At 27.3% G+C, this 144,179-nt stretch overlaps 4 protein-coding genes, 1 non-coding gene and 1 pseudogene across 6 annotated transcripts; 2 read left to right on the forward strand and 4 right to left on the reverse strand.

Annotated features, from left to right (window-relative positions):
* The first annotated feature begins 23,386 nt into the window (after nt 1-23,386).
* On the forward strand, nt 23,387-29,623 carry LOC132939808 (trehalase-like). Its single transcript, XM_061007193.1, has 3 exons — nt 23,387-24,140; nt 24,421-24,554; nt 29,055-29,623. The coding sequence occupies exons 1-3, from the start codon at nt 23,404-23,406 to the stop codon at nt 29,621-29,623; spliced, it is 1,440 nt and encodes a 479-aa protein (XP_060863176.1). The 5' UTR covers nt 23,387-23,403.
* Nucleotides 29,624-36,872: 7,249 nt separating this feature from the next.
* LOC132942998 (trehalase-like) lies at nt 36,873-43,092 on the reverse strand. Its single transcript, XM_061011747.1, has 3 exons — nt 42,356-43,092; nt 41,942-42,075; nt 36,873-37,441 (listed from the first exon to the last, which is right to left on the reverse strand). The coding sequence occupies exons 1-3, from the start codon at nt 43,090-43,092 to the stop codon at nt 36,873-36,875; spliced, it is 1,440 nt and encodes a 479-aa protein (XP_060867730.1).
* Nucleotides 43,093-60,357: 17,265 nt separating this feature from the next.
* Nucleotides 60,358-76,355, reverse strand: LOC132934867 (peroxidase-like). Of its 2 annotated transcripts, none has more exons than XM_061001255.1 (11): nt 76,140-76,355; nt 67,827-67,934; nt 67,489-67,750; nt 67,178-67,404; nt 66,942-67,106; nt 66,670-66,866; nt 65,806-66,383; nt 61,421-61,574; nt 61,126-61,302; nt 60,862-61,051; nt 60,358-60,795 (listed from the first exon to the last, which is right to left on the reverse strand). In XM_061001255.1, exons 2-11 carry the CDS (start codon nt 67,915-67,917, stop codon nt 60,599-60,601), a joined length of 2,238 nt encoding a protein of 745 aa, XP_060857238.1. In that variant the 5' UTR covers nt 67,918-67,934; nt 76,140-76,355; the 3' UTR covers nt 60,358-60,598. The 2 variants fall into 2 exon arrangements, with proteins under 2 accessions (XP_060857238.1, XP_060857239.1); XM_061001256.1 differs by having other exon boundaries at nt 60,360-60,795; nt 65,821-66,383.
* Nucleotides 76,356-87,956: 11,601 nt separating this feature from the next.
* On the reverse strand, nt 87,957-110,081 carry LOC132949225 (uncharacterized; annotated as a pseudogene).
* On the reverse strand, nt 89,431-90,016 carry LOC132937344 (uncharacterized). The gene is made up of 2 exons (XM_061004167.1): nt 89,623-90,016; nt 89,431-89,549 (listed from the first exon to the last, which is right to left on the reverse strand). The coding sequence occupies exons 1-2, from the start codon at nt 90,008-90,010 to the stop codon at nt 89,431-89,433; spliced, it is 507 nt and encodes a 168-aa protein (XP_060860150.1). The 5' UTR covers nt 90,011-90,016.
* A 15,451-nt stretch (nt 110,082-125,532) lies between the features above and the next one.
* Nucleotides 125,533-125,651, forward strand: LOC132937680 (5S ribosomal RNA). Its single transcript, XR_009663780.1, has one exon. It is a non-coding gene; the product is annotated as a 5S ribosomal RNA (ribosomal RNA).
* The last annotated feature ends 18,528 nt before the right edge of the window (nt 125,652-144,179 follow it).

Raw genomic sequence — 144,179 nt, forward strand, 5'->3', positions numbered from 1 at the left:
GAAAGTGAAAAGTGTAAGTGTAATTAATAAGTATAAAATAGTAAATTTTTGTTGCACGAAATCTCGATGGTAAAAATACATTAATAATTCAAATAATAATAAAACAATAAACCGGTGCTTGTTATAATAATATTAAGTTTGGTGGTGATAATATAATAATATTATTATATATATTATTGCTAATCAACATACGGCAATGACCGGTGGATCAGGAAAGGCGCGCGGGACATCGATGGTCGTGAAACGCGACCTTGGCGAAATTAGCTTACTTGGCATATTATTATACATATTATTAATTGTGTTCAGCCGCGACAGCTATCAACCACCAACACTAATAATAAAATAAATTATTTTAATGTCAATGTAAATAATATATCATGAAATAATTTAGTAGTTAATAAAATATAGCATCTTTGCTCAAAATTGTTGCTCGTTAGTAATGATTGATTATTGAATTTATAATTTATACATACATTATAGTGACTTATTCAATTACGAGATACACTCCACACCTACTGTAGTACCTTCTTAGTTCAGCAGAGCGGTTACCTATAATATTATAACTATATACATTTAGTAGGTATTAGAGGTGGGTCATGGGTCGAACTCAAAAATATGGTCTCGAACCGAACTTTTTAGTGTGATGTCGAACTCGAACCGATAGTTTTATTCAACATCGGACCACACCGGTACTATTATATTTCATTACCAAACTGATCCCATAATAAACTTTTGAATTAAATGGCATTATGAAAGCTTTATACTTTATAGTCGTAGGTATGAGTAGGTTTAAGTATACCATATAATATATATATATATTATGTTATATTATGTTATATTATGTTATATTTACATATAAGTTATACGTATATTATAGTTATCTTTCTTTTTATAGTTTATATAGATAAATTAATAAGATTACCTATTCTGAACACTGGTGTGTTATTATGTATTTATGTCAAACTAAAATAAGTAATAACCAATTTAATACTATTCAAATTTTAATTTAATTGAAGTCTTATCGGTTCTAACACTTAAGTTTAGATTTTAGAATTATAGTATATTATAGTATTATACATATTTTATACCCATCTCTTTTGTGTAGAGTAAAAACTGTTAGGTTTTACAAAATGTTTTAAAAATTAAAAAATGTAATAAAATGATTTCAGTCATATGAATGATAATAAATACTAATGATAAACATATTTTAATTTTATGAATAACTATAATCAATAAACATCAATCAATATTAATACTAGCTTTTAATATTGTTCAGCGTGTTACGAATTTCGATTATAAAAATTATGAATTATAAATAGTACAAAACCAAAATAATTATCCAAGTCTATAAATAATTCAATTGCGGGGGACGGAGTGGCCAACCTGAGTTGGATACCTCGGTCGCGGGCGGCATTTTTCTTCGGGCAAGTCACGGTGTCCGGAGAATAAGTGCCGCCATCCCCCACCCGGGCATGGCAGATACCAACGGAGGCCCAAATTAAAAATTCTGCCAAAACAAACACACACGTGTAAACTAATCTACAGTACCATCCCCTATAGTACCACAGGCTAATGACCTAGTAGTTGAAGCCTTAACCGTGATAAAAAAAAAAAAAATTCAATGGAACAAGAAATAATCAATACCCGGACGATATCGTGGTTTTAATTTTACTTTTATAATATTTAAAATTTAAGCACATAGTATATAACTAAATAGAAAATAGACAAAATAAAAATAAAATAAACGCAACAATAAACACTAGGAACAATTTTAGTTCAAAACATTCGACATGTTAGAATTTTTTGCTGTTCGTACATTTTTTGAGTTCAAACTATTTTAATTTTCGAATTATTTTGATTTTCAAACTTTTTTGTTCGAGTTCGGTTCGGTTTGGTTTTTTTAAAACGTGGTTTGACTTTCAAACTCCAACCGAACACCTAAAGTTCGGTTTGATTTTTTGAACTTCAAACAGCTCGACCCACCTCTAGTAGGTATTTATAAAAGCAGCATGTAGATAAATAATTTAATATTTTAAAAACAATTAAAAATATAACAAATTAATTGGTAATAATATAGTACACATTTTCAAGTGCAATTTTTGGATTTTTTCAATTTTATTACAATTTTGTTGATTTTACCCATTTATAAAACAATTTATACAATTTTTCAATTTCATTCATTCAATTTTACTTTTGTTTTTGTACTTATTGGATCCAAATCGTTTATTAATTCATCCTCAACCAATATTAAGCATTGTAAATCTAAAAATAAAAAAATTAAACAATGGATTACTAAAGAATTAATTACGTCAATAAGAAATCGAGAAAAATTATATAAGAAATTACTCAAACAACCATTCAATACGTTACTTAAATGTAAATACGTTAAATATAGGAACATATTAAATAATACAATTAAGCTAGCCAGAAACCTTTACTATCAAAATCTTATAAATCTTGCGGGCTCAGATTCTAAAAAAATATGGAATTTAATTAAAGATGTATCATACACTAGTAAATCAAAAAAATCGAATGTTAGCAATCTAAGAAATAATGATGGTGAAAAAATAACTGGAAAGCTGCAAAACATAGCACACGAGTTTAATAGTTTCTTCTCTAAAGTCGGCAGCGTAATTTCTAATAATATTAAGATTAGCAATTTCCAACCTATAAGTTTTGATACACTAAACAAAAACTGTTATATTTCTGAAACTATATTTTTAAAACCAATTGAAACACTTGAAGTCCTTAACCTATTAAATAGTATTAAAAGTTTCAATTCCTTTTCTGAAAACTCGATATCTAATTATATTCTTAAAAAAACGTAAAATGCTTTAGCTGTACCCTTATCTATAATATTTAATAGCTTTATTTCTAATGAGAAATTCCCTAAATCATTTAAAGAATCTATAGTTATACCTATTTACAAAAATGGCGATAAAAGTAAATGTTCGAATTACAGGCCTATATCGCTCACTTTAACTCTGTCTAAATTATTTGAAAAGTGCCTTAAAAGTAGGTTATTAGACTTTTTAAACAAACATAATTTTTTTCACAATAATCAATTTGGTTTCCGAAGTAATATTTCGATTAATAATGCGCTATACAAAACCACTCAATATATATTATATGAAAATCTAGATAACAAGCAACATGTTCTTGGAATTTTTTTAGATATTAAGAAAGCTTTTGATTCAGTTGATCATACAATTCTTCTCGAAAAACTGTATTACTGTGGAATAAGAGGTGCTGCTTATAATTTATATAAGTCATACCTAAATGGTCGAGTACAAAGAGTTAAAATAGATGATTATTATAGTAATGTACAAGAAATTGATTACTCAGTGCCACAAGGTATACCGTATTAGGACCGATATTATTCATAATATACATTTATGGACTTCTTAATCAAGATTCTCCTGGAAACATAATTTGTTTTGCTGATGATACCGTCATCTTATTAAAGAGTCCGTGTATAAATAATTTATATAAAATGGCTGAGAAAAGTTTTCGTATTGTTAAAAGCTGGCTAGATAATAATTCACTAGAGATTAATAGTGAAAAAACTAATTACATTCACTTTGGTATACAAAAATCTATACATTTAAATAATTATAAAATCATTGCTCATACTAATAGTTGTATCAACAATAATACTAAAAATAATGTATGCAAATGTAGTGAATTAAAAAGAGTAAACTATGTTAAATATCTTGGAATATTTATTGATGATAAGTTAAAATGGGATATTCATATAAACTATTTAAATAATTCACTTAGAAAATTTTTCTATGTATATAAATCTCTTAAATCTGTTTTAAACTTCAAATTAAAAAAATTTACTTACTATGCATTAATACAATCAATTCTTTCTTATGGTATTTCTTTTTGGGGAGGGACATATCACACTCACTTTACGAATCTTGAAGTCACTTTGAACTCACTTCTTAAATTTATTTTTAATAAACCTACGTTATTTCCTACAGTTAACAAAGAGCTAAAGATATTAAATTTAAAATCACTGTATACAAAAAACATTTGCTTACTATTTTATAATATGATAAAATGTATTGATATTCCATGTCATAATTACAATACTCGCTTTAAGGTTAATACTAATGTCGTCGTCCCTAAAATGAACACAGTATTTGGGCAACAAAGCCCTAGATATAAATTCATTCAATACTGTACTATTTATAATTTTAATATTCATAACTTTAAGAATTTCAAGATGTATAAAAAATATATAAATAATGCTCTGTTTCAATAATCTATACTTTAATTTAGAAATTATTTAATATATTTTTCACTGTTAATAGTTAAATTCGTGTTAAAATTAATTACTATTATCAAATAATTCTATTAAACTTCTAATTAGGTATACCAGTATATTATAATCCACAGAATATGCTATATTAACATTTTATTTACTTACGATTATATATATATATTATATAGGCTATAGTCTTTATAATGCAACTACTAATTGTTCTTTATCCTTTCTTTTATTGTCTTTCTTGTGCATACTCTACCTATATATTTTGTTCTATTTTTTGCTTTATTAATTGTCAATAACGATCATAATCAATAATATCTAAATCTGTATCACAACTTCCTCTTTTCAGCACAAGCTCAGCTTTTGAAAAGAGAACCAATATATTTTAATGTAATTTTTTTTGTTTTGTTTTGTTACTCATAAATTGTTTGTAATTGTTATAATTTGGTGACAATAAATATTATTATTATTTAAATCGAAGAAACGTTGAATACGACCATTTAAAACAAATACCTACTTTTAGTCCAATTCAATTACGTTTGAGGTATCGGTAGTACTCATATAGTAATTACTATAGTAATTTAGATTGTTATATAACATGTAAAATATTTATTTATTTTCTATTTCTAATTAGGTAAACTAATTATTAGTAACTATTTAATATATTGGGTATGCAGGTTATTTATTTATTTACGATATGTCGTATTATTTAGGTTTTTTCTTAACTTTAAATACTTAAAGTTATAACTAAATATTAATGAACCAATCGTTAGAAATTCAACTTATGTAACTAATAAGTAATATTTATCATTGTAAGTTTTAAGTTTCTACAAATACAACTTAGTAGTGTTATTATTATTATCTTTATTGACGGAAAAAACTCCATTTACAAAATAATATAATATATAAAATTGTGTAGTGACACAGATACAATAGAATTAGGTACGAATAATATAAAATTTACATTCAATTGTATCTATAAAAAAGAACATATTATGAGGTATATAATTGTACAACCATAATTAATTATTAACTAAAATTAATATCCATAGTGTTTCCTATAGACATCAGTATATTTGTAGGTGATAATTTTGAGTACGTTTTAGAAATATTATTGATTAAAAAACGTTCTTGATTTCTGGTTGATTTGGTATTAATTAGAAAATGTAATCGTTCCAGTAAATAAGAGCCAACTATTGAATTATTTAATAGTTATAATAAAAATGAATAATGAAGGATACTCCTTTTTGTGCTATTATAAACTATAATACTATATAAATCTTATATTATTTAGGTACTATACACAATGACATTTTAAAAACATTTACGTTGAATCAATATTATATTCTGAAAATATTGCATTTATAATATTATATTATATCTAAAGTTATTATAATAGTATATTTTTATATCATGTACCTACTTACCTAATTACTGTAGTAATTTACGGAGTGCATACATTTGTGATTTAAATAGGTAATATCTTAAAATGTATTAATCTAAACATCTTGTGGTATTTATTAAGTTTATTTCATGAAGATATGTTTTTTGATATTGTTATTTGTTATTTAAGTAATTTATATATTTTTAGTTGTTTGGAAAATTTTTACTAGCGGCGGTTAGGTATACATTGTCGACCTTTGGCAGCGCTATATAAAATGTTTATACAAAGTGTGCTGCAAATAGGTACGTACTACACCTAATAACAATATATCATAAATTCATAATATTTTAAATATAATATTATTTACTATATTAAACAATACAATTTTAAATATATTTAACATGGTGCATAGCCGCATAGATATTAACTTATAACTTATAAGTTGATAACAGCTAAATGTCTAGGTAGTAAATATAGTAATACTATTTATAATGGATTTTTTTTATTTGTTTTGTTGATATAATTAAACGTTCTTATAATGTGTATGCTTATATTGATTAGGTACAAGGTTTTACACTCGAATGCCGAAATATTTTTTCACGTTTTTATATAAATTGATAACAGGCTACGTGCGATTATTAAAAAAATTAGTAAAATAATATTAAAATTTAAAATATATATTATAGTCATGTTAAAATACGTAATAACTTAACAGCATTGCCAGTTTTAGCGTTGAGCTACTGAGATTATTAATGTTACCATATTATTATGTTCTTTTCATGTCTGATAAATTAATAGAAGTACTTTAGAATATCGCCAATCATACGATTTCACACGAAATGGGTTTACAGGTATCAGATGGCGAAAATGTCACAAACGCCTTTCAGGCAAGCGATACTTAATACCAGTGGTGTGTATCATAAAAAAAATTGGTGCTGCTCAAATAATTTTAGGAGACCTATCCCTCATAATACTGTCATACCGACCTATAAAATGATCTATTTTTTCATGTATCAATACCCACTCCCCCATATTTAAGGTGTTGCCCGAGCAATACTTGGACCCTATATGTTACACGACACTGCTTAATACATCGTAAATAATAATTATTGTACCATCAGCCAATAAATATTGTATACTTCATCAGTAGACTTCACTAACACTCACGAACGTCCACCATTACCTATAGGCATGTCGAAATACGTCTGCCAGTTTCTATGTGACTTTCTGAGCTATAGACCTGCAGGTGTCAACAATATATAGTCAGTGACTATTAGTCACGCTATAGTTATGTTGGTGAACCAAGTACAACAGTAATCTCTGTTGGTCAAAAGAAACACGTATGCACCAATTTCTCGGATTCTGGCGTAAATTATAGGCAGCCACGAGTCTTTTTGACGTAATCGGACAAATTTTTGATAGTTTTCCCTATCAAAACACACTGTAAAAACTATATACGATGAATTAATAATTGAACAACACATTTGAATCTAATTTGGTGGCCGGTGGGTACCTCATAGGTATTAGTGTATTACTATCTTGAAGTGATATATTATAATTTATTATTATACCGGGATTCATTGGATAGGTACCTAAATACGTTAAATATTATATGCGAAAATATAAACTACGACAAATTGTGCTGAAGAACGCTGGCAACTCATTTAATACAAAAAACCATTGGTATCTGTTTAAATATAATTGACAATTTATTGTGTCCATATTTTAAATTAAAATTACTAAATAAAAAAAATTATACGTCTCTATATAATCTAGATCAATTGTTTACTACGATATTTCATATTAATGGAATTTGTACATTATAATTTATTGTTTTCGTAATTTGAACGTTTTGGTCATACGCATTACTTCACCCTATTTTCTATATATATACCCTCTAAGGAAGTAGGTAAGGCTAAACTAAAATCATTCGATAACGCATTTTGTTGATAAGCCCGTATTTTGAGCAAAACAAATAATCACCTAAATAACTTATTACTTGAAGGTATTACAAACTGACTCGTTGGAAAAACACATTATTGTTTTTCGTACCCACGTTCGTTATGTTACGAGTGCAGAATTACAACCCGTGATATTTTTATAGATAAAAATAATTGTTGTCGGTAGTATAACGTGATTATTTGGAGCTAAAAAAGTAAAAACTATAGTTATCAAAACAAAAAAATATGTAGGTATGATAAATGCACACCTGTTAAAATAAAACTAAATTTAAAGAAAATTTTCATTTATTTTTTAAAACCAATAAAATTATTGTTTATGTAAACGGATTCCGATTATGAAAAATATAATGGTTCCACTAAAAAAGATTTCGGTTCTTAGATATTCTCTAGGAACTGGTAAGTTCTTATTTCGTGTGGTTAGCTTTTATATTGCTCTTATATTAAAGTAAATTGATTAGTTATTAAACGCAAAAGGGTGTAAATTATCTGTGTTTTCTAAAGGATTTTTTTTTTTAAATAATTAATGAAGCAAGTTATAAGCATGCAAAATATAAATATTTAAAAAATATCATAACTCACATAAAAATTAAAATATCACTGTGTATTATAATAATTACAATTATAATTTATATATATATATATCTATTAAAAGTTACTACTACTTACTAAGTAGGTACATTAAGTATTCATCTTTAAGCGTATGTAAAAATCATTACCATAATTAATTATAAAATGGTACTCAATTTCGATAGGTATATGACTCGTCTATAATATTACTATAATATTATAAGTATTATTCATCTGAACTATACTAAATATACTAACGTATTTTCAAAAATATTATTGATTTTGATAACACAATCGAAGAACATACCTTTAATATTATACACGTTTTATCGGAAATCACTAAATAATTTACAAACGATTAATCTAAAATATAATCATCTATACTACCTACGCATTTCTTATTTAAGAATTTTTATTTGTAATTTCTTCCCTAGTTAGGTTGAATATAGGTACCTACATAAGATATACATTTATAACTATCTTTAGGTACTAAATACTAAATAGTAAACCATATAATAGTGTACAGACTCCGTATGAATCATGTGCCTATTTAGGTATATTTCTATAATGACTTAAATTTCAAGAGTCAAATTATAATATAATATAAAATCTTCAAGTAAATGTTTGTCTTTATTACAATTTCATAGTATGTTGTTAGCTATGAGATATATCACATAATATGCACAACCCTACAATACTCTTAATATTATTGGTGGTGGGGGGACACTTGACCATTCTTACTTGAATATGAATTCACAGCTTATTGGCTTTGTGTTGTAATATAACCATGTAGGGCACGGTCCAAAAGTCCAGTACTTACGTGGTTCGGTTAATTAAGCAATTTGTACGAAAAAAAACCAGCGACGTCATAACGCGCTTGTCTGATTCCTCGTCACGTGGTATTTCAATTATATATAGTAGAAGCGCTCTGCGCTGGTTTGCCTGCAGTTCCTACCGTATAATATGATATTACAGGTATAGATATAGTATATTACGGTGGTGTTAAATACGTTGAAGTTCAGTGTTGTACAAATAAAATAAATATTATAAGTACACGCACGCATATAAATAAAAAACAATATTATAAGCAATCACTATCGGATAATATTTCCGAAATTGTAAGTGGGGGTGAAATAGCTGACAATGTTTTTTCAACAAATAATAATGCCAGTTATAATAAGAGAGATATAACATTCATTTATTACTTAAAGAGGCATAATTTATTTGATATAAATGGTACCTATGTAAGAAATTATCTGAACTCAAAGTTATTATTTATTACAGATACCTACATTTAACACTAAAGAATCATCATTATGTGATCGGCAAAAAGAGAAAATTATTAAAATAGAAAGAGGGGAGGTGTACCTACCTGATGTGAATACCACAAAAATAGTACATTTCATTAGTAAATTCAGCTGTTCTTACAAAATTGTCCTTAATCGAAACAAATAGATAATACTGATAAATCTCTAACTATAAAGCAGAGACCCGTGTGGCGCTCCTTAGGCGATTTTTGAGACCAATGAAAAAATTTGATGGGTGGTCTCCCAGGCCTCTGCTTTGTAATATTATATATCAGAAAAAAAAGATATATTTACGAAGAACTTAGAGATTATAAGTTTGAAGATGTATAGAAAATATTATCATAAAAAAAATGTATATTTTACGAAGAACTTTGTATTTATATTTAAAGATAAAAACTTATATATTTTATTGATTAGTTTATTTATTAATCTATTAATATAAATAATTTAGTTTATGTATGAAGATATCAATCTTTACCCACTTTGAGGACTTCCTGCGTCCTCGCTCGGACCTTATTCGCGCTCCCCGCTAAATTTACAAGCCGCGCGCGGTCGTACTTTGTTCCCGGCGGAGATAACGTGCAAACCGAGTGCCGCCGTCGCGCGTGTTCATCGATAATTTTTTAGAAAAGTCGAGTTTTACTATATACAGGCATAAATACATGCGTCGAAAAGTTCGATTTTTTTTATTGATATATTTACATGTTTTTTTTGATTCAATAAACTGCGTTATTATTATATTATATTTGACTGCCTTTTGTCCTTTTGCCTACTCGGTCACGCCGTGGCTTCCTTATATTGGTATTTATATATTTGATTTGGCATAAATATACACGATATAGCCACTGTATCGGTCTGTAGGTAGGTACATGTATATATTATAATAAATAAATTTATAAATATTAATTATATATAATACAATATCCTAGCTCGAGTCGAGTCGACTATACTATAGGTATGTTTAATCATGAGCATAAAATCAAATTAATAACTAACCTATACATGTATACTGTATGACTTAATGAGGATCTATTTATTTATTAATATATATTATATAGTAACTGTAGCAGTATTTGTATGTCACATTAAATTATTAATTACCAAAATAAGAAAGTGGCTATTTGATTACCACAACCAGTTAACTCACCTGACAACTGTAATATTATATTGATATGTACGTATTGATTAGTTCATATATCATAGATAGGTATATACAATATGTTTTTTTTGGTTTGTGTAGTATATCGTTTGCATTGTGTGTAGTTATATACTACGGCGAACGTCATTCGAGGTGACTGACCTGCTAGATACCCGAAAAAATTCGTTGGCTATATGCTTTGCATGGATGCCCGAAATTTTTGAAATTTTTTTTACTTAATTTATTACTTATTTTTGTTTGTTTGGTAACAGTAATGAAAGCTGTCCGCGATCCGATGCAGTCGGATTGCATACCATATGACGTGACCCGGCCGTCGCACATTGTCCGCTATCCGACGAAGTCGGATTGCCTACCGAGATAACTGAGGTGACTGCCCTGCTATACACCCAAAAAACACGGCGGCGATATGATTTGCATGGACGCCCCAATTTTAAAATTTTTTTTCACCTAATGTTGCGTTTTCTGCGGCAGTAAAGAACGTTTTCAGCGATCCGACGCAGTTGGATTACATACCTGATGCCGTGACCCGGCCGTCCCACATTGTCCGACGAAGTCGGATTGCCTACCCGGATAACTGAGGTGACTGACCTGCTAGACACCAAAAAAATCGCGGCGGCTATATGATTTTTTTACGGAATTTCAAATTTCCGACGGCATTACCCGGGCTACCACGTCGAACCACGGGGGTTCTAACCTTATCACAGTTCCTTATCACCAGACCTCCTTATCACACACCAACCGGCTCGAGACCGACGACCAGACCTAAAGACCACTGCAGCTTCCGACATCGGTTAAAACTTTTCGCTAACTCGGGGGGTTTGGGGGTCTCCCCCAGCGACGCTCGGAGAGCTAGTTAATATATAAATTAGAAAATAAAAGAGACTAAAATAGTTAGCTCACCAAAATACGCGTTGATATTATTTTAGTTGTGATTATATAGGTATACCGTAATTTATATATACCTAGCCATGATGGTACGTATATTATGTAGAGTGTGCTTATTGTATATAGTATATACCTTAGGACCTCTCGTCGTTATTGCAAATAATACATTTTGCGCCTAATTTAAAAATGAAGACGCAAGTGATGGAAATTAGTAGCCAAATATTTTAAGGTTTTTTACCGAAATAGAATTGGTATATTATATTCATTACATTTTATAATTTTGTTCAAAATATTATAACAATATTTTAAAGGTATCTACAATATTCATAATAAACAAACATATAAACAAATATATGTATATAAGTAAATGTATGCCGGTATATTTTTTTTACAAGGCTATAATATATAGGAACACATTAAAATGCGGGACAATATAATTGTATTTTCATTTTAAATATAGTAGGTACATTAATAATATATTATCACCAAAATTATGATTAGGTATATAGTATAATATACTACAGACTATAGGTACCTACCTACCTAAGATTTTTATTATGTTTTATGACTTATGTCGTAGCTTGTATTTATATAATATGAGCGATACCTATAATCGGTACAATACTCTACAATGATAGTATATGAATCGGAATGTTCTTTGAAAATTGTACAGCTGTACAATTATACACCTATACAATTATACACCTATATACTGCTCTCCAAAAGAAATAAATTAGTTTTTTGATTTCTTAATTTTTGACTTTCAAGTTTCATATTGTATAAAAATTTTTTCAATTTTATGAAAAATTGGCAGAAAATAATACATAATTATTGATTTTTCAGTAGATGGTACTTACTGAATTTTAAATTAATGTAGCAATATAGTTTAATTTTACAAATAAAGTATTCCCATTTAATTTAATTTTGGTGCTTTTTGTATAATTGTTGTCAAAAATCTTAGATGGTATAACGTATTATAGTTGTACATTTGAACTATCATATTCGATCGTTGGACCGGTGTTTTAAAAGTTTTTAGTCGATTACTTTATCTAAAATAGGTACTTATAATAGCTGTGGACCGAGGACGCACTCGGGCTATTCAATTTATTCTGTCGATAAGACAACGGACACACTCGGGCACTGCCTCATAATTTGTCGATTAGACCACGTGTGTACTCGGGATGCCCACACCTATATACTACATGAATTCTCATAAGTATAAATTACCATACAAATTTGAGTACATTAATTGTAAATGTATTAATGATATTAATAGTATGTATGGTTTTCTTATACGATTTATCATATTGATATCAGTAATCGGTAATACACAATTCAATTATGTTATGTAGATAATATAAGCTGTTAAATATTGTCCTTTTTTATACCATATAACCTAAATAAGATATTATATCCAAGAATACGAAACTTTTGAATAATTGTATACGATTATAGGTACCTACCTGATTTGAAATTCAAAGTTAGGCAAATATCCAAGTTAAGTCATTGTTTTGTCAATAGATAAAAGTGCTGGATCCACAGTCAAATATGTGCAGATTCAGGTTGAAGTTTTTCATATCATTCACATGCATTTGAAGGTACGACCAACGATGCAGGCAAAAACTAAAATAACTCCATCTCCAATTATGATGACAATAAGACGAAACTTACCAACTGGAACTGAATTATAATATCTGACCTATAATTATTGAACTTAATTTTAATTTTATAAACATAGGTTTTTTCTATATTTAGCATACATATTAGGTTTTATAAAATTGTGTTTGTTGCGAAACCATATGAATATATTATATGTTAAACATGATATTCTTATGATATACAAAAGTTAATGTATATATACATAGTTCATAACCATTAACATAGTAATTCGTAAACCTTGGGGTAAGCATTCACTATCGATATTTTTTGTGTGTAGTCAAAAATCATTGCTAATCATATATTTATAACCGAGTATGGGTTTAAACAAGCCCGGATTAAGGATCAATTTAACATTATATAGCTTAACTATTGTAATACGTCGTATAGTTTCACACGGTTAAGATATCAGATGTCGTTGTAGTAGTTGTCTATTCATAATTGGGCGGCCAATGGATCGACTTGGTGATCTAGCGTGCTCTGCTGTACAGTAGGTTACAAGTGGGTCACTGTAATGGATGGTGTTAAATTTGAATTCAATGATATAATATCATTGTATAAGAAAAACGATTCTGAGCGAAAACGGCCAGTCAGCCTATGATATTACCAAGTATATTTGATGAAATTATACTGTGTATTAAGAAATGTATATATTGACCTATTTACGTGGAGCCTTGTTTTAAATTTTCTATCCTTAGCTATAAAAGTTGAACATTTTATAAATGTTTAACTACAAAATAATTATTAAACTTTAAATTTGATAAATTTTGTCAAAGTTTGAACTTTAAATGCTTATAAAAAAAATTGTGCCTTTATATATTTAATATTTTTCGACTGCTATTGTAACAATATATCAGAAGCCTTGCATTACATTTTCACGTTTTTATACACAACAAATAAAATTTTATTTTTAGAAAAAAAAACTAAAAAAATTGAAAACTTACAATGTCCGTAAACAGCTCAAAAAGAGTCAAATTATTTTCAAAATTTAATCGTGCATAGAAAATACTAATATAAACATTCAGTTAAATTTTCAAGTATCTATAGTCATACGTTTTTTAATTACAAAAAAATAAGAAAATCGTTACATGACAAATCAAGTAAATATTAAATGTCATAAAAATATGAATTTCAAACGCTCATAAAAATTTAATTTGACTTTCTTGTAGACATTTTTTTTTTTGATAAAGGTAGACAAACTTATAGATAATCTTGTATTACATTTTCAAAACTTAGATTTAAAAAGGAAAATTTTTATGAATTCTCAACTCAAAATAATTTGCTAATTTTCGTGATTTTTTCGTATTTTGTCAATATTTGAACTTTAAATGCTTATAAATAAAAACTGTGACTAAGGATTTTTAATATTATTCAAATGTCATTGTAACAATTTAGTTGGAGCCTTGGATTACATTTTCAAGCTTTTTTACACAACAAATAAAGTTTATAGAAATAGAGACTAACAAAAACCAGAAAATGTTTCTAAACAGTTTAAAACAAATAAAAATATTTTGAAAATTGTATCGTGTATAGAAAATGCAAATATAATCAATCAGTGAAAAATTCATGTATATACGTTCATTTGTTTTAAAGTTACACCAAAAACTAAAATTCGATTTTGTCAAAAACCGATATTGCCTAAAAATTCCCGTTTTTCCTTAATTTTTATTTTGTTTTTCGGGCGTCTTTGAAAAATATTGGGAATTTTAAATTTTGACCTCCGAAAACTACCAACTAGATTCACTTTCTCATATAACAAGATACTGGAGTTGAAAATCGAAGCATTATTTTGACTACTAATCGTGTACACAGACACAAAAATAAAAAAACACACATCATTGTAAAATCAATACATTCATCGCTCCGCTCAGAATCTAAAATACATAGGTTATAATGCTGTCATTAATTATTTAATCGATGGTCATCGAGTCTGATTGCGGCGGGAACTACCGTTAGGTACCATGATAAAAATAAAAAAATCGTATAAGTACGACTTATTTTTTTAATAATTTCTATATATTATAATGTAATATCACATAAAGTAAATATTAAACTTTTTATATTGCCCGAAAAGGGAATAGTATGATTTTGGTAATGGGATGTGCCCAATGAATTATGATCATTGTGAATAAATTTAATATTTATAATTTCCTATAGATATATTCTAAAATATAGATCACTGACTGGTGGACCACGGTCCGCATCCGGACCTCAGACACATTTTTTACGGACCCTAATGGCTGCGTAATTATAAAATATATAATATAGTTTTTACATTACGTTTTTATAACAAAATTACGAATGAAAATATTTTCCGATATTGTGAGTATGATATGCATATATAATATTATATACGTGTCTCCTTCACCGAGCGTTACGTTGAAAGCCTATAGGTGCAAAAAATAATTCCGAGAAGTGGACTGATATGTACGTTTTAACGTTAGACGCCCGTGCCGCTGCATTATCGTATATGTAAAAAATAAACGAAATCTAAGAATGTCCAAACTACGTTATGTTACAACTCGGTAGGAATGTTAATTAATTGTTAATGTGTGAAAAAAGTCATTGGGTATTTAAATATGTTTTGGACCGTGGGAAGTTTGGTAAATTTCTAAACGAACCCCCGTAAAAAATTAGTTAGTGACCCCTGATATTGACTATGGACTTATTTACTTATTTACTTACGTAACACTGAACCGTCGCGTTATTTTTTTCCCCAGGTACCTACGAAAAGAAGTTCAACTTTAAAAATACTTATAGCAATATAATATGGCATGCCATAGGTACAATAATATAATAATAACTGAAATTATTTTTCTAGATATATTTCAAAAGGTTTTTTTTAAATATTAGATCTATGATATAAGTGCATGGAAAATCAGAACTATTCAAAATATTAATTTATCTTACAAACAAAAGAGGAGTATATTAATATAAAACTAAGGGTCAATGGATAAAATTATGTAAAAACGTATTTTAGTGTATATTGTTTACTTTTTAATGGTAAAATAAATTTTTATTATAATTTAATAACATTAATTTCACAAAATATGCATCACTCATATAATACAACCAAGGTACTTTGTGAATATTCGGCTTTTAACATTAAAAACTTTCTATGGATATACTACATGGAAGGGAAGTGTTATATTTTATGAGTATGTTTTTAATTATAGAATATATTTAATTTAATGACAGAATACATATTCATAGGCGCTATTAGGTGGAGGCTAGGGGGGGCTTAGCCCCCCAAATATTTATCCAGCTTCCACGTAATAGGTACAAATATAAATTAAAAAGTAAGCTATGACTTACAAATTTTTTATTCATTATATAAATTAATACATTTTTTTCCAAATAAAAAAAATCTCCAATTCGTCTATAATCTCAAATTCAAATATTATTATTATTTCAGTTATTATCAATGTTGCACATTCCATAAACAAAATATACATGAGTTAAACGCAATGTGTTTATTACATTAGAAATCAGAGATGCTTGTTACCAAGAATTGTCTGATTAAAGTTAAAGAGAATTTTGATATCGATTATATTAAACAAGTAGTCACTGAAGATGTGTACGCAAATCTATACATAAAATTGCTACAGGCAGCGTTCACAATACTTGTTAGTTCGGAAACCTGCAAACGTTCGTTTTCATCAATGCGGAGATTAAAAACTTGGCAGAGAACCACGATGAAATAAGATCGATTTTTAAATTTATCAATAATCAATATTGAAAGAGGTGTAACGAATAGCTTGGGGACAAAAACAATTATTGACAAATTTGCTGTAGCTAATAGAAAATTAGTATTGATTCAATATTGAATATTAAATTAAATTACATATAAAAATATTTTAATATCATATGAATTTATTTGTGTATTGTCAGTAGCCATCCGGTTTATCACTTATGAGGGTGTGGGAGCGAAGCTTATTTGTTGTCCTGATTTCGCTAGGCATGATATTTCGAACGCTAGATTAAGTTGATTAAGAATTTTAATAGAACAATTTGTATGTCAAAAATTAAAAACTATTTGTCAATGAATATATTACGATTGAGACAACACCAGATTAAGTAAAAATATGGTTGTAAAAATTTTAAATTATTAATTTTATTGTTATGAAGGTCCATAGATATGAAACCAGTGCAATGTAGCATCCAAGAGAAGCTGACAAGCATATTTAAACATCTAAACAAATATCTCAGTTATGATTCAAAAATTATATTAGGTACATTTGCTGTATTGTTAAAAAAAACACATTTAAAGTACATTATATTTATTTAAAATATTTTATATATATATTTATTGTAAAAATTAAAACCACGAACTAAAATATCACGTTTCTTAATAATATTTGTACGATAATGTAAATTGTCTAGTATGAATCTACATATTATATTAAATACTTATACAATAAATTAATATCTTAATATCAACAATTGTAACTGTAGTTACTGTCAATAACGGACGGACGGGGTCACGGGGATATATGTTGTTCTAAACTTAAGTTTAGAAACCTAAATAGTTTTTTTATAATTTGTCATCCACATATTTTGTATTAAATATTTTAAGTAATACAGATATTACATTTCAAGATGGAAAGATGGTGTTTGAGTAATTTTGGAAAGAGGGGGGTTTGAGTGGGCTAACTTACGATTTTGACTCCCCAGGAGGACAGTGATCGAAATAAAGGGGCTGCAGATTAGTTAACTACGTTAAAGTCTGTCGTATTTTATGTATACTAATAGTTATTACGTATGTACCAATGATTATTATATATATTATATTGTTACCTACATATAAATTATAATAGGTATTACTGTCCATCTAGTGTTTACTTATATATTTTAAATTATATTCATATGTATTTTTTTTTAATTATCTGCTTCACAACCATTTAGTGTAAAATTTTGGCTTTCATTTGTAAAAATAAAGCTTTTACCGCCATAAGAAACTTTTATAAATGGTATAAAATTCGTAAGTATTTAAAAAAAAAATTCCCGAAATAAGAATTTGAATAAATTTACAATCATACGAAAAATGTGAATAAGCACGTTCGGTCAACAACTCTATATGTAAATACTTAAAGTCATAGGTAAAAATATGTTTTTAACGGAGATACCACATAAAATTACAGCATTGTTTTTTTCTACAGGCACCTCTGGTACCTACCTATTATCAAATATGTAGGTATAATATAATATTAAAAATTTAGCTCAGATATGACGTTAAACTACAGATACCTATAGTAAATCTAATCTTTGGTTAGAATGACAAAAAATAAAATTGTCCCACCGAATTCCTCAAGTTACGACAATATAGTGGGGTACCTATCACTGTATCATATTATATAAAGCGTCGCACGACGTTGTGGATAGCTGTCAGTTTCACGGTTTTCAACATAGTAAGCCAACAGAAATAGGTACACACTGCTGCAAAATGATGGACGTCAAATATTTTATAATATTCCAAGTCCTCTTCACTTTTGGAACTTGGAGTTCTTCGGCAAATGTTTCAACTACTGCTGCTTGTGACAGGTAAAATAGGTCTTAAATTATATTTTTGTTATATTTTAATTAATTTGGTACAAATAGCAATTTACATATCGATGGTAAGACGTAACAGTTGTAATTCACAAACGTAAAAATTTTACAGGAGAGCAATTTTAAGATTTTTTAAACCTAATAATTTTGTGTTAATAATTTTTTATTTTGTGAGTTTTTATCCTTTTTGTTTTTGGTGGTATAAGTACGTATAATTTAATATTCTATTTTTTTAACGTAATTATATTGTTTTTTACAATTGAAATGTCACATGTTATAAATGGAAATTATAATTTTTTCGCCATGGACATGGTACTTACCGGGTTTGTTCATCGGGACTTATTAATAATATTGTTAATTTAAATAATCCTTGAATAAGTTAATGATATAAATAATTACAGTTTACTTAAGACAAATTAATTTGATATGTAAAATAAAATAAATGTATTGTTGTTAAATCGTCATAAAACAAAAAAAAAATTAGAATTTTTTATAAAATACATTTTTAAATTTTTTTTTTTGTGAAAAAATCCCGTCTTAAATAATATTCTATAATTATAAAATTTATCACATGTTCAAATGTAAAAAATATTTATCATTTATAAGCTATGAGTAATAAACTTATAATAGCTTATAATATATAATTTGTATTCAAAAATAATTTATTGCCAAGTTCTGAAGAAAAAAAAATTATTTTATTTTATTTTATCAACACCTGAATAAGTGTAATAATAACAAATAAAAATAAAAATCATATTTTACTCTTAAGACTGTCGGAGCAGACAATTTGGAATATTTGCATTCTATAAACAATTGGACGTTATGTGATAGAGCTAGGTTACCTATGGTTAAAACTTAATAAAATATATTATATAATTGAAAAATTATATTTGTTTTTTGAATACTTACATTTATTAAGAACAATTTTGATTTTAAGGCTTGTGAGATTAACAAAAAATTTTTCAACATAGGTAATCTAGATAAAAACTAATAATAATCATAGGTATTTAAATGTAGAATAGTAATAATTGGACATCCCGGAAGTACAAAAACATAAAATAATATATCAACTTTGACAAGTGTTTGATATGTTTCAAAAGTTTCAGAATACAATTAGGTAAGGTTATTAATACAATATATTTTAAAAAATTTTCACTACTTTCTTATGTTTTAATATAGGTAGGTGCATTTTATATTACACTTTAAAAACTCTTATGCTGGGTTGCATGAAATATTGATTAATTTAATCGTTCAATAAAATTTAACCAATTAACCTGCACGGGACACTAAATCATGTTTAAATAACAAATATCCCAATTTTAATTCAATAATAGTTTAGTCATTGTTCATGCAATCCGGCATTAATCTTTACAAAAAAAATTAAACATAAATATCTAATTGTTATTCATATGAATATATTTATATTGTATACTCTATAGCAGCGTTTCTCAAACTATAGGTCTTCAGTCAATTTTTGGTGGGTCGTGAAAATTTTTAGAATTATATGTACAGATTCCAAGAAATTTATGTTAAATTAATATTAAATATATTATTATGTTATTAAATAAACTTATATTATTATAGTAATATAGTACCAAAAATTACGTGGGTAATAAATAATAATTCATCGTATATTTATTTATTACGACAGGTATTAATACGCCTCATTATTAAAAGTACATTATTTTATAAAAATATATTGATTATAAACCTATAAAATAATAAATACCTAATAAAAGTTATAAACAAATTTTGTTTTATATAACTACTTTTTGAAAAGTAAAACCAACGTGGTCGTGAAAAATTTTTCGGGGAAAATTTGGGTCGCGGTAAAAAAAAATTGAGAACCACTGCTCTATAGTATAACAATTAAAATTTTATTACAGCAATATATCGTTATATGTTTTCAATTATTTATTTAAGGTGTTCCTATAAAGTCGGTCAAAAAAATATCGTAATAAACAATATGTGCAAATTGTACACAATGTTACTTAACTATATTATCTAAGTGAGAAACTTACATTTAAAAACACGCCTCGATTAAGTTCTAGAAGTTAATGTCAGTCAACCTTAAGATTTTTACAGAATTAAAATTTTCCAGGTCAAAGACTCAATTTTTTTTCACAGTGGACGCAAATTTTTTTTATTAAACGTTATTTGGTATACGGACATATTTTTATTTTTAATGGGTTCGCAAGAACTGATACTGGTCGCGTATGTGAACTGCAGCGCACATCAGTCTTATAAAAAACACTTTAATAATAATTGTATTAAATTAGTATAGTAATAAATAAATAAGTAACAGTTAGCTTAAAATTAATCTAATGATTTTTTAAATTCCATTGTGTACCTTAAGTCAAATGATATACCTACGTAAAAGTTTCAAGTCCTCGAAAGAACTATCTATGAGGAAATCCGTATTCAATTTTAATGTCTTACCTACACAAATTAAGTTTGTATACATTAATTTTAACAACAAAATAATTAAATTTTTTTGTAATATTGACGAATTTCTTTATAATTTAATCTTTAGACGCTCATATAACAAAATATGGGTACAAACGAATAAATTCTACTCGTACCTAGCCATCTAGGTATATAACTTGTTTAATATTAAAAACAAAATTTAAAATCTAATAGGTGTATTATCATTCTGCATATAAACTCAATGATATAAATTTATTAATAATGAGTAATTTTATAAATTACGTTCAATGTTATATATAGCCATTCCTCGGAGTCACGGAGTGTGTTGTAGAATATCCCGTGTGCACATTATAGAATAATAATAAGCTTGTAGAACATTGGATACTTGTAAGTATTTTATGACCTGTTATTATCATTATTGTGGTGAATGGTGATAGCATAAATTAAGATTTTACATCTTATTTTTTCCGTTATAAATCATGCGTGATTATACATAATAGGTACCTACTTATTTATAGCTATTTATCTATAATATAAATATATCATATTATTTCATATACTATTGCAGTGATCCATAATATTAGATACACTCCTATACTCTATATTATATGTGATTATATCATATTATTATCTTTAGCGCATTTAGTTGTCACTTGTCATTGATTTTTTGAATGATAATGCACCCAAACAAAAAAACACAGAGTAACTTGAATGTTTAAGATAAATAAAACATGTTTTAGACGGTGATATATTGGGTATATTATGGTATATTTTAATTATTTATTAGGCATGCTTTTGGGGAATTTTTTTCAGATAAATATAGTTAAGTACGAGTAATAATAAAAAAATTAATTGAAATAAATAACGTAATGGTATGCATAAATAAAACACATTTTAAACATGTTCTATTAAATTCAGGCGGTCTACAGCCTTCACAGCTACACCCATAAATTCATAAATGCTATATTGAGTTAGATTTTCCAGATATTTTTTTAAACAAAATACACTTTGTTTTTGAAAGTTTTTGTACTACATGTATAATTATATACCTCTTTATATTATTATTTGAGGTAATTACCAACACGAAAAAAAATAAAATGTAAAATTGAACAGATTTATTAGTTTTATTTTTAAGCTTAATGATTTATGATAAGAATTTTGAAATTCGGCAATAAATGGGTTATGGAAAATACGACATTGTCAACAAATCTAAACCGTATATAACCGGTATATGACCGTACTAATATTTTTTTTAAATATAATACATACAAATATATTTATTTAAATTAATATATCATTTTATAAGTTAAGAACATTTATTTTATAATCTCAGAACTACAGTAAGCATTGATTTTTATCCTCATAATCTATTTTCTCTTTATTAATTAAAAATTTTTTTTTTTTTTTATTTGGGTTAACGCTTCGACTACTCAGGTCATTAGCCTGTGGTACTGTAGGGAAGGGGGGGGGGGGGGGTACTGTAGATTTGTTTACTCGTGATTTGTTTTGGCAGAATTTTTAATTTGGGCACCCGTAGGTATCTGTCATGCCCGGGTGGGGGATGGCGGCACTTGTTCTCCGGACACCGTGACTTGCACGGAGAAAAATTCCGCCCGGTGGTCGAGCATCGAACTCGGACCGGCTGTGCCGAATCCGTCGCGTTAGACCGCTCGCCACCTCGTCCCCCATTAGATAATTTACATAATGCTATATCGATGTTTATTAAAATCATAGCTATCACATAATTGAAATAAAAAAAATTGATTGTATTTACTATGTTTATGTCAAACATCAAATAGATAAGCTTTAATCTGACCAAAATGTATCGAGAAAAAAATCGTTGTTTCAATTAATTAGTTATCTTAATAATTTACCTTACTTTTATGCAAGGATGTTTATATTTAAATTGCGAAATTAAATATCTGATAAAACCTTTAACGAAATGTGTACTTGTAATTTGTATTTATAGTTTATGTTTGATACCTTAAAACTTAAACTTTAAGAATACGGATTATCTTCAAAAATGACACAATATTATATCTTATATAAAAAAAAGTAGTTAATAGTTTGAAAAAAGGACATTTAAATTTAGTTACAGTGAATATTATTAAGATAAAATTAATAGTACCTATTAGATTAATTAAAAACATTCTAATTTAATTTAATGATTTATATTAATATATTTTTGTTTCAGTAAAATTTTCTGTCAAGGATCTATTCTGCATACCGTACAGATGTCTGAATTATTTCATGATTCTAAGACTTTTGTGGACATGAAAACTAAATGCAACTTTGATGTTATTGAAAAACTCTTCAATTCAACAGAGTGGAGCAAAGAGCCAAACATTAACAAACTGAATGAAACCATCAACACATGTTTCGAGAAAGAAGATTCTGAATTAAAAAAATGGATTCCTACTGATTGGGTCCAACATCCAAAATTTCTTGAAAGCATTAAGGATAACGATTTAAAAGACTGGGCACGTAAAATAAATGTAATATGGACAGAACTCGGTAGAACGATCATAGATGACGTCCGCTTAAAACCCACGAACTATTCATTAATCTACGTTCCAAATCCCTTTATAATACCAGGTGGTAGATTCCGTGAAATTTATTATTGGGATTCGTTCTGGATAATTAGAGGCTTATTAATATGCGAAATGCATATTACTGCAAAAGGTATGATAAGTAATTATATCTCAATGATTAAAACGTTTGGACATGTACCAAACGGAGGTAGAATTTACTATGCTAAGCGATCTCAGCCCCCTATGATTACACCCATGATCAAAAGTTATGTCGATGCAACAAATGACATGACATTTGTGATAGAAAATATTCATGCATTAGAAATTGAATTCCAGTACTGGATGACACAGCACAACGTAACAATTAGCAAAAACGGAAAAAATTACACGCTTGCAGTATACAGGGATTATTCAACAGGACCACGGCCCGAATCATACAGGTAAATACAGTTTTGTATTTCATAGAAGTTATCTCAAGTTTAATTTATGGGCTTATAAATATTAATTGATGTTAATGATTATTTCTGATTGAACACTAGCATGGGGGGAATTAATAATTCACGTTTTGTTATGATTTCAAAATTATTTAATTTTTCTGTGGCACAGTGTATATTAGGTACTACCTATTTGCCTACGAATCATACATATGTAATTTGGGTTATTAGTAAATATCTATAAATTTCAAATTTTTATAATTTCAAAATATGTATTGTATAACAGGGAAGACATCACGAAGGCACAATTCTTTAAAACTGAAAGTGAAAAAGAAAATTTTTACTCTGAGCTCAAGGCTGCAGCGGAATCGGGTTGGGACTTTTCGAGCCGTTGGTTCATCCTAAATGGAACAAATAAAGGTAAATAACTTACTAGTTTTTGTATTTATTATAAATATTTCCAACGACGCTTAAAATCGTTCAAAATGAATTGTGCTTTTTGCGTTTGCTTAATTATCGGTAAAAAAAGTTTCCTCTGTTAGATACTGTAAAAGTAACAACAAAACAAAATAAAAACGCCATTTATTTTAAAACAATAGATTTGGGCTCAGCGTACTTACTTCTATGTACTTATAACTCTACCGGACATTTTTCCTTGTATCTATAGCCCAAGCGAATATTATGTATATATGGTTTTTATTTCTTACTATCATTAATATTATTTTACAAAATACACTTTATTTTACCACGCGTGTGCGGAAAATGTGTAGGTAGTGTATAACAATACATTAATATTATAGTTAGGTACCTGTAGAATAAAATCTATAGTTTGAAAAATTATTCGCAAAACCTACCTACTATTAAATAGTGATTTAAGTTCGAAAAAATTTCAGTTTTGTTATTTTCTTAAAAAATACTTACCTGGTATGTTCATTTGACACAAACAAATTAACTTCCGAACATTTCTCAAATCACCTTTAATGTATAGCTCTGAACAAATATGTTAAATAACATTATATCGTATTATTTCTTTCATATAATTACAAATTTTATTTGAGCATTTGTGGCCTTCCTATTACACATATTATTACTTAATTATAACTATTTAATAAATTTGATCCAAACTAGTTTACATAAAAAATCTTGCATGTAGTGTTAAATTCATTAATTCATTCGGAATACTTAAAAACTACCTAAATATAATAAATTAAAAATGCATGTTGGATTTAAAATTGTTAATTTTGTATTTACATTTCTTTTATAGAAATATACGTATTTGAAATTGTTGAGTAGGTGGGTTTTAATGTTTTATAAATAGAAATCTAAATCCATTTGAATAAAATAGTGATATTTTTAGTATATCAACTATAGTTTAAAAATCGTACCAAGCATCATATTACATATTATAGCCTATAGGCAAGACTTTAACGAGTTAAAAATTAAAATTAAGTTAAAATTTTAAGTTAATAGTAACGAAGTTAAATAATTCGTTAATTTTTGTTGTAACTAATTTTTAACTTAACTGTTGTATTCTTAACAAATTTGACGTGTTACCTTCGAGCTTATTTTATTAATTAATTGTTTTAAATTATTAATTGTATACTAACCATTTATTTATAATTTTGTTGCGTTATGAAATATTATAATTCATAAAAATGTCCAAGAATATTAATGATTTGTGCAGATTTATAATTATTTTCTATTGATATATAATAGATATTACTATATATTAGGTATGTATAGTATAATATAGTCGTATAGGTAAGTTAATTTACAATAGTACGAATTGCAGGGTAGTGACTGTCTTATGTCCTATAGCTGGTTCATGAGACAAACAAAATAGGTAGCTTATAACTTTGGCCGCCTATTATATTTATTATTTAAATAATAGTTGTAAAATTATGAACATAGGTCTAACACAGATTATTCAATACAACATTGGACATATACTTATATATTATTATTATTTATTGATATAAAAATGTAATATAATAATAATTAAAATGAATAGTCATATAATACAATTTCCGATTTCGTATATTATAATATGGATCTAATATGTACCTACTGCGTATTCGTGTACCTATAAATATTATTAGGTAGTGTTCTTGTCGCCATTACACACACATTACACACACACACATTACTTGGAATGATTAAAATTAAAATTTACTAATAGGAAAATAATATTTAAAAATATGTAGATATATAAATCGGATATCCAAAATGGAAAATTATAAAATATATTAATATAACTAGGTACTATAACTTGTAGGTTCAGTTATAATTATACTATTTTAGCTGACCACTTCTTTAATTATTGGGGGAATAGTTCAGAGAATAGTTGATTTGTCAACTACCGGCCCTAAATTCTCTGTAAATACTACTTGCGGCTATGTCTCATATTATATGGGCCCTAATCATAAGTACGTTATGAGTTAAATTAATTTCATCTAAGTTAATTCGTCTAAAATCTAAAATCGTCCAAAAAATATATTAGTTGTTTTTTAGCTTTACTTTACTTACATCTTCTTAAATTAACTTAACTTGATGAGTTGAAGCTATATATAGCGGTAAGTGTGTAGATTGTATAAATCTCGTTATGTTAAAACTAGGAGGAAACAAAAATAAGTTTGAGATATTGAGTCTCACACGGCTACACAGCCATTTGTTGTTTCCGTCTTAAAAGTGCGTAAGCAGATCACGTTTAGCTTCGTTAGTTTAAAAATAAGGTGACTGACCTACTATTAAACTTGATGGAAAGAATATTATCTGTGTTTGTGTGTAGGTTCTTAAGATGGTTAAATTTTTTAACAAGTTATGCGTATATAAGATGGTGTAAATTATAAATGCTTATAACTCACTTGAAAACTGAATATATATATAAAATTGAAATAACTCAAGTGATCTGCTGAGCGTAAATTTGCAATTTTACATACTTGTAAGATGGAGATAACAGATATCTTTGTAGCGGTTCTTAATGTAGTTACATAATGTTAATATTACTTCAATTGGATTTAAATTGAGATAGATTAGTTAAAAGTTACTCGTATTTTTTTCGTTAACTCATTAAGTTAAAAGTTAACTTTAAAAAAAAAACTTAGCGTTAGTGTAAAGTTAAAATTTGCTAATCAAAAATAAAAAATTCCAGACATATAAAATGCTTTATTATAATTTAAAATGATACATCAAAGTAAAAACCCATTCAAAAATTGTCATTATTCTTCGAACAAAAATTAACTTAATTTAGATACTTTTGAAATAAAATTAACTTGAAATTAACACGTTAATCTTGAAAAAAGTAACTTATTAAGTTAAAAGTTAATTTGAAAAAAAAAATTAACAAGTTAATTAATTTAATTAAAATTAATTTCACGTTTTAACTTAATTTTAACTTTAACTCGTAAATCCCCAGCCTTGCTAATATATACCTACTACGATAAAAACTACTTAAACATTATGAAATTTGAAACAAAATATATACCTACTCTTCAGTCTTCACGAAAAAGTTTTTCTTTTTAAGACCACTTTTCCTTAATTTATTTAAAGCGTTTTAGTGGGAGAAAATATAAACAAAAAGTATAGAAATAAAAATATTTGTCTATAATTCAGTTTATTTTATTTCAAAAATATCATGTGTTCTAAAAAATAATAAGATATCACTAATTTAATGAAAAATTTTTATGATAAAATATATTATAAAAGTTGTAGGTACATATAGTTGTATTTCTGAACATTTTTAAATTTTCTAAAAAGGGAGTGAAGTTGGCATGTAAATTAACGCAGATGACGAATTAAGCTTGGATAAAAATGTATATAATATATATAATTGCGCGTCATAAATAAAATGTAAAGCATAGCTTATATATTTTTCGTCGCCTTCAATAGGCTTTTCTGTATATTACAATATTTTTAACTAAAGCATTATGTGCCTAAGCTTGTTAGTCACCAATTATATCACGAATATAGGATCACGGTGGATGGTTGCATTATTTTTGTTAACATCGGTATATATTTTCATCTAATTTATTTGTTAAAATAAAATCAATTTATTGGTTTAAGACTGTTTTATAAGTTTAAACAAAGCTTAAAGTATTGATTAGTAGGTACCAACAAAACTACAATACTGCATTGTATATGATAAAATGTCAATTATATAAAGAACTATCGTAAATACTAAGATATTAAGAATATAATGTCAGAATGTTATGTCTATATATGATGTGGTCATTATTACAATTATAAATATTACCATTATTACCAATATTTTTCTCTTTTCGTGCACTATTTCAACATAGTTTCATTCACTATATATTTAATGTATAGAATATGAAAATGTATTCGAATTACAGTAGGCTTAACTTATAGTTATACTTTCTAAAGTCTATGTCATAAATGATGTGTACCTAAAATGTGTTATCACGTTTATTATACTCAACTGCTAAACGTTTTATTTATTATATTTTTTCTAGAAACATGTCCACAACGATTAATATGAAGCATAATATTAGTTTTATTTTACTTTTATCTGTCATACACATAATTAAAACTTGATCCCGAATTTGATAGTATACGACGTCTCAATGATATAAAATATAATAAGGTACTTCATTTCTGATCAAGATGATATATGATTTTCATATTCCCCACATCGGTTGGAAAATGATTTAATTTTGTTACCCTATAATTTTTATTTTTATTTTTTTATCTAATTTACATTAAAAAATGTAATATTTGAACTCAATGGTAAACGAGCGATGTATTAAATATGTAAATATATTTTATGTGTGTATCATTATAAAATGGGAAAGGGGAGTGAGATAAAGTGTCATTAAATCGGATAATAGGTATTGTCTTAGGTTATGATGTGGTCAAAAACGTTGCATAGGTACAATAACTGATGTCATTGTATGATTGCAGGAAACATCACAAATACAAAAACGAGGTCAATTGTCCCGGTAGAGTTAAATGCCTTAATGTTTTGGAATGCAAAAATATTGAGTGATTTCTACCGAGAGATGAATAACACTGTAAAGGCTTTGAAATACGAAAACATTTCTTTGGAATGGAACGAAGCAGTGACAGCTGTTCTTTGGGATGAAGAAATCGGAGTATGGTTAGACTTTGATGTAATTAATAATGTCAAACGTAAATATTTTTATCCTACAAACATATCACCATTATGGACTGGGTGTTATGCGAAAAATCAAACCGAATACTTCGTCACAAGAGTGCTTGACTATTTGAACCAAGCGGATGTACTGAAGACTCATGGGGGCATACCAACCACACTTAGCGAATCGGCTGAACAGTGGGACCAGCCGAATGCTTGGCCCCCACTCCAATACATCACAGTTATGGCGTTAGAGAGCACTGGTCATAAAGACGCGAAAATAATTGCGTCAGAACTAGCGTCCAAATGGTTGTGCACAAATTATGTGCCATTTTACAACACTTCTAAGATGTATGAAAAAGTAAGTCCGATTTGATGAAACAGCTGAATAAAACAATTTATAGGGTAGAAAGGGGATACTGTGCAGTGTAAACAATATTATTTTAATTTATTATAAATATAGGTACATTTCATTAGGCTGTTTTTGACTATCAATTTATATTAATAATTCACAACGTACATAACCATCATAAGGGTATAACTATTTGAGGCAAATGCTTAAAGTTGCTAAAAAAATATGTGCACAAACATATCAATTGGTCTGCAGGACAGTAATTGAACATGGTATAGGTGGTTTAACTGATAGGCAGGTTTCGGGTGAATTGTAGACTGTAGGGTCTAAAATACATCTGATTACAGTGGACACACCACGCACTTATTAATTTCACTGTTACATTTGGGCTTTGACAGTTTTCTATATCAAAAAAAAACCTTTGAGGGTTGAAACACACAAAATCCCCCCTCCCACTACTTGTATATACCACTTACCATGTAAGTGTGTTATCGAGGTAACTTTTATAATTATTATTATAAAACAAAATAACTATCTATTTCTATAAAATCCTATTTATGATTAGAATCATCAGTTTAAACTTTGATTTTTTTAATATTTTAACATATTTTAGACTTAAAATAAACAACAATACATATTTATAATATGCTATAGTACCTATACCTAATTATATAATATTATTAAAATAGACACAGCTTAGAATACTTTGAATTCCCCATTATCATTTCTTCTTTTTTTTTATAACAAACTTGTCCATAGTATAGAAATAAAATAAGTAGGTAGTTAACTTAAGTTAACAGAATAGGTAATTAGTAAATTAAAATATTGAATAATTAATGTTTATTATTTCTACAAAACTAAAAAAACACGTTATAAGACTTGGGACACAGATTTATCATTCAGGGGACACACTTTGATTTGCAGGGGACATAGTATTTTAGCCCTTGGTAGATTTTACATTTTTTAATACTTGTTACTATATCTGCAGACCTATTTAAATAAATCATATTGTCGTTGGTTATCGTGTATACTAATTCGCCAAATGTTTTGACAGTACCGAGTGGATAAAGGAGGCGCAATAGGACTCAGTTCGGGAGAATATAAGATCCAAGATGGGTTTGGCTGGTCTAACGGAATCGTGTTGGAATTTCTCCAATTATACAATTCTACAGTCTCAGTAAAAAATTGGGATGTAACGGCAAAAAACTGCAGTGATGTATTGAAGAATTTAATCATTTCAAAGAATAGTACTGATCATACAAAAGTAGATCATACTTGATGTAAATACAAATTAAATAATAATAATATATGATATAAAATATATAATGCATTTGATTACCTTGATTCAAACTAAAATCAGAAGAAAACTCTAAATTTGTATTTTTAATATTATATCCATATTTTGTTCCAGCTTACTTCTTGAACCTATATTATAAATATAGTATAATATTAATCAACGAACAAACAAATTTAAAATTATGATAGATAATTTTAGGAATTTTAGGTCAATAGTTATAGTCTGTCAATATTTGATTTTAAATGAAAAGTTAACGTATTGTTGTGAGTGATTTAAAGTACCTAATTTAAAGTTTTTAAGTATGTATTTTTTATGGTTTAGAATACTTAAATATTACGTCAGTCATAGATTGTTAATTATAATTAAACATTTTGTTATAAATATTTTTTGATTCAGACATTTAATTTGCTCTACATTTCCAAATTTGGAAGTTAAAATCGGAGCTAAAAAATAAGTTATAACACATTAACAATAGAAATATACATACGGTGAGTTTCAAATTTTATGTGAGAATATTTACCATGAAATATTAAAATTAGGAAAAAATTATCTACCTAAGTAAAAATGGTTTTGAATCATATTATTATCTAGACAAATTACCTAGAAATTAAATATGTTTTATTAATCAGAAAGCGAATGTATGAAGGGTTACATTTAAAATTAAAATGGAAATTATTTTCGAAATAATATTAACATTCATGTACAGTTTAATTTCGAATGCACCACCTACAGTCTACACATATAGTAAATTAAATAATTAAAATAAAAACATTATAATATTTAGATGCTTATGTGTTATTTTATTTTTATTGCCTCGTATTATGTGACATTGTTACGTGCGTTGCCCGTGAATCCACGCGAAATTGATTCTGCGGTTGACACCGCGGTTCGACGTGGTAGCCCGGGTTAAGCCGCTGGAAATTCGAAATTCCGTAAAAAAATCATATAGCCGCTGCGATTTTTTTGGTGTCTAGCAGGTCAGTCACCTCAGTTATCCGTGTAGACAATCCGACTTCGTCGGATAGCGGACAATTTGCGACGGCCGGGTCACGTCAGGTATACCTGCGTCGGATCGCGGACAACGTTCATTACTGTCACCAAAAAAGCAAAAATAAGTAATAAATTACGTCAAAAAAAATTTTAAAAATTTCGGACGTCCATGCAAATCATATAGCCAACGAATTTTTTTGTGTGTCTAGCAGGTCAGTCACCTTGAATGACGTTCACCGTAGTATATAACTACACACAATGCAAACGATATACTACACAACCTAAAAAAACATATTGTATATACCTACCTACTTATGATATATGAACAAATACAAATATCAATATATAATATTACAGTTGTCAGGTGAGTTAACTGGTTGAGGTAATCAAATAGCCACTTTCTTATTTTGGTCATTAATAATTTAATGTAGCATACAAATACTGCTACAGTTACTATATAATAAATATTAATAAATAAATAGATCCTCATTAAGTCATATAGTATACAGGTTAGTTATTAATTTGATTTTATGCTCATGACTAAACATACCTATAGTATAGTCGACTCGACTCGAGCTAGGATATTTTATTATATAATTAATATTTATAAGTTTATTTATTATAATATATACATGTACATATAATATGTACAGACCGAGTAGGCAAAAGGACAAAAGGCAGTCAAATATAATAATATAATAATAACGCAGTTTATTAAATAAAAAAAAAAACATGTAAATATATCAATAAAAAATCGAACTTTTCGACGCATGTATTTATGCTAGTGCCCAGTATATAGTAATACCTACGCGACGTTAAGTGGTATAACTCGACTTTTCTAAAAAATTATCGATAAACACGCGCGACTCGGTTTGCACGTTATCTCCGCCGCGGCGGGCCCGCCGGGAACAAAGGACGGCCGCGCGTGGCCTGTAAATTTAGCGGAGAACGCGAATAAGGTCCGAGCGAAGACGCAGGAAGTCCTCAAAGGGGGTAAAGATGAAAAATCTGAAGGAATTGATATCTTCATACATATACTAAATTATTTATATTAATAGATAAAAAAAATATTAGTTTTTATCTTTAATCTTTAAATATGAATACAAAGTTCTTCGTAAATATACCTTTTTTTTTTCTGATAATATTTTCTATACAAACTTATAATCTCTGAGTTCTTTGTAAATATACCTTTTTTTTCTGATATATAATATTACAAAGCAGAGGCCTGGGAGACCGCCCATCGAATTTTTTCATTGGCCGTCTCAAAAATTTTGATCGAGCGCCACAAAAGAAATCCGTTTTCCCTCCAATAGCCACTATATCGGTACGAAAAGTCGCCCTCGGTTTCATGTTTTATATATGGAGATTGTATATATATATGTATATATATTTATGTAATCTATATTATATGTTTAGGTGTTTGTAATGTCGAATATGTATATGATTTAATGTGGGTTTGCATATCATACTATGTTTCACATGTTCATTATGTAACTGTAGAACTAATTGATGGGTCGATACTCGATAATAGTTTCTACTATTGTTATATATAAATAATTCCCACTGCACTTGACGAATAATAGTATAATAATAACAGTAAGAGATTTATTTTTTCTCTTAAATACCTATAATCCATGTGTGTGTATATAAGTTATGATTTTAGTCTAATGTAGTCTCATACAATATTTCAATGTTTGTATGATTGATTAAACATATAAATATGCATTTGTATATATATGCTCATTGTAGCATGAACGTGTATGAAAAATGGCTAATAATGTGATAATTTATAAATGTCTAATTGATAAAGATGTTACCATAGTACTACAGATGTAACGTTAATTATTGTGTATTTCGAGATTTTGGTAATAAACCGCATAAAGTATCTACTGAATTATCTCTCTTTTCCGATATTATAACTTATACAATGATATATTGCGGAGGTGATATGCCTGTGTGTAATACACACGGTAAAATGAAAATATTATACAAGTGATATGTATGACAGTTGTAAGTAGGTATGTGCTGATGAAATATAATATGTGTCGGTCACATTAGTGATGTATGTGCATACGCGTATGCGTTTTCTCATACGTAAGCGTGAAACAAAACATTTTACTTGAGTCGGATGGGTTTTGTTGGTAGTGACGGTGACTGGTAACGCATGTATATTTCCCATACACATTCATGAATTACAATATATATCGGTAGTGATATGTAAGTTGTTGTATTATTTAATAGCATCAGGTAGTGAGTTATGATTTATGAAGAGTGAAATTATAATACCTTTCATAAAAATACTTACGCATCAAGTGTTGTTCATAGTATTTTACTTGATTGGTATTGTAACGATTATCGTCATCGACATCGTACATTACTCCCTACGTTGAGCACGGTTAATATGCTGAGTGTTAGTAATAACAAATGTGTATATATTATGTATGAAATATATATTATGCTGACGCGATGTTTAGTTCACATCGTGTAAATAACCGACCGTCTGGCGGTAGATAGTTATGATAAAGTCTACAGTGAGGTAGTCGATAGAGTCTATAGTCGGTGGTTGATAGTTGGATGGTCAAAAATGAAGTCATAGTCGGCAGTCGATAGTGAAACTCGAGGGCTGACAACGACCTACCGATAATATTGTAAAGCAGCATTCACTTGTCAAACATATTTTATTTTCATAATTGTATTATAAGTAAAATCAATTAATACTATTACCTGGAAAATCGGTAATCATCGATGACGATCAACGACAGTAAGAAATATACTTATAACACCGTTTAACGATATTATTTTGTTTTCATAATTTTATTATTCGATGTAGGTACCTATGATCACGGAATCAATTTCGCGGGATTCACGGGCAACGCACGTAACAATGTCACATAATACGAGGCAATAAAAATAAAATAACACATAAGCATCTAAATATTATAATGTTTTTATTTTAATTATTTAATTTACTATATGTGTAGACTGTAGGTGGTGCATTCGAAATTAAACTGTACATGAATGTTAATATTATTTCGAAAATAATTTCCATTTTAATTTTAAATGTAACCCTTCATACATTCGCTTTCTGATTAATAAAACATATTTAATTTCTAGGTAATTTGTCTAGATAATAATATGATTCAAAACCATTTTTACTTAGGTAGATAATTTTTTCCTAATTTTAATATTTCATGGTAAATATTCTCACATAAAATTTGAAACTCACCGTATGTATATTTCTATTGTTAATGTGTTATAACTTATTTTTTAGCTCCGATTTTAACTTCCAAATTTGGAAATGTAGAGCAAATTAAATGTCTGAATCAAAAAATATTTATAACAAAATGTTTAATTATAATTAACAATCTATGACTGACGTAATATTTAAGTATTCTAAACCATAAAAAATACATACTTAAAAACTTTAAATTAGGTACTTTAAATCACTCACAACAATACGTTAACTTTTCATTTAAAATCAAATATTGACAGACTATAACTATTGACCTAAAATTCCTAAAATTATCTATCATAATTTTAAATTTGTTTGTTCGTTGATTAATATTATACTATATTTATAATATAGGTTCAAGAAGTAAGCTGGAACAAAATATGGATATAATATTAAAAATACAAATTTAGAGTTTTCTTCTGATTTTAGTTTGAATCAAGGTAATCAAATGCATTATATATTTTATATCATATATTATTATTATTTAATTTGTATTTACATCAAGTATGATCTACTTTTGTATGATCAGTACTATTCTTTGAAATGATTAAATTCTTCAATACATCACTGCAGTTTTTTGCCGTTACATCCCAATTTTTTACTGAGACTGTAGAATTGTATAATTGGAGAAATTCCAACACGATTCCGTTAGACCAGCCAAACCCATCTTGGATCTTATATTCTCCCGAACTGAGTCCTATTGCGCCTCCTTTATCCACTCGGTACTGTCAAAACATTTGGCGAATTAGTATACACGATAACCAACGACAATATGATTTATTTAAATAGGTCTGCAGATATAGTAACAAGTATTAAAAAATGTAAAATCTACCAAGGGCTAAAATACTATGTCCCCTGCAAATCAAAGTGTGTCCCCTGAATGATAAATCTGTGTCCCAAGTCTTATAACGTGTTTTTTTAGTTTTGTAGAAATAATAAACATTAATTATTCAATATTTTAATTTACTAATTACCTATTCTGTTAACTTAAGTTAACTACCTACTTATTTTATTTCTATACTATGGACAAGTTTGTTATAAAAAAAAAGAAGAAATGATAATGGGGAATTCAAAGTATTCTAAGCTGTGTCTATTTTAATAATATTATATAATTAGGTATAGGTACTATAGCATATTATAAATATGTATTGTTGTTTATTTTAAGTCTAAAATATGTTAAAATATTAAAAAAATCAAAGTTTAAACTGATGATTCTAATCATAAATAGGATTTTATAGAAATAGATAGTTATTTTGTTTTATAATAATAATTATAAAAGTTACCTCGATAACACACTTACATGGTAAGTGGTATATACAAGTAGTGGGAGGGGGGATTTTGTGTGTTTCAACCCTCAAAGGTTTTTTTTGATATAGAAAACTGTCAAAGCCCAAATGTAACAGTGAAATTAATAAGTGCGTGGTGTGTCCACTGTAATCAGATGTATTTTAGACCCTACAGTCTACAATTCACCCGAAACCTGCCTATCAGTTAAACCACCTATACCATGTTCAATTACTGTCCTGCAGACCAATTGATATGTTTGTGCACATATTTTTTTAGCAACTTTAAGCATTTGCCTCAAATAGTTATACCCTTATGATGGTTATGTACGTTGTGAATTATTAATATAAATTGATAGTCAAAAACAGCCTAATGAAATGTACCTATATTTATAATAAATTAAAATAATATTGTTTACACTGCACAGTATCCCCTTTCTACCCTATAAATTGTTTTATTCAGCTGTTTCATCAAATCGGACTTACTTTTTCATACATCTTAGAAGTGTTGTAAAATGGCACATAATTTGTGCACAACCATTTGGACGCTAGTTCTGACGCAATTATTTTCGCGTCTTTATGACCAGTGCTCTCTAACGCCATAACTGTGATGTATTGGAGTGGGGGCCAAGCATTCGGCTGGTCCCACTGTTCAGCCGATTCGCTAAGTGTGGTTGGTATGCCCCCATGAGTCTTCAGTACATCCGCTTGGTTCAAATAGTCAAGCACTCTTGTGACGAAGTATTCGGTTTGATTTTTCGCATAACACCCAGTCCATAATGGTGATATGTTTGTAGGATAAAAATATTTACGTTTGACATTATTAATTACATCAAAGTCTAACCATACTCCGATTTCTTCATCCCAAAGAACAGCTGTCACTGCTTCGTTCCATTCCAAAGAAATGTTTTCGTATTTCAAAGCCTTTACAGTGTTATTCATCTCTCGGTAGAAATCACTCAATATTTTTGCATTCCAAAACATTAAGGCATTTAACTCTACCGGGACAATTGACCTCGTTTTTGTATTTGTGATGTTTCCTGCAATCATACAATGACATCAGTTATTGTACCTATGCAACGTTTTTGACCACATCATAACCTAAGACAATACCTATTATCCGATTTAATGACACTTTATCTCACTCCCCTTTCCCATTTTATAATGATACACACATAAAATATATTTACATATTTAATACATCGCTCGTTTACCATTGAGTTCAAATATTACATTTTTTAATGTAAATTAGATAAAAAAATAAAAATAAAAATTATAGGGTAACAAAATTAAATCATTTTCCAACCGATGTGGGGAATATGAAAATCATATATCATCTTGATCAGAAATGAAGTACCTTATTATATTTTATATCATTGAGACGTCGTATACTATCAAATTCGGGATCAAGTTTTAATTATGTGTATGACAGATAAAAGTAAAATAAAACTAATATTATGCTTCATATTAATCGTTGTGGACATGTTTCTAGAAAAAATATAATAAATAAAACGTTTAGCAGTTGAGTATAATAAACGTGATAACACATTTTAGGTACACATCATTTATGACATAGACTTTAGAAAGTATAACTATAAGTTAAGCCTACTGTAATTCGAATACATTTTCATATTCTATACATTAAATATATAGTGAATGAAACTATGTTGAAATAGTGCACGAAAAGAGAAAAATATTGGTAATAATGGTAATATTTATAATTGTAATAATGACCACATCATATATAGACATAACATTCTGACATTATATTCTTAATATCTTAGTATTTACGATAGTTCTTTATATAATTGACATTTTATCATATACAATGCAGTATTGTAGTTTTGTTGGTACCTACTAATCAATACTTTAAGCTTTGTTTAAACTTATAAAACAGTCTTAAACCAATAAATTGATTTTATTTTAACAAATAAATTAGATGAAAATATATACCGATGTTAACAAAAATAATGCAACCATCCACCGTGATCCTATATTCGTGATATAATTGGTGACTAACAAGCTTAGGCACATAATGCTTTAGTTAAAAATATTGTAATATACAGAAAAGCCTATTGAAGGCGACGAAAAATATATAAGCTATGCTTTACATTTTATTTATGACGCGCAATTATATATATTATATACATTTTTATCCAAGCTTAATTCGTCATCTGCGTTAATTTACATGCCAACTTCACTCCCTTTTTAGAAAATTTAAAAATGTTCAGAAATACAACTATATGTACCTACAACTTTTATAATATATTTTATCATAAAAATTTTTCATTAAATTAGTGATATCTTATTATTTTTTAGAACACATGATATTTTTGAAATAAAATAAACTGAATTATAGACAAATATTTTTATTTCTATACTTTTTGTTTATATTTTCTCCCACTAAAACGCTTTAAATAAATTAAGGAAAAGTGGTCTTAAAAAGAAAAACTTTTTCGTGAAGACTGAAGAGTAGGTATATATTTTGTTTCAAATTTCATAATGTTTAAGTAGTTTTTATCGTAGTAGGTATATATTAGCAAGGCTGGGGATTTACGAGTTAAAGTTAAAATTAAGTTAAAACGTGAAATTAATTTTAATTAAATTAATTAACTTGTTAATTTTTTTTTTCAAATTAACTTTTAACTTAATAAGTTACTTTTTTCAAGATTAACGTGTTAATTTCAAGTTAATTTTATTTCAAAAGTATCTAAATTAAGTTAATTTTTGTTCGAAGAATAATGACAATTTTTGAATGGGTTTTTACTTTGATGTATCATTTTAAATTATAATAAAGCATTTTATATGTCTGGAATTTTTTATTTTTGATTAGCAAATTTTAACTTTACACTAACGCTAAGTTTTTTTTTTAAAGTTAACTTTTAACTTAATGAGTTAACGAAAAAAATACGAGTAACTTTTAACTAATCTATCTCAATTTAAATCCAATTGAAGTAATATTAACATTATGTAACTACATTAAGAACCGCTACAAAGATATCTGTTATCTCCATCTTACAAGTATGTAAAATTGCAAATTTACGCTCAGCAGATCACTTGAGTTATTTCAATTTTATATATATATTCAGTTTTCAAGTGAGTTATAAGCATTTATAATTTACACCATCTTATATACGCATAACTTGTTAAAAAATTTAACCATCTTAAGAACCTACACACAAACACAGATAATATTCTTTCCATCAAGTTTAATAGTAGGTCAGTCACCTTATTTTTAAACTAACGAAGCTAAACGTGATCTGCTTACGCACTTTTAAGACGGAAACAACAAATGGCTGTGTAGCCGTGTGAGACTCAATATCTCAAACTTATTTTTGTTTCCTCCTAGTTTTAACATAACGAGATTTATACAATCTACACACTTACCGCTATATATAGCTTCAACTCATCAAGTTAAGTTAATTTAAGAAGATGTAAGTAAAGTAAAGCTAAAAAACAACTAATATATTTTTTGGACGATTTTAGATTTTAGACGAATTAACTTAGATGAAATTAATTTAACTCATAACGTACTTATGATTAGGGCCCATATAATATGAGACATAGCCGCAAGTAGTATTTACAGAGAATTTAGGGCCGGTAGTTGACAAATCAACTATTCTCTGAACTATTCCCCCAATAATTAAAGAAGTGGTCAGCTAAAATAGTATAATTATAACTGAACCTACAAGTTATAGTACCTAGTTATATTAATATATTTTATAATTTTCCATTTTGGATATCCGATTTATATATCTACATATTTTTAAATATTATTTTCCTATTAGTAAATTTTAATTTTAATCATTCCAAGTAATGTGTGTGTGTGTAATGTGTGTGTAATGGCGACAAGAACACTACCTAATAATATTTATAGGTACACGAATACGCAGTAGGTACATATTAGATCCATATTATAATATACGAAATCGGAAATTGTATTATATGACTATTCATTTTAATTATTATTATATTACATTTTTATATCAATAAATAATAATAATATATAAGTATATGTCCAATGTTGTATTGAATAATCTGTGTTAGACCTATGTTCATAATTTTACAACTATTATTTAAATAATAAATATAATAGGCGGCCAAAGTTATAAGCTACCTATTTTGTTTGTCTCATGAACCAGCTATAGGACATAAGACAGTCACTACCCTGCAATTCGTACTATTGTAAATTAACTTACCTATACGACTATATTATACTATACATACCTAATATATAGTAATATCTATTATATATCAATAGAAAATAATTATAAATCTGCACAAATCATTAATATTCTTGGACATTTTTATGAATTATAATATTTCATAACGCAACAAAATTATAAATAAATGGTTAGTATACAATTAATAATTTAAAACAATTAATTAATAAAATAAGCTCGAAGGTAACACGTCAAATTTGTTAAGAATACAACAGTTAAGTTAAAAATTAGTTACAACAAAAATTAACGAATTATTTAACTTCGTTACTATTAACTTAAAATTTTAACTTAATTTTAATTTTTAACTCGTTAAAGTCTTGCCTATAGGCTATAATATGTAATATGATGCTTGGTACGATTTTTAAACTATAGTTGATATACTAAAAATATCACTATTTTATTCAAATGGATTTAGATTTCTATTTATAAAACATTAAAACCCACCTACTCAACAATTTCAAATACGTATATTTCTATAAAAGAAATGTAAATACAAAATTAACAATTTTAAATCCAACATGCATTTTTAATTTATTATATTTAGGTAGTTTTTAAGTATTCCGAATGAATTAATGAATTTAACACTACATGCAAGATTTTTTATGTAAACTAGTTTGGATCAAATTTATTAAATAGTTATAATTAAGTAATAATATGTGTAATAGGAAGGCCACAAATGCTCAAATAAAATTTGTAATTATATGAAAGAAATAATACGATATAATGTTATTTAACATATTTGTTCAGAGCTATACATTAAAGGTGATTTGAGAAATGTTCGGAAGTTAATTTGTTTGTGTCAAATGAACATACCAGGTAAGTATTTTTTAAGAAAATAACAAAACTGAAATTTTTTCGAACTTAAATCACTATTTAATAGTAGGTAGGTTTTGCGAATAATTTTTCAAACTATAGATTTTATTCTACAGGTACCTAACTATAATATTAATGTATTGTTATACACTACCTACACATTTTCCGCACACGCGTGGTAAAATAAAGTGTATTTTGTAAAATAATATTAATGATAGTAAGAAATAAAAACCATATATACATAATATTCGCTTGGGCTATAGATACAAGGAAAAATGTCCGGTAGAGTTATAAGTACATAGAAGTAAGTACGCTGAGCCCAAATCTATTGTTTTAAAATAAATGGCGTTTTTATTTTGTTTTGTTGTTACTTTTACAGTATCTAACAGAGGAAACTTTTTTTACCGATAATTAAGCAAACGCAAAAAGCACAATTCATTTTGAACGATTTTAAGCGTCGTTGGAAATATTTATAATAAATACAAAAACTAGTAAGTTATTTACCTTTATTTGTTCCATTTAGGATGAACCAACGGCTCGAAAAGTCCCAACCCGATTCCGCTGCAGCCTTGAGCTCAGAGTAAAAATTTTCTTTTTCACTTTCAGTTTTAAAGAATTGTGCCTTCGTGATGTCTTCCCTGTTATACAATACATATTTTGAAATTATAAAAATTTGAAATTTATAGATATTTACTAATAACCCAAATTACATATGTATGATTCGTAGGCAAATAGGTAGTACCTAATATACACTGTGCCACAGAAAAATTAAATAATTTTGAAATCATAACAAAACGTGAATTATTAATTCCCCCCATGCTAGTGTTCAATCAGAAATAATCATTAACATCAATTAATATTTATAAGCCCATAAATTAAACTTGAGATAACTTCTATGAAATACAAAACTGTATTTACCTGTATGATTCGGGCCGTGGTCCTGTTGAATAATCCCTGTATACTGCAAGCGTGTAATTTTTTCCGTTTTTGCTAATTGTTACGTTGTGCTGTGTCATCCAGTACTGGAATTCAATTTCTAATGCATGAATATTTTCTATCACAAATGTCATGTCATTTGTTGCATCGACATAACTTTTGATCATGGGTGTAATCATAGGGGGCTGAGATCGCTTAGCATAGTAAATTCTACCTCCGTTTGGTACATGTCCAAACGTTTTAATCATTGAGATATAATTACTTATCATACCTTTTGCAGTAATATGCATTTCGCATATTAATAAGCCTCTAATTATCCAGAACGAATCCCAATAATAAATTTCACGGAATCTACCACCTGGTATTATAAAGGGATTTGGAACGTAGATTAATGAATAGTTCGTGGGTTTCAAGCGGACGTCATCTATGATCGTTCTACCGAGTTCTGTCCATATTACATTTATTTTACGTGCCCAGTCTTTTAAATCGTTATCCTTAATGCTTTCAAGAAATTTTGGATGTTGGACCCAATCAGTAGGAATCCATTTTTTTAATTCAGAATCTTCTTTCTCGAAACATGTGTTGATGGTTTCATTCAGTTTGTTAATGTTTGGCTCTTTGCTCCACTCTGTTGAATTGAAGAGTTTTTCAATAACATCAAAGTTGCATTTAGTTTTCATGTCCACAAAAGTCTTAGAATCATGAAATAATTCAGACATCTGTACGGTATGCAGAATAGATCCTTGACAGAAAATTTTACTGAAACAAAAATATATTAATATAAATCATTAAATTAAATTAGAATGTTTTTAATTAATCTAATAGGTACTATTAATTTTATCTTAATAATATTCACTGTAACTAAATTTAAATGTCCTTTTTTCAAACTATTAACTACTTTTTTTTATATAAGATATAATATTGTGTCATTTTTGAAGATAATCCGTATTCTTAAAGTTTAAGTTTTAAGGTATCAAACATAAACTATAAATACAAATTACAAGTACACATTTCGTTAAAGGTTTTATCAGATATTTAATTTCGCAATTTAAATATAAACATCCTTGCATAAAAGTAAGGTAAATTATTAAGATAACTAATTAATTGAAACAACGATTTTTTTCTCGATACATTTTGGTCAGATTAAAGCTTATCTATTTGATGTTTGACATAAACATAGTAAATACAATCAATTTTTTTTATTTCAATTATGTGATAGCTATGATTTTAATAAACATCGATATAGCATTATGTAAATTATCTAATGGGGGACGAGGTGGCGAGCGGTCTAACGCGACGGATTCGGCACAGCCGGTCCGAGTTCGATGCTCGACCACCGGGCGGAATTTTTCTCCGTGCAAGTCACGGTGTCCGGAGAACAAGTGCCGCCATCCCCCACCCGGGCATGACAGATACCTACGGGTGCCCAAATTAAAAATTCTGCCAAAACAAATCACGAGTAAACAAATCTACAGTACCCCCCCCCCCCCTTCCCTACAGTACCACAGGCTAATGACCTGAGTAGTCGAAGCGTTAACCCAAATAAAAAAAAAAAAAATTTTTAATTAATAAAGAGAAAATAGATTATGAGGATAAAAATCAATGCTTACTGTAGTTCTGAGATTATAAAATAAATGTTCTTAACTTATAAAATGATATATTAATTTAAATAAATATATTTGTATGTATTATATTTAAAAAAAATATTAGTACGGTCATATACCGGTTATATACGGTTTAGATTTGTTGACAATGTCGTATTTTCCATAACCCATTTATTGCCGAATTTCAAAATTCTTATCATAAATCATTAAGCTTAAAAATAAAACTAATAAATCTGTTCAATTTTACATTTTATTTTTTTTCGTGTTGGTAATTACCTCAAATAATAATATAAAGAGGTATATAATTATACATGTAGTACAAAAACTTTCAAAAACAAAGTGTATTTTGTTTAAAAAAATATCTGGAAAATCTAACTCAATATAGCATTTATGAATTTATGGGTGTAGCTGTGAAGGCTGTAGACCGCCTGAATTTAATAGAACATGTTTAAAATGTGTTTTATTTATGCATACCATTACGTTATTTATTTCAATTAATTTTTTTATTATTACTCGTACTTAACTATATTTATCTGAAAAAAATTCCCCAAAAGCATGCCTAATAAATAATTAAAATATACCATAATATACCCAATATATCACCGTCTAAAACATGTTTTATTTATCTTAAACATTCAAGTTACTCTGTGTTTTTTTGTTTGGGTGCATTATCATTCAAAAAATCAATGACAAGTGACAACTAAATGCGCTAAAGATAATAATATGATATAATCACATATAATATAGAGTATAGGAGTGTATCTAATATTATGGATCACTGCAATAGTATATGAAATAATATGATATATTTATATTATAGATAAATAGCTATAAATAAGTAGGTACCTATTATGTATAATCACGCATGATTTATAACGGAAAAAATAAGATGTAAAATCTTAATTTATGCTATCACCATTCACCACAATAATGATAATAACAGGTCATAAAATACTTACAAGTATCCAATGTTCTACAAGCTTATTATTATTCTATAATGTGCACACGGGATATTCTACAACACACTCCGTGACTCCGAGGAATGGCTATATATAACATTGAACGTAATTTATAAAATTACTCATTATTAATAAATTTATATCATTGAGTTTATATGCAGAATGATAATACACCTATTAGATTTTAAATTTTGTTTTTAATATTAAACAAGTTATATACCTAGATGGCTAGGTACGAGTAGAATTTATTCGTTTGTACCCATATTTTGTTATATGAGCGTCTAAAGATTAAATTATAAAGAAATTCGTCAATATTACAAAAAAATTTAATTATTTTGTTGTTAAAATTAATGTATACAAACTTAATTTGTGTAGGTAAGACATTAAAATTGAATACGGATTTCCTCATAGATAGTTCTTTCGAGGACTTGAAACTTTTACGTAGGTATATCATTTGACTTAAGGTACACAATGGAATTTAAAAAATCATTAGATTAATTTTAAGCTAACTGTTACTTATTTATTTATTACTATACTAATTTAATACAATTATTATTAAAGTGTTTTTTATAAGACTGATGTGCGCTGCAGTTCACATACGCGACCAGTATCAGTTCTTGCGAACCCATTAAAAATAAAAATATGTCCGTATACCAAATAACGTTTAATAAAAAAAATTTGCGTCCACTGTGAAAAAAAATTGAGTCTTTGACCTGGAAAATTTTAATTCTGTAAAAATCTTAAGGTTGACTGACATTAACTTCTAGAACTTAATCGAGGCGTGTTTTTAAATGTAAGTTTCTCACTTAGATAATATAGTTAAGTAACATTGTGTACAATTTGCACATATTGTTTATTACGATATTTTTTTGACCGACTTTATAGGAACACCTTAAATAAATAATTGAAAACATATAACGATATATTGCTGTAATAAAATTTTAATTGTTATACTATAGAGCAGTGGTTCTCAATTTTTTTTTACCGCGACCCAAATTTTCCCCGAAAAATTTTTCACGACCACGTTGGTTTTACTTTTCAAAAAGTAGTTATATAAAACAAAATTTGTTTATAACTTTTATTAGGTATTTATTATTTTATAGGTTTATAATCAATATATTTTTATAAAATAATGTACTTTTAATAATGAGGCGTATTAATACCTGTCGTAATAAATAAATATACGATGAATTATTATTTATTACCCACGTAATTTTTGGTACTATATTACTATAATAATATAAGTTTATTTAATAACATAATAATATATTTAATATTAATTTAACATAAATTTCTTGGAATCTGTACATATAATTCTAAAAATTTTCACGACCCACCAAAAATTGACTGAAGACCTATAGTTTGAGAAACGCTGCTATAGAGTATACAATATAAATATATTCATATGAATAACAATTAGATATTTATGTTTAATTTTTTTTGTAAAGATTAATGCCGGATTGCATGAACAATGACTAAACTATTATTGAATTAAAATTGGGATAATTGTTATTTAAACATGATTTAGTGTCCCGTGCAGGTTAATTGGTTAAATTTTATTGAACGATTAAATTAATCAATATTTCATGCAACCCAGCATAAGAGTTTACAGAGTAACTTGAATGTTTAAGATAAATAAAACATGTTTTATACGGTGATATATTGGGTATATTATGGTATATTTTAATTATTTATCAGGCATGCTTTTGGGGAATTTTTTCAGATAAATATAGTTAAGTACGAGTAATAATAAAAAAATAATTGAAATAAATAACGTAATGGTATGCATAAATAAAACACTTTTTAAACATGTTCTATTAAATTCAGGCGGTCTACAGCCTTCACAGCTACACCCATAAATTCATAAATGCTATATTGATTTAGATTTTCCAGATATTTTTTTAAACAAAATACACTTTGTTTTTGAAAGTTTTTGTACTACATGTATAATTTATACCTCTTTATATTATTATTTGAGGTAATTACCAACACAAAAAAAAATAAAATGTAAAATTGAACAGATTTATTAGTTTTATTTTTAAGCTTTATGATTTATGAGAAGTTTGAAATTCGGCAATAAATGGGTTATGGAAAATACGACATTGTCAACAAATCTAAACGCGTGTATAATTAATTAATTGTTTTAAATTATTAATTGTATTCTAACCATTTATTTATAATTTTGTTGCGTTATGAAATATTATAATTCATACAAATGTCCAAGAATATTAATGATTTGTGCAAATTTATACTAATATTTTTTTTAATATAATACATACAAATATATTTATTTAAATTAATATATCATTTTATAAGTTAAGAACATTTATTTTTAATCTCAGAACTACAGTAAACATTGATTTTTATCCTCATAATCTACAGAACAATTAAATAATTTTGAAATCATAACAAAACGTGAATTATTAATTACTATAAATACTCAAACACTTTACATAAGAAAGAACACCGGACATGCGACGGCACATACCACTCTATCCGCCGCAGGATTGCTTATTTTTGTTTTGTCTTAGATGGGTAATGACTGATTTGCTGGACACTCTAACATGCAGATTTTCGAATTAACATTTTCTTACACGTACAAAAAAAGCACCGGACATACGCTGGGGGATAGTATCATCATTGAATTGCCGGTTTTCATGGGCCATGGGAGATTTCTAGACACTGAATCCTGACTGTCAAATGTTCCCACCTTCGAAACGAGCCAGGCCATTTCAGAAATTCTTATCACCTTCTATATGTATAAGTGCGACATTTATAATTCGAATGTGTCTCCAAAATCGGTACTCACTTACAACTAACAAGGTCAAGAGGTCCAACTATTTTTTCGATTATTCACCTATCTACGCAACTAACGGGGTCCGTAATCCACCGCAGGTGGATTGCATACCTGGTGATATACGCTTCGCATATAGTCCGCCTACTATGTGATTTTATGACTGATAGCTAGACAATCAAATAAACCTATCGACTCTACACTTTTTAACAATTTTAACAACCAAAAGCAGCGGAGAAACGGGAGATGATCCTGGAAATCGTATCCAGCCTATCCATTTACAACGTAAATATATATAATTATGTATAATTCCAACGACATTGTCTCTCCCAGAGTTTCGCTTAGCGCTAGTATTGCATAATATATATAAGATTACCATAACTTGAATTGTGCACAATCATTATATTAATAATATAAATAATTTAATATATTAAATACAATAAAATAAAAATCCAGTTTAAAATGCTTATTTTAGTATAGTTTTGTAAATTGTTGGACAGAACCCTATAGATATTCAAAATGTAGAGAAATAATAAATGTAAGATTTAATTTACTTTAACTAAATTTATATTATATATTATCATAATTCATAGCTAAAATCAAGTAATTGGAGTTTTGGTGATTGTATAAGAAATAAAACTATAGTTATATGAAAGTTTCATTTCCATATAACTATATCCTATACTTGACACAATATGCATTAACTAGAATAAATGGTTAACTATTATTTATTATTATGTGCACTTAAAGTGTTAAGTAATAATGAAATGGAGGTTTTACAATTAATATTATTTTATTTATTACACTAACCCTTTGAAACTGATACAGAATTAGAAATTTCTGGGGTCTGGTTGATTGTAATTTGATTGATGGCATATTGAGGTGTCTCTGCATAACTTCTGAGCTTCCATTATCAGCTATTATATCGTATTAGAAATATTAACTTTTTTGATTGTTTATATATAGGTAGTTCAAATAAAATTGCATGAAGAAATTACTAATTTCAAGATCAGTTGATATTACCTCATTACTGCAGGTAGTTTCAGTACCTTTATTATTTGAGTTTTTATCAAGATAATCATGTTCAAGATTTGTCTGATCAACTATATAAAAAATAAATATATAAAATTAGATATTTTTGCTATACTTACAGGCTAAAATTCTTACACAAGAAAAATTATAAAAGCTACAGCCACTTAATTAAAAAAAAAAAAACACTGACAACAAGATATATATTACCAATAAATAAAACAATATTTGATTTGCCTGCCCATCATACTACTATACAAATTATATATGATATTATTTTAAAACATTTACCCATATGTTTGTTCTTGGAGGTCTCATGAATAGATGTATTATTATCACTAAAAGATAATTGTTTCACAATTGATGACTTTGAAGCATAACGACCATCTGCAGATTTTGTAAGAGTACTATTAGCTTGTAGATTTTTCAGCACTTCATAAATTAAATATAAATAAACCATATTTAAGTAATTAAACAATAAAACTCATAGCAGGGCAGTCACAACAAAAAGTATCAACTATCACCATTTTTTACCAAACTTTGTTTGCATGCCATTTGTATACAAATCTTTAAGTTCAGACACCAAATATTTTAAATAATCATTACAAGATTGAGGGTTTTCTTTTCCCTAGTACAACCCTATTATAAATATATTATGTTGACTATAAGGATTAATAGCTGGGTACAGAGCATATTCTAAAATTGGGCAAAATGTACTTGAGGAACTTTTTGTAATGGGTAATCCGTCATTTTCTATTACAATTTTAATTACATCATCAAAATGCACCAGCATATCATCAAGACAATTTAAGCCATTAGCAACCCCAAAATGATAATATAAACCAGGTGACACAATTTGAATATCATTACATTGATTAGGTTTATCTGTTTTTAATACAGTTCTAGCATCAACTGGGATATCTTTAAAACATTTATAACATTTTAATACTTTCAGTAATGAAGACGAAGAATTAAGCGTGATATTATGAGCTACTGACCATTTTGCTAATGGTTTTAAAATACAATCTTCGTCCTCATACATATCAAACAGAGAACTAATTTTAAGCTGATCATTTGTATCAAAATCCTAGTCAAAATCAGAATTTGAAGAAAATAAATCATTTTCAAATTCATTATCTGCTTCATTTAAAGAATTAATCGAAAACCCATTGCATGAGATTTACTACCTGGTAATTTTATGTCGGTAAATAGTTTATAGGCATTTGATACTGATAAATTAGTATTTTCATTGGCTAAATTATTATCTACTTCATATGATGTACTTGGTTGTAATTCACATTCTACATTTTTATCATTGTCATACAAATAATCTACCATTTCCAGATCCTCCAAAAATCGTCTATGTTTAGTAGACCTACTAATATTTTTATTGTTTGACATATTTGAATTACTGAAAGTATAGTGACAAAGACAATAAGTTAATAATACGTACAGTAGACAGTCGTCAGTATCAGCAGCAAAATTGGCAATAACACGTCAAGCTTAATTAAAAAAAAAACAGAAGATTCATAAAATTGTTAAGTGTTAGTGCCTATATTGTTACCTCTATATCCATAATATATAATATTATGTATAACTAATTTATATTGTTTCACTTACCAAAATATTTGAAGATTAATAAAATGTCGTATTAGGTGTAAACTCTGGTTGAATTATCTGACTTTTTTAAAAGGAAAACTTAAAAGCATGCCACACACACTGTCTTCGTGAACTCAATGGATAAAAAAAATTGGTTTTACACACAGATAACGGGCATAAAAATATTAATTTTATCGGCGATTTTACTCGGTAACAATAATAATATAATAAGCACTGGGTATGTAGCTATTATTATATTAATAGCTGGTACGAAATGATGACAGTGTTAATTGTTTACGATTTTCAATCCTTTTAGGCCGTAGCAATTTTGTAAATTATTGTACTATTGTAGTGACAGACAACATACCATGCTCTTGAGCCATATTAAGGATATTTTTCGAAATAATAGATATTAGTACTATTGAGTAGTATCAGCAGATTATACAATGTATACTGTCAGTGCATCATATACCTGTAAACTAACGCCCTGCCATGGTTAATCCAGACAACATAACATATGAGTGTAACGTCTCCTCTTCACCTGGGCTCTTCCCCGTTACGGTGTCGTTCTGTTTTTATTAACGAGGTCTCGGAGACTCGACCTCGGTGTGTGATATTATTACTAGGGATCAGGGTTACCTTATGTGAAGCAAGTACTCAACGTAATGTATATATATATATATATATCTGTTATTGATGTATTATTATTATTTACTACAAGTTACAATATTGAAATATACTTATAAATTATTATACTCCGGGCTACCGATCGGGCCATGGTGTGTCGTGGGTGCCGATGTCCAAATGTGGGTTGAGCTGGTCGTCCGCAGGTCCTCTTCAGGTCGTTGTCAGCCCTCGAGTTCCACTATCGACCACCAACCATGACTCTTCATTCTTGACCATTCAACTATCAAGTGCCGAGCCTATTCTATCGACTACCTCACTGTCGACTCTATCATAACTGACTCCCGCCAGGCGTCCAGGTCGGTTATTTACACGATGTGAGCTAAACATCGCGTCAGCATAATATATATTTCATACATATATACACATTTGTCATTACTAACACTCAGCATATTAGCCGTGCTCAACGTAGGGAGTAATGTACGATGTCGATGACGAATATCGTTACATGTACCCCTTGTCCATTTAAATCTGGACCCCAGATTTGGGAAGTCAAGCAACGGTAGCTGTGTTAGTGGTAGTGTTGTATTTTCTGATTTCATGTTCATTGTTCATCCAGTAGCAAAGAATAACGGTACTCCAACCTCCTCCGACTGTATTTTCTTGCTTGGACTGTGAAACATGAATTTTTTAGGTATACAAACACCAAGCCACCAAGGCAATGGTCATGCGTATATAATAATATTAATAATATATGCTCATTGTATATTATTGCTTGATAACTTCTGGATAGTGAAGTGGATTGTCGTTGGCTCTTCCGTCCTTGAATACCGACACCCACGGCTGTCTTCACTTACCCCTTTCAGGTGCCTCTAGTTAGTTAAAATTTAAGTATGCAGTATAAAGACATTTTTTTTTTTTTTTATATATATATATGTATATAAGAAATAGTGTTTAATTTCATACAAATTACATTGAAGATGGTACATGAAATATATTATAAGGTTACAAAAACATTGCAAGTAGGTACTATTAACATTTTTTTTTTTTTTTATCACTATTATAATAAATGTTCATAATACATTATAACATGTTTGAATTCAAAAATAGTATACAAAACAATGTACAAATATTTGTTTTGTTCAACTTAATATATAATTTAAATTACAATAATAAAAAAAATTTTTTTTTTTCTTTTTTGATATAATAATATACATTTAAATCTTATACTCAAGTTATGTCTAGTGTTTTAACTAGTACAAAACCTAATTACATAATTTAGTACATCATTTTTATTAATCAAAACTGTACTAGTTAACTATAAATAAACTCAACAGTAGAGCACCAATTTTTGGCTAAACTTGGATTGGTTGCTAATTCAATAACGCAGTATTTTTACATTAAAAATGTATTTTTTTCAAATTTTCTTGGGAAAAAGGTTTAAATTCACATTTTACACCAAGTTAAGAATTATTAATTCGATTAATAGGTATTCTACTGTATTAAAATAATAATAAAAATGATAGTATAAATATCGTAGGTATAGACGATAACTCCATAATCAAGGTGTATCAATACACCTTGCTATAATGTAATTTATAAACCTAATCAATTATTACCTGTAATAAATAATAATAATAATAATAAACATACCATAATTGAATAAATTGTTAAAAAAACATTGACACGTTATTTTAATTATTATGGTACACTAGTCATATCATATATTATAAATATTAAATATATTATTTAAATTTCAAAATCCTTGTTTAGAAATAGTGTTACCTATATAGTTATGACTGAATAATGACGATTAAGCAAATGGTTAACAAAAAAAAAAAAAAAATATTGTACATGAATTGTAATGGATGATAAAATAGTATGAACGATTAATATTTAATATGATAAATATTACACAAATTATGCACTAATATAGTATTAGATGTAATATTAAAAATTTACCAAGTAATTTTCAGTTGCTGAGCCATTATTCACCATATTATTGTCTATTCAATTGGTTCATTAATTATATTATATTATCTCCGTGTAGCCCTCTACCTCTGGTTCTGTTAACCATTTCCCTTGGCCCTCTCTCTCCTCTACAATATAATTTTATTTTAGTAATAATTGTATGAATTACCAAATATCCTACGAGAGCCCCTATTAAATACAATCCATAAATGTATAAATCCTGATAGTTATTGGTTACGACGTTTTCTAATTCTTTGTCTATATCATCTACAATTTCGTCTAATTTTTGGGCGGATTGGTGTAAATTTTTTAATTCTGGCATTTGAAAGTTAATCTTTTTTAAATTTGTTTTTGAATTCTGTATTTTGTCTATTTTCAAACCTAATTCAGAAACATTTAATAAGGATATGTCTGGATTTATATTAACTGATATATTTATATTTTTGATTTCCTCTCCTGATGACTTAAGTATCACTGTTGGTGTATATAACGAGCATGAATATGGTAACCTAATAGTCCCTGTCCCTTTTAAAATATGAAACGTTGTTGACGTAGAACAAACTAAGGTGGTTTGTATTTCCGTAGCTACCCAATATAAAAATGTGTTTTTTGTTTTTAGTTTTTCAAAGTAAGCATTATTATGATAGATATGGTGCGCAGTACATTGTTTCGGAAGTACAGTATTATTTGTCAATTTGAGAAGCTGTATTTCGCACAACGGGTATGATCCCAAATAAACCGGCATATCTAAAGCACAATATTTTATAGTGACCCCTAGAGTGCATTTATTGTATTCAATATCAGAATACGATATAAAATGTTGGTTATCAGATGAAATTGCTAGATATGGATTATTGGGCTGGATAAATATAAATTGTAAATTTGTTAGTTCTATTGGCATAGGCCATATCTGAAATAAAGTATAAATCTCTGGAGTACATATAGGAAAATTTATAATAAAAATTAATTGAAAATTTGAAAATTTAGTAGTCACTTTTATAAGTTTCATAAAACCTTCCAGTGATGAATTAGTGTCAATATTTATTGGTAAGACTTGATTTACAGGTAATTCTCGCTGTATATTTTCCAAAATTGTTTTCAACTGAATGCTATTAAGAACTAGTGGGTGTAGTGTATTTTGATGTGCTAGTAGTAAAGCATCTAATAATTCTTCTATTTCAAGGGAAAAACTTATCAAAATGAAATTAAAATTTGTTAAGTAATTAATTAATTGCTGATTTACTTGAAGCTCTATTAGATCATTTTTCCTAACATTAATTTTATCTACCAAATCGTTATATTCTCGTTGTAGTTTTATGAAATTTTGTGAAATTGTTGATGATACATTCGATATCTGATTTAATGATGATTGAACTAATTTTACTTGCGACTTCATAGTAACTAGAGTATTTTTATTATTTTTTTTATTCGTATTTAATTCTTGTTGTATTTGTTGAAAATCGTTGTCTCCCACTACTCCGAAAGCCCAGTTTTCAAATTCTCCTATTGCATTTATTAAACCCCTCTTTATTCTTACACCATCCTGTAAAGACATAAGTGTTGTATATCGTTTCAATAGTTCCGTCTTAGTTATTTTTAACGTTGAATTAAAGTTACTGCATATATTTGAAACATTATGTTTGTTGACGGAACATAATCTATCATTGTAGTTCATTAAATTATTAATTTCATCAAATTTCTCAACAAAAACGGAAATGTTTACATGTGTTAGTAAGTTAAATTCACTCGAATATACTCTCATTTTATAAATTGGTTCATAATAAATACCCGATCCATGTCCTTGGTAGTTGTCGATAATTGTCTCTTCTGTTTGCAACGTATCTGGTATTATCACGCTTAATGCTAGAACAACTGTAACTATTGCGAACATTTTACAATTTATTAAATTATAAAAATTAAAACGAAATGATTAATTATAATATAGTATAAAGATTGCCGATTAAATATTATTAATATTAAATATTAAATTACAATTCTAAAAAACGATAGTTATGACCCATTGTTCATTGACTGTTGTAGTCACGCTCTAGGTGTGTTATAATATCATTCGCTAATGTATACGCTATATATATATCCTTATTTTTAATATTAATAATATTATAATATATGCCCATGAATGAAATTGTGCTGAATTAATATTTATGTCGTTCACTCATTGACCTATATTTATTCAGCTAAAATGCCAAACTGTTAAAAATTACGTTATATACCTACACTATAATATTATATTAAAATCTATCGTTAGGAAATGAAGTGATGAACACACACATTTTTTTTTTACAAACAACTTAGCTTCGTTAATATTGCTTAACAATATTAAGAAATTAAGTAGTTGTGAAATATATTATGGTGGTCTCTCGACAGTAATATTATTTACAACGTGGTAAATAATATGTTGTGAGAGACCATGCAAATTGTCTTTATATTTTAATATTTTTAATTACATTTAATATTGTGTGGGGACCCTAGCTCATATCTATCCGAAAATGTATTTTTTCTTGTATTAATCTTTACTGTCGTGAGGTAGATTTTGGTCGACTTTTTGAAATGCCGTATAAGGTTTTATATTTCTATCTTGGCAAAGAATACTTGGATTGTTTGAATTTAATAAAATGTGTTTTACTTCGAGAACTTTGGTTAATGGACAATTAGCGCGTTTCAAGTCGTTTTCATTGTTTATTACCTCGGTTTCGGGTAACTTGATTGCTTCTAACATTTTCCTTTCCCTTAGCAAAGCACGAGAAGTATGAAGAGAACGAAAATCATGCGTAAAAGTAACTTGTGTCATTTCTAGGTCGGGATTATCATATTTTTTGTCATAACATCCTGGTGTCCAATGATCATTTTCAAAAAAAACTACTAGAAATTTCCTACCTGGTTTATAAAACCCTAAACCTGCAGTTTTTTTAGAATTTTCGTAATTTGGGCATATGATTATTAAATTGAAATTATAAAAATCAGCTACTGCTGCTACGTCCTCACCGTCTAACCAAATTGGTTTTTCGTGTAAATTTAAATCAAGTAAATGGGAAATGGTTTCTGCTGTTACATAAATATTTTCGTGCGCCAGCATTACTGTCAACGCATATATTGCACAAAATCCGTCTCCCGGGACCTCAATCAACTTACTACTACATCTAACAATTTCACGTAATGTTGGCTGAATTAATATTAAATTTCTCATTTTTTCAATTTTGTTGTCATTATCCGTATCCCTATTTAATGTAGTTTCATCAACTATTTTTTCAATTTTCAATTTAATATTATCTGACGTTCTACGTTTTTGATCGAATTCCAAAACAACTAAACCTTTATCACCTGTTAAAACTATCTGTTTATTAACAAAATTTATTTTGGCTTGATATAATTCTAAAAAGTCTGTACCTATTAAACTAGGTCCAACTAAGTTCCTAACTACCATGCATTTAATAAGGAATTTAATATTTTCGAACACAACAACTGTATTAATAATACCAAGTAGTTCTAAATCGGAACCGTTTGCCGTAATTAGCTTTACGCAATCGATTGCCTTTGGAGTGATTCCTACTGGTAAATTGTCAGCATTAATTATAGACGCAGTGGCCCCTGTGTCTATTACAAAATTATGTTCTATGTTTTCAATTTTGCCTACTACCTCAAGTCTTTGACCTGGTTCGAATGCTGCCGGAAGCGAGGTCGGATTACACGTCGTTATACATTTTTTTATCGTATTGTCATTATTTTTTTGCTTTTCAACAGTTACTGAATTTTTACTTGCGAATTTGTGATGAATATTATGGTCACTCATGACTGCTACTTTTTTTTCATTGAATAAACTATCTATATTATAATCGTCTATGTCAGTGTTTTTATTAATATCAATTTCATTGTGTTTATCGTTAATTTTTAAGTTTTTTAATTGTTTTGGAATTGGAAATAAGGTTTCGTCATTTTTATATTTTTTCGCTATTATTGTTTCCAACAATGTTGTACTAGAAATGGTATCGTTAGAATTTTTTTGCTGGCATAGAGGGAGTCTAACCACTCTCTCTTGCCTTAATAGTTTTTTTTGATTACTATGAAAATATGTTTTATTCAAATTACGTGTATCATTATCAGGCACCTGACTGATAGTGTGCTGATTCATCACGTTATTTACGTCTACATTATTTTGATTGATACCATTTGTAGCATGCGATGGATTTTGATAATTTTGGCCTACGTTTTGTTCGTTAAAATTTGCACCTTGATTACTATTATACACATTATTTTTATAATATTGCTGACTTTTTTGGTTAGGCCTATTTTTATACCTATCATCCCACTTTGGTTGTGTATAGCCATTATTACTATTAAAATGATTTGGAGGGTTATATGTATTTTTTCGATAGAAGTGTTTATTAGGATCTATATATTGATTCGGTCTAATTTCATTATTTGTGTTGTAATTATTATTTGGATAAAAAGTATTGTTTGGGTGATAATTTTGATTATTAACATAATCGTTTGGAATAAATGAATTATTTGAACCATAGTTTTGATTACTAAAATTGTTGTTTGGATAAAATGAATTATTTAAATTCTGTTTTTGATTACTATAACTATTATTGTTATTATTGCATGGGTCGTAATTGCACATATTATTATTGAATGCATTGTTTGGATTATTTTGAAGATTGTAATATGGGCTAGGACTATTCACATGCATATTATTATTAAATTTCTTTTTCTGGTTAAAATTTCTATTACCATTGTTAATATTATTTAATTTAGATTTTAAAAATTCATTTTCTTTCCTAAGAGTGTCAATATCTACGGAATTTATATTTTGAAAATCTGTGTGCATCAATTTCGAATTTTCTATTTTCTTTAAATTAATTTCCAAATTGTCTAAAGTGTCATTATTCATAATAGTTACGGTGTTATAATATTCTGGTGTAAGTGCCTCTAATATTATATCAATTTTATCGGTTTCAGGAATGGTGCAATTTGTTTGACTGATTAAGTATAAAATATCTGCTAAGAACTCCGATATTGTTTCTGTCGATTTTAATTTTTTATTTCGTAATTTGTTTCTTAACATACGATTCCTAGCCGGCGATGCAAATTTTTCCTTAAATATTTATTCTATTTCATCAAAAGTCGGATATAAGTTATTAATTGTTAATGTCTTGTATAATTTATAAGCGGAATTTTTTAAATATAATGGCAAGTAAGTTAGTTTTATTTGCGGAGACCACTCATTAGCAGTAGCTACCACGTTAAAGTACTCGAAAAATTCTAAAACGCATTCATCGCCCGAACCGTTGAAAATATTAGGTACAAATTGTTGAGGTCTTGCCATTTTATTTTAGGTAAAATAAATAAAGGTATCTTTCCAAATTTCGAATTTTCAAAAAAATCTCCTAAATTATTCTCATCGATTTGTCGTAATATGCCGATCAATTCTGTTGCATTTATTTCTGAATCAAAGTGTTCATTTAAAAATAAAATATTTAATTTTGTTACTTTAGCAATCTGATTATTAGTATTTCGTTTAATATAAAATTTGACATCCATTAAGAATTATTAGGCCAATAACTTCACATAAGATTCACATGACACCCAACAATAATATCACAACACAAGGGGTGTACCTTAGAATCGAAATTTTTCTCGAGAAAAAACAAAATATAATTTCTAAAAAAAAAATCGGGACTCCAGGGACGGGCGCCTCCACCAACTGTAACGTCTCCTCTTCACCTGGTGCTCTTCCCCGTTCCGGTGTCGTTCTGTTTTTATTTAACGAGGTCTCGGAGACTCGACCTCGGTGTGTGATATTATTACTAGGGATCAGGGTTACCTTATGTGAAGCAAGTACTCAACGTAGGGAGTAATGTACGATGTCGATGACGAATATCGTTACATGAGCATGGAACATATAAGAGATAAAAAGCATGTTTTGGGTTATATAAATTATGTTTCGGCCCACAGTAACGGCCAAAACCTCTATGCGATGTCCATTAGTTTATTATAGGATTATCGTCTATGCAGTGCATTATGACATATTGAATAAGTTAATTAAAATAACTTATTAGGCACTATGTTTTAAGTGCATTATATTAATAGTGATAGATGAATAATTCGATATTCGCTATACATAATTGCTACGTCTGCACATTCTATGAGACGGACATACCTATATTTGTTATTATATAATATACATACATATATTGACAGTGGGCGTGTATGATAATTAAGTCGATTATAAGTACCTTTTAATTATAACGTGTATATAAATTTAAGTTCAAAATATATATCCACCAACTATTTCAGCAACTATATTATATGCTTTTTAATTGCAATTAGTACCTAATATTATATTATACCATATAATATTATATGGCATATGCCTTATTGAGCATTCACATACATGTCAATATAAAAAAAATATACACAAAATTACAAATATCATAAAATATCATGTTCGCTCGGTTCTATATGTATAGTTTCAAGTTTGTAATTTAATTTTAATTTTTCGTATCACAAATATATAATATATACTTATAACTATAGTCTATAACATATATATTATGTTGTAAACTGTGATTGCACGCGTTTATTGGTTTTACTATAATATGAATATATATATTATTTTATTGTCGACTATAGCTGTTAAGCATATTATTAATATCTTATATTGTAATCGATATTATATTATTTTTTATTATTATGATAATGAAGATTAAAATAAAATTATAAAGTATATTTTATTCGATGAATAAAAAATAAAAATAGAATAATAATTATAAATATTAAATAAATTATGAGTACCTATTCACAAAAAATAAATATTAATATAGTTAAATTATTTAATGTTACATTATAAGATATATTTAATTTCCAATTACTATTGGAAATAAAATATGTTTTATTCAATGAATAGAAAATAAAGGTAGAATATTAATAATAAAGATCGATTAATAAATTATGAGTTTTAAGATTTATTCAATTTTTAATCATCTTTAAAATATTATAAATATTATTCATAAATATACAATGTTTTGGTTACAGCGTAAAAATTAAAATATTTTATCAATAATTCATTAACTTTTAAATTTAAATATCTAAATCCATATCAAATTCAATATTTATACAATTTTTTGATTGACAAATGCTGTGTGGGTAGTTCATATTGTCATATTAATACGGTATAGTTTATGTAAAACAAAAAATCGGTATTCGGGCAAAACCAGAGCCGTCATTTGAGGTGTTGCAGAGTATACATACCTAAAATTTATCATGATTGTATTTTGGCCTGACTATAATTTTTCTGCGACAGACCAAAATATTTTTATTTTTTTGGCCATAATGGGCCGTTACAGTGAAATTTGTTGTCTCCGTCTTACAAGTGCGTAACATAGCAAATTTTAGACTCAAATTAATTTAAGAATATTTATTAAAAACAAGATATATAGGTAAAATGAAAGAAAAGGCTGATTATTGATTATTTTTTTTAATCTAGAACTTATACAATTTATACTAAAAAAAAAGTATAATAAGCCTAATGTATGTTTTTTAAATAAAATTAAATGCAATGGCTTGAGTTTCTTGAGGGAACAAACCATCCAGTGAAGGTACTTCCGCTGATTATTGATTATTAAATTTAAGGTTTTTTTTGAAATGTATCGACCATCTCTGACCAGTGATTGATGTTGATTTTTGGAATTGATTGGGAATTACAGAGGTGCAAATCAGCCATTGCAGGTATCAAAAATACTTTTTTCTGCATCATTGTGACATTATTGCTGTTATCACAAAAGATCCTGGCAAGCGTCACTTTTCTGATTTCTGTCAGTTGATCTTGAATATTATAAAAACATAGTTAAAATCAGGCTCATTTATACAAAATGTTTCAGATATACTAACATTCATTAAATATATTTGGTAAATCGTAAAAATATCTATCTGCCATTCTAGTTCTTATAAACTGTTCTCTAATAATACATCTCATCGTTGGACCAACCATTGAATCTTCTTCGTGTTTCTCAAACAATGCACCTACCAATAGCTCTATATCTCTCCAATGTTTGTATTGCTTCAATAGTCTATCAGTTGACTAAATATTATAATATACAGGAATAAATTAAGTACTATATCATTATTTAATATTTAATATACTTTTAAACTTACGCCTTCAACCATGATCTTGGATAAATCTTGTACACTTCTGATGGCTTTTAGTCGACAATATTTTCTAAATTCTGTGTAGCTTGGTATACCATGATCGCGGGTTCGTTGTATATCCAAGCTGACGATGTCCATTCCAAACGGGTGGTTTGGATAAACACTGTATAAGTGATTTGTAAGCTGATAAAAAATTTGAATCACTAATGTTAAATTATAGTTAAACGTATAATATAGTCTGTTAAAAGGATTATGTAATGTAATGTCATTGCGTTATATTGATTGTATTTCAAAAACCTACCGTTTTAGTAAATAGCATATCAATTTTTTGTGTATTCTGCGTAGATAGCCCTCTGACAAGCTGATCCATGTAATTTAATAGTAAACCAGTTGGTCGGTTGTAATGTTCCTTTAGTGAAAGACTTGCGTTGATCATTCGGCCTTCCGTATATAAACTAAAAAATACGTAGGTTCATACAAATTAATAATTATAAGTAGGCTATATGCGATGATTCTCTTTAGAAACAAAAGCACAGCAATCGACATAATAATATATTCTTGTGTACATTATCAATTTTTAGGTTGGCACATGTATTAATTATTGTCATATATTGTTGAGTCTACAATGTAGACAGTCGTCAATATAATTGTATTTAATATAATATAGGTAGTATAGGTGCAAATATATTTTAGTAACTTTTAAATGTAGATAGGTCAAACAACGAAGGAATCTGTGCTGAAGTGACAGTAGAATTTTTCTAATTTATAACACCGCAATTCGCGTGTACCAATATACTTGTTTCTGATCTAAAACAGTGATTGAGTTTTATTTCAGCAATTTTACCTTCTTACATTTTAAAAATGAACAGTGGATGGGTATACGTTTATTTAAACCAAATAGTGCATGTTATATAAAATCTTGAGTCCTTCTAATTTAGAAGGAACCAACGTATTACCGACAACACATACTAACGTACTTCAACAGATTTTTTGAATCACTGAAAATAAAAAAATTTATAGTTCCAATATTCCGCCCAGTGGCGTAAATTGGGCTAAATTGTTAGGGTTGCAATAAGTTTCTAGGTTGGACAGACTTTTGAGAGGGCTTAGCCCATCACACCTCCCCAAAAATGTTTTCTTTTATTCTATATTTAATATTACAAGTACATAAGCTCAACAAAACTATTTTAACCCTAAAGGCTTAAACACATATTGTCATATTGTATCTATTGGTATTTGGTATATATTATGAATATGCACTATAATTAGTAGGGTAATAATTACTTACTGACTACCGTCAATAAAATATGTATAATTTTCTTAAAGAATATATGAATACATAAAATACAACAATTATTTTATTTCATAAAATTAACATTTTAAATAACAGCTGCTATTTAGATTTTTATAATATGTACTGTTTATATTTGTATTTGATTTTGTATGTTTAAATACATATTTATCACTTTTATACTACACAAATTAACCAATACATTTACTATTATTTATTTTACGTAGGTAACTAGTTAAAGAATTTTCACTTTGAATTGGTAGAAGTAGGTATTTAACAAAATATCCTTAAATATTTAATGATATTAAATTATTATAAATATAATTTCAATAAATTGTATACGAATACTAAATATATGATAGGAAATTAATTATTCACTAGATTTAGGTAGGTACCATTTTTCATTTTTTTCCTGGGGAATGGAGGTTTTCTTCAGATAAGCTAACATTTTTCTGAGCATTTGTATTAGTATTTTTTCTTAAGCAGGTACAACAATTAATACCGAAATAATACAAAAAATATATACCAAAATAAATTTAATTTGCTCAATAAAATAATATTATCTTAATAATTAATTTAAAAATTAACTTACAAATCAAATATATATTTTTTTATTTGTCAAAATTGTAGTTTTAATATAATATAAATCAGTAATATATTTTAAGGGCTACTTTAAACTTAATGCATACCAAATAGGTATGTGTACTAAACAATTATACGAATTTAAAGAAAAAATAGACACTAACTTTCGACTTTTTCGATATTTTTACAATAAATTTATCCATTTTAGCAAGTTGTCGAAACACTTTTAATTTTGAATCGTTCGCGGATAAGAAATAAAATAATACAAGTGTCAAAAATAAATGCATGTATATAACAAATAAATAATAATTTTAAACTATGACACGTTTTTACTATCAGCTGCCATTGAGACTCGAGTCGGCCGATCACAATAAAATATAAATATACATATTGGTATAATAATATTAGAAAATGGTTGATGACAAAACTATAAAGAAATGTGGAAAGGATACAATATTATAATAATTCCAGTGCTTCAAAACAAAGTTAAACATTGGTTCTCAAAATATAAATTTGTTAATTTATTATTATATTGATATTTCAATTTTTTGAAAACTGAAATCGTGATATTTTGGAGTCGCAAAAAGATACTCTTGCGACCCTATGATATTTTCAGGGGTCGCAAGTGCGACCCCGTGCGACCCCCAGTTTACGCCACTGGTTCTGCCTATATCATTTCTTTTATTCAAAACACAATAGACCGTACTTATTTTCCTTTTTCCGCAAAGGGTCACTATAATGATTGATTTGATAAATTTCATTGAATTAAAATTTTACACCATCCTTAACAGTGACACACTTGTAACCTACTGTACAGCAGATCGACATCCACTTACTCACTTTTTTTTCTATGAATGTCAATAAAACTTTATTTGTTGATTCAAAATACTTGAAAATTATTATATTCTTAATTTTATAATAAAATCAATAGTATTCTATAGTAATGATGTCTTTTTTTTTTTTTGGTGTGTCTGTCATGGCTTTTTGGAGCAGTAATTGATTTACATGATTTGACAGTTTGTAAGATTAAAAATATTTTACAGTACATTTATATTGTTTTTATTAATACGGTAGTTGGTTAGGTTGAATAATTTTTTTTTTTAAATATCATGATTGAAAAATTATTATTATCTTTTTAAAACATAACTAATATTATTATTATTACTAATACTTAAATTATATTTATTTTTATATATTTATTAATTTTTATTTAACTTTTTTTCCGCGGATTTTTTTCGGTGTCTATTTTGTCCTACATTGTCTAAAAGTTTTCCAAAATGAAATTAAATATAAATTCACAATAGTCACAATAGTATAAATATAAATTCATAATATTTGCAATAGTCTATCGATGGTATTTAAAAAAATATCCATTGTAATTTCTTTATTTAAGTAACTATTAATAGTTAGATGAAGTCTGTATTGATTATAGGTGTTAAATATAGGCGTAGCCAAATATTTATGTAAGGGTATGCAAGAAGTCTGTGTACCAAATTAAGTTGTGGGGGGCTTTGCTCAATTTACAATAATATTAATTATTATTAAAGACTCACTAACTCAAAATTAATCTCAATTTGGAAAATTCATCTCAGTGTCCTTTTTTAAGTCACTACACCTACCCAGTCCTTATAATCAATTTTTCAATACAATCATACAAGTCAAATGATTAATATTAATGTTGAGTGTTGAGATTCACAATCACAAGGAAAAACTATTAATAAATAAAAATTATTATTTATAAAAAAAGAAAAGTTATTACATATTATTATTAAATGTGCAATATATTTTAGATTCTGAAAGGAATGTAATGACAATGATGTTTTTTTTTTTTTAAATATTAATTTATTTTTGTGTCTGTCATCACTGCCTGGGGCAGTACCACTGCTTTGGTTTTCTTAAACATCTCAGTATATTGTTAAGTATAACATAAAGTATATTGTTCGAAGGAAAAGTAAATCTAGTTGGTGCATTCCTGAGGTCAAAATTTAAAATTCTCTATAGTTTTCAAAATCGCAGGGAAATTTAAAACAAAAATGGTAGCATTTTCTAGAAACTATAATATTTTCAAAATATATTGATGTGATTTGAACTGTATACATTCACAGTTTCCAATTTCATTAGTCTTTTTTTCTAGGAATGTCAATAGAATTTTATCCGTTAGGTCAAACATTTTGAAAATTTAATACATAGGTAGCTCTTAATATATACATGACAGTTGAAAAGTATTAAAAAAACTGTCCCAATTTTTTTTTTTTATTTCAAGTTTGAATTTTACAAAATACATAAGAGACTACGAAATGTGCAATTTATTTTGAAGAAGAAACATAAACATTTTTCTCCATAAATTTAAGATTTGTAAATTTTAACTAAAATTCCTAATACATTTTTCTACTTTTATCAAAAAAAATGTCTACCTGAAAATTAAATTAAATTTTTATGGACGTTTGAAGTTCAAATTTTTACAAGATTGGATATTTACTTGAGTTCTAAGATAGCGATTTTCTTATTTCGCTGTAATTAAAAAACTCAAGATAATTGAAATTTTCACTATATGATGTTTATTTTATAAATATTTTGACACATTTTGATCTTTTTACGGACAGTTTCAATTATAAGTTTTTTTTATCTGTTGTATTTAATCTATGATTTCAGGAAATTTTCAGTGACCCCCCCCCCCTGTTCTTGCATTTGCACACTGATTTTAAATGTTTTTAAATTACTAGAAAGTAGAATTGTTCATAGTTTTATGTATATCAAATCCTCAACCCGAAATAACTTACATATAGACGATAATAATAATAATATATTTATACCAGGTTTGCACGAACCTGATGGTGTCGCTTAACATGGAATTAGCGAATGGTAATATTGCGGTCGCAAAACTGTTGCTGACGCTCGGGTCGGTGGTCTCGTTGTACGCGTTACTGTAGACTTTTGTCGGCAGCTCAAGCCCGTTCCGCCTGGTGTAGTTTTCCCCGAGCAATGCTGGCAGCCACTCAGCGTAAGTTATGTGCTGAATGGATGCCGTAACGATTTTCCTGGCCTCCTGAAAAATACGTTCGTCGTCCCAGTGCGGGTTGATGTGGGACAGTAGTTTGGCCAACCGGTTGTGTTCCCTCATCCACAATGTGTGCATGACCGTCAGTTGGGGAAGCGCATTTGCCCGGATGTCACCAGCTCTATAACACGTGCCGCTGCCATACTGACAGGCGATTGATTCGGTGTCTTCCAGCGGCATATACTGCGGCTGTAGCTGGTCGCCATGGTTCTTGTTATCGCAGTCCATGCTTGTCAATAGTTGGCCGTCCAAGTTGGTCCTCAACGACCACGTCCGTTTCGCCGACGAACCGTATATCATCGACCCATCTAAATAATGAGTAGCTTGGTTCATCTGCGAAAAATAACCATGTTACGTTCAATTTGAAATTATCTATGTTTATAGGGGAATTTGAAAAGTTAGTTCTCAACACTAAATAGGGGTATCAAAAATGTGCACCACTACAAACAGACACCATTTCTTTTTTTGTAGATAGATTCCCTTTTAAAATTTTAATTATAATTATAATGACAGTATATAAATTTACCAAGTTGGTAAGTATTTACGTAATTTTGAGTATTATAACCAACGTAAATATACGTTTATGGTTACCTATGGAATTATATTATATGGCTCTTACTTGTTCCTTGACTCCAAAAGTACAATCGGAACGCACAGCTGGCACCGAACGCGCGTAGTGCATACAACGATGAGGGACAATGAAAAATGGATCTCCATCCGGTACCACAACTTGCAAGCACAACTCGCGGTATATGCTTCGAGGCATGAGCTGCGATCGTCTTTCTGAACAACAGCTCACGGATTTATTACTAGTCACTAAGGATTTAACATTAATTTGCATGCATTAATTACGACCAATCAATATAATATATGGTTATGTGTTAATCCTACGCATTCTAGACATTGCCGTGTGAGATAGATCATGGCCTACAAAAATCGTCCAGTACGCCATTGCCATCGTTTTGAAGTCATCTGGTGAGTGCTCGTCTTTGACAAATTCAACGCTCAGACTTCTAGGACTGGGTCTGTATGACGAAAAAGAATCTTCCCTAACTTCTGTATGGACAGTAAATGAAAACACATCGTTAGATACGCACAAAGGTAAATTATAATGTTATAATTATTACCATAAAAACTATCAATATAGTTATTAAACAGCAAACGTTTATAAGCCGTGGTTGCTTTTCCCGAGTAGTAACGTTTCAAGTTGTTACAAGAACCGTCAGGACTACGATACTTCAAGTTCATCCCGATGCATGCTGTTTTGTTGTAAAACATGGACAAACAAATCTTACCCAAAGATGTCTTGTCTAGTTTCACTTTCGATAAGTCTATGGCACATTGTCCTCCAGCACTATCAAGATAATTTAAATGGTCAATGAATTTATGCATATTAAGAATATTTTTTTTTAATGAGATTTATATTGTAGGTATATACTCTTGACATTCTCTATCGCGTATAAATGAGGAAGCTTCAGAAACAATTTCAGCATGCCTATATAATGAATACAGTTCTTCGGAAAGCTGAGAATCGATCAATAGTCCATGCTCCGGGCTTCCAATATCCATATTTAACCCAAACCATAATTTATCCTCCTCACGTCTCCCAATTTTGCTGACAAATGTTTTAATATGATCATCTAATTCTTTGGTTTTGAGATGTTTGTACCAGTCAGTTCTTTTTATCATCAAACCATCATCTATACAGAACATTTAATCATTGATATCCTTTCGTATGAAAATAATCAAAACTGAAGGTATAGTTATGGTTTATACCTTTAAAGTAGAACTCAGCTCGACCTCTATAACACGATGGTAAGAATACCAAAATACAAATCCACAGATGTATAGATATCGAGGAACTCATTCTGCTAATTATATGAACTGTAATAATTTAAAAAAAAATATTTTATCATCAATTATAACTTTTACTTTATATATTTTAACTATTTAAAGAGCTGTTTTATAGAATTCACTCAAAAATAATTTACAAGGGCGTATTCTGAAGTGTAGTTGGGCTTATTTTGCGTATTGAGAAAGGCTAGATGTGCACTTGATAATCAGTTTTCATCAAGAAGAAAGGCGGAAGATCCAACTGAGGAAAAATTTAAAATATAACGTTCTAATAATGTGTTATGCATTAAATTTGAATTCAACGATATAATAATATAATTGAATACGTAAAACGATTCTGAACTGTGGCAGTTTGTCAGTGTAGATATTTTTTGTTATATTTAAATTGTTATTACTTATTTATAATACGGTAGCCAGTAAGTAGAGTAAATATTATAAAATTACAACAATATAACTAAATTTGTTATTCTTGGTTATTTAATATGTAATTTTCAAACATAAAATAACAATAAAAAATTGTGTTATTATATTTTTTGGAACTATACTTACGAGAAACCTTTTTTCAAATTGTCAATATTTAGCTATTAAATTTCTACTGTTTATACATTTTTATCTACAACATTTTTTTAAAACCTTAAATTTGATAAATGTTGTAAAAATTACGAAAATTTTAAAATTATTAATATAAAAAACCTATGAGATACCCTGAATAATAATCTCACATTTAAATTATATAAGAGGTCATTTTACTGGAGATATATTTAAAATCTTTCCTATTTCGTGGAATCCAATAGAACAAATATAATTGTGCAGGAAAGTGGAGCATTTAATGAACACACTAATAGGAAGACCATATACCATGTTTTATAAACTAACAGCTTGGTAATTAATTTTGTAAAAACAGCATATTAATAAGTGATTGTAATACAAGAGGATATCATGTTAATTATTAAACTACACAAGTTAAAGGTATTAAAGGTAAATAATAATAAAATAGGATATATCTAAGAATATAAATGTGAAATGAAACTATTTCTACAGAAACTACTCTATCAGAACTTCTTGATTTTTTTTTTAAATAGTGTATACCACGGAGAAGGTATCTATGAAAGAACATTTTAGGAAAATCCACTGGAAAAGTAGGAAATCTGTATGTCAAAAATACAACAGTGGCTATCTGTTCAGAAAAAAAAGCTTAATAATAAAATAAAAATTTAGCTTATTGTTGCAGATTAAAATAATAATTGTGGAGTACATATTGGTTAATCAGGTATGTTTGATGATTTGTATTATTATTTTTTATCAATATAAAATTAATGTTTTTGTGCAGATTAGACCTCTGGGACGGAGATAGGTTATTTTAAAAAGGGTTAAATTTGGTTTCTTTTTATTCATCGCATTTTAGTAAGTACGGTTAGGTTAGGTTAGGGTTATGTAATAATTGTATATATTAATCCACCGTATTATATAAAACTTTGTACTATTTGATAATTTAGAGTTAAATCTGCACGGGGTCCGCGATCTAAACCAGGTAGATTGCCTACCTGTTAATATAATGCTGTGAATCAGAATTATTATTCCGGGCAAAAGAAAAGTCAAGATTAATTTTGAACACCATACACCGAATATTAAATAACGAATTGAATAAAGTAATATAAATCAACGTCTACCGGCTACACTATACAATACATATATGGTATATGGTATTATAAAAATAAAAGCGCATACTCTGTGTCTGATTTACACCTGCAGTACTACAATGTGAATAGATTACTAATAAACAGTGTTAGGACTTATCTAGATAATTATCTATATGAAAATTCCATTATCTATTATCTTATCTAGATTAAAATCTACTGGTCATCTATTTTTTTATCTTAGATGAAAACTTCAGTTATCTATATCAATTTATCTAGATAATTTTTTATACATAGGTATTTTTTAATATTTTTGTATACAAGTATACATTTTTACATTTTTGTTCATAATCAAAAACCATAGCAATATAAAGTAACAGAAGGTATATAGTACAAATTTAAAGCAGTCATAAAGTATAAAATATATCTTGAATCTAATAGTTAATGGTCGTTGGCTGTTGTGCTATTTCCGTTTATTAATTTAATGTTTCTGCAGGTTATTACTTATTACTTATTAGTTATTTCTGATCGACCGTGGCGATGTCCTATACTCCCGGGATTACCCGTAAAAACATACGGGTCTGTTTCGTACAAGACCCGCTTGCGTTACGCACAACTGCAGTTATAAATAGAGTCTTATCTAATATATACGAATATGATTATATATATATGTAAATATATTATACATTATATATAATATATATTATGATTTATGATCCACCAATAATATCCATCTATACATTTTATTGTTGGGTAATAATAATATGATTAAACCTACTTCAGAGTTTTGATTATCAGAACATTCAGAACGACAAAACACCGTCACAGTTTATTATACAAGTATACAACGCGGACAGTAATAATTATCGTCAATTGTGATTTTCTTGTGTTCTTGTTGTTTTTACCTATTATTTTTATTTCGGTTTTTGACCAGCTATATTTAAGTATGAAGCGATTTTTAACTACACCATATATGGATGATTCTAAAAAATCCAGAAGTGTATCAACAGCAATTGATTTAGCTCAAGTAACTATAGACGACCCAGTTCAATTCGATGACGCTCGTGCACCAACAACAGAAGCGGAATAGCGGATGGTTTTGACTTTTTGAGGGAATAAAACATTCCTCAATTAATTTGGCTAACCATTACTTATTTGACGGCAAATTTTACGATATTGTGTCAAATATTGGAACAAAATTAATTGCAAAATGTGTACTTTGCCAAAAAACTTTACAAGGCCAAAAAAATTCTTCTGGCAATTTTCTAAGTCATTTAAAGGTAAGTTTTTGATTTTATTTTAACCATTTTAAGTAGGTATTAAAATTAAAACATTATTTTTGGTAGGTACTTTGGGTGGTCATTCTTCATATTTAACGAATGATGGATAAATTACATTAATATTATTTAAAAAAAGGTGGATAAGTGGATGTCGCTCTGCTGTACGGTAGGTTACAAGTGGGTCACTGTAATGGATGGTGTTAAATTTGAATTCAATGATATAATATCATTGTATAAGAAAAACGATTCTGAGCGAAAACGGTCAGTCACCCTATGATATTACCAAGTATATTTGATGATATTATTGTGAATAAAGTAATTTATATATAACCTATTAACGTGGAGCCTTGTTTTAAATTTTCAATCCTTAGCCATAAAAGTTAAACATTTTATAAATTTTTAACCACAAAATAATTAATAAATTATAAATTTGATAAATGTTGTCAAAATTTGAACTTTAAATGCTTATAAAAAAAAATTGTGCAAATGTATTTTTAATATTTTTCAACTGCTATTAAAACGATATATCAGGAGTCTAATATTAAATTTTCACGCTTTTTTACCCAACAAATAAAAATTTATTGATATTTATAGAAAAAAAAACTAAAAAAATTGAAAACTGACAATGTCCGTAAACAGCTCAAATAGAGTCAAAATATTTTCAAAATTGTATGGTGTATAGAAAATGCTAATATAAACATTCAGTGAAATTTTCAAGTATCTACAGTCATTCGTTTTTTAATTACAATAAAATAAAAAAATCGTTACATGAGAAATCGAGTAAATATCAAATGTTGTAAAAATATAAATTTCAGACGCTCATAAAAATTTAATTTAAGTTTCTTCTAGACATTTTTTTTTTGATAAAGGTAGACAAACTTATGAGTAATCTTATATTACATTTTCAAATCTTAGATTTAAAAAGAAAAATTTTTATGAATTCTCATCAAAATAATTTGCTATTTTTCGTGATTTTTCCGTATTTTGTCAAAATTTGAACTTTAAATGCTTATAATTAAAAACTGTGACTAAGGATTTTTAATTTTTTTCATCTGCCTTTGAAACAATAAACTAGGAGCCTTCTATTAAATTTTCAAGCTTTTTTACTCAATAGATAAAATTTTATTGATATTTATAGAAAAAAAAACTAAAAAAATTGAAAACTGACAATGGCTGTAAACAGCTCAAAAAGAGTCAAAATATTTGGAAAATTTTATGGTGTATAGAAAATGCTAATATAAACAACCAGTGAAAATTTCATGCATCTACGGTCATTTGTTTTAGAGTTACACCAATAACCAAAATCGATTTTGTTAAAAATCGATTTTGCGTAAAAATTCCCGTTTTTCCTTAATTTTTCTTTTGTTTTTCACATCGCTTTTGAAAACTACTGGGAAATTAAAATTTTGACCTCCCCAATGCACCAACGATATTCACTTTCCCATCGAACAAGATACTGAAGTCGAAAATCGAAGCATTATTTCGACTACTTATCGTGTACACAGACACAAAAATAAAAAAATAAAAAAAAATAAAAAAAAATAAAAAAAAAAAAAAATAAAAAAAAAAACACACATCATTGTAAAATCAATACATTCATCGTTTCACTCAGAATCTAAAAATATATTATAAAAAGATTCTTGGAACATTTTTATAAAAAAAAATATTTTATATAATGGGTTGTTGGGTATCAATACAAATAATATACAATTTAAATACCTATCATTAGCTAATTTTGATTGGAATTAACAAAATACTTGGTCACTAATAATATAAAATATCTATAATATTGGTAGGTAAGGTATTATATATTATATATATAATATAATATTATATATTTAATGTTAATAATGTAATAATGTATGTATACAAGAAAAATAATATAATTGACAAATTTTTATTATTTTTTCACTTTACAGCTGTTCTTTAAATTAAAGAAAATATAAAAATTAATTTATTTTAATTTATATTTAGTATATCTACTATACCTATTGAAGTATAATATTAGCGTTAAAATAAATTTTAATTAATATTTCAGCTTGCATTACTAACATGCATCAATATTATCAAAATTAGAAAAGTATAAAAATGAGAAGAAAAAAGCAAAAAAGTCTAACCAGAATAGAGATGTGTCATTAGCATCTATGTTTCAGCCAAAATTACAGTGATATCCTTCAAAGTCTTTATCAAAGTGTCATGTGAGTATACTATAAGTATTATAAATAAATTGTTCATTTAATCACATATTTTTATTTACAGATTATCAATTTAGTCTTTGATTATATTGTGCAAGAAATGAGGCCAATAATTACCTGTGAAAAACCAGCATTCAGGCAATTAATGATGGGTCTCACTGGTATATCAGACACATAATTTCTTCCAGACTCAAAAGTTATCAGCAAAGAATTGAAATTAAGGTACATGTCCTATGTTACAATATTGACAAAATGTATTTCAGAGCAATCATTTATTTGTACAACAGCTGATATATGGTCATGTAATAATAAAAGCTATTTAGGCATGACCTGTCATTTCATTAATGAAAAAGATTTTAATAGACATTCGTACGTATTGGGTTGTACGCGTATTAAAGGTAGTCACACATATTTGAATATTGCTGAGGTTATAAATAAAATTACTAAAATATTCAACACCAATAGTTCTAAAATTTTTCATTGTGTAACCGATAATGCATCAAATTTTGGTAAAGCCTTTAGAACATTTTCAATTCAGCCACAGTCAAATTCTTCCAACTCAAATAATTTAACAAATAACTGGTTTTGTAGTGATAACGATGAATCAAGTAATGAAGAAAATAATTTAGAGGTTGATGATACTTATGAAAATATTGATATTACAGAATTGTCAACCATATTTTCAAGTCCAAATGTAATTAATTCTTCTGATAATGAAGATGAAATCTGCTTACCAGATCATCTACATGTTCTGCTCATACTTTGAGTTTAATCGCGACTACCGATGTAAATAAAATTGATGACCATTCTTATAAACAAATATCTAAGCCTGTGTTTGAAAAATTATTCCCCCCCTGGAATTTAGTCAGTAGGAGCTCTGTTGCATCAGACAAAATTTTTGATATATGTAACTGTAAATTTCCGGTGCCCATTATGACAAGGTGGAATTCATTATTTTTTGCAGTTAAAAAAGTTTTAACTGATAAAGATAAACTTTTAAATGCATTTGAGGAATTAAAACTAAAGAAACTTAAAATATCTGAATGGAAGTTTTTTGAAGAATATTGCTTAGTCATGGAGCATTTAGCTTTAGCCCTTGACAAGTTACAAGGTGAACAATCTTGTTTCTTAGGATTTGTTGCACCTACAATTATTGCTTTAAGGCTCAAGTTAATTCAGTTAACACATTTAATATATTATAAAAAATTGGCTCATTTATTAATTGTTAGTCTCGAAAAAAAGATTCATTTACTTATTTGACTTAGTACACCCAAAGAGTAAAGCTTTCATCTTGGCTTCCATCAGTCATCCCAAATTCAAACTTAGTTGGGCACCAGTAAGATACTTAAGTTTGTGTAAAAAATTATTTATTTCTGAATGTGAAATATTAAATTTGATTGAAAGTACGACCTCTGGTTTTAACAATACTGATGATGAAACTGATGGCAGTGATAGTGAATTCTATCAAATCCTTGATGAAAATATATGTTTTGAAGAGTCTACTGAATTTTCGCATAGTGTAAAAAGTAATAATATATCAAGTGTGCAGGCTCTTTCTTATTTAGAGTACAAAAAAAAAAGATATTGATACATTAAATAATTTTCTTGTTGTAAAAAAAGTATTTTTAAAGTATAATACTACATTGCCTTCGTCTGCTCCTGTTGAACGATTGTTCAGCAGTGATATACAAATTTTAACTCCCAGTAGAAATAGATTACATGATAAAACATTTGAAATGCTACTCTGTTGTAGGTGTTTGAATTTACAAGTATAATAGTATATTATAATTATATTTATAAAGTATTGTATATTGTATTAAACTTACCTTGTATATAATAATTAATAATAAAAACTTTATTACTAACCATATAAAAAAAATATTCTAATAATTATTATTTGTTTCAATAATGTTGTTGACTTTTTATAATCCTGATGAGGTATGTTTTTCATTTTTTTATTATTAACAATGCTATTTTTAATTTATATTTGTGTAAATGGAAAATTTAAAATTATTTAGTTTTGTTATATACTTTGGTCAAATTGTTGACTGAGTATCATATTGTTTATGTTTTGTTTTTTTTTGCCATGTAACTAATTTTTAATTTCTATTTGGATAAAACAGAGAGTTTTAAAATTATTTGGTTTTGTTATACATTGGTTAATTGGTTAATAAAGTATAAATTGGTTTTTAATATGTGTTTTCTTTTTCGAATAACTAAATAAACAAAATATGTAAATATACTATATCTTATCTAATCAAGCATCATTATTTTATGTGCTAATACAAATCAAAACTAAATACACATTCTGATGTTTAAAAGAGTTATATTAATGTTGTTTTTTATTTTACTTAAGAGTTACTAGGTATGTGATAGGTACATAGGTAAGTATATTTATTGAGTTTAAGTAAAAGCATCAATTTTAAATGATAAAATTAATGATGTAGGTAATATGTGCACCAAAATGTATAGGTGTACACCTAATACAGGTGATGCTGTAAATTATATTATGGTGTTGAATCTAAGGTCCCCCGCATTAAAAGATTTCTGGATAATATGCCACTGAATAGTTATTGCCAAGTATGAAAAAAAAACAGCAAAAAAATTTTTATCTATTTTTTTTATCTAGATAAATCACATTTTTCTATTATCTTTATCCAGATACTTAAAACTTTTTAACTATTATCTTTATCTAGATAAATTCCTACCAAAAATCTATTATCTTTATCTAGATAATATTTTAGTTATCTATTCCCAACACTGCTAATAAACTACATGATTTAGGGTGTTTTGATTATAATTATAACAATAATATAGTACCTACTATTATTATGATTAAATTATTAAAAACTACTATTACATTATTGATAACGCAGCCACACATGATACTCACAAAGCTATATGATCCTTAGACTTGAACAGCGAGTTGAACATTTAAAAAAAAAATTTGAAAATAAACAATTTTATTAAGCAGGGAACGCTATAGTATAAAAACAATTTAAATATTAATATAAAATGTTTTTAAATGTTTTTAAATTTTAACGATGAATGTTGTTATAATTTATAAGGGAGAACCTTCTTATTTACCTTTAAATAAATGTTTGGTAGGTAGTAGGTACTCACCATGACTTGAATTATATTGTTTAATGTACAGATTCTTATCTTTTGACTGTTATCGTGTCATTTACTTTGTTTTAATTGTGTCGTTAAACACTGAAAATACTCATCCGAATATTACAATTATTTAACCAATTACGTTTAACGATGAGTTAAATAACTTTTAATAACTGGAAGTCTGCCTGTTGTCTTGGTGAGTGGAGTCGGTGTCACGTGGAATCGTCGTCGATGCACCGATGTTTGTGGTTAGATTCCACTGTCGGCCACCGAGGTATCGGGCGAACGACGATCGTATTGGGTCCACCCCCACCCCCTCCCAACCATGGCGGTGACCAGTTTTTTCTCTGTAATTTTAGTCGAGGGGAATGCGACACTGAGACGATGAGTTTTGTATTATTATCGGAAATTAGGAATTCACAAACCGGTTTAACGGTAGTGCTGTGTGTGTTTTATATAATTTATAGTGTTCGAGCTGGAGCATATATTTATTATAAGCCGAATAATAAAAACGTTAGCCAAGCGATTATTTGGAGCCGATTTCCGCGTTCAAATTCATGAGACTTAATAATAAATCTTATAAAAATAATTATCACCTTGTGAATTTTTGGATCATCAAGTACCTATACTTATGTCGTATATGATATATACAATAATATACTCATACTAAGTGACTACTATTATTTTTGAAGAAACCTTAAACGAATTACAAAAACACAAAGTTCAAGAAGATTCAATAAAATCGACATTAATCCTAAATCTAAAAAGCGAGTTCATAAACGAATTTCAACCAATAGGATACTCTATAATACTGAAAGACAAATTAGAAAATAGGAAACAAAACGACTTAGATTCAATTTCTAGTTTTGTTACGGAAATAGAATATTTATGTAGTCAAATAGACAAGGATATGAAGGAAGGAAGATATTTGTGTTTACATACTAAAAGGCATAAGGGAACCTATATTACACGCAATTTCACTTCACGACCACAGTAACTTAAAAAAGTTAAAAGAAAATTTAAAAAAATATGAACTTATGCAATTTAGAATTAATTCAAGAAGCTCAGGACTTAGCGAATACACAGAAATTTTGAACAAACAAGTAATGCAATTAAATACCGAAACAAAAGACAGCAACCAAGAAATTAAACGTTTAAATACAAAATTAGAAGGAATAGACAGTTATTACAAAAACAAAATTGATCAACTATGTATCGAAATGAACAATTTAAAAAAGGTGGATAAGTGGATATCGCTCTGCTGTACAGTAGGTTACAAGTGGGTTACTGTAATGGATGGTGATAAATTTGAATTCAATGATATAATATCATTGTATAAGAAAAACGATTCTGAGCGAAAACGATCAGTCAGCCTATGATATTACCAAGTATATTTTATGATATTATTGTGAATAAAGTAATATTTATATATAACCTATTTACGTGGAGCCTTGTTTTAAATTTTCAATCCTTAGCCATAAAAGTTAAACATTTTATACATTTTTAACTACAAAATAATTAATAAATTATAAATTTGATAAATGTTGTCAAAATTTGGACTTTAAATGCTTATAAAAAAAAATTGTGCCTATATATTTTAAATATTTTTCAACTGCAATTGTGACATTATATCAGGAGCCTTGCATTAAATTTTCACGCTTTTTTACACAACAAATAAAATTTTATTGATATTTAAAGAAAACAAAAACTAAAAAACTTGAAAACTGACTATGTCCGTAAACAGTTCAAAAAGACTCAAATTATTTTCAAAATTTTATGGTGTATAGAAAATGCTAATATAAACATCCAGTGAAATTATCAAGTCATTCGTTTTTTAATTACAACAAAATAAGAAAATCGTTACATGAGATATTGAGTGAATATCAAATGTTGTAAAAATATAAATTTCAGACGCTCATAAAAATTTAATTTAAGTTTCTTGTAGACATTTTTTTTGTTGATAAAGGTAGAAAAATTTATGAGTAATCTTATATTACATTTTCAAATCTTAGATTTAAAAAGAATAATTTTTATGAATTCTCAACTCAAAATAATTTGCTAATTTTCGTGATTTTTCAGTATTTTGTCAAATTTTGAACTATAAATGCTTATAAATAAAAACGGTGACTAAGGATTTTTAATTTTTTCATCTGCCTTTGAAACAATAACCTAGGAGCCTTCTATTAAATATTTAAGCTTTTTTACTCAACAGATAAAATTTTATTGAAATTTAATAAAATCAATTTTATTTGAAATTTATAGAAAAAAAAACTAGAAAAATTGAAAACCGACAGTCAATAAACAGCTCAAAAAGAGTCAAAATATTTTATGGTTTATAGAAAATTGAAATATAAACATTCAGTAAAATGTTCATGTATCTACAGTCATTTGTTTTAGAGTTACACCAAAAAGCAAAGTGCTTTTGAAAACTATTGGAAATTTTTACTTTTGACCCCCCAAAGTAGCAACTAGATTCACTTTCCTATCAGAAAAGTTACTGTTGAAGAAAATCCAAGAACTTTTACTGTCCTAAATGGCGATGACAGACACAAAGATAAAAAAAAATTAAATAGATAAAAAATAAAAGAATAAAAAATTTTTTAAAAAAACACACATCATTGTAAAATCAATACATTCATCGCTTCGCTCAGAATATAAAAAACTAAAAAAATTGAAAACTGACTATGTCCGTAAACAGTTCAAAAAGAGTCAAATTATTTTCAAAATTGTATGGTGTATAAAAAATGCTTATATAAACATTCAGTGAAATTTTCAAGTATCTACAGTCTTAAAAAATAAATAAATAAAAAAAAAACAGAAATTAATAAACTTAATATAGGAGAAATTATAAAAATTTAAAAATTTTTATTTCTAGGATAATTGACTTCTTTAAAAAATAACTTTAAACCATCTACCAAATAGTTAAATTAATTTAATTCACTTAATAAAAAAATTTAATTTAATTATTTAATCCTTTCGTACTAAAATAAATTATTTTTAAAAGATATCAACCAACCTGGATTACACCGGTTTGAACTCAAATCATGTAAGAATTTAAAGGTCGAACAGACCTAATACTTAAAATTTTGCACCTAAGATTAATCTTAATTCAACATCGAGGTCGTAAACTAATTTTTAAATTTGAACTTAAAAAATTAATTACGCTGTTATCTCTAAAGTAACTTTTTCCTATAATTAAAAATTTTAATTCAAATAATCACTAAATAATGTAAAATTTTAAAAAAAGTTTAATAATTTTTTTTATCACCCCAATAAAAAAAATAATAAAATAAAATATTTATAATCCAAAAAAATTAGAATTAATATTTATAAAGTTTTATAGGGTCTTATCGTCCCTTTAAATAATTTAAGCTTTTTTACTTAAAAATAAAATTTTAATTATATAAATAATAAATAATAAAAAATTAAAAGACTTATTAATATGCTACTTTGCACTGTCAAAATACTGCAGCTATTTAATAAATCATTGAGCAGATCCTATATTAAATTAAACTTAATACAATGTTTTTGTTAAACAGATGAAAATAATTTTTGCCGAATTCATAATTTATAAATATAAATTATACTAATTTAATCATTATTAATTAATAAAATTTAATAAAAAAAAGAAAAAAAATTTATAATAAATTAAAACTAAATAAATAATACATTTGTACAAACTTAAAATAAAAATTTTTATTCCTATAAATTATTAAAATAAATAAATTGTTATATAAAAATTTTAAGCTTATCCCTAAAATAATTTAAATTTAAAATATTATAATATATAAAATCAAAATACCTAACTTTTAAAATTTTAAATTACATTTAAATCTTAAATAACTAAACATAAAATAACGAATTAAATTTCAAAACCAATATTATTTTATAAATATTTATAAAACAATAAATTAATAATAAAATTAATTCTATACATTTTGAGAAATCAAAAAAAAATTAAAAATTTTAATTAACCCTGATACAAAAGGTACTAAAACTATTCTTTTAAACATTTAACTAATTCTTTCACAATACTATTAAACTATAAATCTACAAATTAATTTTTACTTAATACTAAAACCCTAAATAAATAAACTACTTTTATAAAAAAACAATAAAAAAAAATATATATATTAATAACTTTAATTTAAATAAAGTTTAACAACATCTTATCATTGTCAATGATATACTTAAATTTAGATATTTATTTATATCAAATATAATCTTTCTAAATACACTTTCCAGTACATTTACTTTGTTACGACTTGTCTTATTTTTAATAAGAATGATGGGCATTATGTACCTACATATGTTAGATCTTTATTCATATTAATTAAATAAATAAATTTACTATTAAATTCAATTTAATTTTAATTTTCATCTAAAATCCAAAAATAAAATTTAATGTAACCCATTATACACTTATTTAATAACCACATATTGACTTAACATAAATCATAAAAATAAATAAATAAAATTAATTTTTAAATATATTTATGACAGCGATATATGAACTATTTAAAATAAGTAAAATTAATCGTGGATTATCAATTAAAAAACAGGTTCCTCTAATAAGACTAAAATACCGCCAATTTTTTTAAATTTAAAGAACAACTATTAATTTTTTAGTAAATTAATTTAAACTTTTATAATAGAGTATCTAATCCTAGTTTAAAATAAAATTTAATAGAATAAAATAATTATAATAATAATTCTTAATTAAATTTTACTTTATTAAAAAAAATTAAATTATAAATTATACTTAATACTAATAACCAAACTATTTTATTTGTATATTATGTTTAACCGCAACTGCTGGCACATATTTAGTTTATACTTAAATTAATAATTAAATCTAAATCTCTTTAATATTATTTTAATACTAAGAATTATTAAAATCATTTAAAAACTTTTTAACAATCAAAAAATTTCATGTATTTTCTTAATAAAATAAATTATATTTATATATAAAATAATAATAATATGGTTTAATATTATTAAAATAAACAATTTTTAATTTAATTAACAGTTAATTATATAAATTATTAATTAAATTTTAATCTTATTAAATTTATAATAAACTAAAATTTTAAATTAAACAAAAAAAATCGAATAAATAAAAATAAATTTCCCAAATTTAAAGATGAAAATCAAACACAATTATGTAATTATACCCAAAAATTTTTCACAAAATATTTTAGTTAACGAATAATGATAAAAAAATCGAATAAAGAATTTTTATTTTTGCAAATTTTAAAATATCAAATTATACAAATTTTAATAATTTAACTCAACTTTTTTAAATAAAAAAACAAAAATGTATTTTTCAACATTTTTTTTTTAATAATGGACATTTCTGACAAATTAAAATACATTTTATAGCAAAAAAAGTATAATTTTTTAAGTAACTTTATGCAACTAATTACCTATATACATTTAAATATTTATATATTAATAGATTTCTGAATTTAAATTTAAATGGAAAAAAAATATTTTATGTAATCAGGTTCATACATTTAATCAGCTAAAATTTTAAATTAAACAATAAAACTCGAATAAATAAAAATAAATTTTCCAAATTTGAAGAAGAAAATCATACACAATTATATAGTTATACCCTAAAACTTCTCACAAAAATATTTTAGTTAACAAATAATGATAAAAAATCGAATAAAGAATTTTTATTTTTGCACATTTAAAAAAACAAAAATGTAATTTTTCAACATATTTTTTTTAATAATGGACATTTCTAACAAATTAAAATAAATTTTAAAGCAAAAAAAGTATACTTTTTTAAGTAACTTTATGCAATTATTCCTACTTTAATTTTTTAAATAATTAAATTTTCAAACTAAAAACCCACCCTATATTATATATATACAATAAATATATGTATATATTCATATAAGGATTTATATATATATATATATATAAGATATATAGGCTATATAGATGTATTTATGTATTATATATATATACAATTTTTTTTTTTGTAAGCATTTTAAGTTTGTATTTTGACAACATTTATAGCTAAGAATTGGAAATTTAAAACAAGGTTTTTTTTATTTATTTTTAAAATGGATAAGGAAATAAACCTATACCTAATTAATTTTAATATGCTCATTATGGATAGTAGAGACTAGAGAACGATACTTCATACAATATTTCCATAAAAGTTAGATTCGAATGATATATACATTTTTAATTTTAAACAATTAACGATACATATTTTTTGACATGAAAACGAAATAGACTGAAATAGTGAAATATTATAAAATTAAAAACAAAATAAATTAACTTAACTGACTTCTTAAAATAAAAAATTAACTCATTAATTTCACGTTAATAAAGAAAGAAATTTAGTAAGTTAACAGTTAAGTTAACGAAAAGCCAAAAGTAACTAGTTAAGTTAAAAATTTAAAATAAAATTAACTTTTTAACCTTACTTTAACTTTTTAAATCGTTAATGACCATCCTTGATCGTAATACCGTCGTTGGCAATAATAACATGAAATATATTCTTCTAATTTTATAAATAATTTATATTGTATTAGAATTTTAATAACATTGGTTTTAGATTTTTGTAGGAGCACATATAAAACGTACAATGCATTTGATTACCTTGACTCAAAATACAATCGGAAGAAAACTCTAAATTTGTATTTTTAATAAGTACATCCATATTTTGTTCCAGCTTACTTGTTGAACCTATATTATAAATATAGTATAATATTAATCAACGAATAAACAAATATAGTATTATTATAGATAATTTTAGTAGGTTAGGTCAATAGTAATAGTCTGTCAATATTTGATTTTAAATGAAAAGTTAGCGTATAGTTGTGAGTAATTTAAAGTTTTTAAGAATGTATTTTTTTATGATTATTTGTGGATGGTTTAGAATACTTAAATGTTACGTCAGTCATAGATTGTTAATTATAATTTAACATTTTGTTATAAATATTTTTTGAATCAGTCATTTAATTTGCTCTACATTTCCAAATTGGTAAGTTAAAATTGGAGCTAAAAAATAAGTGATAACACATTAACAATAGCAATTTACATACAGCGAGTTTCATATTTTATGTGAGAATATTTACCAAGAAATATTAAAATTATGAAAAAATTATCTACCTTTGTAAAAATGGTTTTGAATCATATTATTATCTAGACATATTACCTAGAAATTAAAAATGTTTTTATTATTAATCAGAAAGAGGATGTATGAAGGGTAACATTTAAAATTAAAATAAAACGATATTAAATATTTTTACTGGATCATATTATAAATGTAGCTTTGTGTTGCGGAAATTATGTGACCACTCCCCACTCTCATTAACTCTCATTAATATAATTACGCCACTGACCTATACCACCTTATATATGATACTCAAACAGTCAAATACATGAAGTATCTTCTTTTTTAAATATTAATTGTCACATAATATAATTTGGCGTTTGTGTTTTACTGCATTATAACACTATTTGTAACAATAAATTATAGTCCATAACACTACTATTTGATAACGAGTGTATGACCTATATTATAATATTATGAAAGCAACTATAAACGAATAATAAAATATACTGTATGAAAACAATAGTATACAACACGATAGTAACATTTCAGTGTAAATAATTGGTCCAAATGTCCAATAACAACTATTGCAATTATTATGATGACGTTTCCCAACCTGCAGTCAAAACATTAAGCTTAATAATTTAACATATACCTAGGAGTCAGTCAAGTAAAGTACTTGAGTACTTGGATTAATTATTTTAATTACTTTCTTAAAGTATCTGTATTTAAAAGAAAATAGGATTATTAAATACTTATTCTTTTTAGTTTATATACTTTCTATTTTGATTTTAATCGTGTAAAATAAAATAAAATATATTGAAAATTTATATTGTAGGTATAAGGTATATTTGTTATTATAAACTATAATACTCAACCTCGAAATCTAAACTTCAACAAAGAAAACAGATGAGTGTTTCATAGTTACATATTGATACGTTGTAGTTTATATAAGACACATAAAAATCGGTATTAGGGCCAAAGCAGAGGCGTCATTTAAAGTGTTGCAGAGTATGCATATCTAAAATTTATCAAGATGTATTTTGGCCTGACTATAATTTTTCAGCGCCAGACAAAAAATTTTGTTTTTAATTTTTAATTTGTCTTAATGAGCCGTTACAGTGACATTTGTTGTCTCCGTCTTACCAGTGCGTAACATAGCAAATTTTACGCTCAGCAGAACATGTTCATCTCCGTTAGTTTAAAATTTAGATATTATGAAATGTAAAGGTAAGATTATTATCTAGACAATGACATAGGCTTTTTATTATATTTTAAGATGTTCAAACAGTTTACAATTTTAAAATACACATAACTGGTGCGTAACATAAGTTGCTATAAGACAGATACAACAAATGTCGCTGTAACGTCCCCTTAAGTATCGTCAAATATGGCTATGCGATATTATGATTAATGTATTATTAAACTGTTTAAATGAAATATAAAAATGTTTGGTTTATAAAAAATATTTTATGTGTGATTGAGGATTTCAAAGTTTTGTTTTATACATTTATATAAGTACACTATTTATGTACTTATAATATAATTTAGAACTACTGGGCTCCCACACAAATTATTTATTGTTATTTTGAAAAAAAAATGTCAATGTGTTTAGGCACAAATTACTGTCTATAAATATTTATATTTAAGTTTAAATAAATAAGTACTACCTAAGTAGTTAGAATTATTAGATAATATACAATATTCATAATATATTAGATTATTACATGGATAATATTTAAAGATTCTAATTAAATTTTTTCTTGTAATTACACTACAGTAAAATATATATTGGCTGAAAATTGGTAAGTAGCATAAAATTTATTATTTTCAGTGGTTCAAGAAATACGATAGGAATATATTATATAGGTACCTATTGTTAGTAAATAAGATTTACAGTAATATTAAATATATCAAAGTAAAATATATGGTTTTAAAATTAAAGATAAATGTTACCTATAAATCATAATTAATTTGTTAAACATGAATAAATTCGAATTAATATAGACATTTAAATAAGGATTAATAATAATTAAAATTGTTTTGATGTTTAATAAAATTTATTGTGACTTATATTCAGTAATCAGTAATCACATTGGCATCATTCACAAATACTGTGGCTCAAAACACTCAAGTTTGTTGACTTATAATGTTATAACTATCTAGTAGGTACCTAATAAGTAATAATTAATTATTTTGTTGTATAATAGCACGCCGCAAACTATAGCATAATACGCCGTATTGCACGTATTATTATAAAATAACTGATGTCTACTGACATAATCATTACAAATTTGGGAACTGTTATTAGGTAAGTATATTAATACATTAATACATTTCGATCGCTGATAGCTATACTGCTATAAACACATTGGTTGTTTGAATAATACATTTCAAACAGCATAATACTATATATTTAATACTATTAGGTATACTAAATTACATTATATAATACCGTTATTAAAATAATTAAAATTATATCATTTTAATAATTCACAAGTAAACAAATTTATGACGACAAAATTTCGGCGCCCGTATCGTTTCTGATAGGAAAGTGAATCTAGTTGGAACTTTAGGGGGGTGGGGTGGTGGTGAGGGGGAGGTGTCAAAAGTAAAAATTTTCAAATAGTTTTCAAAAGCACTTTGGTTTTTGGTGTAACTCTAACACAAATGACCGTAGATACATGAACATTTTAAGGAATGTTTATATTTTAATTTTCTCTACAACATAAAATTTTTAAAATATTTTGACTCTTTTTGATTTGCTTACGGACTGTCGGTTTTCAATTTTTTTAGTTTGTATCTCTATAAATATCAATAAAATGTTATTCGTTGGGAAAAAAGCGTGAAAATTGAATGCAAGGCTCCTGATATATTGTTACAATAGCAGTTGAAAAATATTAAAAATACATAATCACAATTTTCTTTTAAAGTTACAATTTTGACAAAATTTATCAAATTTAAAATTTAATAATAAATTATTCTGTAGTTAAAAATGTATAAAATGTTCAACTTATATAGCTATGGGTTAGGTATCATAGGCTGACTGACCGTCTTCGATTTTTAAATAGGCGTGGGAGGCAAAATAGTGGCGTAGCTGTCATTGGGCAAAGTTGGGCAGTTCCCTGGGGCCCAACAACATTACGTGTATATTTAGAATTCCATTTCTAATTTTTACCTTGCCCAATTTATCTTTTGTTTTAAATTTCTAAAAATATTTTAGCTGTATTGTTTAAATATACTAATGAAAGTTTTATATACTTACAAATTTTATAAACATTTAAAAATATATTTTATACAATCAGAAATGTAATTTATTAAATATTAAATATAGACCCATAATTAATTTTAAAAATATTTATTAAAAACAACATATATAGGGAAAATGAAAAAATAGTTAAATGCTGATTATTAATTATTATTTTTAATTTAGAACTTATACAATCTATACCAAAAAAAAAAATTACAATAAGCTTAATGTATATTTTTTAAATAAAAATAAATGCAATGCCAAGAGTTTCTCGAGGGAAGAAGCCATCCAGTGAAGGTATTTCCGCTGATTATTGATTATTAAATTTAAGGTTATTTTTGAAATGTATCGACCATCTCTGACCAGGGATTGATGTTGATTTTTGGAATTAATTGGGAATTACAGAGTTGCAAATCAGCCATTGCAGGTATCAAAAATACTTTTTTCTGCATCATTGTGACATTATTGCTGTTCTCACAAAAGATTCTGGCACTTTTCTGATTTCTGTCAGTTGATTTAAATATTATAAAAATATAGTTAAAATCAGGATCATTAATTAAAAAAATATTTCAGATATACTAACATTCATTGATTATATTTGGTTAATCGTAAAAATATCTGTCTGCCATTCTAGTTCTTATAAATTGTTCTCTAATAATACATCTCATCGTTGGGCCAACCATTGAGTCGTCTTCGATTGCAATTATTACGATGACGTTTCCCAACCTGCAGTCAAAACATCAAGCTTAATAATTTAACATATACCTTGGAGTCAGTCAAGTAATGTACTTGAGTAAAAGTACTTGGATCAATTATTTTAAATATTTTCTTAAAGTATCTGTATTTAAAAGAAAATAGGATTATCAAATACTTATTATTTTTAGTTTATATACTTTCTATTTTGAATTTAATTGTGTAAAATAAAATAAATTATATTGAACATTTATACAGGTACCTAATAGGTAGAAGGTAGGTATATTTGTTATTGTAAACTATAATACTCAAACTCGAAATCTAAACTTCAACAAAGAAAATATATGAGTGTTTCATACCCACACAACACACATATATTTATTTTGTGTACAATAAATATTTGATAAAAAATCTTGATGAATAATAAATATTTAATTTTTATTGATTAAAAATTTTTAAATATTAATTTCAATATTTAATAAACTACGTTTGAACCATTTGGAGTTTTGCAATCAATATTTCTAAACAAATATTTAATTGTTATTATCGACTAATGTTCATTAAAAATTAAACTATTAATATAGGTTTATTTATAATAAACAATAACTATATTATTCCAAATTAATAAAAATAAAAAAATAATTTTCTTCGTATATTAATTTAAATTATACAAACAAAATAGTTTTAAATTTAATCATAGCTTATGAGAATCTTATTACATAAATAATACATACATTGTATATAATATATATTATTATATTTTATTTATAATTATAGGTATAAAACAAAATATTTTTAAATTTAATCACATCTTGTGAGAATATGTTACTACCTAAATAATATATATTATATTCGTATATTAATTTAAATTATATAAAATAAAATGTTTTTAAAATTTATCACAGCTTGAGCGAGAACATATTTGATGATATCCTCCATTTCATTTTGAGATGAATGTTTAAATTTATTTTGCTTCTTGACAGCATCTAAAAAATATTTAAAATGAATAATTAGGGTAGCAAAAATATTTAGGATGTTTGGGTATTTTAGCTCTATAAAGCTGCAAAATTAGTGTTAAGTGTAATAATCCTCATCATCATTATTATTATTAGTATATAAATTAATACTCTTATATCTATATATGTATATATTATTGTGTATAAGTACTATTATCTATAACATGCATTGACTTTGTAAGAATACCAGATATACGGAAAGCGTGTATATAGTTCAGAGGTGATGTCTAAGATTAGAACCTCATTAGAAATTATCGGTCATCACATTTACAAGGTGATACCGTTTAGGTTAAATAGGAAAGCGATAGGGATAGTGAGGGAGTTGATTACTGGAGACGACGTGAGTACGTTCTTGAATATATCTATTCAAGACGTTTGTTACTTTTAATAAAAACACTTTGAGTATACGTAAATTTGTGTGTCTTTATTATTATACTTCTAATTCAAATTCGAGTGTTGAAGCGGACACGTTACAACATAAGACATTACAATTTACAGCCATAAAAGTTGAGTATTATATTTAAAAAGGTATAGAAGATAATACAATATTAATGTATATATATAAACGTGGGATTATTTGTATTATCTATTATCATCAGATTTACTATTATATTTATATTTATTATCAGTGCTTTAATCTATTGTATTGTATTAAGGTGGCTGGAGCGTGATATGTTTTAAGGAGTAATATTTAGGCATTTCATATAGCATTTATATTTAAGCTGTGTTGCTGTGTGAGAAGTAAATGAATATTAGTGTGTGTAATTCGTAAAATTCATAATCGCGTTCTCGTTTCACCGGGCGGCTCACCGCCCGCATATCGACCACATAACGTATTCCCGGAACTAACGGCCTACTCTGATAATAGTATAGAATATAGAATCTATATTCTATATTCTGATACTTTTCAGGTATCTGTGATTACAATTAGTGATTCACTGATTTTGCATATTATAGTAGGGATACAATATGATTGTTTTTAGTTAATGTTTACAAAACTGATAAAATACAATATAGTAGTAACGGGTTTACAAAATATTTATCGTTATAAAAAATATAAAATTATTTTATGTATTACTATAAAATAATTATAAAAATTTAATTTCTATACATCTATTAGGTATAAACTTTCATAACTCGTTACACTTATATTTTTGTAAGACAATAGATTAAATATAGGTATTATTGTAATTTTATCATTGGTAAGACATTTTTAAATAAATGTACCTACCTCTAAAACTAAAACTATAATAGTATTTTACTTTAATATTCATCTTTTATTAACTGTTTTAACAGAAAGTCCATATAAAATGTGGTAAGCTGAGTTGCCATTTTTTCATTCCAAAAACTATCGTCTCTTTTAATTATCTCGAATAAAAATCCTACAAAATATTAAAATATAATTAAGTAGGATAAAGTAATTTATATAAATTAGTAAATAAATATCTTATATACCTTTCGGTCTCCAAATACAAAAATAAGAATACATTCTGCGAGTAATGTGAAGTTGACCCTGCACTTGATAATAGTAATTATCTGTTCTTTTCAAATGCAATTTGTCATCTAATATTTTACAACTCTTTATTTTTTTACTATTTATTCCTTCTTCTGGAGTCATATCTTTGGCACTGGCTGGGCATTTTTTTTCGATCGCTAATCTTTTTTCTTCTTGCCCTGCTAATTCCATTTCTTTCCAGGCTATGTCATGAACATACATAAAAATTTTCGAATGAAGTTCTTGATATAATCGGTTGGACATATTTGGCATATTTAATGTTGCAGAAAATTCGTCGAGTTGGCTGTACCCTTGACCAGCATTTACAGTAGCACTTACTATTGCCATGTTAATGTTAACATTTTCGCCTTTAACATTTTCACTATCTATTTGTTCTTTTAAACCACACACTTTACAATTAAACTGAAATGTACTGTAGTATCCCTTTCTATTTTCTCTCACAAACTCTAAATCTCTAAATGAACAATCAAATCCCAAGTGTTGTATAGACTGTAAAGATTGAAAAATATGTTTGAGATCTACAATACGTCTGCCCTCTAATTTTGCCCATTGGTCATCATTACACAACTCGTCATTTTCATGCTGTTTTTGAGGAGTTAAGAGTACTGATGTCACATTATTTTGGGAATTATCTTCCGGTATAATTTGTGAATTTGTTGTATTCGAAGAAGTTGATGGCGTTTGACCAATACAATTTACCTACAACAATTTATAACTTTATAAAATATTGATTGAATAAAAAATGTCGATACGTGGCTATAGTTCTGCTGTACAGTAGGTTATAAGTTAGTTATTTTAGTGAAAGGTATTCAATTTTAATTCAATGATATAATATCATTGTATATTAAAACAATTCTGAGCGAAGACGGTTTGTCGGCCAATTTGTATTACCAATTTTTACCTATTTATTTTACTATTAGGCTATGTCTGTATAAGAAATAAATAGGGCTCAGATTTAAATGCTCTAAAAATATGAAAAAAATCGCTTTAAAAAAAATGCGTTTATGACCTAAAAACTCTAAAAAATGCGGTAAAAGTATAAAAAAAAGCCTTTCAAAAAATTCATTATTAAATAAATTTAAATTATTATTAAAAACGAAGTTATATTTGTTATATACTGTGCAAAAAAATGTTTAAATAAAAAAATTAGTTACAAATTAAATTACATTTGCATTGCACTGTAATGAAAATTTATATTACGTACGTAGTACCTACCTACTTTATACTACTATGTAGGTAGTACTTATATTCAATGAGGTCAATTGTTTAGTCATGATACGAGAAATAGGTAAAACATGTCCTAAAGTAATAATTGGTGCATTTGAGAGGTCAATATCTCAATTTTCCAGTAGTTTTCAAAAGCGCCAGAAAAAATAAAAAATAAAATAAGGAAAAACGGTAATTTTTACGAAAAATCGATTTTGGGTGTCGGTGTAAGACTAAAAAATTATCGTAGTTACATGCAATTTTCACTGACTGTTTATACTGACATTTTGTATACTCTAAGTAGACAAACTCATGAAGAATTTCGTATAGAATTTTCAAACCTTAGATTTAAAAAGAAAAATTTTTATGAATTTCTAACTCAAAATAAATTGCAAATTTTCGTGATTTTTACGTATTTTGTCAAAATTCGACCTTTCAATACTTATTAAAAAAAATTATGACTATGTATTTTTAATATTTTTTAACTACTATTGTGACAATATATTAGAAGTCTTGTATCAAATTTTGAAGCTTTTTTACCCAACGAATAAAATTTTATTTTCATTTATAAAAAAAAAACACACAACATAGTAAAATCAATACATACTAAAACTGAATTAACTAATATTATTAGAGCATGTTCATCATCTCAGGAGTTATATCAATATTTAATTACTCAAATATAAAATCCAAATACAAATATCACCATATATTTTGAATTAATATTTAGAATTTTCAGTATGATTATAATATCATCCAATAGTTAATTAATACAATAGATTTGTAATATATTTTATACTTACTTTTTTAAATCTATTTAGGGAGTTAATATTTCCTTTGTTCTTCTTTCTTTTGGATAAAAGAGTTTTATTTTTTTTTTCCATAACGCCAGTCTTTTTTACTGTCCATAGTATCGAAGATGTCAAATATTTATTTCACAAAAAAAATCTCTCACTATAAGGACTGCACATTAGTTTCAAACAACAGCAGACGTCTGACTAATCGAAATTCGAAATTCGAAATTCGAAAATCAAAATTAGAATATTACTTTTACTCCCCGTAGAATAATACCAACGACCGGTGGCGGACCGAAACAGTTGAGCCAGACGATATTAATTATTATTATATTGTGCCCACCGCCGCCGCCGCCGCCGCCGGCGCACGTTTTCTTATCTTAAATTTTATTCCAGGAATATGATGGCAGTTTATTTTCAATTAGTACCTATCGCCAAATTCGCCGAGCCGATACATTTCCGCACTCGCAGGCACATGTCAATGCTATAGATTTTGTCAAATAAACACCACACTATTTAAATGACAAAAATGCCAAAAAGCTAGACAAAATTGTGGGAGTTGGATTAGACGGATTTTTATTTTGAAAATGGATATTAATTAGTCATTATGTCAGTAAGGGAATGGTCGAGAGGATTTTCTTAATAAAAATTCTTCGATAAAATATTGACAATTTAAAAAAATAAGAATTTTTGTATTTTATATATTTAAGTACGCCATTATTTTTTGTAATAATGATAAATTTCCACGGCCATGCTTTAGAAGAGTTGTTGAAGATTTTCAATTGGTTTTCAAAATTAAAATCCGTCAAACCCAAGTCCCACAGTTTTGTCTAGCTTTTGGCCTGTTTTACGTGATAATTTGTACCTGCTCCAGCCCCCTTAAGTTGTTAGTATATTGTTGTGTCACAATAACACGGTCCAGTCAGTAGTGAGTGAACCGTGATCGTGATTGCACCGAGTAGGTTAAGTTGTTACAGTAATACAGAATTATTTAATACTTGACATTGTTGTGTTCGTTAATATCACCCTCAACCCACTTGGAGTTACCTATACAACACTGTATTAACTTCTACATATATATATAGGTGTACATATAATATATTATATAAATAAGAAGAATTATATTTTATCAAGTGTTAATTGAATAACCATTTCATTATTTCTGATTATAATAATATTAATAACTATATATAGGTATATATTATATAATAGTAAAAATTATATCATACCAAAAATCACAGAAGTACAACCCAGACAGCAAAATTTTTTTTTGCCCTTTTTACCGGTGTATGAGTAATCTTTTAATAATTCGTCTTTAAATAATTTTCCCTTCACCCGTTTGACCATTGCCTTGGCATGTTTACTGCCGATGTATGAAAGTTCATTTACCTCAAAAATTAGTAAACATACAAATAAAAGGAACATTTTCTTTATACATAGTACATTAGTACTAAATACATTATAATACCGGTTACCCAGCAGCATATTATATAATTTCTTACCAACTGACTACGGAATTCCTTACTGCCAGAATTTTTTCTTCAAAGGTTTCAAGATCAATTATATTGTCAAGAAGTATATTGAAATCTTTATCAATTAAAGAAGATGATTCATTGTTGTTAATATTGGAATTGTCATATGATATTTTCAAGTCTAGTTTCTATTATCTCCAGTCTTTGGGCCATATCTCATTGGTTATTTACTGCTCGCTTTAATTCAAATTTTAAAAATGAAAGCCTATGAAGCACTTCTTTTCAAATTCTGTAGTTCTGATCAAAATAAAAATAATACTATCGGTTTACATATTTTTAATATATTGTTAGGTATTATTTTGCATAAACAAATATATTTATTATTAGTGATAAAAAATGAATTAATATTGAAAAATACTAAAATGTAGCAGGTGTATATTATATAGCAGGTTATATATAATTATATTTGTTATAGTATCTCATAAATATTAATTAATTTAATAATTATAGCAACATATTGCATAAAATATATAAGATTACCATAACTTGAATTGTGCACAATCATTATATTAATAATATAAATAATTTAATATATTAAATACAATAAAATAAAAATCCAGTTTAAAATGCTTATTTTAGTATAGTTTTGTAAATTGTTGGACAGAACCCTATAGATATTCAAAATGTAGAGAAATAATAAATGTAAGATTTAATTTACTTTAACTAAATTTATATTATATATTATCATAATTCATAGCTAAAATCAAGTAATTGGAGTTTTGGTGATTGTATAAGAAATAAAACTATAGTTATATGAAAGTTTCATTTCCATATAACTATATCCTATACTTGACACAATATGCATTAACTAGAATAAATGGTTAACTATTATTTATTATTATGTGCACTTAAAGTGTTAAGTAATAATGAAATGGAGGTTTTACAATTAATATTATTTTATTTATTACACTAACCCTTTGAAACTGATACAGAATTAGAAATTTCTGGGGTCTGGTTGATTGTAATTTGATTGATGGCATATTGGGGTGTCTCTGCATAACTTCTGAGCTTCCATTATCAGCTATTATATCGTATTAGAAATATTACCTTTTTTGATTGTTTATATATAGGTAGTTCAAATAAAATTGCATAAAGAAATTACTAATTTCAAGATCAGTTGATATTACCTCATTACTGCAGGTAGTTTCAGTACCTTTATTATTTGAGTTTTTATCAAGATAATCATGTTCAAGATTTGTCTGATCAACTATATAAAAAATAAATATATAAAATTAGATATTTTTGCTATACCTACAAGCTAAAATTCTTACACAAGAAAAATTATAGAAGCTACAGCCACTTAATTAAAAAAAAAATACACTGACAACAAGATATATATTACCAATAAATAAAACAATATTTGATTTGCCTGCCCATCATACTACTATATAAATTATATATGATATTATTTTAAAACATTTACCCATATGTTTGTTCTTGGAGGTCTCATGAATAGATGTATTATTATCACTAAAAGATAATTGTTTCACAATTGATGACTTTGAAGCATAACGACCATCTGTAGATTTTGTAAGAGTACTATTAGCTTGTAGATTTTTCAGCACTTCATAAATTAAATATAAATAAACCATATTTAAGTAATTTAACATAATATTAACTGTGAATGTTATTAGATATTATTTTACTGGCTAATAAAAATATGATATATATATATATATAACATACATTTAAATATACATTATATAACTTAAAAAGGACTTATATTATATGATACAACGAAACACAATGTAGTATACAGTGTGTTTCACTCAAATGGTAACACGAACTATTTCCGTTCAGTGACCTTGGATTGAATTGGGGATTTTTCGAGGAGCTAGGAAATACTAAAATACACATTTTGTGATCATTTTCGAATTTTTAATTCTTTTATTGTGCGCATGCCCAATAAAACTTACATTTTTTAAAATAGAAACACCTATTTTCAACACCAGATTTCAATAGAACTATTTTTTTTTAAGCAACTTTGATAAACAAAATGATTCCAAAATGATCACAAAATGTGTATTTTAGTATTCCCTAGCTCCTCGAAAAATTCCCAATTCAATCCAAGGAAATATTTCGTGTTACCATTTGAGTGAAACACACTGTATATAAATCTATATTAACTAAACTATATGTTACACAAATAACCTATTTTACCAGATATTTTCAACACTTTGGCCGTATGATAACTGTATTCAATATCATTAGGAATGCTTTTTAGTTCAACACATTTTTTTAATGCGTTGGCATTTTTAGTATTCGGCTATGCGCAAGTGCCTTCTTTTTTTTGAACCAGCTAGCTGGAACAGCTTCTATTGAATTGTTTTCATAAAATTCAACAACCAAATATTGGGACATCTTTATTTTACACTATACCAAAACATACAAACTCTTTAATACAAATTACAATTACAATAAATGACTAACATAAATATTACTATAATAATAAAACATATAAATTAAATTTTATATTAAATAGTAAACAGGTACATAAAAATGTATTAACATATACCTATATCAATAAACTGTCAGTAATTCAAAAATTAAATGAATGTAAAATAGGGTATGCAACATTTACATTACTATCACTAGTCAATATCATATATTTTACGAATTCAGTATTCTCAATGTCTATGGTGGAATAAAATTCTGATAAATTTTTTACCACAGCAATACCTAATTTAAGACTACTGATGGGTTTATCAAAAAAAATGCTATTAGTTTCAAAATGCTTAACTACGAAAACATATTTTTCTGTTGTAGAATCACGACATATATTAAAAACCTTAACAATTTTAAGACATGTTTCATCTGTGAACCCAATATAGCTGTCTGATGAAGACTTAATATTTATTTTAATATTATTTTTAAAAACTATCTGGAAATGTGGAACGGTTAAGTGCTCAAATACTGAAGGTCCATAACTGTAAGGTTTTTTATAAATTATTTTTTTTTGAGAATTCAAAACAATTGGTTGGTTAAAGAATAAAGATTCATGGTAGCGTTTAATATCTTGTTCAAGTGGTTTTTCATGTATCCGGACCATTTTTTTAAAAACTTTTATGTAATTATCAAAAGAAAAACATGAACACTCTTCAAGCGACTTAAATTTTCTAAAATCGTCAACTATGTGCAATAACCCATACACATTATGAAAAATAAACTGAGGACCATACATTTTACTAACATTTTCAACAAAGTATTTAATAAGTTTTTCACTGAAATTCACTAACTTTTCAGAACAACCAGGACATAAGATAACTCTAAAACTGATGTGTAAACACAAAAAAATGAAAACAACATTCATTATTTAAAATATCTTCTAAGACCACAGGTCCTGTATATAATAAAAATAATCTAAACTCAGTTGCTTTAAACCGACAAATTTCAGTTAACCCTCTACATTTTCTTGAAAAATCACTCGGTACAAAGGTATACAATAACGATAAATGATTTGAAATATTCTTGACACTTCGATTTGGAATACGGACATTGATAGGAGCATTTTTTGATACACCGAACCAGAGTAACAGCATTTTTTTCTTAACCCCCATACATACCAAATGCATATTGTCAAGACTGAAATCTTCAACTATATAAGTGATACTTACTTGGTATGTTTATTTGACACTTAACAAACAAATTAACTTCCGAACATTTCTTTATAGTTTAAAAATCGTACCAAGCATCGTAGTAACTAAGATAAATAATTCGTTAATTTTTTTTGTAACTAATTTTCAACTTAACTATAGTATTTTTATCAAATTTAACGTGTTAACTTCGAGCTAATTATATATAGATTTATTTAAATTAAGTTAAATTATTATTTGTTTTCTAACCATTTATTTATAATTTTGTTGCGTATTATAACTCATAAAAATGTTCAAGAATATTATTGATTTGTGCAGATTAATGACTATTTTCTATTGATATACAATAGATACCTATTACTATATATTAGGTATGTATAGTATAATGCGTATAGGTAGTTTAATATACAATACGAGTTGTATAATACTGCGGGGTAGTGATTGTATAGTGGATGTTACTAATTTACGCGATTAGGTGCCTTATGTCCTAGCTGGTTCACGTGACAAACAAAATAGGTAGCTTGTAATTTTGCCCACCTATTATATTTATTATTTAAATAATAGTTGTTGTCGTATATTGCAGACAGTCGTCAAAATAATATTATTTAATATATATGTAATATAGGTGGGAATATTTTAAATTGTAAATTATTGACATAGGTCAGGACAGTGAAGCAATATGTGCTGAGGCGACGATAATATTTTCTATATAACACCGCCGTACGCGCAGGCACGGCCCCCGTTGCCGCTGAGTGATTCAGCGAGGACGTAGGTACGACGTGCGTGTGAAACGCCGATCGTAGTACGGGCTAGGTGATCTGAATTTGCTAAGTGTTTTATTTATGTTTGTTTGAATACGATAAAAGTATTTCCGACCTGAAAACCCGAGTTAAACATTATTTTAGTCATTCTTACGTTCTTACCTTTTATAGGAACAGCGCCGGGATATACATACTATGTGTCAATGAAGTTTTATTAAACTGAATAGTGCCAAGGTATATATTGTAATCTTTGAGTCATTTCAACTAGATAGGACCGAACTAAGAATTAACAAGCGCATACCATCGTACCAGTGGTTAAAGTGGAAAATAATTGCAGGGGGGACTAAAGCTAATGCAAAAAAAAAGGCGTCCCCTTAACCAATTTTGTAGCCAAGGGTAAAACGCATCTCCCTGCTGATTTTTTAAAATTATACTTTTAATCTATGTTATTGTTGACCTAATTTTTAAAATTAATCACGTACATATATAGTATGTATATTTGTATACACCTATTATTATGTATTATGTACATACTCAGTGATTATAACTCTAAAATATTAATTACCTATATTCCGGCCAAGGAGAGAATGTCTGGAGAATAAGTAAAAATCGAAATAGTTTTTTTTTTATAATATAGATTTTCCAACTAATTTATAATTAAATACCATTTTTTAAACTTTTTTATTTAATTTTTGAATATTATGTACAAAGCAACAATAGTCTCAACTTTTAAATAAAAATTTAGAAATATATAAGTATAACATTACTTATAGAAAAAAAATCAAATTTAATCTTATTGAATACACCTTAACACCTAATTTTTGATTTATGAAGATAAAATATTATATGATATAATGTGTAATTTTAAAATATACTTAATAATATTATGAAAATAATAAAATTATATGAATAACAAAAAAAAAAAAATCAGTTTTAACATCAAATTCAGTCTCAACTTTTAAATAAACATTTAAGTTGATCCTTGGTAATATATAATGTAGTATTATTGCCTTATTAATGATTTTCATTAAAATATACATTTATATCTATTAGTACTATACTGTGGTATTCATAATTTATAACAATACAAGTATAACATTATAGAAAAAATAAAATAAAATTAACACCTAATTTTTGGTTTATGTAGATAAATAAAAAATTCCGTCTTCATTAAAATAAACCTTTGTTTTGGTAATAAATATAAGATCATAACATAATATAATATAATGTGTTTATTCAATTACAAAAAAAAATAGCTTCATTAATTGATATGTTTAGAACTGATGATTACTTTTGTTTAATTTAATTTTCATTTTTCCAAGCATGACCAAATAGATTTATATGTTTTATCATTAACTTTTAAACTTTTAAAAAGCAATTTCGTTATAGTAACTTGTAACTTAAGGTAAGTAGGTACATACTTTCCAACACTGTAAATTAGTAATTACCAATATATATATTAATATTGTACTTACTTGTTTTAAGTCCCAACAATCAGGAAACTCTGTATCAGACTCAAATTGCATTTCTTTAGTACCATGATCATCGTTAAGACTAGTTTCGTTTGTTACTATATTTTGTTTGGTAATATTAGGATTTATTTCACTATTATTAATGTTATTATCATTATTGATTACTTTAGTTTTAGTAAAAGCGTACTTTAGTAAATCAGACATAATCCTATAGTATAATAAATAATAAAAAAGGTAATTAAAAATAAACAAGTAATAGTAATATTTTTAAAAGTTATGTTCACGCGTTCAATGCCGTGCCGTTAGTCCGTATCACCACAACGAATTTCTGCCCGGTCGTCTATGCGTCGACTATATTTGCTTATAATTTATAAATAATATTTTAATGGAAACATTCTAGATTTGATTAAATTTATTAAATGATAATATTCAGTGTATTATTACTGATAAAATCTGCTCAGTCTCTTTATTTCGGGAAAAATTGAAATAATATATGTATTTTTAGACCAAACACAGAACCAAATACACCATTCAATTAGTAATGTTATCACAAATGGGCCCAGAAGAAAAAATCAAAATAATCAAACGAATATATTTTTACTCTATGTATATAGGTATTGTATAATGTAATGACTAATGAATAATCATCATTCATGATTCATTACCACTTTTTGCGTTACCTACCTATAGGTAGGTTATATAGTATGTATAGTATATATATTATAGTAGGTATACATATATACTCAGATTTAAAAATTTTTTTATACTTTTAAATTTTAATGTAGGTATTAACATTCAATTTTTATGATTAAATTAATATTTTAACCGTCCCCCCGGAAATTAAACTAAAGGGGACGCAAAACTAAAGCTAAGCAAAGAAGGGGAACGCCGTCCCCCTCCATCCCCGTCCCCCCCACTTTAACCACTGCATCGTACCTCAACGAGTTAACAGTGTCATTCTAATTAACTTTAAAGAGTGTCATTAACTAGAGAATACGAGGGTAAGGCGTATAGTTGGTTTACCGCGTATTGTCTAATACGAGTCATACCACTTTGTCATAATTATATACATAGGTCTAACACAGATTATTCAACAGAACATTGGACATATTCTTATATATAATTATTTTTTATTGATATAAAAATGTAATATAGGTACTATTAATTAAAATTTATGTTAAAACATTTTAAAATGTATAGTCATATTATAATACAATTTCCGATTTAGTACATTATAATAAGGATCTAATATGTACTACGTATTTGTGTAGCTGTAAATATTAATTAGATGGGTAATGTTCTTGTTGCCATTACACACATTACTTGGAATGTATAAAATTAAAATTTACTCGTCGAAAAAAATATTGAAAGAAATATGGATATTTAAATCAGGTATCCAAAATAGAAAATTATAATGGTACTATAATTTGTAGATATCAGTATAATTCAGTATAATCAATTTAGCTAACCCCTTCTTAAATTATTAAGTGGATAGTTCACTGAATAGTTAATTTATCAACTAAACTGCCTCTAAATTCTCTGTAACTACTCCTTGCGACTATGGAAGTTCATATTATATGGACCCTAATCATTATATTTTGAGTTGAATTTATTTCAACTAAGTTAAATTTTTTTACCACCGCTAAAAAATATATAAGTTGTTTTTTAGCTTTACTTTACTTATATCTTCTTAAATTAACTTAACTTAACTTGATGAGTTGAAGTTATATATAGCGGTAAGTGTGTACATTGTATAAATCTCGTTATGTTAAGACTCGGGTGAAACAGCAAAAAGTTCGAGATATTGAGTCTTACACGACTACACGGCCGGTTGTTGTCTCCGTCTTAAAAGTGCGTAACATCAGAAGATCACGTTTAGCTCGGTTAATTTTAAAATTAGAGTGGACTAACCTATTATTAAACTTGATGGTAAGAATATTATCTGTGTTTGTGTGAAGGTTTTTACGATAATTAATTTTTTTTATCAAGCTTTACGTATATAAGATGGCGTAAATTATAAATGCACATAACTCACTTGAAAACTGAATATAAATATATTTATTTATATATTTTATATAACTCACGTGATATGCTGAGCGTAAATTTGCAATGTTACGTACTTGTAACATGGAGATAACAAATATTTTCGTAGCGTCCTCTTAATGTTAATATTACTTCAATGGGATTTCTATTGAGATAGAGATGACGAAAAATTAGAGATATCGATATTCACCAAGCTAATAAAAAACAAATGCAGTGTATAAATACCTAACACGTACCTACAATGATAAATAACTACTTGAACACTATGAAATTTGAAACACAATATTTTCTCTTCAGTCTTCACGAAAAAGTTTTTATTTTATTTAATGCTGGATCATTTAAAGACCACTTTTCCTTAATTTTTTTTAAGTGTTATGGTAGAAGAAAAAATAAACAAAAAGTATAGCAGTAAAAATATTTGTCTATATTTAAGTTTATTTTATATCAAAAATATCATGTGTTTTAAAAAATAATAAAATATCACTAATTTAATGAAAAATGTTGATGATCATAAAGTCAAATATATTTAAATTCTTATCTCATTTTAATAACTTGGTGTGACATTATTTTTAGGCTAGAAATATTTAATTAATTTAAATACTTGAAGTTATGGATACTAATATTAATTTATTATATGAATAGCAGATGACGGCAGTTTAAATATTATAGCCAATACTATAATAGAAACTATAATTGACGAATAAAATATGTTACTTACTACTAAAACATTATCATAAAATATATGATAAAAGTTGTAGGTACATATAGTTGTATTACTGAACATTTATAAATTTTCTAAAAATTGGAGTGAAGTAGGTATGTAATTTAACGCAGATGACAAATGAAGCTTGGATAAAAATGAATATAATATATATATTTGCGCGTCATAAATAAAATGTAAAGCATAGCTTATACATTTTCATGGCCTTCAAATAGGCTTCTCTGTATATTATAATATGTTCAATTAAAGCTTATTAAGCTTGTTAGTCAAAAATTATATCACGAATATAGGACCACGGTGGATGGTTGCATTATTTTTGTTAATATCGGTATAGCGGGGTATAGCGTGTGCCTGAAAATGTGTAGGTAGGGTATAACAATTCATTAATTATAGTAAGGTACATGTAGAATAAAATCTATAGTTTGAAATATTATTCACAATACCTACCTACTATTAAATAGTGATTTAAGTTCGAAAAAATCTCAGTTTTGTTATTTTATAAAATACTTACTTGGTATGTTTATTTGACACTTAACAAACAAATTAACTTCCGAACATTTCTATATAGTTTAAAAATCGTACCAAGCATCGTAGTAACTAAGATAAATAATTCGTTAATTTTTTTGTAACTAAATTTCAACTTAACTGTTGTATTTTTATCAAATTTAACGTGTTAACTTCGAGCTAATTATTATATACAGATTTATTTAAATTAAGTTTAATTATTTTTTGTTTTCTAACCATTTATTTATAATTTTGTTGCGTATTATAATTCATAAAAATGTTCAAGAATATTATTGATTTGTGCAGATTAATGACTATTTTCTATTGATATACAATAGGTACCTATTACTATATATTAGGTATGTATAGTATAATGCGTATAGGGATTTTAATATACAATACGAGTTATATAATACTGCGGGGTAGTGATTGTATAGTGGATGTTACTAATTTACGCGATTAGGTAAGGGGAATGAAATAAAGTTTCACTTTATCGGATAATAGGTATTGTCTAGAAGAACAGTGGGATCAGCCAAAGTCATGCCCCCCCCCCCTTCAGTACATTACAGTTATGGCGTTAGAGAGCACTGGTAATAAAGACGCGAAAAAAATTGCGTTAGTACTAGCTTCCAAATGGTTGTGCACAAACTACGTGCCATTCTATAACAACACGAAAATGTATGAAAAGTAAGTCCGATTTGATGAAATAAATGAATAAAACAATTTATAGGGTAGAAAGGGGATACTGTATAGTGTAAACAATATTATTTTAATTTATTATAAATATAGGTACTTTTCATTAAGCTGTTTTTGACTATCAATTTATATTTATAATTCACAATGTACATAACCATTATAGGGGTATAATTATTTGAGACAAATGTCTAAAGTTGCTAAAAAAAAGTTTTACAATATTGTATTTCAGTAGACACAGCTTAGAATACTTTGAATTCCCCATTATCATTTCTTCTTTTTTTTATAACAAACTTGTCCATAGTATAGAAATAAAATAAGTAGGTAGTTAACTTAATTTAACAGAATAGATAATTAGTAAATTAAAATATTAAATAATTAATGTTTGTTATTTCTACAAAACTAAAAAAACACGTTATAAAACTTGGGACACAGATTCAGGGGACACACTTTGATTTTCAGGGGACATAGTATTTTAGCCCCTGGTAGACTGTACATTTTTTAATACTTGTTACTACATCTGCAGACTTATTGAAATAAATCATACTGTCGTTGGTTATCGTGTATACTAATTCGCCAAATGTTTTGACAGTACCGAGCGGACGAAGGCGGCCAATTAGGACTCAGTTCGGAAGAATATACAATTGTAGTAAACCGACGTTTTTACATAAAAATGGTTTAGGTGGTTTAACTGATAGGCAGGTTTCACGTGAATTGTAGACTGCAGTGCCTAAAATACATCTGATTTCAGGGGACACACTACACACTTATTAGTTTCACTGTTACTTTTGGGCTCTGACAGTTTTCTATAGTAAAAACTGTGGGAGTTGTAATACACAAAATTCCCGCCCCCCACTTTCATATACTAAAAAACAAATTTGATAATGTTTAGAACATAAAATTGGGTTTGTTAAATAAACTGTTATAATATTATATGTATAGTATTATGTATGTAGATCCTTTTAGTTACATTTATTATAAAACAAAATAACTATCTAGTTCTTTATAATTCTATTTATGGTTATACTTATCAGTTTAAACTTTAATTTTTTTAATATTTTAACATATATTTGACTTAAAATAAACTACAATAATACAAATTTATAATATGATATAGTACCTAAGGTACCTTAGGTACCTAATTATATAATATTATGAAAATATTTATATGTTACCCATAAATCATAATTAATTTGTTAAACATTAATAAATTCGAATTAATATAGACATTTAATTAAGTATTAATGATAATTAAAATTGTTTTGATGTTTAAAAACATTTATTGTGACTTATATTCAATAATCAGTCATCACATTGGCATCATTCACAAATACTGTGGCTCGAAACGCTCAAGTTTGATGACTTATAACCAGGGCTAGGATTTATATGCAAAAGCATGTTTTTTTTGCGACTTCTGATTATTGATTTAGTCAGTAATGTCCACGAACACCTCATGATGAGATAAATTGTGGTATTTTTATTTTGCATGTTTTTGCATATTTTGGATGAAATGCATATTATTGCATATATTGATTAAAATGAATATTATTGTACATTTTGATTATAAGAATGCGAAAAATAAATGTTTTATAGTAAATTTCATAATACTTGGTTTTTTGTCAAACATAAATTTTATTTTTATAAATACAATCCTATGGTACAATAGGTATGCGATAAAAGATTAAATAATTTGACATTCATTTTCGAAAATTTGAAAAAATATGTGATCGTAGCATGTAACACTTGTAGTGAATGTGAATTATAAAATTTATTTCTAAATTATTTTTTTTTCTCAATTATATTATATTAAGGCGCCCGATGCCGATGCCATTTTGTCCCCAAAAATATATTCTGCGGGAATAATGATACCACCTTATAGAATCAACCAAATTTCATAATTTTTTATTTAATTGCTAGAGAGAAATATTCTACAGCCCGCATCGATCTCTGTTTTTCAATATTTCATTCTCAAACTTTATAACATGTCTAAAAAAATACAAGATAAAAAGCATTTTTTTTTACAAATTTTTTAATACAATTATTTGAAATAAAATACAAAATCAGAGATTGGTGTGGGCGGTAGGAAGTCTTCTTCTTTCAGATAAAAAAAAGTCATCAGAATCCGATAATTCTACAAAGCTTGAGCGTTATTCCCGTAAAGTCGTTTTTTTTTTATATAATACACCATATCAACCCCCCCCCCCCTAAATAGGTATCAGGTAGTAGATTAGTGTAAAAGTCTTATAATTGAAGTGGCAACTAAAATATAAAATTTAATTTTCAAATTTCATAGAATTATGAAAAATTTGAAAAACTGGTAACGTGACCCTAAAGACGAACAGCTAATCACTGATGTATTTCAACAAAAAAATATTTTTTTTGTAACTATATTTTTGTGTTTATCTTATAAAAATTTAAATGCATATTTTTGCATATTTTGGTAAATAAAACGCATATTTTACCGTTTTTTATTGCATACAAATCCTAGCCCTGCTTATAACCATCTAGTAGGTACCTAATAAGTAATAAGTAATAATTGTGCTGTAAAATAGCACGCCGCACACGATAGCAAAATACGCCGAATTACCTGTATTATCATAACACATTTGGGAACTGTTATTAGGTATATTAATAATTTTCGATCGCTGATAGCTATATTGCTATAAATACATTGGTTGTTTGAATAATAAATTTCAAACAGCATAATACTATTATTCTAAATTATATTATATAATACTGTTATTAAAATAATTAATATTATAACATTTTAATAATTCACAAGTCAACAAATTTATGACCACAAAATTTCGGCGCTCACAAAATACTGACACCCGGAGCAGTTGTACCTAGTGTCCTCCACCACCCCCCCCCCCCGCCCCCCCCCCCCCCTAAACGGCCCTGAAACGATGAATGTGATTTTTGTTGAATGTTGATTTGAAAGTTTATTTCTTAATTTTTTTTATTTTTGTGTCTGTCATCACCTTTCGGTGTAACTCTAAAACAAATGACCGCAGATACATGAAAATTTTACTGAATAATAAACTAATGAAAGTTTTATATACTTACAAATTTTATCAACATTTAAAAATGTAATTTATTAAATATTAAATATAGACTCATAATTAAGTCGATTATAAGTACCTATTAATTATAATGTGTATATATGTATATTTAAGTTCAAAATATATATCCACCAAACTATTACAGCAACTATAAATGCTTTTTAATTGCAATTAGTACCTAATATTATATGTATGCCTTATTGAGCATTGACGTACATGTCAATATAAAATTATATACACAAAATTACAAATATCATAAAATATCATGTTCGCAAATTATCACATTAACAAAAAATAAATATTAATATAGTTAAATTATTTAATGTTACATTATAAGATACATTTAATTTCCAATTACTATTGGAAATAAATATATTTTATTCAATGAAGAGAAAATAAAGATAGAATATTAATGATAAAGATTGAATAATAAATTATGAGTTTTAAGATTTATTCAATTTTTAACCATCTTTAAAAATTAAATATTGTTGAGCCAATATTTATTCATACAAAACATAAAAACCAGTATTCGGCAAAAGCAGAGCCGTCATTTAAGATGTTGCGGAGTATGCATACCTAAAATTTATCAAGATTGTATTTTGGTCTGACTATAATTTTTCTGCGCCAGACAAAAATAATTTTTTTTTATTGACCTTAATGGGTCATTACAGTGAAATTTAGAATTAGACAAGATATATAGGTAAAATAAAAAAAGATTATATTAAAGACTGATTATTAATTATTTTTTTTAATCTAGAACTTATACAATTTATACTAAAAAAAGGTGGATAAGTGGATGTCGCTCTGCTGTACAGTAGGTTACAAGTAGGTCACTGTAATGGATGGTGTTAAATTTGAATTCAATGATATAATATCATTGTATAAGAAAAAACGATTCTGAGCGAAAACGGTCAGTCAGCCTATGATTTTTCCAAGTATATTTGATGATATTATTGTGAATAAAGTAATTTATATATAACCTATTTACGTGGAGCCTTGTTTTAAATTTTCAATCTTTAGCCATAAAAGTTAAACATTTTATAAATTTTTAACCACAAAATAATTAATAAATTATAAATTTGATAAATGTTGTCAAAATTTGAACTTTAAATGGTTATAAAAAAAAATTGTGCCTATGTATTTTTAATATTTTTTAACTGCTATTAGAACGATATATCAGGAGCCTTATATTAAATTTTCCCGCTTTTTTACCCAACAAATAAAAATTTATTGATATTTATAGAAAAAAAAACTAAAAAAATTGAAAACTGACAATGTCCGTAAACAGCTCAAAAAGAGTCAAAATATTTTCAACATTTTATGGTGTATAGAAAATGCTAATATAAACATTCAGTGAAATTTTCAAGTATCTACAGTCATTCGTTTTTTAATTACAATAAAATAAGAAAATTGTTACATGAGAAATCAAGTAAATATCAAATGTTGTAAAAATATAAATTTCAGACGCTCATAAAAATGTAATTTAAGTTTCTTCTAGACATTTTTTTTTTTGATAAAGGTAGACAAACTTATGAGTGATCTTATATTACATTTTCAAATCTTAGATTTAAAAAGAAAAATTTTTATGAATTCTCATCAAAATAATTTGCTATTTTTCGTGATTTTTCCGTATTTTGTCAAAATTTGAACTTTAAATGCTTATAATTAAAAACTGTGAGTAAGGATTTTTAATTTTTTTCATCTGCCTTTGAAACAATAACCTAGGAGCCTTCTATTAAATTTTCAAGCTTTTGTACTCAACAGATAAAATTCTATTGATATTTATAGAAAAAAAAACTAAAAAAATTGAAAACTGACAATGGCCGTAAACAGCTCAAAAAGAGTCAAAATATTTTGTAAATTTTATGGTGTATAGAAAATGCGAATATAAACATTCAGTTAAAATTTCATGTCCTTACGGTCATTTGTTTTAGAGTTACACCAAAAACCAAAATCGATTTTCTCGAAAACAGATTTTGCGTAAAAATTCCCGTTTTTCCTTAATTTTTCTTTTGTTTTTCACGTCGCTTGTGAAAACTACTGGGAAATTTTTTGACTCCCCCAAAGTACCAACTAGATTCACTTTCCTATCAGAAAAGTTACTATTGAAGAAAATCCAAGCACTTTTACTGTCTTAAAAGGTGATGACTGACATAAAAATAAAAAAAAAAAATAAAAAAAAAAAACACACATCATTGTAAAATCAATACATTCATCGCTTCGCTCAGAATCTAAAAAGTATAATAAGCCTAATGTATGTTTTTTAAATAAAATTAAATGTAATGGCTTGAGTTTTATGAGGAAACAAACCATCCAGCGAAGGTACTTCCGCTGATTATTGATTATTAAATTTAAAGTTATTTTTGAAATGTTACGACCATCTCTGACCAGTGATTGATGTTGATTTTTGGAATTAATTGGGAATTACACAGTTGCAAATCAGCCATTGCAGGTATCAAAAATACTTTTTTCTGAATACTTTTTTGAATCACTGAAAATAAAAAAATTTATAGTGCCAATATTCCGCCTATTTCATTTCTTTTATTCAAAACACAATAGACCGTACTTATTTTCCTTTTTCCGCAAGGGGTCACTAATAATTGATTTGATAAATTTCATTGAATTCAAATTTTACACCATCCTTAACAGTGACACACTTGTAACCTACTGTACAGCAAACCGACATCCACTTACTCACTTTTTTTCTATGAATGTCAATAAAACTTTATTTGTTGATTAAAAATACTTGAAAATTTAATACAAGGCTCCTACTGTATTGTATAAAATTTTTATTTTTTAATCCAAGCATTTCAATGTAATCCTTCAGTCTTTGATATTATTCATATAATAAGACATAGGTTGTAGGTATAACTATATATTATTATTTGTAACAAAAAAAAAGTTTGTATTCGAATCCATTCCTTCAAAATGTGTTTTTAATATTTTACACGCAAATTAAATAGATCATGACGATCAACTGATGTATTCAAAAAGTTATTTGTAGACATAATTCCATAAAACAAATAAGAGTTATACTTTTTTATAGAATTATATTATAAGTATATACTTAATAAACTATGTTCTTTAATGACATATTTATTATCCGTAATAAGTAGGTTGTCTGGTTGTAGGTATGTCCTATGTACTGCAGGTATATTTAGAATACATGATTGATAATATTATATAGAATACTATTCAAAATAAACTGCACCCAATATAACAAAAAGGTGGAAAAATGGGTATACCGCTCTGCTTTACAGTAGTTGTCGGGCATGTGATTGTAATGATCGTAAGAACTAAGTAATCAAACTAAATAATATAAAAAATAAATGCTAATATAAACATTTGGTGAAAATTTCAAGAGTTTATTTGTTTTTGTATTATAAAATATCAATTGATAAATTGAAAAAAATTGATTGATGGGAATTCGTTAATTTACCATTAAAAAGGTATACTATCGTAAAACTGTTAAATTTAAATACTCATAAAAAATTAATATTAAATCTGTAGGGAATCATCTATTAAATTTTTAAATGTTAGTTACCTTTCACCTATGAAATGAAAATTTTTTATAAATTTTTAACTGAAAAATACTTAACAAATTTTCGGAATTTTTTCAACATTTTAATTTCATATAATCTATACTCCGTCAGCTTACATTAGTGCTACATGAGCTAAAACTATTGCAATTAGGTACATAATATTAAAATTGTTGACCAAACTTTACATATTATAATCATTGATATTGTATATATGATAAATATTATCTTATGTCTTTAATGATTAAAATTTAAAACTATGTATATAATATTATAGATAAGCCGATAAGCAGAATATTAAGAACACCTTACCTGGTTTGTCAAAACCTAAATCAATACATTTGTTGCATACGCCATGGAGGCAATTCAATAATTTTGAAGTAGTGTCCAAAAGTTTTGCGCAAGTCACATATATGTTCAATTCCCAAAGTTGTTTGGCACTCACGGTGAGCTTGCTTTTATTTCTGGCAGACTCCATTACGAAGGTACTCTGTAATTAAAAAATTGTATGTTTATTCATTATTGTAATACATTTTGTAGGTACCTGCTACCATATCATTATTTAATAATATTAATTACAAAAAACTACGTGAACAAGGTGGGCATCGTTGTCAGCAGTTATCATAATTTATGAATAATATAGGTTATATAGACAATAGAGTTTGGTATTATAATGGTATTAAAGCCGTACCGATGTAAAATTATGTAAAAAATAAATGTAGGATATAATGTTCTCGGCACAGTCATCTCGATCATCACTATATTCTTTCAGCATTATTCATTATTTAGATTACAGTCCGCAGTATTGGCCGTTCGGTACGCGGCACGCCCCGCCCTTTTCTCCAGTACCACTACTCACTTCTAACTATTATAATAGTCAATAAATAATAATAATACTAGTCGGTTTAAGTCGGTACCATCCTATTCCACCTACTTTAACGATTAGTTAGCTATCAGATAGTTCTCTCATAGGGTATATGAGTTTATCGATGGCTTCATTTGGGGGGCTGGAGAATTTCTCCATCCCCCATTTGACAATTTCGAAAAATACTGAGAATTTTCAATTTTGACCTCCAGAATGCAATAACTTGATTCACTTTCCTATATCAGAAAAGATGCGTAAGTATACTTACTATAGTAAAACGGAGCATTTTTACTACCCTAAAAGTTGACGACAGGCAGAAAAAAAACACACACATCATTGTATAAAACCAATATATTTATTGATACACTTAGAACCTAAAATGTCAAATGTCTATAAATAGCTCAAAAAAATGTCATGAAAAAATATTGAATTTATATAACGTAATAAATTAACATGTACCTATATACAGTGAGATACTGAGATCAATAGTTAATATTTATAAATTTAAATATAACAACTTTATACGTTTGCGCACCGTTTTGACAGTATTCCATATAGAAACATACAATTTGTAGTTTAATCTATAAAGTTTTAATAGTTTTATACAATAATGATTTTTATGTAGGTAAGGTTTATAAATTATAAGACATAAATTAAATTAATAAGAATAAATTAATAATATATTTATATTATGCTAAACTTTTATGCAAGTTCATGAGTTCTTTACCAAATATTTTTCTGTGATTGGTTGGTATACATGGTAAGCTTTTGGTATAAGAGAACAATTATTTTTAGTTCTATACTCTATTTCCCGTAAGTTGACCCACTTTTTTTTTTGCGCACGGTGCAAGAGTATGATGGTGAAAACGTTATGTGACAATATAGCTCACTGCTGTAGTTCTACAGTTTCACGTCGCGAAACACCACGTGTATACGTAGTGAACTATAATATTGTCACAACATATTCTATACATCATGTACACCGTGTGCGCAAAAAAAAAAAGTGGGTCAACTTACGGGGAATAGATTATAGTTTTACCTTAAATAAAAACAAAAAAAACAGAAATTGACTAAAATATCTAGGTTTTTGTTAGTGGCGTACTGGCGTGTATCATCATAAATCATAGTTATGCAAAGAAATGCAAAAAAGCAAAAATAATTTAAAAAAAATTGGGAATAAGCATATTTTAAAAAAAAAAAAAACACTTTCAAATTTCATAATTTGTGAATCGAATGTGTTGTAATATTACATACACTTCCATAGCACTCTGCTACATGTTGTGTCAATAACCATAAAAATAAGAAAATGATATAAGTGATAAGTCCCAACCCCTGCTAATAAATAATAATCATATTTTATGACTAACACAATATTATATTATATAGATACTTACACGTGAGTGTTCAAATCACCTACTCCATCTTCGTATTGGTATTCTTATAATTGGATGCACAGTAGCGTCATTTTAGTTTTTAATAGAGGAGCAACATTTTTGACCAGCCAAACATAGGTAACTTATAAAACAACAGGTGACCGGTCGATTCGCTCGCAAGAACATATTAATAATAATTATGTTTCATTTCATTTCATAAAACACACACATAGGTAGGTACTTACCAACTTTCATGCACGTCCACGCATATATGCGTCTATATTATATTCCAACTATTAGTAATTACCAATTTATCGCATTATGACAATAATTGGTTAGAACCAAGTAAACCAACGTAATGAAATATTTTCCTATAAATAAAGGTTTGTTTTTGCGCTATGATATAATAGAAAACCGGACACCGACACATCGGGCTGCTTTTAAAATCAGACAGTGACAAATGCCCACCTTGCCACCTCCAAAATGACGCCAATTGGGCGTATTGGCATGTAAATTGTCTAATCAAACAAGACAAATTTTATAAATTAATATTTTTTTTCTTGATTTTTTTAAGACCCATGCCTATATGTAATTTTTCGTTTTTGTTTTCAAAAAGAGGCAAATTCTTTTTTCATTTTTCATAAATTTGAGTAAGATTTTTGAAAAATGTTGTTTTATATAAGCTGGGGAGCTTACAAAATTAATGTGGCTTTTCTTTGAGAACATTTTTCCATTTTATCAAAATATAATGAATCTTTTTTTCTTTTATTGATGAATCTTTCCGTTTGCTCGATATAATTTAAGAACGATTTTTGAATATAGGTACTACAACAATTATTATACTGAACGACGGGACGTATATCAAATATATATATATATATTATCATTGATTAATGATTATAAATACTTAGTATAGTATATACACATTTTGCCACAGGTTATACAATGTAATATAATATATAATGTCATAATCAAGGTGGATATAACCTTGGTCATAATGTCATATAATATAATTGATTGGATATAATAATTTTTATTTAAAACTTTGAAATTTGAGAACTATATTTTAACCCGTGTTTGTTTATCCGAAGTTAATAGACTCAAAAACTACTAAACCGAATAGCTCATATGTGACAAATGTTAAACTGACCTTTTAATTTTTATTAGAATCACTAGCTATATAATAATAATAATAATAATAATTGAATCACTTATATAAACATTTTTTTTATTATTCTTATAGCTTTTCAAACTGATTATATTAGAAGACCAATTACTGGTAGGTACCTATTGGTATTACTGTATTAGCTATTATATATAATTTATGGCCACTTGCATTACACGTGTAATAAAAAAAAAATTATTTTAATTTTATAATACTGAAAATAAAAATTTTTAATTTGTATAAATTTTTTTGAATAAATTCAAAATAGCCAATTTATGAATCTGATTATAAAAACAATTTGGATGGTAAAAATATTTATCTAAGTTAAGTAGCTTATTTTTTTAGCAAGCAAAATATATCATTGTTAATGTTTAAAAATTATAATATAAATATTAAAAAATAAGGTAAATTAAATACTTGAGTAAATAAATAATTAATTTTTTTATATTTTTAAGTGAACATATATATGAGGGTGTGGGGGCATCGCCTCCACGGGCTACTTTTCATGTAATGTCAGGTGGGGGCTACAGCCCCCCCAAACATTTCAGCCCTAGTTGCGCCACTGTGTGAATGACATCGTGGGACAGCGCGGTTATGATAATACAGACGCGTGCGCCGCCGTCGTTTGTTTAGAAACATAATATTGTGATTGTCGTAGTTACGATAACATTTAATTTTAACTGCGCCAGAACTGGTCACATAGGCAGTTACATTATTTTTCAATAAGTATTTAAAATTTAAATTTTTACAAACTTAGTCATCTTGGATGGATCTGCGTGTATTCAATATTGATTGTACCTATATGTGTCTGTATTTTTTTGTATAATATTAAAACTATATGCTCACTTAATCGCCTACCCTAACCAAAATCACATATTTATCGTGTTTTTTTGCTCATCCGATAGACGATAGTTAAACACAAATACTTTTACTATTGTGTTAGTGCACTACTATAGATTTAGCGTGAAGTTGGTCGTCACAGCCTGCAGATCATTTTACGGCTGTCAGAAAGGCAATAATTAGTTTGCACACTTTTAAATATTTCCTTTTAAGATCACACACAATTTTATATAATAGTAATCACTCGTGTGCACTATATTATAGGTACTACGTGTTTAAACGATATACAATATATCTTATTATCTTCTTATTGATAAATATTATATTTTACTAAGCTATTATTACTTGCCAGTTTATTGTATTGTTTTTTTAGAAGATATAACTATCGTCGATGACGTACACAATAAAACTATGTAACAATGTTCTACAGATAATTCAGCCCGACAACCATTAGTTATGTCGAATACTAGTAAAAGTGCATATTATTATACGCGAGTATAAAAACATAAATTTCTTGGTAGATTGATGTAATATTACATAGGTACCTAAGTACGTATATTTTCGGTTTGTCGTATTTGCTACTAGAAGAAATAGAAATAAAATATTTTGAAAATGTATTACCTGAGCTCAACCTTATGAATATATATTTGGTGTACCTATATGGTATAAATTACGTAAGTCAAAAACGCCTAGTTTTCAGGAAGAGAAAAAAAAACATTGAAAAATCATTCAAAATCGTTGATAATGATGTCATATACATGTATAAATATATGTACCTATACTTTTATCTTCAATTTTATGTAGAAATTTAAAATCGTTCGTAAAATTCGTAGAATTATTCGTGGTTTTTGAGCGACTTAAGTTAGTTGGATTTTTATATTATACGACCTACATTAACTTACAGGGCATGCATTTAAAATTATAAACATATAATAACTATGACAATAATAACTTGACTTAAGATATTCAGACCATTTTAAAATTATTTATGTCAGATTCTCAAATATTAACTAGACATGCGTGTTTTGTACTTTTGTACCCAATATGATATGACTTAAAATGTTTAGACCAAAACAAATTCTCTAATATGAGTTGTTATAGTTGACTTACGTGATGTGTATCAAAAAAATATAAAAATATAAAAATGTTTGATTCTGATCATACTTTTAGCCAAAAATGTAATTTTTGACACTTATACCTTACACCAAAGACTACCTGATTATGTTTTTGCATCATATATTATATATTTATCGATTCTAACTTTTAACCCATCCCTGTGGGCTGTAAAATAGTTATACATTTTAAGTAGGGCTCGGATTTAAATGCCCTTCATAGCACATATCACATACAATTTTGTTTAAATGTATATTGTGTAACACCTATATCAATCTGTTTCAATATGTTATTTTGTTCAATCACGCTGTATACACTACTCATAATGAGTTTTGATAAAAATAAATCAGTACACATTTCTGGATTTAATATAATTTAGCTAGTATACACAAACATGTTATTGCTTATTATCACTGCATTGTGAATTAAGTAGAAAGAATTTTTTCGGACACACAGTATATACTATACCTTATAGGTGATTTGAACGTACGCGTTTATGTTTTTAAAACGTCACAATTAATAATAATATTTATATTATTATTATTTTTATTGTTATTATTTTTTATATATATATTATAATTATAATATATAATATTATATTTATATTCATATTTATTATGAAAATTCAGATATTATAATAAAATATAATAATTTATAAATTCCGGGAAGAAAATACAACGTCCACAACGAACGGACGAAATGTTTTTTTTTTTTTTTGTTTTCGTTTCGAATAGATTTGTATGTAGTTCCATGGCATTGTCGCTACCGAATAATCGCATCCGGGTTAGCACTGTAGGAATTTTGGGACCATGCGGTAGCTGCACGCCAGGCGGGTGCCTTATCGGACACTCTCCTCACGGAACCCCGAAGAGTCACTGGAACTTATGCCATTTGCGAGCTAGGTCCACCGTACCCGTATAGCCGACCGCTTCGCCATAACATAATTTTTAGTTTTTACGAATATACAATCTATTGAAGAAACGTAGAAACAAAACCTTAAAAAACGACAGTTTCGAACGCCGTGTGAGCCTTGACGAACGATAAGTGGTTTACACAGATTAGCGGATATTTAGTGATAGTGTATGTGAAGATAAATATTTATATCAAGGTTATTCTTGTGGTGCGTATTTTATTCTGATACGAAAAAATCTAAGAAATATTTGATATTATGAAATACGATATAGCTGGTATTGTAACTATCGTTTATCACGTATTAATTCGTATATACATATACATGTTATAGATAACAATCCGTAACATAGTGATGATAATATAAAAAAATAGCTGCATTTAGACTTAAATTTGGCAATGAAATATTATAATATTATAATATTATATTATAATATATAACACAACTACCTAACTTATTAGATTTACTATAGCTGTCATCATCATTTCATGGTTTTGGATAGAATAATTGCCAAATTGGATCGATCTATGATAAGAAAGTATTGACTCAAAAGTTAATAACAATATTATAATATAATATATAGTGGCATGTATTATACATTTATATACAATACTTATATTGTATTATGTTATAACAATAGTGAAAATAATATACACTATGCTTAATACCAAATATGGCGTGTTAATGTTTTACGTATTATTATTGATTATTATGTATAGATAATATTATTTATAATATATTCAATTATGGACGTAATGTATAATAATGTATATTATATTATTATATCATATATTTTATACTCACGAATAATACAAGTTATATGTGATCAAAAACGATCGATTGAAAATCGACGAATACGACAATATTAGGACATACCGATGAAGAAGGTGGAAGTGTGAAACCGTACTATGTTACCGACTATATAGTATAATATTATAATAGGCTATATCGTGAGTATAGTGGCTACTGAGAACGTGCCCAACAACTAACACCAAGGACTGCGGTTTAAAAAATACAGAATGCCGGAAGAACATAATATGTTTAATGTTATGACTTATGGTCGATTTAGCTGTGGAGAGAAAATTGTGATTGCAACGGAATTAAGTTACAATTATTTCGATTACGTGTGACCTAAAACGTAAATACTTACTGTAAAATAATACTAAATAATAACAAAAAACCACTTAAAATAATCTTGTTGATAATACTGTATATTATAATGTAGGTATATACTCATACCGATTACCTATGTAGTATGTATAATTATGACGCGCAGAACTGTAGCAAAGACTTAGCGAGACTGACCCAGGTCAGGAGGCACAAAATTAAAAAAAAAAATATAGGTACCTACATTATTTTTATAATATACTGTGCAATTCGAGACATATTGGTCATTACTCGAGAGACAACATTCATGTACATTGTACCAGTTCACTTAAATTAACTTAAACAATACAAAAAATCACCACCGCATCAAAGAAACCGCACTCCAGCACCCGTTCAGCGACAGCAGTAGACGCTGGACGACAGTACGGGTTTACACCAACTCTGCGACGCAAATACGCCATCACAACTATAGCAATCAATGTGGAGGTTGAAATTTTGTCCGTGACCAATATTATTGGGTGGATTAATTTCTGAAAAAAAGCAGGCATTATTCCGTTTGGGCAAAAAAATTATATTGTACAATCCAGCACGTAAGTATGACGTACTGTGTTTCCTAATATTCACGACATAATGCATAGCGGATAATATTGTAATATAGTATTAATATAATATAATATTATACCTAATTTATAATCATTATAATTCTCAATGCAACGCTGCGGCAATGTCGTGACTATAGCGTGCACACTTAAATAGTTTGCACCGAATATTGACGGTATCGTTAAAATCTTTTATATTATAATAATATCATATTCACGTCGTCATTAATTACGCGATCGGAAAAATTGTATATAATATAATATATTATACAGATGCCATTATAAGTGGTCTATGAGAAAATGTTATTATTACTATTTATATTATGATAAATTATATTTTGAGACTCGTTGTATGTTTTTCGAAAATCCTGGCAACGTCTGTCACAACTCGAGACATATTCCTCATGGGTCGAGAGTCATGTGGTTGCCCACCGCTTTGAGCAAGGTCGCCAACCACGAGCTGAAGGGCCGGAGCATCGTGGATTTCTTATACTGTAATAATATAATGAGAGGCCCCGGGACAAAATAATGGAACCACAGGTATTGCCGTAATAATAATTACAAAATAGAACTCAACATACAATATTTAGGTCAATAAAATAAAATATATTAAGTTGGTGTCTAGAAAGCTTAACGGGCGTAAAACTCAGACTTATAAAATAACAAAGACAATAATAAAACTTGACCAAACGATGATATTTTTAGTAATAATTCTAGTAAGAATAAATGGTAATCCCCAACAGCTCCTCTAGGCTGTACCGGTCGTTCGCTTAGAACGTATATTATTACCTATATATAAATGTATAATTCACTACATGGATTGTACCGGCCAGATACATAAATAATAATAATAATACGTGCATAGTAAAAAAAAAGGGTTCAGCCACCCGTCGATATCGACATATTTCTGATCACCATTTTTCAACAAACGTTCTTCCCGCCGGCATCGCCGGGAAAACTTCAACGATCGATACTCTATGTTTTCAAAAGAAAAACGCTGATATACAATAATAATTTGCGCCCGCGTGTCACTGTTGGTGGCAGGAAGAGAAGAGGAGTGAGTACGTAAACCGACGGCCGTCGTTAGCCGGTCGTTGGTCTTGGAAATAATTGGTGGGAGGTCAGTAATATACATAGTGTTAATAATATAATTAATTTACGAAAATTTGATTGCGGGCAGAGGTGATAGAGTGTTCGGACGGTGGTGTTGGAGGTGTCACACACTGACGCGCGGCGCATTACCTATACGGCTATACCAGATAATATAATATAAATTTATGATTAATATACACGAATGACCTTAATTGAACCTTAACTAAACGTTACAATACATTTTATTTAGAATATCTGCACAATAGTTAGTCTATTATAAGAACTACAATCAATGGTTATAATCGTTTTTCGTATACTTACAATGATTTTATATCATTGAATTAACATTTAACATAGGTATCCATTGCAGCGACCCACACGGCACATAATGTTCAGCAGACGGGTAACCACTTACCCACCTTATATATGACTATAATTTTAAAAATAAATGTTAAATAAAACTTTTTGTTTAATATTTCACGTATTTTAATACATATTTACAAAAAAATAACATTTGTTTAATATTTTACGTATTTCAATACATATTTTCAAAAAAATAACATAAATATTTATATTTTTTGATTTTTTTTCGTATTAGCCAAGGAGTGCAAACAATTTGAACCACTCTGTTGATTTTGCCAGATCGTTTGTATAAACTATACCTATACTTATGAGTTATAACCAGGTAGCTAGTTATAATATGTTGGTATATAATGGTATATATTCTATAAACTATATTATATTTTGAACTTATCCTAGATATCCTAGAATAAAAATACGAAAAGATAAACGGAAAAGGAAAAATAACAATTATAGAAAAATGAAGTGTATAGGGTAAATGTGAATGTGTAAATGTATAAAGTGATATTCTACGTAAAATATTGTATGGACGGGGATGTTGATGACCCCACGACAAGCTCTGCTACTAAAGTTTATGTGTTAAACGGTATAATAAATTAATATTGGTTTACGTAATAAAATGTATGATATATTATGGATGAACATATTAAATAGGTATGTGTTTACTCGTTCTGGTTTTATTTAACGTTGATTAGTGATTTTATTTCATTATTCTATAGGTTAGATACGTATTATTTTTCTACTTTATTATATTTAATTTCTTATAACGATGTGTAAATAAAAATATATTATGAAATATTATAATTAATTTACCTGAGTATGTAATAATAGGTATTCGTGGATACGGGGTAGAGTTCGACGCTCGAAGTCATTGCGGCGTATATACGTATATGTTACGTGTTTTGATTTGTATATTTTTTAACACTTATTAGGTATATCAGTGGTGGTCAAATGATTTTATCAAGGGTGGGGGGGGGGGGGGGTAGGAGGGATATGGCTGATTTTTCAACATGTATTATTTTATCATTAAAAACCTAACCGTTCGTTTTTTATGCATAAAAACATTTTGTCTTACAATAAAATCAGTTTCACAAATGCAAATTCATTTTTTTTAGGAATACCTTTCCAAATCCATATCTATCTCAGTGTAATTCGTTATCACGATTTAACTGATACTATCTTAAAACGTAAATTCGTAATATTATTATACAAATTTATCTAAGTAAGTGGATGTCGCTCTGCTGTACAAAAGGTTTCAAGTGGGTCAATGTATAATGGATTGTATTCAACTTGAATTCAATGATATAGTATCATTGTATATTATTCGCTTCGCTCAGAATCTAAAATCATACAAAAAACAAAATAAAAATATAGGAAAAACGTGAATTTTTATCCAAAATCGGTTTTTAGCTTACCTAACTCAAAAACAAATTACTGTATATTTATGAAATTTTCACCGGTTGCTTATATTAACATTTTCTATACACGATAAAATTTTCAAAATAATTTGTTTTGTTTTGAACTGTTAACGGACATTTTAGTTTCAAATGTTTTAGTTTTTTTTATCAATGAATGTCAATAAAATTCCCAATATTGTAGCCATATTTAAATTGGTAATTTAGGTTCTCTACTAGTACCTATAAAATAGGTGGTTAGTAAAATAGTTAATGATGAATAATAAATAAATAATACAATTTTCTGGAAAAATATGCTCATAATGTTTTGAAATATTGTAGAAACATTGTGGAAACATCCCGAAGATTCGGACACCCCCCACCCACTCACCATTGACAACATTGAAATTATAATAACCAATAACCATATCGTATTATATGACCTACATATTTAATATATTCGCTTGGATGGCTATAACATATAAATTATTGTCTACTAAACTATAGTTTTTAAATTTTATATCTAATGAAAGTTAATTCTAGTTAATTTTAAAGTTATATCATAGCTTATAAACTAAAACGTTATTACTGCGACGTGACTATACGTGAGCCATTCTCCAGTTTCATGCAAGTTGTATACAAAAAAAAAAATTAATATAAAATATAAATTTAGGTAAATATAATTATGAAATTATGAAAAATTAAAAAGTAAAAATTAACTAAAAAATTGTGCCCCAAAAAATATTACGCCCTAGGCACGTGCCTTGGTGGCCTATGGGTAAATCCGCTCCTGCTCGTGACGATACAAACATCTATTTTTCAAATTAAACACCCCACCCCCTTTTTATTGCAAATTATTTAGTGGAAATTCTAATGAGTATAGTTTTTGAGTTATTAAAATGTTTATGCCAATGATAATAATTAATAACCCTAAAAATGATTTTACAAAAATATAAACTATATGTAATATAAGATAGATGTAGATAATAATAATTATGTAGTATTTATTAGTATCATTATTACAAATTATTTATATTGTTAGATCAATTATAGTAATAACCAACATTTTAAAATCATCTTAGTATACTAAGAGCCGTATTCTATTTATACTCAATGCTTAAGAATAATAGTATTGCCTAAGCTAAATTTGATAATTTAAAAAAAAAAATAGATTAAGCAATACTTATTCTTAAGCATTCGACTATATGAATACGACGGCCCTAAATTATATATAACTTAAGAACTACTTAATCGAACTTTGATTTAAATACATTGAAATTCTTAAATAAATCAATTAATGCATTTTTATAAAATGAATAACACACCGTTACATATATTTTGGTTTTGTCGTTTGCGTCAAACGTAATTATGCTTGATTTGTATTTTATTAAAAACAAATATATATTACAATTCCTTATTCATATATAGGTACTTGTACTTACATCATCGCAATTTGGACATGGGACTTTCGATTGATCATACTCTTCTTTTTGGTATTCTTCATCCATATAATTATTTCTTAAAATACTCTTAAGACAACAGCATAATATGAATGAAAAATTAAAACCATATTTATATTGATATACTATATATTGTAATATATATATATTCAGATAATATTTTATACAGGTGCAATTTGTGAGTGGTGGATGAGTGTGACTTAATGCTAAGGGGTACTGAAGTGATTTCAATAAATCAATTAATTAATTATTGAATGTAGTTATTAACTGCGTGTTAAAATGTTACCTACTTAGGTACCCCTCCACTATTAGTTATTGTTTTCCATTAAATTGCACCCATACCCTGAGTAAACAATAGGTACAAGCTGTGTATATAAAAAACTTGTGATTACTTCATCGATCTGTTCACAAAATAATGTACAATTTATGAGTCTTTTTGAAATGTCAGTTACCACTCCACAATCGCATACGAATTGACCTATATAAACAATAAAAACATGATAAACCAACCTTAGGTACTATACTGTTATAAAGTAAATCGAATATAAGTAATTCTATGCATTTTTTTGAACTCGAATACAATATTAATTGCATTGAAATATTCTAAATGTTATGTTTTTAAATTTGCAGTTATTCATACAAAAAATGCATCCTTCAGTCTTCTTTATTATTCATATAACAAGTATATAATTATTATTATTTGTAACAAAAAAAATTTGTATTCCAATCCATTCCTTAAAAATGTGTTTTTTAATATTTTACACGCAAATTAAATAGATCATGACGATTCACTGATAAATTCCAAAAGTTATTTATAAACATAATTCCATAAATAAGAGTTATTCTTTTATATAGAATTTTATAAGTACTTAATAAAATATGTTCTTTAATGACATATTTACTATCTATAATAAGTAGGTACGTACTATGTATAGGTATACATATTTGGAATACATGATAATATTAATTATATTATATTTTGGTATTTTTACTATATACCTATATAGAATATTATTCAAAATAAACTGCACCCAATTTAACAAAAAGGTGGAAAAGTGGGAACCGCGCTCTGCTTTACAGTAATTGTCGGGCATGTCATTGAAATGTACGTAAATAATCAAACTAAATAAAATAAAAAAAAAAAAATTATAATTTTCAAATTTGGGGGAAATTTCAAGAGTTTATTCGTTTTAGAATTGTAAAATATCCAATGAATAGTGGTATCCTATCGTAAAACTGTTAAATTCAAATACTCATAAAAAATTAATATTACTTTCCGATAAAGTGTTAAAGGGGCTGCAGCCGGTTTTGTCAAAAGTCAAAACTAATGTAGATTTGACCGCTCTAAACATTAATTTTGTTTGTAAGAATGTTTTTCAATATATTTGAATTCCGTATCATAAAATAAACCATAAGGGATCTGGAGGGGGCTCCAGTCAATGAAAAAAAGTGACTTTCAGACCAAAATAAACTAGACAAAACTGGAAGAATTTGGTTTGACGGTTTTTATTTTTGAAAACGGATTAAGATTGATCAAGATTGTTTACTTGCAGGGAATTATCGAGGCGATTTTGAATATAGGTACCAATTATTGTTAGTGTCATATAATGAATAGTATAAATACAAAATATCATATTTTTTCGATATTTTTATTCCTGGATATTACAGATAAAAAAAAAAAAAATATTCAAAATCGCTTCGATCATTCCCTAGTAAACTTGTTGATCAATCATAATCCGTTTTCAAAATTAAAATCTGTCAAATCAAATTCTATCAGTTTTGTCTTGCTTATTGGTCTAAAAGTCACTTTTTTTTCATCGGCTTTAGCTTAATGTACTCACACTATTTTTGGCATTTTTTCAAAATTTTAATTTCATATAATCTACTCCGTCAGCTTACGGTCAGCTTATTAGTGGTAGGTACACGAATTAAAACTATTATTACATAATATTAAAATTGTTGACCTAACTTTACAAATTATTATCATTGATATTGTATATTATGAAGAATATTAATAATAATGTGTTTAATGATTAAAATTTAAAACTATATTAAGAACATCTCACCTGGTTTTTAAAAACCCAAATCAATACGTTTGTTGCATACGTCATGAAGGCAATTCAAAAATTTTAGCGCGTAGGTTTTAATTTATTAATAATATAGATTATATAGATAATAAAGTTTGATATTATAATGGTATTAAAGCCGTACCGGCATAAAATTATGTGCAAAATAAATGTAGTTATCTTATATTTTTTTCTTTATAAAAATATTGACATATTCCTTTTTTCACGAACACCGTCCTTATAATATAATTATTAAGTTGCAATGTTCTCGGCACAGTCATCTCGGCCATCACTATATTCTTTAAGCATTATTCATTGTTTAGATTACAGTCAGCAGTATTGGCCGTTCGGCACGCGGCTTGCCACGCCTTTTTCTCCAGTACCACTACTCACTTCTAACTATTATATAATTAGTCAATAAATTATAATAATACTAGTCGTTTTAAGTCGGTACCATCATAATATTCAACCTACTTCAACGATTAGTTAGCTACATTGGCGCCCGCAGGGGGGGGGGGGGGCAAGGGGCCATTGCCCCCCCCTGGGAATTTTTAACTGCATACACTTTAATATTAATATCGCTATAACTAATATTAGATTATAAATAATGTTTATCTTGCCCCGGGTGGGATTTTATCATGTGGGCGCACTTGGTTAGCTATCAGATAGAAGTCCTCTCATATAAGCTAGGGTATAAGCTAGCCATGATATAGATACCTAGTACCTATATACCTAATGTATAATTGTAAATTGTATAATATTATAGTAGTTATTTATCAGTGGCTTCATTTGGGGGCTGCAGAATTTTCCCCTCCCCAATTTGAAAATTTCGAAAAATACTGAGAATTTTCAATTTTGACCTCTGGAATGCAATAACTTTATTCACTAAGGTACATATATCAGAAAAGATGCGTCGTAAGTATATAGTTTACTATAGTAAATCGGAGCATTTTTATTACCCTAAAAGTTGATGATCACACAGAAAAAAACACACACATCATTGTAAAATCAATATATTTATTGATACGCTTAGAACCTAAAATGTCAAATGTCTATAAATAGCACAAAAAGTGAAAATATTGAATTTATATAACGTAATTAACATGTACCTATAGTGAGATACTGAGATCAATAGTTGATATTTATAAATTTAAATATAACAACTTTATACGTTTGTGCACCATTATGATTGTATCCCATAGAAACATACAATTTGTATTTTAATCTATAAAGGTTTATACAATAATGATTTTTATGTAGGTACCTAATGTTTACAATAGATTTTTGATTTGAATATTGATTAAACATTTTTATCAATTATGTCTGAAAAAGCCCGGAGTTATCGTCATTACCTAGGAAATATTTCTAAATGCATCATTGCCTGAAAATAATGGACATTATTACATTATAGCATCATTTCCTAGTTAATAATCAATATCGTATACCTACTGTCTAATTTGATCGAATGTATTATCGTTATTGAATAGTGACTAGTCATTTACGTTAATTCCTTAATTTACATCTTTGCCGGTATCAGACACAATATAATATTATTATAATGTGCAGTCAGATAACATAGACGTTCGCCAACGACCATACCACGTTGAATACACCAGTTCTCGTCCGATCACTGAAGTTAATCAACGTCGGGCGTAGTTAGTACTTAGATGGGTAACCGCTTGGGAACACTACGTGCCGTTGGCACATACTTTTTATTTTTTTTTACTTTCACATTATTATAATACTAATTAATTATTACCTATACTACTTAAGATATTTTTTCATTTTTATCATAAAAGTATAAAGCTTAAAAGTTTTAGATTCTGAATGTATTAATTTTACAATGATGTGTGTTTTTTTTTGTGTTTGTCATCACAAAAAATATATAATATATGGTTATTATTATTATAATATAGCATATTTTTATATCATGAACCTACTTACCTAATTACCGTAGTAATTTACGGTGTGTACCTAAAGAATTGGGGTATAATTAGGAAATAGCTTAAAATGTATTAATCTAAACATTTTGTAATATTTAAGATTCTGAGCGAAGAGATGAATGAATTGATTTTAAATGATGTGTGTTTTTTTTTTAAATTTTTAAAATTTTTTTTTTGTGTCTGTCATACTTATGGGGGGTCAAAAGAAAAAAGTCTTAGTAGTTTTCAAACGCGACGTGAAAAACAAAAGAAAAATTAAGAAAAACGGGAATTTTAACGCAAAATCTGTTTTCGAGAAAATCGATTTTGGTTTTGGTGCAACTCTTGGTACATGAAATTTTGTCTGAATGTTTATATTAGCATTTTCTATTCACCATAACATTTTCCAAATATTTTGAGCTGTTTACGGACATTTTCAGTTTCCATTTTTTAGTTTTTTTTTCTATAGATATCAATAAAATTTTATCTGTTGGGTACAAATGCTTGAAAATGTAATAGAAGGCGCCTAGATTATTGTTTCAAAGGCAGATAAAAAAAATTTAAAACTAGTCACAGTTTTTATTTATATAAGCATTTAAAGTTCAAATATTGATAAAATACGGAAAAATCACGAAAATTAGCAAATTATTTTGAGTTGAGAATTCATAGAAATATTTCTGTTTAAATTTAAGGTTTGAAAATGTAATACAAGATTATCCATAAGTTTGTCTACCTTTATCAAAAAAAAAAATGTCCACAAAAACGTCAAATTAAATTTTTATGAGCGTTTGAAATTCATATTTTTACAACATTAGATATTCACTCGATATCTCATGTAACAATTTTCTTATTTTGTTGTCTTTAAAAAACGAATGACTGTAGGTACTTGAAAATTTCACTGAATGTTTTTATTAGCATTTTCTATACATGATAAAATTTTGAAAATAATTTGACTCTTTTTGAGCTGTTTACGGACATTGTCAGTTTTCAATTTTTTTAGTTTTTTTTCTAAAAATAAAATTTTATTTGTTGTGTAAAAAAGGGTGAAAATGTAATGCAAGGCTTCTGATATATTGTTACAATAGCATTTGAAAAATATTAAAAATACATATGCACAATTTTTTTTATAAGCATTTCAAATTCAAATTTTGACAAAATTTATCAAATTTATAATTTAATAATTATTTTGTAGTTAAAAATGTATAAAATGTTCAACTTTTATATCTAAAGATTAAAAATTTAAAACAAGGTTCCACGTAAATAAGTTATATATAAATTACTTTATTCACAATAATATCATAAAATATACTTGGTAATATCATAGGCTGACTGACCGTTTTCACTCAGATTCGTTTTTCTTATACAATGATATTATATCATTGAATTCAAATTTAACACCATCCATTACAGTGACTCACTTGTCACCTACTGTTCAGCAGAGCGACATCCACTTATCCACCTTTTTTTCCTTTAAATATCAACTAAATGTTATTTGTTGGGTCAAAAACCTTGAAAATTTAATACAAGATTCCTGACACATTGTTGCAATATCAGTTTCAAAATATTAAGAATTCATAGGCAAGATTTTCTTTATAAGCATTTGAAGTTCAAATTTCGACAACATTTATTATATTGAAAATGTACAAATTATTTTTCAGTTAAAAACGTATAAAATATCCAGTTTTTATAGCTAAGGATTAAAAATGTAAAATTAGGTTCCACGTAAGTAGGTCATACTGTAACCAAAACATCTAAAAAATAAACACAGTTTTCTATTTTTATTTGAAGTTAAATTTTGGACGAAATTAAATGTTTAAACGAAGAAGAACGGTTTTAGTTTTGTGTTATAATTTAAAAATATAATTCGTGGGTGCTTGAAACTTCTTGTATATTATTATACACAAATAATATTAAATACACTCGATATGTTATCAGACGTCGTACAATCAACAATGTATAACTATAATGAGACTAGACTCTAGACCAGTGTTTCTCAACTAGTGGCAATCAAAAAAATGTCCTTAAGTAGGTATATAATATATTCTAGTTGTAGGTATTATGCAATATATTTTAATTATGTAAATGCTGAACTCAACATCCCCAGTAGGTACTGGCTAACGCTTATAAAAAATGTGTAACCATGTATTATTGTTTTTAATTGGCTTAAAATTAATATTATTTGAATACGATGAAATATATAATTAGTGGAACTAAATTAGGTATACATATTTGTGTTGCATAGTTTACTTAAAGTATTTCTAACATAAAATGTTACTATTTTATTTCATGGACCACAAAAAGAAAAAAAACAGTGGTCACAAATTCCGTGATATAAAAAAAAGAAATGGAAAAATTTGAAAGTGCTTTTACAAAAATAACAAATTATTACAACAGTCAAGTTTCAAGGAATAACCAGTGAAAAACTAATGTGTAATGTGTATAGACGTATAGTATAATATAGTAGAATAACATGAAAATATGGGCGAAAATCTAAGCTTATGATTTAGTAACAAGTAACTACCATAGTCTTTGTATAACAAGGTTTTTTCAAGATCCAAAACACACTATCTAAATTATTACATAAAAAATTCCTATACCACTTTATCAAAAATTATGAACAAAAATTATCAGCTTAGTAAACTAACTCTCCTGCAAAATAGGAGTTACTGGTGGTAGTTACTGTGTTCTATTTTTGGACAGTAATAGTTACAGTAATAGTAAATTAGTATATATATACTAAATAACATTGGTTTCATTGAAAAATCAATAAAAAAGTATTTTATATTTTAATATTTTAATATTAATCATTAGACCTTTTAAGGTCCTGTGATGTACACTCTGCAATCTGCATACCTATATATTTTTACGACACTGCCAATGTCAGATTTCAGTTTCGTGAGGTCACCTTGGAGATTAGCGAAATAGTTTACTCTCAACGAAAATATAATATAATGTATTTTGTAAATTGTACTTATGCGTTACTTTTTCGAAGACCAAGATATGGGTTTAACAAGTATAAACGTACAATATTTACCTACTTATGGTTATTTATTACATTATCATAAATCCTATAGTACCTATAGGACTATTGTAGGCAGGGGGTCTCACGCCCCGGGGCCCCCACAAGATACAAATATACAATTAATAAGCTAGAGACCCCCCACAAAATAAGTACCTTTTGCAATAAGTTTATCAATCTTATAGGTGTCCACAAATCTATATCCGACCCTTGCCCTACCTATTATAATTTCATTTTGATTATGAATATATGTATATTTTCATTTACTTAGTAACTATAAATAAAATATAAAATAAATTACTACCCCTCCGCCAAAAAAAAATCTATCGACGCTACTGCCTATAGCAATAATTATAACTCATAAGTCATAACTTATTAACGTGCAAGAATTATAAAATTGATTAATCATCTACATGACTACGTGATACATGCAACATGCATGATGTATAAAAATATAAAATATATAATAATATAGCTTATATTATAGTTATGACTTTATGAGTCATGCAGGAGAACAATTATGTTTAGTTCTATACTCTATTTCCCGTAAGTTGACCCACTTTTTTTTTGCGCACGCAAGAGTATGGTTAATACGTTGTGACAATATAGCTCACTGTAGTTATACAGTTTCACGTCGTGAAACACCATAGTGAATACATAGTGAACTGTAATATTGTCAGAACATATTCAAAACATCATATACACTGCATGCGCAAAAAATAAGTGGGTCAACTTAAGGGGAATAGATTATAGCTTTACCTTAAGTACAAACAAAAAGAACAGAAATTAACTAAAATATCTAGGTTTTTGTTAGGGGCGTGTGTCATCATAAATCATAATTAAGCACGGATATACAAAAAAGCAAAAATAATTAGAAAAACTGGAAATAAGCATATTTTTCAAAAATCGTTGAAAATAGAAAAAAAAAACATTTTCAAAATTTCATAATTGAACGTGTTGTAATATTACATACACTTCCATAGCACTCTGCCACATTTTATGTCAATAACCGTAAAAATAAGCAAATTATATAAGTGACAAGTCCCGAGTACTGTTAATAAATAATAATCATATTTTATGACTTAGACAATATTATATTATATAGATGCCTATATCTGCGACGACGAGATTAGTAATTGTCTGTTGATTCCCTTTAAATAAAAGCCATAGCGAGGCCCTTTAATCCGTTGTGACGTATTATAATTCAGTATCCTTAGTGGCGTTGTCAAATACAATTAGGTATTCTAACTTAAATGAAGCTGCATTTTAGATTCTGAACGGAGTGGTTTTACAATGGTGTTTATTTTTTTTATCCTGTATACAAAACTTCTACCAGAAGGAATGCTTCGATTCCAACATATCGTATCATATCTTTTAGAAAATTGGATCAAGATGGTACTTTAGAGAGGTCATTTTTCGATTTTATCAATAGTTATTAAATGCCATGGGATAAACCACCGACAAATTACAAAAAACCGCCAAAAATGGAATTGTTATTTCTAACGTTTTGACGCTTTGTTTATCACCATAGAAACGAATAAAAATAACCTACTCACATCTACGTATTGGTATTCTTATAATTGGATGCACAGTGGCGTCATTTTAGTTTTTAATAGAGCAACATTTTTGACCAGCCCAACATAGGTATTTTATAAAACAACAGGTGACCGCTCGAAAGAACATAGTTTATTTTCCTTCATAAGACACACATTTAGGTACTATTACCAACTTTCATGCACGTCAACGCATATGCGTCTATATTATATTCCAACTATTAATCTTTAAATATATAATATTTTCCTATACATAAAAGTATGTTTTTGCGCTAATAAAGTATAATAATATGATTAATCGAAAACAACCGGGCACCGACACATCGGGCTGCTTTTAAAATCAGACAGTGACAATGCTCACCTTGCCCCTTCCAAAATGATGCCAATGAATTGGGGAATTGGCACCTTAATTGTCCATTCAAACAAAAATAATGTTAAAAATTAATCATTTTTTTCTTAAGGTATATCTATGTTTTTTTAAGGCCAACGCCTATATGTGATTTTCTGTTTTTGTTTTCGGAAAGGAGCAAATTCGTTTTCATTTTTCATAAATTTGAGTAAGATTTTTAGCTGAGAAGTTTTCAAAATTAATGTGGCTTTTCTTTGCAATCATTTTTCTATTTTATCAAAATATAGTGAACCATTTTTTCTTTTATTGATAAATCTTTCAGTTTGCTCGATGTAATGTAAAAACAATTTTTGAATATAGGAACTAAAACAATTATACTGAACGACGGGACATATATCTCATATATATATAATATATAAATTATCATTTATATCATATAGTATATACACGTGTTGCCACAGGTTATACATATAATATTATAATTGATCAGATATAATAATTTTAATTTATAATTTTGAAATTTGAAAACTATATTTTAACCCGCGTTTGTTTGTCCGAAGTTTGTAGACTCAAAAACTACTAGTCCGATTCTAATAAAATGTTATACCAATATTTCAAGGAATTATCCTTGAAACATAGATGGTGTTTATAGTTTATTTTTTCAATCCATATACTTATATCTATCTAAATAGTAAATGGTATATCTCAAACGTGACTTTTCATTTAGCTCACGAAAAAGAATACTTTTTTGTTTATTTATAGTTGCCAATATTACTATTATAATTAGTAGAAATATGGTATATACATTTTATTACAAATAAATTAATAAAAAAAAATACACGAGCCTTACATTATAGATTAGAGACAAATAAATGCTTCTTGTATCTGGTTAGTCGCCGTTTGGGTGGGTGTGTGTGAACATGAAAAGATAAGAATGAATAGGCTACTCGCCTGTATTAACTAAAAAGTAGGCCGTTGTGCGGAATGTGCATGAAAGACAGGCTGCATGCTTTTATAATGTTAGCAAGACGTTTTATCATTGATTTTATTTGTCATTTAATTGATAAGTAGGTATACCTTTGAAGTTTGAAACCCTGCAATGTCCTAAATATCAAAATGTTCATTCTCGCGTTATAGATACTGGTGGCCTATCCATTATTATATTATTTTCTATATAACTATATATATAATAATTGATATAGTTGTGAAGGACATCGTGGGACAGCGCAGTTATGATAACACGGACGCATGCGTCGCCGTCATTTGCTTAGAAACATTATTATGATCGTCGCAGGTACGATTTTGTATTATAATGTGTAAAATTTTATTTTAACTGTGCCAGAACTGGTTACATATAAGTAGTTACAATATTTTTTCATAAGCATTTAAAATTTAAATTTTGACGAAGCTAGTCATCTTTGGATGGATCTGCGTGTATTCAATATTGGTCGTTTACCTATGTGTCCGTATTTTTTTTTGTATAATATTAAAAACTATATGCTCACCTAATTGCCTAACCTAACCAAAATCACATATCTATCGTGGTTTTTGCTCATCCGATAGACGATAGTTACACACAAATACTTTTACTATTATGTTAGTGCGCTACTGAACTTAGCGTGAAGTTGGTCGCCACAGCATGCAGATCATTTGACGGCTGTCAGAAAGGCAATAACTAGTTTGCACACTTTTTAAAAATTTTAAAACCACTCAAAATATTTTATAAGTAATCATGCGTGTAAACTATAATTAGGTACTACGCGTTTATACGATATAAATGCTAAACAAATTGTTTTTCTATAGGTATTCATCATTTCGTAATTTCGAATAGAAATTGTAATTTATAATACTTTTCGTCTTTATAAAATACTATACCAATGATCAACATTTTTAAACGAGACATATATATTATATATTTCAAACTTCATAGCACATATATCGGATACAATTTTTTTTTAAATGTATATTGTGTAACGCATATATCACTCGGTTTCAATATGTTATTTTGTTTAATCACGCTTTATACATTCTGTATACATGAGTATACACTACTCTGTACATAATGGTTTTTGATAAAAATAAATCAGCAGGTACACATATTTCTGGATTTAATATAATTTAGTAGGTACCTATTACACACAAACATGTAATTAAAATATTATTTTTTTTTTTTAAATAATTAATAGTTGTGCAAATACTATACTATTGTACTCAGTGCCGTAGAGAAAAAATATCTCATAGCCATGCTACTTCTTTTGAGGAATTTAGATTTTGTTTTTATTATTCCTTTGTTATTCTATGTCGACAATTAAAGCATTACGAAAATCTTGTAAAAACTTGTATACCCTGCCCAAAAACATATCTATGTTAAAGTCACGATTATTAATATATAATATTCCAATACGGCAATATCTATATTTAATAAATACCTACTTTAAAAATAATATAAGTGTATCAATTTTATTTGTTAAAATATACTTAATAATACGAAAACTGTACGGAACCTAAAGTGGATTATGCACACGAGGCGAAACGCGAACACGTGTCTCCGTTCATTTCAAGCGTCGCACATTATTATTGTATGATACATGCTACCTATTTTGAAAGATACCTACTATAATATATATATTTTACCGTTTTTTTTTTTGTGTTTTTACATTTTTGTACCACAGAATAGATTAAAACAGATTGTATTAAATAACTGTTGTATTGTATATTGCATATATTATAATATAGTATACCTACCAACTAATCTAGATTATTTAATTAAAAATTAGTTATATTTAAATGTTTTTATTTTCCACATAAATAGGTACTTAGTAAATAATAACAAAAACTAATCACTATAGGTATGGAATGTAATAAAAAAAATAAATATTTTAAAACTATTTTCTTATAATAGGCAAAGTACATAACTATTATTGTATTATAGATATTTACACGCGTTCGTTCAAAGCAATAGGTACGCGTCATAGTATTAAAGTATTTATTTAAAAAAAAAATAAAGGAGATAAATTTATCGTTATTTCTTGTTCGTGTTCGTTTCCAAATGTGTGTGTAGCGAACGTGGAAATACGAATAATCATGTAACGGTAAACCTATAATAAACCCAGACACCCAGACATGTTTCTCGCATGGTATGGCAAATTGTTGTAGGAACCTACTCCTTGGTGGTGTTTAAAAATCATAGTTTTTCGTACAAAATCCAACAGAGGACTGTCACTATTTATCGTAGTCATAAAATAAGACAAATAAACAAAGTATATTATACCTATCTAGCTAGTAAAAACTTTTTTTTTAGAATTAAAATCAAGCAAACTAAACTAAATTTATTTTTTTCAAAACTTTAGGTCTTTTAAACTAAAATTTACGGTAGTAGTGAGGTCCACTAAAAGTTGTGGCCATGATATACATAAATGCTAAACGCAAATGTTTACGACAGAAGCGATAGTTCTAGTGCCGCCCACAGACAATGTTAATACAATAATACTCCGGTTAAAGTTAATACTTGTACATCTAAGTCAGTAGATAAATGCCTCTCACAGAGGGTCATGTGCTATATGTATTATTTGATGTTTATTGGTGTGTGTAATTTATGAACACAACAACATAATGTATACACTTTAAGTCTATGAACAATGACATCACGTCATCGCATTCGAATTCACCCTTTGCCTACAGGGATAGTAAACTTAAACTGAAATACACATTTGTCACATACATTTACTTATGATACGCATTAATTGTTTTATTTAGTTGAAAAAAAAAATTACAAGCCACTTATAGGAATAATTGGCATGATAAATGACAACACGGACACACGGTACATACTATGGTCTAGGTGATTTGAACGTACGCGTTTATGTTTTTAAAACGTCACAATTAATAATATATTATATTTATATTTATTACGGTAATGTAAATATTATAATATAATATAATATTTTATAAATTCCGGGAAGAAAATACAGCGTCCACAACGGACGGACGAAATGTTTTTTTTTTATGGTTTTCGTTACAAATAGACTCGTATGTAATTCCATGGCATTGACGCTACCGAATAATTGGACCATGGTAGCTGCACGCCAGGCGGGTGCCTTATCGGACATTCACCTCACGGAACCCAGAAGAGTCATTAGAACTTTTGCCATCTGCGAGCTATAGGACCGCCGTATACTCGTATAGCCGACCGTTTCGTTATAACATAATTTTTAGTTTACGAATATACAATCTATTGAAGAAACGTAGAAACAAACCCTTCAAAAAAAGACAATTTCGAACGCGGCGTGAGCCTTGACGAACGATAAGTGCTTTACACAGATTAGCAGACATTTAGTGATGGTATGAAGATAAATATTTATATCAATTTTATTCTTGTGTCTTTCTGATACGAAACAATCTAAGAAATATTTGATATTAATACTACCTATATAGGCACATATTTTGTTTTATGAAATACGATATAGGTAATAAAACTATCGTTTCCGCGTCTTTATTCCTATATTGTATATATACATGTTTAGATAACAATCCGTAACATAGTGATGATAATATAAAAAAATAGCTGCGTTTGGACTTAAACTTGGCAATGAGATATTTTAAACACAAATACACCATATTATGTAAATAAAACGACAATATCATATTGTACTGTGTTTACTAATATTCTCGACATAATGCATAGCGGAGAATATTGTAATATACCTAATCATTATAATTTTAGTGCAGCGCTGCAGCAATGGCGTGACTAGGGTGCGCACTTGCACACTATTTGCACCGACCATCGACGTCGCGCGACGTCATCCGTTATAATATTTTATATAATAATATCATATTCTTGTCGTCATTAATAAATTACGTGATCGAAAAAATCGTATACAATATATATACAGATACCATTATAAGTGGTCTATGAGCAAATGTTATTATTACTATATATATTAGGAAATTATATTTTGAGACTCGTTGTATGTTTTTCGAAAATCCTGGCAAGGTCTGTGACAACTCGAGACATATTGCTCATGAGTCGAGAGTCATGTGGTTGCCCACCGCTATGAGCAAGGTCGCCAACCACGAGCCGAAGGGCCGGAGAATCGTGGATTTCTTTTACTGTAATAATATAATGAGAGGCCCCGGGACAAAAGAATGGAACCTCAGGTATTGCAGTAATAATAATTACAAAATAGAACTCAATACACAATATTTAGGTAAATAAAATAAAATATATTAAGTTGGTGTCTAGATAGCTTAACGGGCGTAAAACTTGGACTTATAAAATAACAAAGACAATAATAAAACTTGACCAAACGATGATATTTTTAGTAATAATTCTAGTAAGAATAAATGGTAATCCCCAACAGCTCCTCTAGGCTGTACCGGTCGTTCGCTTAGAACGTATATTATTACCTATATATAAATGTATAATTCACTATACGGATTGTACCTGCCAGATACATAAATAATAATAATAATACGTGCATAGTAAAAAAAAAGGGTTCAGCCACCCGTCGATATCGACATATTTCTGATCACCATTTTTCACCAAACGTTCTTCCCGCGGGCATCGCCGGGAAAACTTCAACGATCGATACTCTATGTTTTCAAAAGAAAAACGCTGATATACAATAATAATTTGCGCCCACGTGTCACTATTGTGGCAGGAAGAGAAGAGGAGTGAGTACGTAAACCGACGACCGGCTAACGTCGGACTATAATTTTAAAAATAAATGTTAAATAAAACTTTTTGTTAAATATTTCATGTATTTTAATACATATTTACAAAAAAATAACATTTGTTTAATATTTTACGTATTTCAATACATATTTTCAAAAAAATAACATAAATATTTATATATTTTGATTTTTTTTCGTATTAGCCAAGGAGTGCAAACAATTTGAACCACTCTGTTGATTTTGCCAGATCGTTTGTATAAACTATACCTATACTTATGAGTTATAACCAGGTAGCTAGTTATAATATGTTGGTATATAATGGTATATATTCTATAAACTATATTATATTTTGAACTTATCCTAGATATCCTAAAATAAAAATACGAAAAGATAAACGGAAAAAGAAAAATAACAATTATAGAAAAATGAAGTGTATATAGGGTAAATGTAAATGTGTAAATGTATAAGGTGATATTCTACGTAAAATATTGTATGGACGGGGATGTTGATGACCCCACGACAAGCTCTGCTACTAAAGTTTATGTGTTAAATGGTATAATAAATTAATATTGGTTTACGTAATAAAATATATGATATATTATGGATGAACATATTAAATAGGTATGTGTTTACTCGTTCTGGTTTTATTTAACGTTGATTAGTGATTTTATTTCATTAGTCTATAGGGTAGATACGTATAATTATTCTACTATATACTTTATTATATTTCATATCTTATAATGATGTATAAATAAAAATATATTATGAAATATTATAATTAATTTACCTGAGTATGTAATTGTAGGTATTCGTTGAGTTCGACGCTCGAAGTCATTGCGGTGTATATACGTATATGTTACGTGTTTTGATTTGCATATTTTTTAACACTTATTAGGTATATCAGTGGCGATTTGTGATGATTTTGTCAATGGGAGGGGGGAGGAGGGATATGGCTGATTTTTCAACATGTATTATTTTATCATTAAAAATATAATTTATGGTTATGACGTCTAATATCAATTCATAAAAATATGGTAAATACAAACTTTATTTATAACTTATAGGTATACAGACTTTACAAATATATTATAGTATTAACAATATTTTTATTACCTATATTAGTAAATCTTTTTTTTTTGTTTTATTTTTCTAATTCGTACAGTATTTCGTTGGATGTTATATTTATAACCCCACAATGAACAGCCATAATAAAAATATTACCGCAAAGTCCACAACTTGATTTTCTGTAACGATATTAGTGATTTTACTTATTTTTTCATCCGCGGAGCGTTTAGAAGTAGAGCAAATTGCATCAAAATAACTACTACTAGTAGTAATTTTCCTTTTATTAGACATAGTAGTTGTGAAAATTTAAAATAGACAAAATAGTCAATATTACAAAAGACACCGACCGTATGGTGTATAATATAGTATTACACTTTAGTGCACTAAACGTCTACACGGACACACAGTAGAAAACACGAGTACGAAAGAACAAAGACGTATCACGGTGATAATTAATAAACTAAATATTATGACTAGTGCTCGGAACTGTATGCATTTGCATCTTTCTCAGGAAGATGCATATTTCAAGTCTGATTCCATACAAATTCGTTTCATGAACCATACCATTGAAATACAAAAATGTATGTTGTATATTTTTGTATATCTTATAAAATGTATATGGTTTTGAATATTTAAAGATTTTTAGTATATCAATGCATTTTATATTAAAGTGTATGAGAAATCAACTATAAACAAGTTGTTGAATATTGTAAATTAAATGATTTACAAATAAATAGTACCGTATATTATGATATAAAGTGTGGGAAATCTTTGAATGCACTGTACTCTAAAATGGTACATGTGCTGCTCATGGCCTCCATAGAGTTTCGGAGGAAGTACGAAATCAGTTTGGTACTGTTCATAATATCGTATTCGACGTAAAAAAAATATTTAAAAAAGCACCATCACGTATACTAATTTTCAAAAATTGCGCACCGGAGATCCCTTTACCTCCAGAACCAATCATAACCAGCTGGGGTACCTGGATCAATGCCCTACTTTATTATTGTAAATACTATGAAAATGTTGTAAATATGTTGGATAAATACCAATTAATACCTAACATTATTTAATAATCGCTGTATTTGATAAATTCTATTTTTTTTAAATTTAGGAATTTAGGATTCTGGGAATAGATTCAGTATAACAGCTTCAAATCACCAAAAAAAAAATTTTAATAAAATATATGATTCAAAAATATTTTTTTTTTTTATAATTATACTTTAAAACATATCTTTTTTATAAAATAATAATATATGCATAGTATACTGCATATTTGCGTTTTTTTAGTGCATACGCAGCACATATTTCATTGTTTTTTAGCGGATAAAGTTCCGAGCTCTGGTTATGACAAATAATAAGCAATCGATGTTTCAAGTTTTCAACCAACTAATGACTTGGGGCTGGAGCTACGTAATATTGTAAAATATTCCTACCGATCGCGCTATCACCCGTATGGGCAAATGTTCTGGGAAAGTATAGAGCTGGTTGTTATTGAGAATTCTCGATCATCGAGTGGGATAATTCCCAAATTATATTTTGTGTAAACAACTAAATATTAATAATAATAATAGTATCCTAGTTCCTACTGTTCCTAGATATGAGTCTAGATAATAATATAGTCACGTCATATAAACACGTATAAACATCTTCTGTCATTCTGTCGAAATTTACAATAGTTGACAATTTGTTTTTAGAAAAAAAATAGAACGCAATTTAATGCATTATAGAATATAATTAATTATAAATTGTTATAAATATTGAAAAAAATTCATGGAAGGGGATCTATCCCCCCCCCCCCGTTTGATCGCCACTGAGGTATATTAAGGGATATTTTTTCTCCTGAGTTTTGTTTTATGTATGATATTGATATGATTCGAAGGGCATCGGGCAGTTGGGTCCCCCGAGATAACAGCTTATCATATCCAGATTTATATCATGGAATAAACGCTGAGATCGGGGACCAACGAAAATACAGGGGTACCAACTTAGAAATATAAAAATTCCCATTACATTTCAATTTTCATCCCAAATTTATGTATTTTAAAATTCAAATATTATTGTACAATTATTGTACATACAATAATTATTGTAGAGTTTGAAAATTTAAAAATGTGACAAAAAATTTCCAAATTTGGAAAATCTCGCTCACGAGTTATATTCGTTAGTAGATACTTGATAGATATGAGGCCCTGCCGGAGTTTCCAGCATAGGCCTTTTCTAAAATTAATGTAAAGTAACCAAAAAAATAATATTTTAATGTATTATCATTACTTACCGCTTGTGGATGACATTCGGGCTGAAATTACTACGTTATATGTAAATTTGGTTCTCGTGCACATCTACAGCTGCATAATAAGTACATAATGAGTCTGTAAATAATTGTGAGTTATACGATGAATGATGACATAATGATTTATTTTTAAAAATAAACAATATGCAAATTTAGTAAAAATTCCACAAAGTAATTATTGATATTATTGATAAATAAACAGCAAAATAAATTAATTTTTTGACTAATTTAAAACAATAAAGTATTCAACACCATTTAGTGTTGAATAGAATCATAATTATTAAAATTGTGTAATACTGCACTTCTGTACTTGGCTAATTAACGATGTATTTATACAATACATCAATATAAATATTTAATGAAAGCCAAGTAGGGTCACAAACAAAAAACAAATAATGAAGATACCCATCTAAACTTACAAACATTTACAAGTTAAATGCTCAAAAATAGTTTGTATGTGATACCACTGCTGAATCTTTGTAACACAAAACTCATAATAATTTTGATTATTCTTGATTAACTATTGATTAAATAATATTATGTTTCCATTTGTACTCCTTTACAAAGCAATGACATAACGACACTTAAAGAAATACACAATTGAGCGATATACATTTCCAATAACAATATGATGAATATGGTGTAATGCTATCAATTGTATGTCCAATAACAGTTGTGTGTTTTAAATGCAGTTTCAAAAACTGACATACAAACATACATATATTATTAATATCAATTGTAAATTCATCAGAATATATAATATTAGCAATATAAAACTTTAAAAATTGCATATACTTGCCTAAATTCTATATATATTTTATGTATAAGGTACATAGTTACATAAGATACAAACATAAGTAATTTATGAAGTATAAAACTAAGATTTTATATGTATTAAAAAAAAAATTATATAGCTGAAATTTAAAATATAAATATAATATATATATTATTTGTCTAAGTTTATCAATAAATAGAAGCAAAAAAAAATACAAAATTATTATAGATATCAGATTATTAATTGTTAGTAATTGTCGTAATATGTGATAGATACCTATAGAAAATAATCAGCATTTACAATAGTATATTATAATATTATTGTTCATTTTATTAATATTTCAATCGTCAAGATCAACAATAGTGCATTTGTGCAAGAACCAAGATGTTATGTTGCGGAGTATGTAATGGAGTTGTAAATACAGTTTCCGGATATATGCCGGCAAATATAAACTCCATGTTGACATTTTTTCAAAGGTGAACCTAGAAGTTGAAGCTAGATGCCCATTTTGTTCATTACTCGTAAACCGCCATGTGGAACCGTTAGTGGAAACAGTTTTTTCATAAGAAGTTTTTCCAAACAATCTCTTAAATGGCGTAGGTACATGCATACACCAGTTACTGTAACTTCCTGACTAAAATTGAAAAAAAAAAACAACTATATTAATTAAATTATTTTGAAAATTGTAATAATTTAATGGTTCAATATCATATTATTAAAAATCAATGTAGTAAAATAGTAACCAATCAACATTATTCATAGTGCCAACACATAGTTTGTTCCATTTTAATATAGCAAACATCCTTGTGTTATAGTTTTGAACATATAGCGTTTACTTGTATTATTTATTATTATATATGCCTAATGGAGAAAAATAAAAAAATAAAAATATAACAATATAAACGTTTTAATTGGTAACTCTATCACCATTTACCAATACTATATAATTGATGCTTAAGAATAAGTATTGCTTAAGTAGTTAAATTAATTTAATTTTGATAATTTAAATAATTTAAAAAATAAAAATGTGTGATAGTAACCTAAAAGCAATGCTTAAAGTAGGTCTCAACCATCCTTAGTTTAAGTAATACTATTTCTTTTCTTAGGCCAAAGTCTAGTTTATGAATCTTATTTGACATAGGCTATGAATACTGCCCTAAACAATTACAAAACCTCAGGTATTAAATCCACATCTGACTGCAACTTTGTAACATCGTTTTAATATATCTGTTAAGTTGTTTCATATGTATCATAACCAATAAGTAATACATTATAGGAATTGTAGTACTATATACAGAACTTACATGATTTGAGTTATGAAGGTTTGAATGTGATTGTAGTAACTTGTAAATGGCATATTACGTCTGATTTGGTTTTTGAAATGGTTTTAATTCTTTGTAGATACATTATACCTAGAAATAATACACTGTTGTATAACATAAAATTTACAGAATACGCAAGCAGGTTAGTAGCTAAAATGTATGTACGACTTACAAACATTTGAGGTGAACTGTTTAAATTTGTAATTTGTATACTGCACACGATAGTGAACAATGGACCTATTGTACAAAACCTACTTAAAAATTAAAAAAATTAAATAAAAAATATCAAAATATTAAGGTATAATTATTGTTTACATTTGAATTGAACATATCCTCAATTATTGTTTGCTTATATTTGAAGTGGTAACCATCTATAAACTGAATCGTGGTTACACATGTTATTAATTCGTTATCATAATTTAAAATCTATTATTATTATGATAAAGCAAACTTTGTATAATTTTTTTGTTTTTTTATGCTTTTTGAAATCTATCTATTTAAGAGCTGAAAAATTCTTTACACCGACCATTTAAATGGAATCTCCATAAAATTTTCCATCGGCATAATTTTGATACTAATTTACTATACGTGTATACCTCTTGTCCAGCGTTAGTAAATTTCAAGACTTGTCATATTATAGTATTATAACAAAATACATTTAGTTATAATCGTTTTCGAGACGTATAGGTGCATCATAAACTTTGATGATTGAAACTTAAAGTTCATCAATTATATAAACAATTGTTCATGTTTAACACTCTTAAATAGATTTATTATCGATGCGATTATATGAATAGGTAACTACTTCTGGGAAAACTAATAACATAGAAAGTTGTATGTTACTGGCGTTATTACCAAATGCGAACTAACGTATAAATATGTAAAAGTTTTTAAAGTTCAATAAATCTATAAGTTGTAGATGACGTTCACATAAAATAATATTATACTTTTAAGTTCCCAAACGTTTCGTTTTAGGCCCTTCTAAAATGTACTCCCGGAATCAGGGGCGTCGGACCCCCCCCTGGGTGAATTTTGGAAAAGGTTTAGTTTTTGTACGACGTTTCTGAAACTCGAGATTTGTATAGTTTGGAGGTTGGTGATCAAATTCGACGTCATGTATCGAGACCATAGGAGCCGTTTTTCTCCGTCTTTTGCGGCTTCGAAAATTTAAAACTTGCGTTTTTCGGGGTTTTCGGTACGGACACTTGGATTTTGGGCGCGGCAAGCCGTTTTTGTGGTCGGACGTTATAGAAGACTTTGCGCCGTATCGATGGGTACCGAGATCGAGGTTATCCGACTTTTGGTTCGGGAGTTATGATTTTTCAAGTATTCTTTGTACTTAAAAAATTACGTAGTTACGTGTATTTTGGATTTTGAGTTTTCGTTTGATCAGTACGAAATTCGAGATCCTGGTCTTTTGGTGTACGAGGATTCATAAAGGCTCTATGGTTGAAGTACATACGACCATTATTTCGCCCGTAATCGGAGTAGCAAAAAGTTGAAAAACGCAATATGTGATTATTCGTATAACCAGACGTCTCCTTATGGTATACGTCTGTATAACGTTTTAAGTAATAATTATTTTCAACTTTTTTTTTCACACTTATTTTAGTAGGCGTGTATCTTATTATTTATTAATATAAATCGATAGGCATTTAAGAATAAATTATTAAAACCTATAAAATAATAAGTCAATTAACTCTAATACATATATTTGAGCTAATAATACAAAATTTGATGTACATTTTGAAATACTAGCTCCTTCAATATGGGTTGTATCATCTTGAAATCTTTGAGGTTCAATGCAGTGACACCTCTAGATCAAATTTCTGTTCTTAAAAAAGCTACTTCTCGTATTGAAGTTTGAGAAATTGGCAAAACAAAATTTCCTGCTAATTTTTTTTTTTTAAATTCAAATTTTTATCACAACATTTACCCCTTTAATAATTGAGTTAATAAACTTTTAAAAGCTGGTAACTAGTCTAGGGACGTTTCTGCTTCGATCCTCAAAGGTTTTAATAAGATAGTACTTTTTTTGAAGGATTTGTTTTTTTTTCAAAATCGTAATATATCGAGAAAACCTAATAACTCCAATATTGATCGTATCGTCTTGAAATCCTCGAGGTTTAATGCAGTGACCCCTCTAGATTCAATTTCTGTTCTTGAAAAAGTCGTGTATCAACCTAAAGGTTGAAAAATAGACAAAAGAAAATTTCCCGCCAATTTCTTTTTTGAATTATTCCAAATTTTGAACACGTAAT

Source organism: Metopolophium dirhodum, chromosome 1 (assembly GCF_019925205.1).
Source record: "Metopolophium dirhodum isolate CAU chromosome 1, ASM1992520v1, whole genome shotgun sequence".
Classification (NCBI taxonomy): Eukaryota; Metazoa; Arthropoda; class Insecta; order Hemiptera; family Aphididae; genus Metopolophium; species Metopolophium dirhodum.

What these genes read in the sequence shown, in the direction of transcription:
- LOC132942998 (XM_061011747.1), bottom strand. Translation starts at nt 43,092, where the DNA reads ATGTCTGAATTATTTCATGATTCTAAGACTTTTGTGGACATGAAAACT. An exon ending in CCACGGCCCGAATCATACAG is followed by an intron (nt 42,076 to 42,355) that starts GTAAATACAGTT and finishes ATTGTATAACAG; the next exon opens with GGAAGACATCACGAAGGCAC. An exon ending in CCTAAATGGAACAAATAAAG is followed by an intron (nt 37,442 to 41,941) that starts GTAAATAACTTA and finishes GTATGATTGCAG; the next exon opens with GAAACATCACAAATACAAAA.
- LOC132937344 (XM_061004167.1), bottom strand. Translation starts at nt 90,010, where the DNA reads ATGGCAATAGTAAGTGCTACTGTAAATGCTGGTCAAGGGTACAGCCAA. An exon ending in TTGTATTTGGAGACCGAAAG is followed by an intron (nt 89,550 to 89,622) that starts GTATATAAGATA and finishes AATATTTTGTAG; the next exon opens with GATTTTTATTCGAGATAATT.
- LOC132939808 (XM_061007193.1), top strand. Translation starts at nt 23,404, where the DNA reads ATGTCTGAATTATTTCATGATTCTAAGACTTTTGTGGACATGAAAACT. An exon ending in CCACGGCCCGAATCATACAG is followed by an intron (nt 24,141 to 24,420) that starts GTAAATACAGTT and finishes ATTGTATAACAG; the next exon opens with GGAAGACATCACGAAGGCAC. An exon ending in CCTAAATGGAACAAATAAAG is followed by an intron (nt 24,555 to 29,054) that starts GTAAATAACTTA and finishes GTATGATTGCAG; the next exon opens with GAAACATCACAAATACAAAA.
- LOC132934867 (XM_061001255.1), bottom strand. Translation starts at nt 67,917, where the DNA reads ATGAGTTCCTCGATATCTATACATCTGTGGATTTGTATTTTGGTATTC. An exon ending in AGCTGAGTTCTACTTTAAAG is followed by an intron (nt 67,751 to 67,826) that starts GTATAAACCATA and finishes TGTTCTGTATAG; the next exon opens with ATGATGGTTTGATGATAAAA. An exon ending in CCAAGATCATGGTTGAAGGC is followed by an intron (nt 61,052 to 61,125) that starts GTAAGTTTAAAA and finishes TATAATATTTAG; the next exon opens with TCAACTGATAGACTATTGAA.